Source organism: Plectropomus leopardus, chromosome 5 (assembly GCF_026936395.1).
Source record: "Plectropomus leopardus strain MGB_pleo_1.0 chromosome 5, ASM2693639v1, whole genome shotgun sequence".
Lineage (NCBI taxonomy): Eukaryota > Metazoa > Chordata > Actinopteri > Perciformes > Serranidae > Plectropomus > Plectropomus leopardus.
Window position 1 is genome coordinate 17,871,965 of NC_142180.1, and position 144,179 is coordinate 18,016,143.

General features: G+C 40.0%; 2 protein-coding genes and 1 long non-coding RNA gene across 3 annotated transcripts in view; 1 reads left to right on the forward strand and 2 right to left on the reverse strand.

The window, feature by feature from the left end:
• The window catches only part of LOC148189549 (uncharacterized), a 3,249-nt gene extending 114 nt beyond the window's left edge, over positions 1-3,135 (reverse strand). The window contains exons 1-3 of the long non-coding RNA XR_015776595.1: positions 2,728-3,135; positions 852-1,218; positions 1-645 (exon numbers count right to left, since the gene is read on the reverse strand). The exon at positions 1-645 is cut by the window's left edge and continues 114 nt beyond it. This is a non-coding gene — a long non-coding RNA (uncharacterized LOC148189549). The remainder of the gene's footprint in view (positions 646-851; positions 1,219-2,727) is intronic.
• LOC121965627 (adhesion G protein-coupled receptor D2) overlaps positions 1-23,243 on the forward strand; it is a 99,521-nt gene extending 76,278 nt beyond the window's left edge. Inside the window, exons 24-25 of the mRNA XM_088077648.1 lie at positions 1,018-1,100; positions 22,704-23,243. Coding sequence (XP_087933774.1) covers positions 1,018-1,100; positions 22,704-22,835 — 215 coding nt within the window. The 3' untranslated portion in view covers positions 22,836-23,243. The remainder of the gene's footprint in view (positions 1-1,017; positions 1,101-22,703) is intronic.
• A 1,382-nt stretch (positions 23,244-24,625) lies between these two features.
• Positions 24,626-110,532, reverse strand: nr5a2 (nuclear receptor subfamily 5, group A, member 2). The gene is made up of 7 exons (XM_042515786.2): positions 109,354-110,532; positions 106,144-106,262; positions 102,038-102,179; positions 93,311-94,017; positions 67,388-67,507; positions 61,553-61,700; positions 24,626-26,642 (listed from the first exon to the last, which is right to left on the reverse strand). Exons 1-7 carry the CDS (start codon positions 109,433-109,435, stop codon positions 26,395-26,397), a joined length of 1,566 nt encoding a protein of 521 aa, XP_042371720.1. The 5' UTR covers positions 109,436-110,532; the 3' UTR covers positions 24,626-26,394.
• Positions 110,533-144,179: the final 33,647 nt, after the last annotated feature.

A 144,179-nucleotide genomic window follows, 5' to 3' on the forward strand; every position in this document is an offset into this window, starting at 1 on the left:
AGCAGGATAGTAAAATTAAGCAGGCCGGCAGACAATAACGGCAATGGCAACAGTAGACAGCATTGCTGTCAAAATTTAAAAAACTTTAAAAAAAAAGAAAATTTTCAACCGGATATTGCATAGCTCTCACACAAGGAGAAAACACGGCCAATCTGGACAAGAGAAAGCTAATAATTTTGTTGCAACAACAGCCGAAATTATATGATCAAAAATTGAAATCCTATCGCAACGTTACAAGAAAAGCGGATATATGGCAGGCGATTATAATTGAATGAATAAATGACTTTTGGAGGGAATTTAACTTTCTTTACATTTTGGAGGGAATTTAAGAATCCTTTTAAGCTTGCAATAGAATATGAAGAGAACGCTTCCCTTAATGGCTATGGAAATTGCGACGATAATTACATAAAATAATAGAAACAAAATCATTTTATTTAATACATTTATTTTATTTTTTGACACATCACCATAGCAGCATATCGCCATGTGTGTTATATTTTGCCGTCCTGCCATTCCGTCGGAATTTTTTTCTTTTTTTCCATGCCGTCCAGGAGGTGTCACCGGTCTGCTGTCTACCATCTGCCGGGATCCATTTGAGCGCAGCATAACATCGAGCCTTTGTTGAATGTTGCTCTTGGATGACGCCTGAATCATTATCCAGTACAAATAGGCACATGAAATAGAAAAATTACACCCACAATGTTGTGTTAGGATTTTTCAGGGGAAATATTTGAGTTGTAAAATATGTATGCAATTCTGTCATGTCTCATTAACTTCAAATATGTAAATAATGGTCTTTTATATGTTATTATTCATTGAAACACGATTTTAAGATACCCCTGCTTACTTACTTGCTCCAAGCACGTGTCCTTGCGTGTGGGCATGTGTATTCAGTTACTTTTCAGTGGAGCTGAACACTATTGGCAGACCTAACTGTGTGTGTGTGTGTGTGTGTGTGTGTGTGTGTGTGTGTGTGTGTGTGTGTGTGTGTGTGTGTGTCTGTGTGTCTGTCTTCAGGTCAGCTGTCCATGCCTTGTGTTCCAGAGAGACTAAAAAACCCCTCGAGCCAAACCTCCAAAGGCACTCCTCTGCATAGAAAGGTAACTGACTCCTTACACACACATTTACACAGCGGGGTGTATCAGTCGCTTTGGTGGGACTTTGGGCTTCGGGTAACAGGGCAGTTCAGGGGGTCAACGGCAGCATTTGATCTTTAACCTTAGGACAAAAACAGACTGAAGTCAGGAGCTGAGCGATTACTGTGTTGGGTTTAGACATTCACCAGCAGGAGTCCTGTTGGTCCTTTCACTGAGATGCGGTTCAGTTTTATTAAGCAGTCTGTCCTAATAATAAAAACATGATTTATATCATTAAAACAAAAGAAAGTATTTGCTGAAAAGTAATTTATTAATGATATATGGCCATATACCTCTTAAAACCTTAGTAATAATTAAATTAAAATTAAAAGTGTTTTCCAAGTGTGTGCATTTTAGTTACCATTAGTCCCATTTTATGTTGGTTTTGTTTATTTTTTTTTAAAAAATACCATTGATATGGTTAAGATATGATTAGTTGCTTTTCAAATATTTAAGTTATAGTTAGCGTCCTGCAACTTTTACTTTCCCATACCTGATGTACATTGTTTTTAAATTACCAGTCTCTAATATAAAACAAAACGAGCAGATGTCCCTCTTTCTTTCTTTCTCTCTCTCGCTCTCTCTCTTACACACACACACACCCTCACAGGCTCACCACTGCTTGACTGACTGCCTCCATTGAAATAAATCGAGCCCTCAAACTCCCTGATCACTCTCTGCATATCCTCGTCCCCCTGGTGGTCAACATTAGAACCACATCACACACGACCACATATACACTTTAACAAGTTACTTTAATTTATGCAAAACTGAAAGTCTTTTGTATCCCGAATAGTTGAAAATCGGGTATTGTTTAAATAACTGTTTTATTAAACAAGAGAGCTCTTCACATGAATTGCATTTGCTCAGAGAAAATATTTTCTTTGCCTTTCTTTATCTAATGGGTAAGTGGAGCATCCTTTGTGCTTTAGATTCATATGCAAAGGTTAAGTGTGTTTTAGATTCATACACTAAGAGGTTAAGTATCTTGATCAAGGCCACATGAGTGGTTATCACTTTTCTTTCTGAGTTTTTTTTTCTTCAAACAGCACACCTAGTTAACAGTTATATATATAGTGATAGTTGTTTAAGCTGCCATGTTCATTTAAGCTCACAACATAAAATTGGGGTTTGGGAGAAGAAACCCAACGTTTCATTTAGGCACTTTGATTTAAAGTACTTTTTTTATTTATTACTCTGTCCAGAAGTAAGAAATGCTGAGCTCTGAATTATAAGTAAAATAGGGATAAATGCTTAAAATGAAAACAGCGGTGTTCAAGAGAACCGCTGCTCATGTGTACCTACACCTTTTGATAACAGGAAATTATCACCTGGCACATTTTCAACCAAGAAAAAAAAAGACTGAAGCATGGAGTCAACAAAGAATTATTTTAAAAAAAAAAAACTTAATTTAAATCTAAAACAAGAAGGTTTATTTAAATAAAAAAAACAGATTTTGCATTTTTGCCTTAAGACAAATGCAGCTAAAAACAGAATCAAGGATCAAACAACTTTGTCAGCTCTCCGATCTCTCTCTGCCTCTTTCACCCTTGGCGAACTGCTACCGCACAACAATGTCCAACTGTCCTACCTCCGATGTGATCGAAGCTGACTCTGCTCTCCACCCAGCTTTGTTTTTCTTCGCAGCCGTTGGGTGGTCCGTGTCTCTTGCTCCTTCTCTCTTTCACTCTATCTCTCTCTCCCTCTCTCTCACTCATTGTCAAGTTCACAGCGTCTGTTTCTCTTTGAGAGCTACAGGACCCAGGCATGGTCCGAAACTCAATACCAGAGTATACACAATTAAGTTCACACCAGAGGTTATTGGGTGGAAGTGCGGTCTCATTCCACAAAATCTGTGAGTCAGTCAAAGGATAGGAGGGTGTGAGTGTTTATGTGTGGCTGGTTAGTTGGTCAAGGTTAACTAAATGATGGGAGGTGGAGATGGTGTGTGCGTGTGTGTGTGTGTGTGTGTGTGTGTGTGTGTGTGTGTGTGTGTGTGTGTGTGTGTGTGTGTGTGTGTGTGTGTGTGTGTGTGTTCTTGGGGCGGTCCTTTAGTTCCAGAACAGGGAAGAGTGAGAGACTGTGTTCTGGTTGGCTGTTGCCATTTGAGACTCTGCCCTGACAGGTTGTGCAGTCCAATTACAATCAAAGTGCCGATTGTTTTCAGCTGTGTTTCATTAATGATGTCATTCATGTTGTTTGATTTTTGTTGTGTCTTATGCAGAGTTAGTGTATACTTAAGCCACCACCTGCTGCAATGTTGGGACAGTCAAGTAGTGCATAGTGTATGAACAGTTTTATATTATCATCTTATGAGAATGAAATAGAAATTTTATGATTCAGATCAGATTTGGCTGTTCAATACGATAATTTGACTGTTTGTTCCTTTTTTTTCGTCTTTGATGGTGTCTCTTTTAGGGACAGTGTGCTCTGGCTTCACAGTTTGTTTCTGCTTCTTAAATCTGCACCCTCGGTGCTCTCCGGAGCTGCTGTCTGCTCTCATACCAAAGTGTTCTCCAAGGTTTGACAAGTGATGCAAAGGGGCTGCGGGGCTAGCTGATAAATTATGGCAGAGCTTATCATTTAGCTTGCCTGCTAGCTTGTCTCATTTGTGATATGAAAGAGAGAGAGTAAAGCAACGAGGGGCGGAGCCAGTCAGTGTGCTGCCTGCAGTTCTGCAATTAAAGAAGCTTTTACTTACTTGATTTTTTTTTTTTTTGTTTTTAAAAGTCATTATGTAGCAGACAATGATAACATTGTGGCAGTGCCCCATAAATACATCAACAAAGGGAAAGCACTATAATCTAATGCATGCTGACTAAAACTAAAAAAATGTAAAAAATGAAGACGACAGCTTAACATGAGAAGGTTGACTGAGCGGTCACTGTTGGTTGACTCGACTCATCAACTTTCAGGTTGCAGCACCAGAATAAAAGCTTTCTTTTTTGGCCACCTGAGTGTCTCTCTCATCCATGAGTAATGCAGCAGCGCCTTGCTGTGATTTTATATAAATATAACATTTGTCCTTAAGATCTTTTTCATAGACTCCAGGCTACTTTGTATTTCAGAAAAATTCAGTGATGAACTTTAAAGAGTAATTTTCCAAAAACCTTATTATTTATGAAGCAAGTGGAAAGTGATGTTGGTAAAACCAAGCACTATGGAAGATATTTCTTAATTTATTTCTCAAACTAATCTGCTTTTAAACACCAGGTAATTATAATTATATATTTTTCCTAGTCAATTCAAGTCAATTTTATTTATAAAGCCCATTATCACAAATCACAATTTGCCTCAGAAAGCTTTACAGCATACGACAACCCTCTGTCCTTAGACCCTCATATCAACTAAAGAAAAACTCCAAAAAAAAACTATGTAACAGGGAAAACATTCTTACAATGTATTTACAAAAATGCATTGTTCTTTTTGTCAATCCAGCTCAAAAACATAGCATTTTTAATGAAGCTCTTGTGGTGTGTTGCATTAAACATAAAAACAATGTTCCTGCATTTGCCCTTCTGAACTAACCCAAGTTGACCTTTTAAGCCTGTTGAGTGTTTCAGTGTTGGACCAGTTAGCCATAGTTCCCTCTGAGCAGCACTCACACGCGATTGGGAGTCCCATGACAGGCCAGCTGGAACCTTCAGTCCACCCCCCAATACATGTACAGACACAAATCCTCCATGGAGCTGCCACTGGCCAGCCAGCCTGTCAGTCATTCAGTGGGAGGGATACTTTATGAACGTGTGTGTGTGTGCGTGAGTGCGTGTGTGTGTCTGTGTTGAGGGTTTTGTTGGGGCTTCCTGTTTTGGCCCGTGTGCTTCAGTCCTTCCTGGCAGGGGGACTGCTAGTGTCATGTCTGTCAGCTATGGGACCAGCAAGACACCTAACATGCACAGGCCTCTACTCATTTTTTGTGCTAAAAAAATATTATATTTTTAGCATATTCCTTCCAGTGTGGAAAATTCTCTAGAACAGCATTTAGACTTGAGCATGGGACTCAAGAGCCTTTCAATCCAGAAATCCAGAGTAATGAAACTTCTTCTGGATAGGTTAGTGGCTCTTTAAAACAAGGTGAGGCCAATAATATTGATTTTCTTTTTTTCACCGACTTGATTTAAATTCCCCCATATCACACTGGAGTGATTTTTTTAGACTAACAATAAAGCATATTTATCCACCTGTGACCAGCATTTCCATCATACAGACAAAATCTATTTGCTATTTTCCAATTTGAAGTAGAACCCTAATATGATCTATCAGATCTGTATTATCAGCTAATTTTAGTATATCCCTAATTTTTACATGTGTTGTGTAGACTGTGTTGGTCTATGTAACACATTCACCAATTCCGCAGATACACACCTACACTCTGTTAGATCAGTGTCTCACAAACGTCAGATGTCACTCACAAACTGACAAACAACAAACAAACAAACTGATGTCTGAGATGCCACTATAATTTTACAGTAAATTCATCCACCACCAGCTGATTAGGCAGAAAGCCTAATAGAAATGCAAACACACTAAAAGCTTTTAAATTGCCTAACATAAAAATAATTGTAAATATTTTGTTTCCTGTGAAACATGTTGAAATAATTTAGAGACACACACACGACATTCATACATATGGGTTAAAAGTTACTTCTAACTAATCCTCTTCATATGATGCTTAACAAGCTTTTTGTATACATGTATACAGTAAAAAACAACAATTGTACTTTAATTTCAGTAGATGTTTGATACAGTGTTACATACTTCATAGTAATAAAATCTGCTTTTCACTTTACATTAAAGATATTAGGTCCATTTATAGTAAAATGTCACATATGGATTTTTGCACAGACTATACTGTATATCTGCAAGTGAGAGTCTTGAAAGTAGTAGCTTTTGTCTTTGTGTGTAGTTTTAGCACAACATTAATGTTTATCTCTTTCTCTATCTCACATACAGACACTCTATCTCTCTCTCTCTCACACACACACACACACACACACACACACACACACATACTTACTCAATCATGCCTCCTCATGAGATGAGAGGTGGGTATGTCCTGGGGGGAGCACCAGTCATGTTCCATTAATCCGAAGCAACCAGTGGTGATTGATCAATTAGCCCTGCTTAAAGCTGCAGCTCAAGCTGATCAATAACACTGATCACCAGCCAAAGGTTTTTTCATTAAGACCTGCTGCTCTGCATGAGTAGACTCCATTAGCATAGACCAAATGGGCTGTGAGGAATGCAAATACCAGAAGAAAAAAACACACACACACAGACACACAAACCAACAGGCCACATAGATTTGCCCCTTATCTAGGAAAAAGGAACGTAGGAAATCACATACTTTTGTCAAATAAATTGCACATCATAATTACAAATTTATAACTACTTGCAGGACTACTGCACTTAAAGCACCTTTCCCGCTGTAGAAAAACTCCAACAAAACCCGATACATTTGGCTTTCTTATTTTATGGGAAAAGTTACAATTTGCATTCGCTCCTGCATCAAATGACTCGCAATAGACTGATTGTCTTCCACTGGCAACGATAGAAATACCACACCCTAACTAATTTGAGCCCCTTTGCCTTAGAAATATCGTCAGTCTCCATCCAAGCAGCACTCAAACATTGTTCCAAATTAATTTGGACAGACTTTGAAAGAGAGACTGAATAAGTAAGATATATATAAAAAGTTCATTTCAACTGGCCTCGATGCTGCTTTCTTAAAAAACACAGACACACACACACAAACAGAAAGGCATACTCGTCTGCACGGCTGTGGTCAACTGGCAATGGAAAAACACTTATTTTTAGCAGGTTTTTCCATGTTTACAAAACCTGTATACACAGACTAATTTCGGTAGAGAAGGGTATCAAACACACTTTGAGCAAACGTGGCATATTTACTGTAGGATGCTCTGGCTGAAACAGCCAAAAAGATAATGCATCAAAATTTTAACATACTATATGAGTCATAATTGTCTAAAACAGTCTTAATGCTACCATTTCTTGCAGTATTTCCCTTCCAGCCCCACTCATTATCAGCCTTTTTGTTAGTTACCTGAACAACAGCGGATGTTATTGCACAACAGTGATATTTCTGATTCACGACCCCATCAAACCCACGGGATCATCAGTAGCTTAAAACAGAAAAACATCAGCCAGCTACGACTGACAAACTCACCTTTCTCACCCTTTCCTAACCCTCAGTGGGGCCAAGAGCCATTGTTTCACTTAAACAATCCTCATTGAATTAAAAAGTGGCCGCATGCTTTGTTCAGTGAGGCCGATGCGTACTGCTGTCATGGGGCCTATCGTTAATGTGCCATCACGGCACCTCACATCCTCAGCAGACACAGGCAGCACTGAGCTTATTTCCTCCATCTGTAGGTGACTCTGCGAGGACATATGCATCTGTCTGTGTGTGTGTGTGTGTGTGTGTGTGTGTGTGTGTGTGTGTGTGTGTGTGCATGTGTGCGCTAGAGAGTGAGAGAGACACTATAAATGTTTTGGTAGACGGTTGAATGAGTAAGAGAGGAGGTGGGTGTCTCATTGTGTGTTAGTCAGCATTAAATCGCTCAACAGAGAAGAGAGCAGATAAGCACTGTGGCATGGGTTGCTTTGGTCATTGGTGGAAACACCACAAAAAAAACTGATGGCATACACACACCCACCCACAGTATGTCACTTTTCTACACAGAAAAAGAATTGCAAAGATCCACTGACTGATCTATATCTAATCTTATCCAGGACAGACAATGATAGTAATAGAGTCACTCAGTTCTTTCTTTTTTAGTCAAACATAAATCCTTGTTTCCATTTTTAGACATAAGAGATGTTTTCTAGTCAAGCTTTTACCCTTTTGAAAGTTAGTTAGTGATTTCTTATTAAATATCTGTACAGTTAAGTCAGATTCTGTCATGGATGTGGACAGTTTGAAATTCCATGAAAGAGTTGTTTATCCATTTTTTAACCATGCACAGCAGATGGATTCTTGCAATATCATGTGAAAATCCATCTTTTCAGGTTTTAAGTACTGCATTAATGTTAACCAGATCAATGAATGCTCATAGAGCAGGTCGTATGATATCCTCTGAATTAGCATCTCACGAATGCCGTTATGTCCTTAACATACAGTTACATAATTAACATACAGTTACAGAAATTAGGTTTAGGCAATAAAAGTTATGGTGAGGATTAGGAACAGAAACATGAATGAATGTCTTTAGGTTTAGGCAAGGAAAGATTTAGGAAAAGAAACATGGTGAGAACTTAATCTTAAAATGACTCAAAATTCCCCCGAAGTTCACACAGTTCTGAACACCCAGGGCAAAGTCAGAATTTTGTGACCCACCCACCACCGGAGTTAGTTTTCTAGCCAGTGTTTATTTGGACTGTATTATAACAATTCAGTTCATCTAAAAAAAAAAACAGATAAAACCAAAAGTAGGTTTAATTAGAACAAGGTTCAGGGTTTGGTAGGGGTTTGGGATTGCGAGAGAATATCTTCAAGGGGAGATGCCCAGAGGTATGGTAACACACACGTGTGTGTGCTTGTATCTCTGTGTTTTAGCGGAAAGGAAGGGAGTTGGTCGCAGAGATACTGAGGCAGACAGGAAGAGATCATCCTGGTGTTACCATGGCTAGGGTTGAGCCCTCTGGCTCCTCAGGTCTGTACATAGTGCACACGCAGGTTATTGCTCGTACTCCCACACACACATTCATATGGATGGGGGTGCCAGTGTGCGTACAAACATGAATGCAATGGCTCCTTCCTGTTGGCCTCTCACCTCTTGACTTTACCTCCTCAGTATTGGTTGGTGTCATCGTAAGTTTGTTAAAGCATCAGATTAAGTCCTAAAATGTAAAATGCAAGTGTCCACTCAGCCTGCCGAGCTACATGCACATGCACACTCTTTGTGATCATTAGCGCTGATGTCCAAAGAGTTTGATGAGTTTTTTTTTGTCTGAACGGCATGGCAGCAGAATGATATTTCCGCGAGCTGTGTGTGGGTGGGGTGGGTGGGATGGATGGATGGACGGATGACACCCGTATCCATCCCCACTGGGGAGAGGAAGTCCCTATCAGAACACAACAGGAAAGAGACAGAGCAAAAACAAGCGCATGTCTTTTTGGACATTAAATCACTTCCTGTAGGGCTCTGGGCTGCTTTACCCCCACCATCCTCAGCCTCCACCTCTCAGCCCAGTTTAACCACCCTTTTGGCAGACAGAGAAATTGATCAAGCCTCTTCATGTGTGTGCTTAAAAAAAAGTGTGCATGTTCCTGTGGTTATGTCTCTGAGGTATTGCACTTATGAGTGAAATAACTCATCAATAACAGAGAGAAGAGGCTTGAGAGCCCATCTTGGGCAACTGTTTTTATCTTTTAACAATATAAAAACACCTTTGCTTCAAAAGTGGAATCTATTGCCTTACAGCCACAGCGTATTTATGTAATGCTGTGCAGGCTGCCAATCTGATTTATCGCTGTGACTTGCAGATGTGATGAGTATCGTAGGATGCAAGTGCCATATAAATCCCAGCACCCTGACAGATCACAAGCCCTGAGTCCGGACCTGCTGCTTTGATCTTCATCCAAGAACAAAAACAAAGAGACAAAAAGGTTTATCTGTGGCTGCTGCAGGAAAAGGCCTTTTTTAATGGCGACAGAGAAAGACAATGTCCACCATGTTCATTTAAAACTCACCAGATTATTTTTTTAGGTTGTGTGTAATAATGGCTCATTGCAGACATCACACATCTTGAGTAAATTGCTTATTGAAAATGCTGCTCTCACACAATCCTATACGCGTCCAGAGCACAGCTGTAAAAAAATATGACTTCCTTCCTGTAGGCAATTTCCTGTTTGTGTCTGAATTCAGGTCAGGAGAGGGGGATAGTGGTCCCTGCCTCATCATCCTTCCCCAGAGGTGACCCCAGTCCTGGTAATGCAGGATGCTGTGGAGCCCAGTGTCATTAAGTTGAGCTAAATGTCTGTAGTTTTTCAATTTTCTCACTTCATCTTCATCCGTCGCTCCCTCTCAACAAATGGAAAGAGATATGTCCGCAAAATAAACTTATCCTTTGCTGGTTCTTCCAACATGCCAAAATGGATAACATTGAATAAGAGTCTCTTTTATCCACAAAACACAGAAAAAGGAGATATGACATTATTTGCGTTTTCTGCTCTCCGCAAGACTTAAGAGACCCACCTACTCTCCCCCCAAAAATGTCTCAATTGCACACACATGGATCTTCCTGAGGCACCCTGTTTGTTTCATTTTCTGCTGATTAGCCTAAAACAGGCAGCAGCCGCTGCTGTGAATGTTTAATTTAAGAGCTCATGTTCCCTTCTGTACGATATGCAGTGGTTGGGAGCATAGATGGGCCTGATGAGGGGGGTCCGATGGTGGGGTTAGGGGGGTGGAGCTGACGAAGACCCCCAGGTCTCCGGGCACAGTCATTAGGATGGCTCCTTGGTTTGGAGATGAGAAAGCATGCTCGGCACTCTGGGCTCATTGAAGATGCTCCCCTGCTTACTTGGAGCATCCATTATTTATGAGTTTTTACAAATTCCAACTGACATTTTTATCAGTTGTGGATGTCTGTTTCTGATTCGGCTACACTGGGTGTGTCTGCCCCCCCCCTCAATAAGATGAAAATACTGTCAAATACAACTGCTTGGTATTACAAAGCAAGAGTGGTTTAGGTTTCTTATTACTTTTACATGTGTGCTCATCTTTTTGCTTTTTTTGACAGCGGTGTCAGAGTGGATACAAAACTGGTGAGGGCTTGCATTTCAGACGATGACATATTGGGTTGTGACTAGAGCTGAACAATATGTTGTTTTTTTCTTTGGCTATTTGGTTATTGTGAAGTCAACATGCACACACAACACTTGCAAAAGATTTGTGAAATTGAACTCAGGAAGAGAGTATCAGTAAACTGCACTTTAAAATATAATGTAGCATTCTTTTTTTATTGGTGCCTTTTGTGTCCAATTCAATTTTGTCAATGAAAAAAAACATTTAATTTCTTACTCTCTGTCTTTCTCTCTCTTTTTTCTTTTTTAAATTCAACAAGCAATTTATTAGCACTATACTGCAGGCAGCAGAAAGGAGGAATGGAATAGGGCTGCAACTAACAATTAGTTTTGTCACAGATTAGGCCGTAGATTATTTTTTTCCTCAATTAATAGATTCATCTTTTGATTTCCACAACATTAATTTAAAAAAAAGCCTGTTAGGCTAGAGCTTAAAATGACTTCATCAAATATTAAATGTACAATAATGTAAAATGATGGAATGCAGTCTTTGCAAATGCAAATCTTTATCTTTAAGAACCTGGAAGTATCTCATATTTTGGCATTTTTGTTTGGAAAATGACTTAAACATTTATTGATAACCAATTTATTTGCTGGTCAATTTTCTGTCTAACAAATAATCAATTCATAGACTAATCATTGCAGCTCTAGAACTTAGTAGAAGTTATTATCTGTTTATCATTATTGTGACTTTCAACAGTGTTATTGCATATTTTCCTCATATAACACTCTGAAATCAAGTGTTGCTTTTTTCTTATCCAATCACTAGCAGTTAATACACATACTTAATAATAAGTTACACATTATTTTTCATGTAAAAAAACATTATTGTTATGAATAAATGTGTTTGTGTGTACAGGAATGACAAGCCGCGGCCTAGAAGGCGTCATATCTGCTGCCTACCACCTCGACTTCATTCGTTTGTGTCTGAGCTGGTATTGATCCGTCCGCTGCCCTGTGCTTTGGTGTTCAGCCTCAGGCTTCACACAGTCTCACCTCACCTTACATCACTCACCTCACATTAGACTCTGAGCTTGATATGCACTGCTAGGCTTTGGTACATTCCCAGAGAGAGAACTTGTCAAATGCCAGTTAACATGAGCTCTACCAGAGGACCGCCCACACACTGTCAATCTTGCACTGTGTGCTGTCAGTTCAACAATGCTGTGCCGTCCCTTTTTACATTTTTGTTTTAGAGAGTTGGAAATTTGCAACCAACAATTTTTACCAACCATGATTTTTTTTAAATTGTTACAAATAAAGTGTTTTAGTAGACATTCCTTGTCACACTACTAGTGCTTGTAGCTAGGGTTGCACCGATATACCGATTTTAAGATATACCATGATAGGAAAGTTGACGATTATCAAACAGTTTACATTTGCTTATCTACGATATTGGGGGAAAAAAATGCAACTGGATGGAGAATCTCACTTTAATTTGAGTTATTTTTAAAAAGGAGACTTTTTACACATACTTCCATTTAAAACATGGTTTTAAGACTTAATTATAGGGATAGATAGGGATAGGGAAGATTTGTTTAACCAGAACTAAGCCCTCTGTTTGTATTTAATAAAAAACAATTGTGAAAACAAAATATTTTCTGAGATACTTTGCATACTGTGAAAGTCTCGCAATATTGCACACCTATTTCTAGCATAGTGCAAGTACGTGGTGTTCCCATTGCATAGAATTTAAAAAATTTGCTGTCCTCACGAAAGAAAAAACTTTGAAGGTCATGATCCCTAAACAAATAACTAAAAAAATGTTGAAAACAGGTTGGTTAACTATCGCCAATCAGGACAAAGTCTTTCATGTGTTATAATGTGCTCAGACATTACCATTATCTCCATACTGTCTTCATGGAGCAAACAATCGATATGATTTGCTCAACTGAGTGAAGCTAATGCTCTGTTAACATGGTCCAGCTGCGACCATCAGAAAAATACAATGCTACCTTATTTTTATTATATATTGTGAGAAATTGATCAGAATTTGGACATGAATAGAATCGTGACTTGGTCCAGGTCTGGACTGTGGGAGGCCATTTGGTGAAGCCTGCACTAGATAATGTGTCATCATTGGTAGTTTTGAAGGAGGAGAGTTTAATGGGGTGGCTTTGAATGAAGTGGGAAGGCCATTCAGTGATTGGGGAATTTAGTTGGATTGAAACAATGAAGTGTTTTAGAATCTGAAGAGGCAAAACACAGAGCAAACAAGGCCATTTAGGGGGCCATGGTCTAGTGGTGGTGTGGGTTGCAGCTGTGGCAACCAAGACCAGACGTCAATGACATCCAAAAGAGGGCCAGCCATCTCAAAGCCTGTACACCCAAGACGTCTTCTTTTTAGCTCCCCAACCAGAGAGCACAGAATCCTGATAATAAAACGCTTACATGATTAATGTTTTAATGTGATGGGGAATTGTTGATTATCAAGAGCAGATACAGGCCTTGTCAAATCTAGCTTGATCAACACCAGCTCAACAAATCCAGAACTCCAGGTGATGAGAGACAGTCTTTTCCCTGTTACACTTAACTTCTGGCCTCTCTAAAACAGAGCCATGGCTCCAAACAGATGCTGAGGGGATGTTCCCCAAAGATCTTCCCTGAGGCCCACACTCTCCTTTTTTCATAGCTATGTTTAAGTCTGTGATGTTCATTTATAGGAGCCTCTATTACGGTGTTATTGCTGCCTCTGGCAAAGGACCCAGCCTCTTAAGAGTCCTCAGTAGCTTACAGAAACTGTTGCAGTCCCAACGGGGGGACAGAAGACTAAATAATCAGTTTCCCATCACAGTGACAATCTGAGAGCAGCTGTTTGCATCTGAAGGCCTGCCAGCAATTGTCTGTAGCGCTCTGAAACAGAAGAGGAAAGAAAGGAGGCACGGAGAGAGGGGGAGATGAAAGGAAAGTTTCTTTCTGCTTGATTCAGTCGTCTTAAGGGTTTTGATATTGATCTCACCAACAGACCTGCAGATGTATGTGCAGAGACACATGCACTCACATCCATCTGCGGACACACGTGTACACATTAGCATAGGCACACACACTTAATTGAAGCCGAATCTTTTGTTTTTGTCATCGGTATGGAATGCAGTACACTCAAGGATATACAGTATTTGATTTGTGATGCAGATGTACTTCTTCATTTGTTTTTGCAACATTTATGTAGCACTTTGCAGCAGAAAACAAAAAGCTTAAGACTGCAAACAAACACTGATGTTAAAGACAGTTCAGGAGTAAAGACAGTTCAATAAAAACTCTTACATTAAGGCCAGTCTGTAAATCGTGCGTTTTTTAAACACTGTACCTCACCTCCTCAGGCATTTGGTTGAAATTGCACAGGGCCTTGATGGAAAGCATTCAGTCTTTTGTAAAAGCGGTGCTGGCCAAATGATTTATTTGCTGCCTTTGTTTGACACTGGGCATGCCTGTCAGCTCAGTAATATTTGCACAAAGGGTATCATTAGTCTGTGTACTCTCACTTCAGTTTATTTTTGCTTGTAAATAACTTAATAGATCCATATATGTGAGTACGACACATATGTGTGTGCGTACTTGGTGATGGTCCTGTTATGTGTTGGTTCCTTGGCTCTTCGTGAGTCGGTTACAGCTCAAGGCTGCTGGTGGTCCTGTGAGATTTAAAATGTTATGGTTTTATGTGATGGGATCTGGAACCACTAGCATGCCCCAGTCCATGGTGTTAGATATACAGTTCATTGTTCATAACTTTTGGTAAGTGAGCACACAAAACTGAGAAAATATTCTAACACTTTCACTTGTTTACATAAAGGTATGGTAATGAGTTAAAGATTATTTTGTTTTGGTGTTCCATTAAAGGTTAGGTATGTAGGATTTAGGGGGATACGTTGGCAGCAGTGGTATATAATATCATAAGTATGTTTTCTTTAGTGTATTATCAACAGTAAATAAGAATTGTTGTGTTCTTGTGACCTTAGAATAAGCTGTTTATATCAACATGGGAGCAGGCCCTCGTCCATGGAGTTGACTATGTTGTAGTGCTGTGTCTTTACAGTAGCCCAGAATGTACAAACCAAATACTGGCTCTAAAAGGGCCATTCACAGTTTTGCATTTTAGCATCAGCCACTGTAGTTAGCAGTCAGTTTTGCATCTCGCCAAACGTTGTCTGAAAAATGTTGATTTTTAAGATGAAACTGCCTTGTAAAGTGTTTTGGAATAGTTTAAATAACAGGGTCTCTGCGTTTTGAGGAGAAAGAGAATTCTGTGGATAATTCGACTTTCAATAATAACCTCCTGAACTTCTGGATATTTTGTGAAGTTGTGAACACAAATAAACTTAAGAGAAAAGAGTGTGGGCAGACATTACCAGCTGCTGGGCTATCAGCCTCTCTGCAGTGAGCCAAACAGTGTCAGAGGAACACTGATTTTCAATGTGAAACTGCTTTATTTCGTGTTTTTACCATATTGATAACCTGGTGCGTTTGTTTTGTAAGGGAATAGATCTCTTCGGATTATTCTGCTCCCAGCTAAAAACCTCCTGAACAATAAACACTAATTGTTGTTCACACTTGTTGTTGCTTAAACATTCAAACAGTCATTTTATGCTTGTTGTTCATTTCATCTGTTTGAAGTCTGCAATCCTTATTGCTAGATGGCACTAAATTCTACATTCTAGACCTTTAAGCCTGTAACATAATAAAATCTTTAAAAATTAATGTCTAAATATATTCAGAAAATAGCCTGTGTGTATACATGTCTACACTACGTGTTGATCACATTGTTCGGACGTAAATCTTTATTTTAGCGTTAATACTTTTTTGTGAAGGACTATAATTAGGAGGGTTAATGTTGTGTAATGTTGTAGTAATTAAACTTCTATATTGTCGTAGACATAGTTTAAGATGTGTGTTTGTTTGTGCCCACGGTTAAAAGACATCATGTAAGTTCAAGTATAGAAACCATTTAGGAAAAGAAAAAAAAACCAAACTACTTGAAATGTCTAGTTTGATAAACAGTCAGTCTGATCTGGTGTCTTCTCAGGTTGTGAACCTCTTTACTTTTGTTGCTGTAAATACTTGGTGTATAAGGTTGTACACTGAAGCTTTCCGAGAAGTACATAAATAAGCAAATAATGACAGTGTGTGGGCGTCCTGATTCCCTATAGCTTGCTTTTCTTTGCTAAAGCAGCTGTCGCAAACACCTTGATTTCTGAGATCAAGAAAGCCATACCGTTGTGTAACAGTGTGCAGTCTTATCCAGGAAAAGTTGATGAAAGAAGTGATACATGATTTTCCTGCAGTGATAACAGCAGGTTCTTGATTGGTCATCAGTTTCTCAACAAATGAAACATCACTTTATAAAGCTACCGAATTTGCCCTACTGTCTTTGCTTTGAACAGATACTTAACCAATTTTTAACCAGCTTTGAATGATGATAATGTGGACAGTACGTGTTTAATAACTATGGCAAACTTACCTTCATCTTACTTGCACCCAGATCTCCCTGCTATTCTCTCCGCTGAAATCCACCAGATGATGTCAAACACTAAAATGACAGATTGCACTTCCACACTTTCATATGCCCATTCCTATGAACACAAAGAGTATAGAAGCAGATTGAAAGAGAGACTTGCCCCTCTCTTTCTTTTTCTCTCAAAGTTAGACCTATCTTTGATCAAACTGTAAAACTAAGTAGTCCTGATCAAATATAAACCAAGACCTTGTCATTGTATTTTCTATTTCTCGCCAAAAGTATCTTCAGAAACTTATTGAAGTGCACTATTTGGCTGTAATACAAGATTTTGTGAACACTAAGTGGGCACCATACTGTTTCCTCTTTCCTTCATTCCAATGGAGTTGCTCGTCTGGCGCTTACGTTTACTACCGTAGTATCCCGAATATGTGCAGCAGACCTGCCAGCAAGTTCTCATAGACTTTACATCATGATGACGTAACTGATTTGCAATTCACTTTTTATAGGTTGAGGAAAGTTTTATAAATGTAAAACCACCAGGGCTCAAAAATAATTGTCCCTGTTTGCAGTTCTAGGAGTTACAATGGTCCTTTACAATGGTAGCCTATGAGAAAAATGCTTTCTGGGTCGTGGTGGGATTTTTTCGCTGCAATAGCAGTGTCCACTGGGAAAAGTTAGCCACAAGGCCGAACGGATCTATTTGGGGCCTGCCGAAAACACTGTCCAATCAAACAGTAAAAGTAAGCTATGCTGATAAAATGTAAACCAAGATTCTGTAACTGTGTTGCCTAATTTTTTTGCCTAAAATTGTTTTCAGAAACATATGTAAGTTTATTGTTTCATTGTTATATAAGAAAAAATGGCCAAGCTCGCAGTTAGTCACCCAGTAGCAGAAGCATTTTTTGGTTCAGGGAGGCAAAGTGCATTCTGGTAGTTGTAGGTTTTCTGCCTCTTATGAAAAAGCAAATGCCACAGTCCTCTTTCTGTTTTCTCTGGTCATGTAGCACCAATTTCATAAGTATTTACATCTTTCTACTGCATAGACATCCCAGTTTTATGAAAAGACCATCTTTCCTACAGTGAAATACTTCTTTAATTGAACTGTTTGAAAGATTTTCATTATTGCCTCTGCTTTCAAAAATATAATTATTCTTTTGGAATTTTTCGTGAGAAAACATTCTCTTCATCCAAGATTCTGCAGCTGATGAACAGTGTGGTGACATTCAGGTTGTCATGTTATTACAGATGTCACAGACCTCTTCCTTTGACGTTCCTGCAGAGCACTGTGAAAGCAAAGGTCAAGATTCCACATGCAGTCAGGCATTCACCTTCGCCACTTGGCTGAGGTCTGGCAAGATTAATTCTTTGTGTCGTGCCATCTCTCACTGTGCCAGGTTCATCTTCCCTACAATGGAGCCAAGCAAACACAGGAGAAAAGTGTGTGCCTGAAAGTGTGTGTTTGTGTGTGTGTGTGTGTCTGTGTGTCTGTGTGTGTCTGTGTTTTTGTGTGTGTGTGTTTTTAAAAGACATTGGTGCAACCGTTTTAACAGGGCGACTCTGTTTGAATTAGATGTTCTAACCCCCCGCTTACTAAATGGATTTCTGAAGTGGCTGTAGTTGGAGGCTTTCAATCGGATGCAACCTTGAGTCCTTTTTTTATGTGAGCTCTGTAGGATTTAAGTGCCGGTATAACATGAGCACGACTGAATGCATGCTCCTCATTTTTTTTTAAATTGAAAAATCTCCAAAGGCTCTCCCCATTGTGCAGGCAATTAATGGAATGCTGGCAGCGAGGTTCAGGTGCTTAAAAGTTGTATTTTTTCTCTCGCGCGCGCTCTCTTTTTAATGACTAATAAAGGATAATCATCGTGGAAAAAAACATCATAATGCTGTAGGCTTCCTCTTTATGCACAATGATGTATAATGCATGCTTTGAAATGAAACGGCAGCGGCCTTCGAACCATTCCATCTCCAAACCTAAGTGTATTTGCTTTGCATGCCACAGTGAGGCTTTTGCATACCAATATTGAGTGTTCCCATTAACAATGCCTGCCTATTAATTTGATCTTTACATTTTTAAAGTTTGTCCATCAGACCGCCAAACAATGGGTCCCCCAGCCGCTGTTTGGTACAAGTGATTAGAAAGTTGGCTAATTGCCTCTCTGAAGAGTTGTGCTGTTTCTTTTTAGCCTCCTTGTTCTTCACCTGTGAACCTCCACCAGTTTTAACACTCAAAAACAGATGAATAAACAATTTTATTCATCAATGTTCTTCCCTTGGTTTTTGATAGTATCTCCAAGTACTTTTTAGGCAACCATTAGCATCTATAGAGTATGTTGATATATGTGGCAAAATTTCAAAAAAACGTCCAGTCACAGTTAATTTTACAGTGTGTATTTGTGAAATCAGAACCCAACATACATAATTACTGAAAGTCTCATCTTTTTTTCAAAAATAAATGAATAAATATTTAAATTAAAAATAAAATCTGATTAAATACCATAAACTTTACCACTGCCAAAATTAGCTTTATCTCAGCTGCCTGAACTACAGTGCCAGTAAAAGCTCATGGTCACTCACTAATAAAGAATAGAAGTATGATCATAACTTGCACTACTATCATTTCAATTGTAATATTTACAGCTTTTTATTTATTGCAGCTTTATTTATTGTTTTTTTTAATTTATTTTTTATTTTTCATTCATTTATTTATTTTTTATTGTCTTTTAGGTCATTGTCATTATGTATAGTTTTTTACCTTAGTGCTCTGCATGCCTTACGAATTGCTCCTTGGGGACGAATAAAGTGTTTTTGAATTTGAACTGAATTTTGCATAACTACAGGCAAAGTGATTTTTCTGGTGGCAGCACTTGTTTCAAATGGTGTGCTTTATGTGATAATTATGCTGGTTTTGTTTTCACTTTGTGAATCTGTGTGTGTGTGTGTGTGTGTGTGTGTGTGTGTGTGTGTGTGTGTGTGTGTGTGTGTGTGTGTGTGTGTGTGTGTGGATGTGGTAGTAGTACTAAGATGTGGTCCCGAAGACACACACTGTAGTGGGAACTACCACAGAAGCCATTATTTTGCCAGGTGTTTATTTGTCTGTCTGTGTGGACAGATTTTGTCATATCAGTAGCATCGCAACTGTGCAGGAAGCAGCCATAAAACTTTACAGATGTATAGTTGAGATCAAAATTCAGATAGAATTTAAAGATGGATGTGCAGATCAATGGGGGGTAGGAAGAGCCCTGGCTTACATTAGTTGTAAGTTGTGCGTTGCTGTATTGATACCTTTGCAAGATGGTCTCTGGGGTTTAAATTAATTTGCAAGAAAGTTATTTCATTTTGAGGGAATTTCTTAGTTCAGCAGTGAAAAATTTCAGAGCTGGAGCACCTTGGTAGTAGAGTGGTTACAGAACGCAACAGCAAAGTCCCAGGTTTATTGGTTTAATTCCTGCCTTTGGATCTTTGTTGCATGTCATACCCCTCTCTCTCCCCCATGTCAGAACCATAAATAAATAGAAAATAAAATGAAATAACAACTCTGATCTGCTGAATAAAGAGGTGGGTTAAATAATTGTAGCTTACATTCAGCTGAATGAGCTAGACTGACACAATATACACAGGCATGCAGAATCAGGTGTTTGTCATTAAGTTGTGTTCAATCTTGTCATGGTTGCTTTAAAAAAAAGTTTTACATAAGGAGGAATTATGATTGTGCTTACAGTAAATGATATGTTCAAAATGTTTCAATCTAATATAAAGTCACTGATTGGTGTGATGGGTTATCCTTACTGATTATTCCACCAGTTTTGCCACCATGTGGCGCTGGGCGGGTATTCATTTTATGTGGACCGGTTGTGCTTTTCTCAGGCCTCTTGAGCCTCCGGTCCTGCCTTACACTGGACTGAATACCAAACTGGCTTATTCCAGTGTTCAGTTGCACCTTTTTCTTGCAATCTTGGAACATTTCCAAAAGCTTTTGTTTTTTCTTGTGCCCTCAATCTTTTTCTCTTTGACCGTGCTTTGACAATGCAGGGAAACATACAAGCGCATCTCGGTAAACACGAGTGATGTGGTTCCAGAGTTTAAAAGCTTCACATAACACTGGCAGACACGACTTGGGGCTGTTTGTGTGACGGAAAGGAGAACTTGTTTAGAAACTGACAGCACTGCATCTGTGTGTGTGTGTGTGTGTGTGTGTGTGTGTGAGAGAGAGAGAGAGAGAGAAGCGGTGTGTGTGTATTTATGTTGCTTTTGGCAAGTTATTCATTTGTGTTTTGTTTTTTTTTTCTCCCTTGCTCTCTGTGTGGTTATCTTTTGAGTTGGTCGGTTTGGAGCTGATGTCCACCTTCGGGGATGCGCATAGCATGCATTTCTGAGTATTTTCACCTGAGGCTGCACTTGTTAGAGTCTGTGGATAAATGTATATACATTATTTATACAAATTCAGGGCGAGTGAAAGCAGGTTTAACACATTTACAGACAGGAGGCCAGGCACTGCAAGCCAAGCTCCAAGTGAGGATTGCAACGCTGTGCGCCAGGGATCGAGCTGGCCTCTTACTGTGACCAGCATCTTTAATGCTGCACGAGAACATTATCATCAACGGCTCAGCAATCAAATAATCCCTCACATAATTTGTTTCATGAGAAAAAAATGAAAAAGGAAGATTGACAAAACTTTAGTTTGTTACTACATTTACAGGAGACATTTAAGAAACCTGTTGGCCATCTTTGCTGGATTTCAATTTTCTAAAAATCCTGTATATGTTAAAAGTATACATTTAATATACAGAAACTCCAGCAATTTCTGCTGCACTGCAATTCGTTCAGATCAACTTTATAGAGACCTGTATTCCCATATATGCTAGTATTTTTACAGTAATAGAACAGCCAACATTTCAACACCTTGCTTATTTCAAAATAGCAAAATGCACATTTTACCCTCCACATTAATGTACTGAGTATTAAACAAAACAGTAAAAGACATCTGTGTATCTGAGAGGGAGAAAGGTAGTTGCAGGTTGGAACATTCAAAGGAAAATGACTATGCTGTTGTTTAACTTCTGATTAGTCGGTCTAGTTTGATGTCATGTCTTGTGTAATGTAAAATACTGAATAAAATAAGGAAAAATGATTCATTGTTAACAAATGATTCCATGTATTTTTTCACGTGTACCTTTTTTTAAAGTGTACCTTTTAAAAAAGCAAAGGTCTTTAGATCATTCATTAACCCCACACCAGAAATCACTTTTTAATTGCAGACGTATGCTTAAATAAATAAGTTCGGATTTGTATTAAGACCAAAGTTTGTGCAGTTGAAGGTTGTGGGATGACTGGTTGAAACAGATTGAACACAGCTTCCATTTAATTTTTAATTACTTTTAATATTAAATCATTTTCAATATTAGGCTTAAAGGTTTCATTTGAAGACCTTAATTTGAGATAATTTATTCACTCAACAATGATTTAGGGTTTGACTTTAACCCCATTCTTTGATTGTTGGAAATATTTTGCAATTATATCAAGTTATGATTTAAAAAGACTTTTATTAAGTCATATACTCTAACTGAGGCAGTTTGATAGCAAGATTAAAACAAAAGACTCAGATGAAAACTGTCCTATACAAAGGTTTTATCTTAATGAAACATTGATCAGAGAGAAAAATCTTACTGAATCTTGAAGAAAAAAATAAAAACAAGGTAAAAACAGTATAACACAAGACAGTGTGTTGAAATACAAAGTGTCATTTAACCTGCAACAAGGGGAGTTTTGGACTTGTTCTTAACCAAATTCAGTGACAAAATGTGCTTCAATAAAACCCATAAAAACATAATGAGTGTGGTTACATGTACAAGGATAACTTGTTTATGAGGCTTATCCCTGTAAACAACATATTTGGGATATTGTGTTTACAGGAGCACAGAGAAATCAGATTATTCACTTTCCATGTTTATATCCCAGGTTACTTCTGAGTAGTCCAGCTGGCATATTTGGGTTTCTCATGAATGGAATATTGTGTTTACATGCTTTAACACACAAATGGGATAATCCGAAAAACACAATCATAAACAGGTTATTCATGCCCATGTAAACTCACTGAATGATTACAAATATTGTATTCTGTAATGTAACTTTCCCCTAAAACAAAGCGGAAATTGTCCCACCCTCTCGCAGATTTGTAAGTGTATTTCACACCTGCAGTCTTGTGTTATTACTCTGAAAATAAATATTGTTTTCCTGATTTGACTTGACACTCCCCACTTACCAATCCCTGTCTCCAATCCAGGGACCTCCTCCTTCAGAGATGGATGCCTTGCCGGCTGGTTGTAGTCTTCATGTTCCCATGGAGCTGGAGTTTACAGCTTCCTGTTTCCCTCGCAGCCCTGACAAAAGCTGTGGCCTCGTCCATGTTGACTGACCTAGTTGGTGACGATGATTGTAGTTTCATATTGTGAGTAATTTTTTTTTTTTTAAGCAGCAGAGTTGGTGAAATGGTTTCTTGTGGACTGTCACTTTAACTTTTCAATTTTCAAAATTCAAAATCTTTTATTTCCAGGTGGCTCATTCTGCCTTTACGTTTTAAGATACATAATATAAGCTAAATTCCTTTATTTCCTTTTTTTTGTTAACTAAAAGTTCAATGTTTTTTGCATTTAGTATGTTTGCGTGTTTTCCATGGTATATTCTCTTTCATGGCTTCACTTGCTGTACATTTGCTTGTGAAACCATTAGTGTATATTGTGCAGTAAAATGTGCGGTAGTATTGAATGTGTTAAATAAACTGAGTAAATTGGGTGTATTTGTAACCCATGACATTGACATTTAATACAGGTGGACCCTTTTATCACATCTCCCTTTCTCTCCCAACTACGAAATGAAGTTTGGTAGATGCCCTAAATAGCATTGGAAAATATAAGATGAATCAGGACAGCTGAGTATCATTGTTCAACATCTCATCTGATGTTATTCAGTGGATTTTGGAGTTATTAATTTTAACCCAACAAAGAAAAGAAAAACCTGTAAAAGAGCTGTACAGTGTTAGTGTGTGCAGGAAGCGAGAATCTGGTGTTATAAGCATAATAATTATTTATTGAAATATGACGAAAAATTCAATTAGCCTCAGAGACAGTCCCCAAGACAGGGGTGGTGATAGGAGCAATCAGGATGTCAGCAGGAGGGGCAAAAGTCAGACAAGCAGGAGGGAAATAGCATTTTCATCCATTGTGTTGACAGCATACATGAGAATGTGAATGCACCAACATAGTCATTGTTAAAGTCCTTGATAAAGAATTTATTCTGCAGTCAAGTCTGTCTAGACAGTTACTCTTTATAAACAGGATTGGTTTGTTGTAAAGTAAACAACTGAAGATCAGAAAACTGTTACTCAAAATTTTTACTAAACTTCATCTCAAAATAAGCTCCTGTTTGGGATGGAGCAGGACTGCAGTAGTTTCATCAACCATGCAGTAAAAAAATAGGACTTCTACAATGAACACATTATTGTGCATGACTGTGTTGGTTGCATGTGGTGTCGAGTTTGACTGGATGTTATGGGAAGTCCAAGGCGGCTGCAGAACCTTAACACATAAATTGTGGGTGATAAAAGATTGTCTGGTCAATAGACGCAATTAACAAGGGTGTCAGACAATGGAGCTCAGGACCAGGAACTGCTGGGTGACATGGGATTTTAAGTGAACTTTCTGTACATTAAGCATGCCATTGAAAAATGTTTGATCGTTCTATGACTTAATTGACAAAATGTCGACAGGTAAACAAATAAACACCACAGGCTGTTGTAGGAGGCAGGTGTTTGGACATTGTGGAGAAAAACAGTAACAGCAACTACAGTACATGTGAAAAACTTCACATGAAAATAATTAAGGTTGTCATTTTTTTAAGGAAAAAAAAGTCTGTTTTTGTTCATTTTGGACACAATACGAAAAGTCACAACTCACAGGAGGGAAAAGATGCAGTCTTTGGTATAAGAGCAAACCGGAAAGAACAATGATGCAGGTTGAAAAGAAAAACTGATGTGGCACAAACACCTTTCACACCTACTTGCTTGAATACAATACTCTTTTCAATGCACTGACTTGCATAAACATTTAAGACCAACACAATGTGTGATTTCTTTTCCTTTTGAAAGCCTATTATCTTGCTCAAGACCTGCATCATTGAACTACTAATAGAAACAAAACAAGAACATGCTACAGTAAACAAATTTATTCTGGCGCAGGCACCTCACGTCATGTAACACAAAGATGGAAACCCAGAGACGCAATAAATTATCTTCATTGTTAAGCGTAACCAGTGACATACTGTACATCAAAAAGGTAAAAGCACCGTAAATAAAAAAGGAGAAAGACTACAAAAAAGGTTGAAGTGAAACGGAACCCTTTTACAGCAATGCTTAAGAAACAAATGTTTGAATGCCAGCAGACACAAATAGAAATTAATATTTTATGTGTGATTCCTTTTTGATTTTAGTGTCTCACGACATAATTTAAGTACTATTAAAAAAACAAACAAAAAAAAAACGCTGTACACACACCAAAGAAAGCAAACCAGAGGGATCTATTTTTTCATTTCATTGATTTCATTTTTTAAGAAATCATTGCTTTGCAATTTATGCTTCATCACAGTTCTCTCCCATATGAACACATGAATGTAAACACCTGTTGAATTATTCTTTTTTTAAATTTTTTACAACATTAATACTTTATATATATATTTGTACATATTTTCATTCACATCTGCACGGTTAGCTAGCATGGTAATGAAATAAGGCAAGACTCACATAACTGTGACATCACAAATCTTTTTTTTTCCTCTTAATACTGATTATTAAGGGTTTTTTTTTTTTTGTAATTTCCTTCTTCTGTTCTGCAGCAGGCTTTGGTCTTTCCGGACAAAGGCAGGGTCAATCCTTCTCCGTCTCCAGAATCACACTTTGTTTTGTTCCAGTTGTAATGAGATAATAAAAAGGGCGGGTACTTTTTTGCAGGAAAAAAGGGCTATAAATACAATTGTTTTATGTGACATAAGTAAGTGAATTTATTTAACACTGGTCTTTCTGAGGTACATAGTTAAAGATGATTTGGGGAGGGGGAATAAGAAAGGGGAACCACAAGGTGACCATGAGGAGCAAATGACTTCCATTGCAAGAGGAAAAAAAAACATATTATTTTTCTTCTTATTGGCCTATTTATCATTTTGTTCATTAAAGAATGTTCCTTTTTTAGACGTTTATTTTTTAAACATCAATTCTCCCTTCTCAGTCAGTATCAAGCTGCCTTAGCAGGCGTCTTTTGCGAGTTCAAAAAACACATGACAGTAGGTAAGAGTCTCTGGTCGGGTGACTGCTTGTCCATTTGTCTTTACAGTACCAATGACAGCTAAAAGCCTGTTTCAGTGAGAGAGCACACCAGAGGATGGTCGACCAAAATAAGCCATAGCTTTAGTCGTCACAAAGCTGTGAAAGATGGGCGGTGTTACTCCATTTCCTTTCTCAGCACAAAAACCTCTCACAATGTCACCAGTGCTAAAACACTTGAGGATGGTTAATTCTTTAAGTTGCAGCCTGCCAGTTAGTCTGTTTTTGTGCAGACAAGTAGATCCCATCTCGTGCCAAAGCAGTTTGTTTCAAGTGTTTTTCTTTTTTCTTTTAATATTGTCTTTGTGTAGTTGAGGATCTTCATTCAGACTTTTTTTCATGATAAAGGGATCCTTATGCTTATTTGTGTGTGCACATTATCTGTCTTTGTGGATGTGTCCAAATCTGTACTCCAAGTTGTAAATTGAAGATCAAAAATGAGCTTAATATAGGCTAAACAAGAGTTGCCAATTGTCTCTGCTTTCCATCCTCCTGGTCATCATTCGAGTCTGAACTGGAGGTTCGGTTATTTGGAGTTTTTTTCGGCTGCAGCAAAACTCTCAGGATGTCTGCATAGCTGCGTTATGGGCAGCGCAGTCCCCTCCTAAGCTCTCTTGGCATGAAGCATTTCAATGAGCAGGTTGTTGCAGGGCACATCGCCATTCAGGTGTTTGTAGTAAAGGTATTCTTCGGCCTGCAGGCTGATGGCGCGGATCTCTGGCAGCCGGAGCAGCAGTTGGCCAAACTTGTCCGTTTGTTGCGGGTAGTTACACATGACATAGTCCAGCAGCGCTGCGTTGACCTGCTCCTGGACGCTTTCTACCAGGTGGAAGTTCTCCAGGTTCTTCACATCTACAGGAGGAAGCAAAATAAACAGTTAGATTAAGAAAACACTTATTCGATCACTGAGTGCTATTGAGAAGTATAAGAACAAAGCAGTGAAAAATAATAACAGAACCTAAACATGGACATAATGGCAGATAATTACAAGCCATCATGTCTCACACAACAGCTGAATGAGTTTCTACAGGCAGTGTTTGTCCACATCAATAGAATTTAGTTAGTACAATTAACCTACACATCAGTTTTACAGTCTTACAATGAACAACATGCTCAACCAAGACTACATGTTTCCCTGATGTTAGCAGGTAGCTACATATAGCAGTGTAGGCTACATAATGTAAACACTTGCAGTAGCATGGCTGAAGCAGATGACCATATGAAGAAATCCATCATGAGCTGATGCCAGCTTGTTGCAAAAGCGTAAAAAAAAATCCCCAAACAAACATTGGAAAGAGAGAATTGAGAAGGGCCAGAGGTCTCATTATTTATAACTTTGGTCATATTTAATATGAACATCTGACATTTTAACATGATATATACACATTTAAGAAAATAAGGAAAAGCATAACAGGTTGCATTTAATGTCTCATGTTAACTCAAACTTATTTATGGTAGAAACTATAACTAGACAGTTTATAGTGCCACAGTATCCTCAAGGAGACAAATGAATGGACCATAAAAGTTCATATTTCAAAGAAAGAAAGATTTTAGCAATTTGTATTCTCATTTATCAGGGGAATGTGCTGCAACTTGAAATCTTTGGCTCATTTTTTTTTACTTTTAAAGAGGACTTCAAAATGCACTGCATGACGAAATATCCGTCCCTTCTTTCCTTTTCTCCTCTGAATTGTCTCTTGAGAGTGCGATGTAGAGGTAATCAGGTAAAGGCAAAAAAAAGGTTCTCTCGAGAGATTAATTCCCTCAGGAGTCAATAAATTATGTAGGGCAGAATTACAGTCATATTAGCACCAGAGCTACTCCCTAACCTAATGCCTTCACCATCCTTTTATATCATAACAAAGGAGAATGTGTCGTAATTATTATTGTAAAATGTGCTGTTGTTGTTTTTTTTTTAAAGCATCAATCTTGTGGAAAACATTAATCACTTAAACTGCAGGGTAAAATAAAAATGCAGGAATCCATCTTGGTGGGAAGTTTTTTTTTCACTATTAATTCCTTGTTCAAAATACATTTTGCATCTTTCCAAAATCCTACCTTTACGCGCAGCTATAAGCACTTTTCCTTGACAATAATAAGCTCACTGGGGGTTTGAGCAGATTATTGCAAGACAAGACAAAAATTTGCTAAATGGATAATGGTGGACTAGAGCGCAGTGTGTACTTGTCATGATTACGAAGCACAGGGCTGCAGAATATTTAATCACGCAGTAGCCCTCTGTGTGCATGTGTGTGTGTGATTTAAGGTCTACAGTAAGACAAATTACAGCCAAATACACAAAAACAAATCCCAAAAGACAGATGGATAGACAACCGTTATCATGGTTTAATAATATCTTATGGCAATTAATGAAAAGAGGGGTACAGCTCTTAAAAAATCTCTAAAATCAGGATTGGAAACAGACCGCTTAATGTACAAAAGTCTTAGAAATAAAGTTACCACAGAACTAAGAAAGGCCAAGGCAAATTAAAGTTGCAAGCAGCGATGAAAGGGCCCTCGCACCCCACGTATGTTGGGGTACTGGGGAACTCCAGCTAAAGCAGTCGTTCATTTCTGTGAAGTCAGATAATAAAAGCAGAGAGTGAGAGATTTGGAGTGAGATATTTCACATGATGTAGTACAGTGGCCACTAGATCACACTGGAGGGTACATAAATTTCACGTCATCTTGGTGTAAATAATTTGTAGACCAAAGCATGAAAATTTAATGTGAATTAATAAATTAATAAATAACAAAACAAAAACCCTGAATGTTGAGTTTTAACCTTTTCCAGGGCAGGTAAGTTTTACAGGCCGCTTCCCAGAGAAGAGTCTGAAGTGCAACTTAAAACACGGTTGAATTGTCTGAAGATTTAACTCAGCTGGTTAGAGGACTTGCCCGCAGACTATGAGATCATTAGTTCAAACCTCACCCAAGATAGGTGAATTTTACAAGCAGCTGTCCAAACTACAGAACTAAAATGAACGCTGAAAATAGTCGAAGTGTTAGCTCTAAGAGTGTTTAAGGTTGCGAGATTGAACTTTATTCAATTTTAAAGAGTGCTGTCCAAATGAGAGTGTGAAAGAGAATGTCAAAAACAGTTAAAGTATCAGGAGGTTTGGCTCAGTGCGTTAGACAGCTGATTGTTGTCTCTTAGGTTGTGGGATCAAGCCTTATTTGGGACAGATGAGTTTAAAGGTTGTTGTCCAAATGTGAAGGGCAAAGGGAATAACCAAAATAGCATAAATAATTGAAGTGTAGCTCAGGGGAAAAGACGGCCTAGGTTGGCAGTTTGAGCCTCACAAGTGAAGCGGTTACGCAGCAGTACAAAATCCATGGCTGAAATTTAACAGGTAATGCCAGAATTGGCAAAATCGATACATATACAAGACTACCTTAGTCTTTACTGATATTCCTTGATTTCGATAGACACATCTGCCCATACTGGTTTTACATGTTTAGGGACAACTTCACCTGATTTATCGGCTAAAACGATACTTTATGTGCCTTTATTTGTTCTGTAATATCACAATCAGTGTCTAAATTATATGAATCTACAGCCAAATCATATTTAATGGCATAAATAAAAATAAAATATTGGCTAATATATCTGTCTGCTCTGCTGATGTAAGGGTCATATGGTGTTGAAACTGAAAATTCAGTATTGGCAGTGACATCTCTCGAAAACTCGAGTGACATATGAGTCAGGCTGATAATCAACTAAGTTCTTGGCAGGGAAAATTCAGTATTCAGTATATGAAAATTCAGGAGACAAGGAGACAGTTGTGTGTTTTTTAACTGTCTTAAGTGTTCGTTGCAAAGTACGTCATCGATGACGTATATCAGCAGAGCAGTCAGATATGTCAGCCAATATTTTATATTATTTATGCCATAAAGGTCAACTGTCTCCCGTCCCAGATAAGACTTGAAGCAGCAACCTCAGGCACACTAACCATCTGATCTACCCACTGAGCCAAACCTCCTGACACTCCAATTGAGATGTTGTTCAAACAAGCCTTAAAAGTTTTTGACAGGAAATCATTAATTTATCATCATTGTGAAATACTGTCTAAATATAACTTCTTAAGCTTTGAGAATCTAATATTGTTTTCAGAACTTCAATGAGTTCATAAAATAATGTACAATACTAATTCTCCACCACTGAAGGGCTTTTTTCAGCACCACTTTGAGCAAATGAGCAGTACCTCCCGATCTGCTCTGAACTCAGATCTTAGCATCCCACTGTGGTGAAGTGCCTTTGCACAATCTTCTTTTTCATTTACATACATCAGACACTGGAATATGCCTCCAACTGAGCTAAAAACAGGCACAAACCATCAGACTTTATCCCATGGTGTCAGAAAATGTATATTGAGTAACCAGACATGTCAGCACTAATTTCGTCGTGATCCAGATTTTATGAATGTATGTTTATGTGTTTGTTTCTGTTTGTATTGTCTACACTGTTTCTCAAATGGGGGTACGTGAGATTATTTTTTAAAAAAATGTATGCATAAGTCATGCATAACTCCTAAAAAAATAATTATACAATAAAAAGTTCATTATAAATATAAATGTAAGTTCATAAACTGAATTTTATACTCAATAATCAATTTCAAAATCCTTAAAAAAAACAGACATCCCAAACCAGAATTATTTGATGCAACCTGTCAAATGCCATCACCTGTCAATCGATCACTTGCTGCCGTCAAGTCACAAACAATGGATTCAAGGTTGAAGCGTAGCAGCAATGCTACTGATGACACGGAGAGACAAGTGACAAAGATGGCAAAACCAGAACTGATGAAATACCGTCAGTATGCAGACACTTCATTGCATACCATGTTGACAAAAAGGCCAAAAACATCATAATATAGCATGTCCAAAAAATAGCAAGACCAAAAAATAGCTGAAAATTACATAGTATCGTGTGTAGAAAAATCTTACATTTTGACATATCAAAAATATAGCTGAAAACAACATATTACAGCTTATAGAGACACTTCATAGTATAGCATGCCGAAAAAAAGTCTGAAAACAACACAGTATAGGAGGCCAAAAAATGTCAAATTTTGACATATCAAAAAAAAATGGATGAAAACGACATAACTTGTGGAGACACGTCTTATTATACCGTGTAGAAAATAAGGCTCAAAACATCATAATATAGTATGTTGAAAAAATGTCTGAAAGTGACATGTTTAAATGGGATTTATGTCCACGAGTTGCAACCCCCAAATTTGAAAGTGTTTTTCAGTTACAATGTTGTTTAACAAATCAGACACTGATGGCACACCACTGTGTTGTACCTCTTTTTTTTCTACCAAAAATGTTTTGTGCTGTGCAGATGGTATTTGGCTGATAATATTTCAAAGGGGGTACATTAATGAAAAAAGTTTGAGAACCTATTGTAATGTAATGTTTTTTATCATGTGTGATATGTGTTTTTTAATGTTAGATATTTGTTCTGTTTGTACCTGCCCAGGGACTGCAGATGTAATCTAGTTAACAGCTAAATCTGGCATGAATCATCTTTTCTCATTGGAAATTAATGTTTTTTATGCATGGTTCTTGATTAATAAAAACATGTTAAAAAAAAAAAAGAGACAGTGTGTGTGTGTGTGTGTAATCTTTTATTAATCTGTTTGACCTGGGGTCGAGTGTGCTCACAGTCGGCTAATGTGGAATGACAGAGTCCCTGTGTCGAGTTGATATCCCCAAACCAACACGCACACGCACACACACACACACACACACACACACTCTTTTTAGCGTGCACTAAAATATACCATCTTTCACGCCAATTCTGCCATTCTCTCACACATACAGACACGACTTCATGGAAATACACATATTTCTCACACAGTACCCCCTGCCCCCACTCACACACAGACACACACCCTCCACCAACTCAGAGCATTAGAAGGAAGGAGGGGGAGATAAATCAGCAGCTAATGAGGTCTAGAGAATGAGAAGCAGGTCCTTCAAGGCACTTCCATCTATGATGCACTCTACCATGCTATTACAATCTGTATGCGTGTGTATTTGTCTGTTCTTGTGTTGCCTATGTGTGTGTGTGAGCTGGTGTGAAGTGTGTGCATGCTCACCCTGACCTCTGGGTGACACGACAGGGGGGCTAAATAAGGCCAAAAGGAGGGCAGGAAAGGGGGGAGGGGTTGCGGCCTGTGACAAAGGAGGGTCCTAACAAACATGACGTGCTTTTTCCTGCTACCACTCAGCTGTTTGACCCCCTATCAGACTCCTCAACTGGTTTTCACACCAACACCTCCGAGAAGTACTGATACAGCCTTACATAAGCAAATCCACTTAAGTGTGGGCTTTAGGGTTTGACATGCAGACGTCCTACGCAGGTCAGAAAGAAAAATAAAGGACTTGTTTTCATCTGCAGGTTGAACAAATGTAACCAAACTTTTTAAATTACTCAAAGAGTTCTGCTGATGAGGGCAAAGATTTCAGAAAAGCACCACCTTCCTCCTCACTCCTAATTTTTCGTCTTTATTCAGATTTGTCATATTCTATGTATTAAAGGTATAAAATGAATTTTCCTAAAATTTCATTCTCGGTAATCACTTGTGACCAACTATAAATGTGTGAAGGTGTATTTTTCTGCAGGGGTTCTGCTCCCTGCTCCTATTTGCTTTGGACATTTATTGCCAGGTATCTCATGTGCCAAATTGTAAGTAGAAAGGCATCCAAGAGACACAAAATGATCAGAAATATACATACATAACTGAATGAAAAATACAAAAAAACATGACCTAAATGGTGGCCACAGACATAGTGTCGACTCATAAATTACTATTTGGAATACAATATCTTTTAGTGTGAGGAATCATACCTGTCATGAAATGATTATAGCTTTGTTAATAGCCATAGTGTCTAACCACCGTATACTGGACATAGATTAAATGAAAATTGAATGAAAATTCCTCTAACTCAAAGCCAAACAAAAAGCCTGAAAATTATATTAAGGATTATAGGATATGCAGCATTTTTACAAATTTACTTTTTATGCATGGAATTAATTTATCTTTAAAATGTGTAATACAAAAGGCCAAGTGTTCTCTGCAGTACAGACACAGTCTATAACAAATATGCTCATGCTGCTCAATAATCAATTCCGCAATGTCACAGCCTTGTCTGAGTTTGATTTACTTAATTTTGCAGCAACATGACAAGGTGAACCCAGATCACAGCAAAAACATGTGACGTGTTGCCATGGTTTCTCAAAAAGACGTTATCTGTTTGTGTCTGTCTGTGTGTGTCTGCATAGAGTGTATGCATGTGGAGGGGAGTTTGATGAGTGTATGTGTGGATGTTGATGAGGGAAACTACAGAGAATTAGTACCCAATGTCTCTGTCAAGCTAATTAGAGGAAAGTGAGGAAAAAAGACAGCATTTTAATTGCTAATTATTACCAGAGCCCCTTTTGAAAAAATAATGAATGAGGGCTTCCAAAAATGAAAAAGCACAAAAGACAATAGTGTGATATCTGCTCCCGTTTGTAAACCCTGAATTAAAAACAAAAACAAAACAAAAAAAACTCAGGTTGAGAAATGTTTCTTAATTTTGTTGCAAATCAAGTCAGACAAGTCGATTGATTTTAATTTACTGATCATTCAAAGGCGGGAGAAGGATGAGGAAGAAGAGAAGGGGGTTAGGGGGTGAAAAAACAAAATAAAATAAACAATCGATCAATGATTCCCAGACAGTGTCAGGTTGGAGCATTAAGTGTGCTAAACACTCTCTTGCCCCCCCCCCCCTCTCTCTTTCTCTCTCCATCTCATTGTTCAGTCACTGTGGGACTAATTATCAACTTTTTTTCACATAAAACAGCCGCACTTCGTTGCAGTGCCGGGTCTGAATACTCAAATGGAAACCCCGAGGTCCCACAGAATACATTGTTTCATTTGACGGGCGATCATGCTGAAGCCAGCGACCTAATGCAAAAACACACACACACACACACACACACACACACACACACACACGCGCGCACACACACACACAGAGGGAGACACACACAATCTCTCTTTCACAGAGCCCCTGAAATCACTGCTGTGCTTTTTAATTAGATGAGATCTGCTCTGTGCTGCGAGTGTCAGTGTGTCCGCATGTGCTTTTACAGTCTTTTACCGGCCCTTGCAATCCACCTGCTCCAGGGACACACACGTACGCACGCACGCATGCATGCACACACACACACAATGCACATTCACTCATGCAAATACTTGCTTCATTACCACAGTCTGATCTCAATGATGCCTCACAGACCGGACACACATCACTTTGTGTCAAAGTTCACTGTTCTCTGCAAAAGCAAACAGGCATCACTTTATGGCAAGAATGAAGTGGTAGAAAAATACTGCAATGGACAGTAAGTCAACCTTTAAACATACAGTGATACTTAACTTGTGGCCCGCAGGCCAAATCTGGCCCCTGGAAGGGAGCTAGGTGTCTCACCAACCAATTTCTACCCAGCCTACCCAGTTCTGTGAAGTACTGATCACCAGCAATCGAAGACCAATGCATGCCAGTAAGATTTGTGTCAGAATCAAGCCCGACTTGCTCTGACATCTCGCGATTTCAGGGTTGCAACAGATTTTAGAGCCAGGCCACGCAGTTGCTCTCTGCCAACTGCTAAGGTCTGGCTCTCAGCTGATCGAACACCTGATGGGTTCAGATCTTGACTCACCAAGATGTGAGGACTCTTAGAAAAACGTGTACTGAATGCTGTTATGATGGTTTTGATTTAGCCTATTGATGTAGTCCGAGTGTATTTACCCTCAGCAGATTTATATAAAGCAGCAAATTGATATAATGCTGATATACATTACTATTCATGTAAATGAAGGTTTAACCATGAACGGAAATCACAGATTGCCTGTATAATATTTGAAAAGTTTACATTGAGACTGTAAAAAGACTGATAAACGGACATGATAAGATCTGAATGAATAGGAATCCAATCGAACATGTTGTGGGTGCTTCTGTGACTTCCTGTACAGACTGAAGACTGCTAGAAAAGTAAGAAATCTGAAAGCCGAATGCGGCCGAATGCGGCCGAGTAGTGTGCCCAAATGCCATTGAACTGGATGGTTTACATCTAGACAGGAATAGGAAACGTTCGTGGTGGTTTTGACGCTCACAAAAAAATATTTACTGATTTACAGACGTCTCTTTCCCAACGTGAGTCAAAGTGGAAAAGTTCTTCTGGGCCAGTTTGCGTCACGTGAGCGACCCGAACGGTGTAATTCCACTTTCAGCCACTATGTAAATTCTGCATCAACGCCTGGCGCACTTCCTGTTTGATACGTGAAGTCAAGACGCTTGTCTCGGTCACGTGATACCCCAAAATGTCGCCCACAAGCCAGCGAAAATTAGTAAGAAACAAACGTCTTTGGAGAACTTCTTTGCAAAGGAGTAGGGCTCAATGAGGAGACAGAAGAAGAGCATACGACTGCCAGGAAAAAGAAAGCTGCATTTAAAAGACGATGCCAGGAGTACTACTTCAAATACAAGTTTATCACCACAGGTGATTCTCACGCGTCAAACCCCCTCTGCATACTATACGGCGTCACGCTATCAAGCGAGGCAAAAAAGCCTACAAAACTGCTTCGCCACACGGAGACCAGGCATTTGGAGTTTTTTTTTAAGAAAAAAAAACGCGAACAACAAGGAACAACGTCTGTGAGTGCAGTAAGAGCATCATGCGTAGTGGCTAACCGTATTGCTAAGGCTAAGAAACCTTGAACTATTGGTGGTTCCTGCCAGCTGCTAAGGACGTTTGCCATGAACTTTTAGGAGCGGCTGCAGTTAAAAAGCCAGCACAGGTTCCTCTTTCGGCTAGCGCCATCACGAACTGACGAAATAGCACAGGATAATGAGACACAGCTGATGGAGAGGGTTAGTGACTCACCATGGTACAATCCAGGTATCCTGATATTGTCAACAAGGCAGTGCTAATTGTTGTTGTACACATATATATCAGGAGGATGCGCATGAGGATATGTTATGTCTACTATCGTTGCCGACCAACACAACAGCCGCAGAGCTGCTCAACTGTCTAAATAATTACATATATGGAAAACTGAATCCTTTTGTGTGGGCGTATGCACGGACAGAGCTGCTGCCATAGCAGGACGGATTTCAGGTTTGCGTACTCGGATTAAGGAGGCTGCGCCAGAATGTGAGTCTAGCAACTAATGTTATTAACTACATCCAAGCACACGCTCTTAACTTGCGTCAGTTTGAGCAGATTTGTTAGGAAATGCACGCAGAGCACAAGATGGCCATCTAAAGGGAGATCTGGAACTGTGCGGACGACGAGTGAACAGAGGGACATTTGACGTTTCAAACATTAGCGGGGATTTTGCAAGAGACTGAGTGCAGGATCACATGTCTAACTGCTGGAGATTGCAAATGATGGTGGCCTTAAAAGTATATTTGAGGCAACAACGTTGCCGGTTTTCTGGACTAAACTCAAGTCAGAACACCCTGAGATTCCATTTCCAACATCCTATCTGTGTGAAGTGGGTTTTTCTGCAATGACTGCAACCAAAACAAAATTACGGACATAAGGAACACACTTCCGGTGTTATTGTATCCCATCACCCCTAGATGGGACCGTCTCCTTGCAAAGAAACAAGCCCAGGGCTCCCACTGATTCAGCGTTATGGTAAGTTGTATTTTTTATGCACTTTATGTTTGTTTTAATGCCGTTTGTATAATTTTATTTTGTCGTATTTATCCCCCACTCCTTGATGGCCAGTCCATGAAAATATTGTCTCAGATGAAACTGGTACATGTCGCTAAAAAGGTTGGGGATTGCTGCTATACTATGACATTTTATCATGATTTTGGACACATACTATGGCTTTTTGTCATGATTTTGGACAACATACTATACTATGACATTTTTTCATGATTTTGCATGACATACACTGCTATGACTTTTTTTGTCATGATCTTGGATCACATACTTTACTATGACTTTTTTCATCAGACGATACTATGTCCATTTTTTATTCTGTGACAGCAAGTATATTATGCTGGCTTGCTACATCATATATATGTACATATTTTCATCTTTAACCTACAGATGTCTGGAAAGTGAGCTGCTGCCATCCAGCGAGATCTACAAAGAGTAAGTGTAGTTTTTATTTTCTCTACAGCCCTATTTGCACGGGACTGCCCATCGAGCACCAGATGTCATTTAGACTTTTTTTTTTTTTTTTGGTTAAATCTGGTCAGCTTTATTTATTTTATTTTCTATTTTATTTATTTATTCACATCAATAAAAAAAAATTGAAACTCAACTGGACTTATAGAAATACCTTACAGAAGGGAATACAATAAATTTCAAGTAATATAATAAATTATAATACTTTGATACTTGGTCCTAATTTAGCCCCAAAAAGAAGTTGAAAATAAGTCTATGCTTAGACTGTCTATTTTTGTCCTAATTCAGCCCACAAAAAAAGACATTGAAATGATCTATGTTGAGACAGCGACAGGTTAGTTAGCGAGTGTGATAAATAACATATTTACAAGCCCCCACACCTACATACAGAGCGGAGACCTCCGTTAATAAGGAGGTGTATTTTATAGTTTGTGTTAAGTCTACTTTAGTACACTGCTGTATTGTGCAGGCTAATAGTCCTGGGTTTGAGCTTTTAGAGCCTGACTTGCTGTCATCTGTGTGTATTGTTTTTGTAGACTTTCAAACTGAATCATTACACTATTGAAACTAACACTTGCATAATTTATGTACCTCTTCCATCCCACAAGGCACACAAACACATGCCAGCAAAATCTGCAACCACCCAGTTAAGGCAGTGTTACCTTACAGCTGTGTTTGACAACACAAAGTGTGACAAATACTTTTAAAAAATATTGAACAGCGCAGTAGCTGAGTTAATCTTAATTTCATCAGGTGCCTATAATTCATTCATTAAGTCCCCTTATTAAATTATAGCACCCTCTTGTGTGAAGTTTAAATATAGCACTTTGTTGACTTTGCAAGACAAGAAAAAACTGAAGCCTTAACCCAGATTTCACTTAAAAGTTAATTTATACAATAATACTGTTAATAAATTGAAAATAAAACAGGTCAAAGGTAGTGTAAATACCTCTCCTCTGCCATCCCATTTAAAGCCCTTCATTTTTGTCACGTCAGGACTCTCATCTTATATATTATTTCATTACTTTTCCTGGTGTTAAGTTTTTGCAGTGGTATTGTTTCAGTATTGGTATCGCAATATTTTGGGCAGGTATTGTATCAAAGTCAGAATTTTGGTATCGTGACACTACTCAATTGTAAATTAGACATTTATTGATAAGGTGAGGTTCACTTAAAATTGGTGACAAACTGATGGGGTTTGATGATTTAACATAAATGCTACCAAGCCTTTGTTTCCAAATGATACCCGTCAGTGTAAAGTTAGCATCTTAACCTATCTTAACCGGTAGTTAACGTTAGCTATTGTCATCCATGCTTTTAAGGTGGTAGGGAAATAAGCCTGGTCATGAAGATATTATAAATATTATGTTGATAATCTTTTACAAATAGCATTGCTGGCTAACTAATTCAATAACAATAGCTAATGGAGGTTATTTTGGTGAGCTAGAAGGCTATGGAATAAATGAATAATCATAATAACAATAATATCAATACATAAATCAATAGAAGTCTCAAAATAAAATAATAAATAAATAATGGACAATGGTAGAAGCAAACAAACAAACAAAAATTCACACTCATATCACATCGCTGGATTTCACCAGATAAAATTTTGTCATAGTCTAAAAATCGTTTGCTTTTTTTTTTTTAATTTGTAAAAGCAAGAGAGTTAAATGTTGAGTTGAAATCCATCCAGTAAAGATCGAAAGATGGGTATGAACCTAAAAAAAACCCTTTGGTTTATGGATAAAGAATTTCTCCATTAAAATAAAAAAACTAATAACATAGATGAAATCATCATAACAGAATACATATTTGAGGGTAAAATCATGAGTGATATATTAAAATTATTGAAAACATGAGAACTTAACGTAGACCAAAAATTCATTGTTATTTTACCCAGAAAAAAAAGGTTAAAGTCTCATCAGCATGAGAAGAACATGAGTCTTCTGGTTGCAATGTAACATAGGCTGTTAGCAGAATGTGATGAATTTAACACAACAAGCTGTTTTAAGTGCACCAACATTTGACTGACACAGAAATTCTCCATTTTTTTAAACAGACATCTTAGACCAATGTTTTTTCTTCCAGTCTGCAGATGAAATCTATTGGCAATCTAGTGGCTGTAACTACTGAAATTTGACCTTCAGTGTGGATGCAAGCTGCATGGTCACCTAATTAGCTACACCTACAATCTAATCCTTTCCAATACAATAACAGCTCTGCATAAATTCTACTTTAAAGGGGAACAGCAGCCATTTAAAAAAGATATTATTCAGGAGGCTATATGACATGATGGAATTAATACTAGAACCTGCTCATGAACGCTCATACTGCCATGGCGTGCAAGGAAAAAAAGTCTTAAAAGAAATTGGATAAATTTATCTAAAAATAAACGAATTTTTTTTTTTTTATTGTACATAGTTTTAAATAGACACATTTTAAGATGTTTGTCATATCAATACATTTTTACAAGTACTTCTTTATGTTGTCTCATTTTGAGAGACAAAAATCAATCTCATTATCAACCATGAATTTATGATCATACATTTACAGTGTTACATATTTAGTATTATATGGTAAGTAAATTTGGGTAAAACACAGCCATCTCTTATCCTGTTTGAATGCGCACCATGAAACACAGATGTGGGGGGGTGATTTCCACATAACGCGAGGTCCCTAGGTTATAATAGTCCTGTGTGAATGGGCCTTATGTCTGTGTTGTGTTTTTGGCCGCTGTGCCATGACTTTATTCCTCTATATCTCCTTATTCTTTGTCTTTCTACCAGTCCACACTCAGTAACATGGGTCATGTTGGACTTCTGGACTCCAATCTGCTACCCTCTGGTTCCCACACCAGACTGAGCTACCGCTGCCAAACTAGATCTACGAATAGTAAGGGCCATTTTTATTTTCTTTAAGTCTGTGTTGTGGTTTTGGTTGGCTGCAGTGCTGACCGATCTGTTTGATTATTTATTGTGGTCGCCGTGCCATGACTATCCATCTCTCATCTCTGTAACTATCCTTTATCTCTGGTTTTACCTCTCCGTCTCTCTGTCTATTTCTATTTCTCATCTCTCTTTATCTATATTTGGCTGCCATGCCCTGACTATCTCTCTATATCTCCTCTCTATCTCTTTGTCTGCTATGATATAAATGTCATTTATATTTTGACACCTTAGAATTATGAGTTTCCATCTTCGTTCTGAGCAGTTTTGAGATATTAAACTTCAAAGTTTTGAATTCATAATTGCAAAAATTATAAGAATGTTTTTTGTTTTCTAAATAAAATTCCAAAAATACATATAGCTTTTATGAAACACCTCACATAATGTTAAGTTGTCACAGAATAAGAATAATAACTTTGACAAAAATGTCAGATATAATGCTAAGCTGGCGGTTTGTGTTGTGTTTGGTTGGTTTGATTATCTGTCACGGCCGCCGTGCCATGACTATCTGTTGTCTATCTACTTGGATCTACAAAAAGTAAGTGCCATTTTTATTTTTTATGTTTGTGTTGTGTTTTTGGTTGGCTGCCGTGCTGACATGTCTGTTTGGTTATATTTAATGGCCGCTGTGCCATGACCATCCCTCCATATATCACCCTAAAGTGTCTTTCCCTCATCTTTCCAACTATATCTCTACCTATCTCTATCTATCTCTCTTGCCCCTCACACAAGATATTTAGTGTTTTTATTTTCTTAAAAAATGTCATGTGTTTTTGGTTGGCTGCTGCGCCTACTTATCTCTTGGAATGATCTTGTATGGCCGCCGTGCCATGACTGTCTGTTATGTTTCTATATTTTTTAGCTTGAATCAATATTGATACAATAATACATTTTTAATTAGTAATCCGTCAATGGGGAAATTCAGTAGCATGAAAAGTCATCCTATAGCATGTTGTCTAAGGGAGCATAAAAAGTATTTGCACAGTATGTCATCCAAAATAGCATAAAAAAAGTTATTGTATCGTATGTTTTCCAAAATAGCATTAAAAAATTCATACTATAGCATGTTGTCCAAAAAAAGTGAATTAACACACATAAATATAGTACCACAGTGCATAAAAAGCATCAAAATAGATCTTGTTTATCAAGGAAAGTGCCAGGGGAGGATACCCCCGGACCCTACCAACAGAGCTCCAAACATTCTCAGTTCCCACAAACACCCCTGCATACACCTGAGCTGTGTGGGAATACTGTGTCTGGCCTCTGGCCTCTGGCCTCCTGTTATTTTGCTAAAGTGGCCCTCGGGCAAAGCAAGCTGAATTTCCCTGTCATAATACATGGCATTCTATATATCCATGGTACAGACCAAAATGTAGAAAAAGTTGTGATTTGAGTTGGGTATTCACCTGACATGTGAGATAAACCTTTTAATGCTCTCCACACATTATTTTTTAATTTTACGTGCTGTTTCCTCATTACACTATCGCCTATTTCCAGTCATGTCTTACTCATATAAGACACTGATATGAAGAACAACAGTTATACATTGCAAAACAACGCCATGGTCTCTCTCGTCACACTTTTAGTGCCCTGATCAATAAACCTCTCAGTCACATGCTGCCAATTCACTGTGCCTTTCAAACTTCACAAGGTGTGTTTCCTGCCGGGTCCAAAAACAACACATAAAACTCTGGGTCATAAACAGTTATTGAGTCAAGTGCTGTCAGTAAACTTGACCAATTAAACGTGAGTGGAAGACAAATCAGTCACTTCCTGTATAGGATGGAATTAGGGGCTCCGGGTCTTCCACAAGGGGCTTTCACAGGCGTGTATACGAGCCTATCAAAGCTGAAGCACCTTTTACTACGGCAGCGGTGCTTCAAAGAGTGAGGAGTTGAACCCATGTTCAGGCCAAGTCCTCTTTATTGTACCTTCCTGGATTGTTATCAAGTCAACACTGTCAACTGCTACTTTATTCATTATTAATCTGCCTCGCAGCTCAGCTCCAATCAGAGACAGGGGCGTTGAAAGAACAGAACCCAATGACCTTTGACTCGGGGTGGGCCGACAGGACAAAGTGAGGACTGCCTACAATAAGCAACATGTAGAGCTACATGTTCACTGGGAGAATGTGGCTTTTTGTTTGTGTATGAGTGTTGGTGTTAAAAAACAGGGCAGCAGGGGCGATTAAAGCAAACAATGTTCATGGGGCAAAGGGCAATGGCCGCATGGTTAACAGTATTACTTAAGTGGGCTATTATCTGAGTTATGGTGCACTACCCTCATGCATAAGCTAGGCTTTGTATCTCAGAAAAGCAACCTCCTTTACCCTCACACCACAATATAGTCATAATGTACACAAACATACACACTACAGCTACACACTGTCTCACTACAGCTCCCATCAATACTCCACTGACAGCATTTTATATGGAAGTGTGTTTGGTTTTTTTCCTCTACAGGAGGCTCAGCTTCCCTCATCTATCTAAGCTTCCCAGCAAACAAGTTTCCCTTCTCCCCGGAGCTCTCAGCTTCCTTGTTTTCCTCCAAGTCCCATTTGGGGAATTCCCTTTCTCAGATATGACGTCTCCATGTTAGAGGCGAGAAAAAATACGGGGGTGGGTGGGGGTAAACTGGAGTTGCAAGCTCCTTAACATTTAATGGGGCATCTTTGAGACTTGATACACCAAAGGCTATAAAGGATAACTGGCATCATACAGTAGCTATCCTATCAAAGGATAGAAGAGAAGCATATATCAGCTGAGGTTTGATCTCTAATAACGATGTCTTGTACTACAGACAGACACTGCAACATGCTGCAGAGGATGTTTTATGGTGGGATAAGCCAGGGACTTATGCAAAAAATATATGCAGAAGTATTTATCATGGCCTTTTTGAATTGGATAATGGCACACACTTTGGACACTGAGAAAGGTGTAGGGCTGAGAGGTTTTACATGCTGTTCAACCAGCCAATTAGCACTTTGGGGGGAGTATACTTATGCCCTTAGGGCTGATTTTTGGTTGTGCCTATGCCAAAGCCTATGCAAGTGGCCTACGCCTTTGTGAACATTTATACTGGTTAGGGGGTGTGTTTGCGTTTTTCTGAAATTACACCTCCAAAACCCTAGTTGGAAGTGGGGTTTCTATGCCACCTTCTTAAGTTTCTCTAAAATTCTGTTAGGTTTGATTGAATCAAAACACAACTAAAACACAGCATAAAAAATGGCTTAATAGGGACAATTTTCTCTGTTACGCTCTGTTGTAACTCACAAAACATTAAACTATGTTAAAATACATTTTCCCCCACAAATACGACATGCTAACAGTAGTAGCATAAGCGAGCAACATTTTACATTACAAAAATTGGCCTAGTTGGTAGTGGAATTCCCTGTTCTAATATGAGGCCGGGATGAATTTTTTTTTTTTTTGAGGTTCTTGTAAGGCTACCTCATAGGGTATTGTGGTATAGAGTACGACCTTGGGTATGGCCTACGGTACGCATCTACACAAAGCCTACATCATTTAACACACAAGTATAAATCTCATTTTATGCTGTAAAATGAGGCAAGAGTAGCATTACTATTAAAACATCTCTTTCATACTGTTTAAATACTTTTCTGTGATTCTTGTTTTCGTATGGAAAAAAGTATTTCATTTTATAGTAAATTGTGGTGGAATGTCAAATCTGTATACCTTGGGTACTGGTTATTGCCTCTCCACAACATTTTTTCATGTCTTATTGTAGCATCAAAAACCTAAGTGGAAAGTTCTATCTGTGTCTATAGAGAACCTGTGCACCATATATAATTTGGAAACGCTTTTTCTTCTGTATCTAATGAAGTGAATGATCTCAGGAAGCATCCTTTACTCTCATTAACTTTTTACTCATTTAGCAAAGGCTTAATTAGGCCCTGAACAGTGACCCTTCATTTTGAAAAGTGACCCTTTATTTCAACTTCAACATAGAGTAATATACCATAGCTACATGCCCTCGAGCTAACATAGAGCCCAATGTCCAGAGGCAAAGTATTCTCTGCGCTAACAATGCATAATAACAACTGTCTCACAGTTCCTGGAAACAGGCCACCAGTGGGGACGGGCTAGTGTCAGCATGTCAGAATAAAGCATGAACTCTCAATTTGCCTGCTGTTTCATCAAACATGCCGCATCGGTTTGGCCACTCAAGGGGGCCAAACTGATGCGGCTATGGAAGAGAATTACGCAGAAACGGGCCAGCTGGGGATATATTAAGTCAAATCTAAACCTCCTCTGACAACATTGCTATTGTTGTTAAGCTAAACAGGTAGCTGCTGGTTCAGTTCTGTCGCCCAAGGACGGGTCAGTGGGCTCAGCGGGGCGATGGAGAGAGGTCAAGAGATATTGAGAGGAAGGGAAAAGTGCCTTAGGTCCGATAAAAAAAACAAGAGAAAAGGTGCTCGGAGCAGGAAGGAGACAAGCTTTTCTCATTGACTATGCTGGCTGGAAGGTGTGGGGGTTTATCCTGAGGTGAAGGGGAAAACAAATTTACATCCTGTATCAGTTGTTCCTATCTGTGGCAATGTTATTATGGACTTTGAGGGCTTAACAGATGGGCATAGCCAGAGAGGATAGTGTCAGTGGGAATAAGTAGTAAAGGGATAGTTCAGACTCTTTGACTCTGCTTTTTTTTTTTCTTTAACCCTTTCAAACTTGAATCCACATCAGTTTTGTTGTGGTGAGTTCAGACACCTTTCACAAGTATTTAAACCATTTAAACCTGAACAAATAGGTTTGGTTTCTTTGGAAACATGGGAACAAAGGCAATGAGGATTTTGGTGAGAAATGTCCCTCAAACTGCAAGAAATTAGGAAAAGGTGACAAGAAAATGACCCGTAAATTACTTTAAAAGAGAGAGAGAAAATTAGCATTTTCACATTGACATTTTTTTATTAATTTCTTACCTAATTTGGGGTCATTGAGAAATTAAGCCACTTTGCTTGTTATCATACAATGGTGGAAGTTAATAGCTGTCATATTCGACATATAAGGACATTTAACCTGCAATAATTAGTCTATTAATCAATTAGTCGACCATCCAGAAAATAGAGAAATAACATTTGAACAATTCTTTCATAAATGATTGCTTATCTGATGGTTCAATGATTTTCTTAAGTTCTGTGTTGTGGCTTAAAATATTTTTGTCAACTGGCCCCATATGCTGCTGTTCATTTCTCCAAGCTGCGGACTCACTGGGATAAAAATCACATTGCTGGGGAGTTAAAAAAATCACACTGTCTCAGCATTATGAAAATCCATTTGCCAGAGGGTTACTGAGAGATTTGAATCAGCAATGAACCTGCGGTCCCTCCAGTCCACCCCCCTCCTCTTCTTATGGCCCCTGTCTTTAGACCCCTGGAGGCGGAACCAAATGCCTTTCAATGAACCACGCTCGCACGGTACGGTGCACCCACAGGTCCCTGCTCTCTCACCTTGCTAATGCCATCTGGATTGTACAGATAGATAACCCCCCCCTCCTCACTATCACAGCTCCCAGTCATGTAGCTTAATGCAGCTAAGGACACTGACTCTTGACTGACAGGCTCCAATCTAATGCACAACTATCCAAAAGTCACTGTTCAGCGTAATCCAAGAAAATGATTTATAGAAAAAAATAGAAATTCGAATGAATTAGAAATCAATATGGCTGTACCTGTGAGGTGACTCCCTATGCTCCTCTGGACTTTACCCTCCCACCTCATTTGTACCTGTCAGCAACAGTAGAGGCAGACGCAGCATGTAATGTGTGTGTGTTGTTGCTGTCTCTTTCTATCAGTGCACGCGTGCTAACCTCGTTTACATTCAGTGCACTTTTGCACCCCTTGGCTAATTACACACAGGGTTTGTTTGGTGGTGGAGGGAAAGCGTAGGGAGTGGAGGGGCATGTCAACCTTTCTTGTTTATGATAAAGTGACAGAAAATCATTGGGGGGTCAAGTACCCCCCTCGAACCCTCCACTGCCCCGAAAACTCCTGCAGCAGTACAGAAGGTGCCTAGTGTGGGAAGCCTCCCCTTTAATGAGACCATTAAAGGGCCCGTCTCCCCATCAATAGATTTCTCTCATTCTTTCTCTGACAAATTTGAATTAATAATTCAGTGCCAAGCGCCTGGGGATGTATATTTTCAGCATGAAGGACAGTTAATCCATAGCGTCATTTTTCCCCCCCTCTTTCTCACTCTTTCCTCTCCTCGTCTGCACTCACTCGTTTTACATCTACCCACTTTCCCTCCTCCTTTGCTTCGCTCTCATTTGATGATGGAAGCCAGCAGGTAGAGTGCAGACTAAAAAAATGAGTGTGCTGCATGTTTTCCACATCTTCTTTTAACTTCTTTGTTCTCTGTGTGATTTTTGTCCCCTGCCATGTGACAAGTGGAGTCAACTTAAGTGCAAATTGGAGTTTAATTTATTCTAAAGTATCGGATGGTGGTGGCTGTTCTCTCCTCCCCCTCAGGCATAATGTAAGATGACATGTTTGCACAGATGACATGTTTGCACACTGCCTCGTAAAGCTGGACTTGATTTCCGATGCTGGGGTTTTACTGGATTTTTCTACTGCGCCAAATGTGAGGACTTTCAAATGCACAATACAAGGGAATTAGAGGAAATGAGTCATTTTGGAGAATAAACCACAAAGACACTTGCTCAATAAAAACAGATATTGTAAAGGGAGTTTGTGTGTGGTTGTGTTCTGCACCCACGGTAGTTAGAGTTTTACTAACTTTTATTGGATGTATTTAAAAAGAACAAAATGGGCTTGCATGTGCTCTTGTGTCCTCCATTACACGTTTGACGCTATTTCTAACTGTAATATATGATTAAAAAAAAAGATGAAAAAGAAAAGAAATAACAAGACTTGAACAGAAAGAACTTGTAAAAAAAACCCTAGGAGTTTATTTCCCTGAGGATTCATGGGATGGTAACTTGACCAAAAGAAACCAACTTGTGCCCAAACTATTTAACATAACAAAGAGCTTTGAAATATAAGAGGAAGGTACATTATAATCCCTTTTGGGAAATTCACTTTTGTTAAAACTTTTGGAAAAATTTAACACTTGCATGCTCCTCCAAGACTACCTGGTACAAACAAAAGTATCAACTAATATTTTGGGAGTTGCTTACTTTTTACAGAACATGATTTTGACTACATATTTTTTCTCAATTGTCAAGTCTTTTTAGCACTTCTAAGGCTTCATATAAAAGTTGTTGAGCTTGATATCAAACTCAGACATCACAGGGCATTGTTCGAAATTATAGGCTTACAGTGTCATGCCAACAGTAGCTGTGGATATCATTGCCAGGTGGCACTAAAGTACAACTTTATGCTGTGAGGCTGCTTGCCCAGGCCAAAAGCTGGCATGACAAATGTCTGACAGTCCACAGGAAAATTTCTTTACATTACACAACATTATTTTCTGATGATATGCGTGTGTAGGGCAGGTTGATTGATTAATGCCCTCTTGTGATTCAACATGTGTTGGCTCCCTGAACATTGATTCTAGCATTTGCCAGCAGCTCTAAAGGTTTCCATGTTTTTTTATTTTATTATTTTTTCATTTATGTTTTCATTGTAATTCAAAGAATATCTATAGAATATCTATGCTTAACATTTGTGTGCCTTTGTGTGTAAGACAGTGTTCTCATACGGCTTTGTTGCTTAAAATATCCTTCAGGACAAGAATGGAAAGACAAGAAAGGAGCTGTGATGGTTCAGGAGTCGGGGTCACAGAGAGGGTTGGGGCCCAACATACAGTAGAGAGAGAGAGAGAGAGAGAGAGAGAGGGAGAGAGGGAGAGTAAGAAAGGGTGGGAAAACAAGAGACAGTGAGCCAGAGCACCTGTTGGATCATCTGTGCTTTAAAACGTTTAATCACTGTCTCTGGTTACGCGTGAACACATGCCACAGCATGCACACACACATCACCGTAAAGCTCCACTGTTCTCTGCCCTGCCAGAAGTATCCTGTAACCACATTGTCCAAAGAAACGCACGCACACACAGAAGCTCAAAGAGCAAAGGGAAGAGGGTGTATAATCTTATAGCAGCCACCTGACTACCATATAGCTTACTACCACCGCATGTCTCTGCACTGTACACATTCACACAAGAACACAGTGGCTGACAACCCACATGCCAGGCAGTGCTGTGATGCCAGTGAGCTCCATTTGTGATATCAGGGCGGTAGGTGAATGTGAAGGATTAATTTTACTTCTACTCAAATCGTCAGAGTTTTTTTGCATGTGAACTCACGCCTGAAAGAGTAAGGCAAGTCAGAAATGACTGCCACATGAAGAGACTTCATTCTAAAGACAAGAAATTTTACCCTACAAAGTTAGGTATTGAAATAAGTTTCTTACATATAACTCGGTGCATCATCCCTTTTTATCTTGCTCAACCGTTCATTTCACGCCTTTGTCTTTTACGTTCTGCGAATAGTAATAATTGTCCAATGAGTAACACTAATGACACATCATGAGCTAAGGCAACCATAAACGTCCTGTCATAAAGATTTGTCTCTGCTGTGGAAATGACAATCGCAGCACTAATACTGTAGCTCCTATTGAGAAACTGATTAAAAGAGTGAAGCCATTCACATTTACAACTTAATAAATGACTGACAGGGCTGGTGTGTAAAGCCGGGGGTTCATCTGATTGCAGTTGTATTTTTGAACATTTGACCTGCAATACACTTAAAGACTGAGGGGCCACACCACTGCCCTTCAGCTAGGTCCTATGGTGTGTATGCTTACATGAGTGTCTATGTATGTGTGTTACATCACTATTTGTATCTCCTTCATGTACTGTATCTTGTGTGTATACAGTAAGTGTGCATGCATATGTGGGTGTGTGTTGGTGAGGTCTTCCTAGAGTCCTCAAGTGCATGAGTGCAAGAAAAGGAAAGAAAAAGCAACTGAGATAGAGTGACTGCGGGTTGAGAAACCTCCGCGGGGAAGGTTGTGTAACTCTTTGCTGCTGTTTGTATGTAATGTTTAAGTAAGGCCGAGGCAGGTGGTATGATCAATACGCAGCATGACTTTGGCAGTTGTTCTTTCCCTGCTGTCAAACACACACACACACACACACACACACACACACACACACACACACACACACACACACTGTCAGTCCTCATTTGGTTGCTCTGCTGTAAATCAATCCAATCAACAAAATAAATGTTGGTATTGTACATTTCTGCAAACCATGGATATTTAACATCTGTATGCATTATGTTGCTGATATGTTGAAACTTTACATTTCTACAATGCTGTGGTTAATTTGCAGTTATGTTTGTGCACAAAACCACTTGGTTATGCTTGGGAAAAGACCATGTTTTGGCTTAAGACACCTGTTTTTGGTACCATAGCTTCCACTGAAAATGCTGGTGTGTGTCACCACAAAACAACTGATTTTGTTGTTTGTTGGTCTCAAACATAGGTCTGCAGCTTGGCAGCGTTCTCACCTGGGTCTCACACCATTAAACATCCCCTCCACCTCCTGCTGACAAAGTCAGCTCATTTACATGTAATCAGAACTTTGTCACTTTAGAAACATTGATATGAGATGTATGAATGTACAAATGCAGTGGTCTGAAAAAATGTAAAATGCCAACATTTTTTCTTTCTGGTGACTGGGCTGGTTATAGATCTGCAGCTTGTGAGTGAAACATTGATGCTTTTTTGATTGCTGGAATCAGCTCAGGTTTGTAAATAACCAAACTTTATTGTAAGATATACTAATAGTTTAAAGCCAGTTGGTTTCAGTGAGATAACAGTAAGGTATAAAATTAAATAAGTTCTCTAAGCAAATTAAGCTGGATGAAAACACAGCTGGGGAGTAGATGGTCTCCAGTCAACAAATCATTCAAATCAAAAGTGGGATTTTCTGCAGCGCTCCAATGTATGCACAATTTGTTATCTGAGTCTGTTTTCCTCGACTAATGTGAGCCTGTTCTCTGCAGGGCCCCGGGTAGCCCAGGCCTGTCCTCCCTACCCCAAACAGTCATCCCTCAACCTCTAATTGGAGAGGAGTAGCAACCTAGCTAGCACAGCGCTGGGACCCGAGTTGCGGCCACTGAGAATGCATTAGCATTAGCATTGCAGCGGATAGGCCTGTACATAATGATAACCTCAAGCTCTGGCCATTGGGAGCAGCCCCTGCTCACACACACACACAAAAAAAATGCACACCCGTACACACACTTTGCCCCCGTCTTCCCCTGTACACGCAGTCACGTAAACAAGCAAGTGTAATGCAGCCCCAGTGGTGGGCTGCTCGACGATTGGGGAAGGAGGGGTGGGGAGGGGGGGATCTGTTCCTGCCATTCGGCTGAAAAGTGTGTGTAATGAACTTGAGTTCCATTGATCGGGACTGAGAGTACAGGACCGGGGGCTGTTTGTCCCAGAAGGGCTGCCGTACCGCTGCTCTGTAGCCCCTCATAAATGTTTGAGAGACCTCAGCCGCTCTAGGTCCATGCTACCTAGGTTACAGCGCACAGACATCCAGGTTAATGCTGATGATGGATGGATGGCCGGTCGGTGGTGGTGGTTGAAGGGGATCGATCTTTAGCTTTATGACAAACAGGTGGGTGTACTGTATATGTGATCTTGTGACCGATAACTAGAGATGTATTGATGGCGGTGTTCAAAGAGATCCAAGAAAGTGTATGTGGGGAAAAAACTATTCAGCAAGATTGTTATCATTAAAAACTTTACTGACCGTCTTACATTCACATTTTCAAGTCTGTGTCCAGGTGCAGAGACTGATATTTGCAAGCATGTGCTAATTTGTTTGGGAAGCTATACTTTCCTATGCTTTGCCCCTAAGCTCTTAGTCCCTCAACTGCCCAATGAAAGCTCCTATATGCTGTACACAGGATTGATATTACTGCAGATATCACTTAGAAAACACCTGACGTGCCGGGCGGACCATCCGCGCCTCCTTTTGACTGCTAAGTACCAACTGGCGGGAGGTCCTCTGCGTTATGCAGCCGGTAATAAAAGTTGAACATTGATTTTCTGTAGCAGCTTGTAACTGTTAATGTTGAGACATCAATAGCAAAAGCAAAGCGCTGGTGCCTTAATAGGAGACCGAGAATGTGGAGGGCGCAAGCAGAGGCTGACTCTAAATCACAGAATCTATCCCTGCCGATCGATAGGACAGTAACTGCAAGTGTCCCTCTGCTTTCCTAATGTTTTATAATAAACTGACAGCCTGTAATAAGGCCAAGGGAGAGGGAGAATGAGAGGGAGGGAGGAGGGAAGAGATGGAGGGCAACAGTTTCTCCATAGCTTGCCCGTCTTAAATCACCCCACATGGGAGTGCAGGAGAGGAGCAGTGGAGGAGGTAGAAGCGAGGAAAAGGTTTTTTCTTTGGCAAAAAAAAAAACTTTTACAGGAGCATTTGTCTGGTTGTACTCATTGCTACGGTAGTTAGTGAGTATATTGATGGAGGGGAGGAGAAGTTTAGGGGATAAGTCCTGTATTGCTTGGGTGGGGCAGTGACTATAAGTGTGTATTAAATCCTACTGCCACTGTACAATGTCACTATATTCAGGTAGAAGTGCAGGGCTGGGCTGCACGTGTTATGACTGTTACAGGGTGTGGATTATGGTGAATTCAAAGAGATATTACTCCTTTTGTAACAGTCTGGTAGATGGTTGCAGAAGTTGCTACTGTATTATCACTCTGTTGCAGGAGCATTCTGTTGAGATTAAGTCAGCCTTTTTACAACCACTACCAGAGTGTAAAAATGCGCTGCTTTGGCAGTTTAGCGTGCGGTGTGAGACACACAGGGCTTTACATCAACCCCAATGTAAACCCATCTGCGTCATTATTCGTGATCAGAGCAACAGACCAAGAGAAAGTCCACTCAGGGTGGGTGGTAGAGGAGGTAGATCGGATTCTGACCCTGGAGAGTCGTGTTTGAGATGGTTGCTGTGCTAGTGGCACTACTTTTCCAGCCATGTTTGTGGCACTTAACGCTGGGTGTTTTTCAGCAGCTGAATTTATGGCACACAAACCTGGTACTTTTTGGCAACGTGCAATCCTTTCCTAACCACCCCCAAGTAGTTTTGTTGCCTTGACCTAACCACCAACCCCTTCTGTATCAAGATACAATGTAAACAGCTGCTCTCTGCATTATTTTAGTAACAGCTGGGACTCCTGTCCTAGTACATGCACATGATACAAATGTCCAGTTTTAGACAGTTCCAGATTTTGGAAGGCCATACTGTACTTTCATTTACATGTCTCTTTGGGCTATTGAAATTGAATAGGTGATGTAAGTATGTAACTCACAGGATATAATCCCTAAGATTTGTAATCTTGTTAAAATAGGACTGTTCATCTGCTGTATTATACTTTGTATGACTTTGGTTCTCAAGTCTTGGGAGACATGTAGATTTGATAAGACCTCTGTATTTTATATGCGACTTTGTGTCTGCTGTCTCTTGTTTCTTTCCTGGGATTTACAGGACTTAATCCCCATGGTTAAAACCCTTAAGACTCAGTCATAGAATATGCTCTCTATCTACAAGATCCTCCATGAAGAATAAGAATGATACTACTTTTTGTCTTTTATCTCTTATTTATCACCAAATTGTTTAATGCTGGGGTCTGTCAATTTACGAATCCCAATTTAAACAAACCCTCTCTATTATGTTGCTTTACTCTCTGATAAGTGGCCTTGTTTGGAACCAGATAAAGAACAGTGTCAACATAATCACCAAATAGATAACTGTAAGAATGTGATAAGACTTAGCAAGGGAAGAAAAGAAGGCAAGCTTGAGTTGTAAATTGGAACGATACTTCAAAGATAATCTGGTAAATGTCAAAATCCATCAGAAAACTGTAATGTATTGGCAAGATATAAAGCTGAGGCTAACTTGGGAGTCAGGTCAAGGGTGAGAGGCAGCAGTCCTCAATATTGCCGCCACCACCACAACTCACCACAACTTACCGCAACTCAATGCAGCTGCTGCTTAATGACAACAGCCTGCAGTATTACCAGGTAATAGTGGCGGGCTGGAGACCTGGAGCTTTTATTGCTTGATAAAGTCTGAAAGCCTTTTAGGCAGCCTCATTACATGGAATTCCCTACAAAGTGGCGGCCGGCGTCAGGAACCGACAGCCATGTAAGATTTCTTAAGCTAAAATTGACAGAAAATAGGCGGAAGTATTAGGTTCATTGCTTTAGGGCACACTCCCACCTACTACTGATGAGATGAAAGAAAAGTCGGGACACTCAAACATGATTAGATGGGTTTGGCTCTTCTGTCGGGGACAAAGTTTGAGCAAATGTTTTTTAGTTTGTCTCCTGCGTCACAATGATGCCTGAAGAAAACTGATGGGGGGTTAAAAGATTTGTTTTAAAAATGAGAGTCCAATACTTCTCAATCAGCACGTGTTTGTCGAGCACTTCACCAAGTTTCAAAACAGAGTGATGATAAAGCACTAGATGCAGTCGCTCTGTGCATGGATTGCACTTTATGAACCTTATACATACATTTATAGTCTAAGCCCCACTGCAATCATCACTACTGTATTTTCCATTACTGCTGTCATTGCACCAATCCAGTCACTGAGTCTGTAATTTGTGGGACTTGCAAACATTAGTCAAGCATAAGGGATGCAAGCCTGTATACACACACACACACACACACACTCTATGAAGCATGAGTTGTGCCATACTTCATGCACATGCCTTGCACAGTGTCTGGGTATTTTCTCATGAACCTTTAGTGTGGCAAAAATAACATCTGAATTGTGATACTTCACTTGTGAAATTGCATATGAGCTAGCACATTTCATATGTGAAATGTCTGCATACCACATGTATCTACTTCAAGTCTTCACATTTGAATTCATCTTAGATGGGTCTAATAAGGGACGTTTTCTGCCTATTCCAAATTCAGCATGCAAGCTGTAAATATTCCAGGCTGTTCTAATGCACTGTTTGTACATATACCTATGAAAAGTAATGCCCTAAATTTGTATATAACATGAGCCAGTAATTCGTGTACAACTCACATAATCGATGAGGTTGCAATCAAATGCTAACCAATGAGTTTAGAAGAAAGTACAATAAAGAGTGACTGTTCTCGTAAGGAGGAAAGTTGGGGTGGTGGATGGGTGTTTGGGATTACAGTAAACCAAGTGAACTTTGAATTACTTTAAGGTATGTCGTCCCCATATTTTTTTTATTCTCCAAAATCTAACCCAGGTATTTTTACTTGCTTACACCTAATTCATGTAATTTTATTTACTTAAACCTAAACTATGTAACTTTACAATGAGTACAGAACCTGACAACAACCAATCCAATTTATTTTCTTATACTTAACTTATGTAGCTGTTCTTGCCAAAATGTAACCTACATAACTCTACATCAAGTACTTAACATCACTCTTGGGCTGCTAATCTGTTAAGTACTATTAAGAATCACATATACTACCTCATAGCCACCTAATGGATGTAGGGGTGGGTAGCTTTTTGTTTACACCTGTAATTTCTGCTGTTTCCTCAAGTTCCTGTAAGTTATTTGGGCTTGTGGTTTGTATTATGGTTGGTACCTGTAGTAAATTACAGGCATTTTAGCTGTGTTCATGTTGCAAAACACTGCCTCAATTTTGGAAAATACATGCTCTTTACTAGCTTATCCTGATGTTTTTCTTCCTTGAGAGCAGGAAGTGATCCCCTAACTGTACCTTTATACATGTATTGATCGGATCAAAGGTAGAGTTGATGACTCCACTCTGTTGACTTACAGCCCAGTAACTAACAAGCAGCACAAAAAAGGGGAAAAAGTCCATATTATGTTGCTTTAATTAAGTTGTTAGCATTGTTCCGGTTATATGCTCCATTATTTGGCCCCTAACTCGGTCTCAATGGGTAAAAATATTGAACCGTCGCTGTCTCTCGATGTTAATCAATCCCTAACTGAATTCGAAATGATTCGGTTCATTTCAGGAAATGAATATTTGCCAGGCTTTATGGGGGAGAGGGCGGGTGGTGTGCATGAATTAGCCAGCTCCCCTGCTCACTGGTCAGGGATCAGGGCATTGATTCTGAGCAGCCTCGGCTGTTGCTTAATTAGGACGTACCTGTCTGGGAATTACGTGTTTTTTTTTCTCTCATTGTGTGGAGAGATAAATGTGATAGAGAGAGAGAATACTTGTCTTTTTCCCATCAAGGTTAATCACGTTTGCTGTGTTTGTGTTGTTGTCAGCAGATTGGTGTCTGACCTCGCAGTGCACAAAACCTGCCTTCAGTGTGTGGCGCACTAAACATGCTAATGAGAGACGCACCCCTGCATAGGAGTGAAGAGAGGGTTGAGGAAGTGTACAAATGGAAAGGTAAATGGAGAGGTGGGTTAAAGCTATAGAGAAAGGAAGAGAAAAGTTTTTGTTACACAATTTCACACGCCCAGGAGCACAACAAGATTCCAAATACTGTATGAATTAATGCCAGTACGGCGACTCTTTAAAGAGTTGTGTCTCATGTTGTGTATTTAGGGATTGGTGAAATGATCTCAGCCCTATGTTATACTTCCTTTCACCGGTTTACCGATGGCCACGCAATACAAGTTTAAATGACTGTAGTTAAGACATTTTAGGGAAGGAAAGGGGTGGTGGTAAAGCTAAGGGAGGGATGAGAAGTGATAAATGGCGGTTCAGATGTGGGTGAGGATAAACAAGGAGCGATGGAGGTGGGTGTGAGGATGGCGTTGTGATAGATCGAGCCGCACAAAGACAAATGTGGAAAAAAGAGGGAAGGTAAGGGCAAAGCAAAGAGAGGAGAGACAATACAGAGGGAGGTGGATGGATGGTGAGGGATGGAAGGCGGGAGGGATGGATAGGTGGGTGTCTCTAAACTCCATCCTCAGAGCCTGACTAATCACTTGACGGACAGCTAATGTGGTGCAAAGGCAGCTCTTGAATCACTGGCTGTCTTGGTGTCTTATGAGTGGACAGCACAGCTGATTTCTGATCACCCACCAGAAATAATACAACAGCTAACATTACACATCAATATTTTATGTTTTGCAAATTTCCTTGATTGCATTAATTTGCTTCATATTGAAAAAAAGGTATGTGTATATATGTGTGTGTGTGTATGTATCTGTCTTGTTTTGTATCCTTTTATATTGAGAGAAATTATGAGTTTGACTTTTATACAGCATATAACCTCACCAACAAGTTTCATGTACCACCTGTGCCCTATATAATGATATGGATAATTTTCTATCCTTGTATTTAAAGGCATTCAGAAAAAAAGAGTCCATTTTGATGAGAGCTAACACTATAATTCTATTGTCATTATTTACTGTGTTTTTTTTTAATTTGTAAACTATTTTTCTTACATATTTTGGGCTGAACAACCAATCAATTAATTGAAAGAATAATCAACAGATTTATGACAATGAAGAATATAATCAGTTGCACTTGATACTGAAAAGATATAGTTTACATAAACTGCTGAAGTAGGCAGATTAAATGAACATGTATAACATTATGGATCAGTGTATCTCTAGAGTTTGGGGTCCCAGACGAACGATACAATCACTTTCTTTAGAATTCTCTCCCACAAGGCATGTGCAGTATTATCTCTCTTTCCACCCTCAAATCCCTCCTGAAAACACACCTTTTCAAACTGGCATATTCAGTCTGACCTTGACTTGAATGGTTACACCTACATTGAGTTTGCACTGACTATAACTTTATGATAATGATTTTATACCTAGTTTTTACGATGGGGATTTTATGCATAGTTTTCCTCGTTAAGTTCTTATTGTATATCACTTCTTTTATTGATTTTATGATGCTGTTTGTTTTTTTAATTGTGTCTTTTATGGTGTCCTTGGGTGTTTTCAAAGGCGCCTATAAATAAAATGCACTAGTGTTACTAGTAGTACTACTTACTATTACCAGCAACCCATTAAATTAATGCATAATATAGTTTTTAACACATTTTTTTAAAGCAGCAAAAGGGTTAACACTTGGTGATAAAGTTTACATAGATAACAGAACCACTAATGTGACTTTGCTACAGAGAAATCAAACACAAGCCTACATTTTCCATATTTTCGCAGCTTTTCACTGGCTTTGTTCCCTCTAAAGGCTTCAATATGGGAGCATTATTTAAGGCTATGTCCACAAATCTGCTCTCTCCACTGGGAGCATTTACCACCCCGCACTGGTCTGGCAGCTACTCTGGTTCTCCTCTTGTCTGACAAGGACTGGCAGCGCCTGTCTCACCCAATTACACCGGATGGGGTCTGACCTGTGGAGCTGGGTTAACTGGTTGCTGGCTGAACAGTCTCTGACCTCTGTCATTGCGTCTGCTTTGCTAGTATGGAAACTATCTGTGTGGTGGCATTCATCAGATGTGTGTCTGTATGATTTTTGGTGAACGCTGATAAGCAAAGCTTGTTATTTTTTTATTTTTTATATTGACGGTTGTACATTTGTGTGTTTGTGTGTGTGTGTGTGTATGGGAAGCACTTATAGGAAGCACACACGCCATAATGAGCATATACTGCACAGTGCAATTTGGAGTCAATTCCCCTTACAGTAGATATAAGAGAGACTTTTTCCCACTTTTTCTCAGCCTGAATTTGAACTTGCGACCCATTTTTCACCTCTGGGCTTTCACTTCACCTGGTCATATATACAACAACCTGTCAGTCTTTCGATTAGGTCTATGAGCCTTTTAAAGGAAATCAAAGTCCCATTAACAGCACCCTGACACCGTACAACAACTAGTACTAATCCTTCACTGAACTCTGACCCAGGCAGCGCTCTCTCTCTCTCTCGCTCTCTCTCTCTCTCTCTCTCTCTCTCTCTCTGCCATTTCGTAGGTCTCTTCCTCAACACCAAACACACACAATCATTGCTCACAGTCCCACAAACACTTAAGAGATCAATGCTCTAAGAGTGATAATCTCCTCCTTGATAGAGGGTGAAAGCTTTCACTTAAGACAGGCAAAGAGTGACAGGGGACAGAGAGAGAGAGTGATAGAAAGACACACACACACACACACACACATCAGGACAAGTGTCTCCTCTCAGCTGGAGTGACATCTATATACCTGTCTTTATCGACAACTGACCTAACTAAGAGCTCTCCTGAGAGGGAGGGGGCGACTGATCCATCCACAAAGAGAGAGATAAGGAGGGTAGTAGACGGAGGGAGAAATACAGAGGAAAATCAAGGCACAAAAAGAATCATGGGAAAAGAAAAAAGAGGCGGTGAAATACAGGGAGAAATAACATCGCCGCCACGACTCACATGAGAGGGCAGTAGTTATAATAGTAGTGCTGTTAGCACAGTTAATATATGCAAAACAACCATATTGCCATTGTTTTGAAATGTCTTGCTTTCTAAAACATACCTGTGCATGCCAACTATGGAATAACTAAGGTTAGGGTGAGATAAAACCCACACCAACTGAAAGTATGGTTATTTGTAGCTAAAGGTATAAAAATAAAACATTTAGTAAGGTTAGCGAAAGATCATGGTTACAGTCAATTAACAGCGAATGTTAAATCTATAAAGGTCCAGTCTTCTGCTAAACGACCATCCAATCTCCTGTTCTCCTCAGCTTCCTACAAACAGTAAAGAGCATACTGCTACTTGCAATGGCAAGGTATGTTGGCAGTGGACATAAATAATGAGGTGCAATATCATTAGCATGAACATAACTTGTAGTACTGGGACTCAAGTGATAATCATGAGTCCTTTTTTTTAAGCAGAGATTCTGCAACAGTGCCATAACAAAGATCCAACATTAAGCTGGCTTTATATTTTACACTGAACCAAAGAACACTGGCATAACGTCGTGTTCACAATGGCTGCAAAAGAACCCCGGCGGGTCAGTCAGCACAGCCACCTGTCAGTTATCATCTGGCCATTCATACCAGAAGCGCATTTCTCTGCGACAGTTAGCAAATGAGTCTGTTCCTCTGCTATTTTCTAGCACATGTGGAGCTCTGTCACTGTTTTCGTGTGTGTGTGTGTGTGTGTGTGTGTGTGTGTGTGTGTGTGTGTGTGTGTGTGTGTTCGCTCATCTCTCTTGCTCTCTGTTTAAACACAACTGAAAAAAAATTTGAAGCAAGTGATGAATATTTTATCATTTATCATTCTCTGATCATTTATATCATATTATATTTAACAATTATCCATTATCTACACAAATGTACAACTGTCTGTTGCCACAGTGTGGCCTGTTAGACAGCATGCTGGTGTCATGGAGGCAAAAGTTGCTCTTCCTGGGGATTCTACCATTTTTTTTTTTTTTTTTTTTAACTGTTGAAGGTTTTTTTTGGAAAGAGGTTTTGCTAATTCACTGTGAGGGTCCAAGGACAGAGGGATGTCAGACGCCCTATATCACAAACTGTGATTTGTGATATTGGGCTTTATAAATATAATTTGCTTGGAGTTGAACTGGAAAAGAGGCGTGACATGTAAGTTGTAACATGACATTGCTCTCTAGTATCAATTTAAATAGAAGTGGATTTGGGCTTCAGCAAAAGTGTTTATCAGCAAGTGATAGTGATAGCACTTACAATTACAATTACAATTTCCTCAGACATTTTGAAGCATGATAGGGTAGCAGTGTCACAGTCAGTCATTATGAATGCACGTATTAACATTTGCCCCAGCTGAGAACACAGTCACAAGTGTTAGAGATGAAATGACGCTAATAAAGAGGGAGAGTGAATCCTTTAGTTCTGCAGTCAGTGAAGAGCTACTTTCATGCCTCATTTCACTACAATCCTTATTAATTGGCTCTGCCTGTAGTTCAAAAGCAGCTACGTAAACATACACACAGACGCACACCTGCACGCATTATGCACTCTACCCTCAGGTAAATGTATGCATCTCAAACCCACATCTCTGTTCAGCTGTGTGAGATATTAATCAGATCAATTCTGAATCTCCTGGCTTTACATTAGTCAAGCCCCTCCCCACCCCCGCCCTCCTCCACCTCCGCCAGCTCTATGGCGTCTGTGTCGGGCTTTCTTCGCAGGGAGGCCTGAACAGGCACTGCCGGGGGCGATACACATCCCTCAGGTGAGCCTTTCATTATGGATGATGTTTCTGCCAAATTATTTAGACCCTGAGCCCCGGCAACACCCCTGCCCCATAAAAAAACCCACACAAACAAACACACGCATGCACACAGACACACACACTCCAAAGCCCCACTGCAATACACCCTATCCCTCCCTCTTTCTTTGCTGTACCACACCACTAACACAAACGTTAATCCTGCCTGATCACCTCGGTGTGTGTGCGCGCTTTTGCCGAGCAGTTCATTAGTCCCTCTTTCTTTGTTTAGAGGAGGTAAAGAAGTGAAAGCGTGACCCTTGTGGATTACAGGTGGATGGAGGGAGGGGTAGCTTAGGATGAGGAGAATATTCATTATATGTATGCCACTGCTGCTCTCAGTGCCATAGAGGGGCCGAGTTGAGCGAAGCTACCTTGACATCATTGGCTTTAGTAATGTGGGGTGTTAAAATAGGTTTGGTCGAGTGTAACTGTGTGTGTGTGGGTGTGTATTCCTCTGAGGCTATTTGCTGCAGACTTGTTAGGAAAGAGACAGAGATGACAGTCTCCTGGCAATGTCTGACCTCGGCTTAGAGAGCGAAGAGCAGCTTTGGGATCTGAACACACACACACACACACAATCATGCACGCACACACTGTACCCCTTCTCTTCGTCCCTTAACTCATTTGGCTACTTATCCCTCCGCTTTCCTCCCCTCTCGAATCCCATGCTCCCTCTCTCTTCCCAGCCTCAGCTCCATCCCTCCTGTCCATCCCAAATGCTTCACAGTACCTGCCTCCAACCAATTCCCACTCTCTCTCACACTTCATCATCTTCCTATCTCCTCCTCATCTGTTCCTTCCTCCCTTGTCTCCTTCTCTGTTGACCCCCAACTCCTTCATATCCTTTCTGACCAGCCAAATCTAATACAAGGGAGAACCCCCCCTGCAAATCTCCTTGAACCGAATAAAAAACCCAAAACGTTCCCATCCCCTTCTAACTCCCCCTTTCTACTGTCTTGTGTACTTAATTTCACCCCCCAGCTCTCCTCTCGGCTCTGTCCAACATCCCAAAGCTAAATCAAATGCCTCTATTCCTTTTCTTTAAATTTTGCATCTTTTATCATTTACTGTCTCTAATGTTGAAATGAATGCTTTTTCTACTATTGCTGCACTCATAATACAACATAGGAGAGTAAAAGAAGCCTGCCTTCTTCCTTTCTCTGTTGAAAAAGGGACCATACTTCCCCTCATTCCTTCCTCCCTCACTTTCTCTTTTGTCCCTTCCTTCCTTCCTCTTGTTCCACCCCCTTTCCTCCTCCTCCTATCCACATCCTCCCTCACTTCCCTTTCTTACTACTTCATATTCTCTCCCATCCTCAGTGCCTCTCTGCATCACCTGCATCTCTTTGATCCTCATCCCACCTCAACAGCAGCAACTTATTCAAGGGGCAAGAACAATTGTCCAGGAATGTTTTACTGTATCTCCCCCTCAAATGTCCCCGCTTCAACACATTCAAAGACTCACCCAGGCTGAATAGAACCAGGAACTTGAGGCAGACAAACTCCCGTTGGTCCAGCTGCAGGGAGCGTAGCTTGGCCACCAGCTCCTGGGCGTGGCTCAGCAGGTTGTTGAGGGTGGCTCCCGCTTGTGAAGCAATCACTCCATAGTCCACCTAGAATAACCAGGGAGAGAGGTATGTAAAGAAGGTGTCTCTCTTTGATTCATGCATGTTGAATTGAATATCCATATCGCTTCTAAGACAAAAAAGCATGTGTAGATACAGCAGACTCCTTTTTCACATAAATTGTATAACTGTGGATATTTGTTAGTCTTTGGGTTGCTTATCTCTGCCTATTTAGGGGTTATTTCAACTAAGACAAAAATATCTAAAAACCCCAATGTGCAAAAATGATTGACAACTTTACAACACATGACTGTACCCTGAGCACACCACCACCATGAGCTTCATGCATTGATTTTTTTCATCCCTTTACCTGTGCTACTGTGCACTCAACACAGAGTCAAAAGCTTTGGTCTGTTTGTCAGAGTGGACGACAAAAAAAAAAAGCCGAAGGCAATAGTTTTTTTTTACAGTTAAACAGTTTTTTATGACAACACACTGTGGGCGTATGGAGAGAGCATGGGAGTTCACCTCCGACTGACTGGACCTGCCAGATTTGACTCTCTTTCTCTCTCTCTTTCTGTTGTCTGTTATACAGCAAAACAAAAAATAGGCATGATGAGACACGAAAAAAACAAGTTGGATGGATGGATGGATGGACAGATAGATAGATTTTCCATAAATCCCTTTTTCTTGGGCCCAGCCCATCCATTCACACTTTGACACACAAACACGAACGCTCATGCACGCACGAACATATTCATTCACACTTAAATGCCCATGCGTGCACACGCACGCACACACACACACACACACACACACACACACACACACACACACACACTCTCACACACACTCCTTTCACACACTTCAGGTGCACCTTATATTTGCAGCTGCAGCACATTTGTCTCGACGGCACACACACAGTCCTTAGCTGCCACTCAAAGCCAGCAGGACCGTATTAAATTTTTATATTTATTGACAATTCATTACCATAATTGACTGTGCTGGGGTTTTCAGGGGAAGGTAGATGTTGGCGTACGCAGTTCCTAAAGCTCAGGGAGGCAGAGGGTCCCTGTGAGCCCCAATTTGCAATTAAAAACACTCCTGGATTTGGAATTTATTTATCGTGTAAATAGGATGATTGGAGCCAGTTTTTCCATCTGTCTGAAGAAGAGATGGGTCAGAGTAAAGGAAATGCTAACAATACATCATGTTTTTCCTATCTTCCCTGGACTTCTCCTCTCATTTACTACACTACTGTACCTCTCTCCCAATTTATCCTCAACTCCTTTGTCCCTCTCTTTTTCTTCCTCCCACCTTCGAGACGGTTAAGAGTTATGACTCGGTGAAAAGCAGACACTGCCCCCCTTCCAAGGTGTCAATCAATTTACATAAAATCAACTGTGCATGAAATAACTTCATTGAAGGATTGGACTGTTGATGGTGATGCCTTGGGTTATTGCCTTCTAGCCTTAAGTAAAAAGAGAGAAGAAAAAAACGCTATAATGTCACTATAGCAGACTTAGCACTAACCCTGGTGACCTGCGTATCAGTCAATCAATCAATACTACTTTATTATCCCTCCTGGAGAGACATAGAGAGTAAATATATGAGTAAACCTTCAAATCTTAACCCATCATGAATACGATGAACAATCTTAGTAGAACATTAAAGATGGAAGGTGAGATGGATTTGATGTGTGCAGAAGACGGGGTTGGAAAATGTACCTTGTTTGAAAGCACAAAAATCTAAGACTGGCCGAGGAACTTCTGTTTTTGCATTTCGTCCTCATTTGAATTTCATGTACACCAGGAGCGTTGTGCTATCAAAATATCAGGATTTTTATACCAAAAAACTGCCAAGCTGCGAGGCCTTGCTTAATCATTCAACAGTTCAGTCCAATCTTTGTCATTTCATGTTTGCACGTTTGTACAAGTTACGCTGAGTGTTTGATCCTATGACAGGATGAAGAACAAGCCTGCTTTCTTCCACCCAAAACTAAAAAAAAAACACACAAACTCATGGCCATCTCTCCCTGCTGTTGGTGACATGACGACATGCAGAAGTTCAGAAAGAGACAGAAAAATAAGAAGACAGAAATTAGCAAGTGAGGAATGTAAGCATGAGAAAAAAGAGACAGAAATGGAATGACAGGCTGTAACAGTTAATCTGCCGGTACCGTGGATTTCTTTTCAAAGGCTGATATGAGTTCAGCTTGTGACTGACGAGAGCAAAGAAGCAGCTTGATTCAAAGCAAAAGAGTTGAAACATCTGTCGAAATTTCCATTTGAATAAATTGTCTGTCCTTAAGTCAAATTTTGTACAAAAAGAACTGAAAATATGTGCCAATGTAAGGACATATAAGTTGTTCCCACACAAACTTTATCAACTGAAACTTTTAAGATTGAAGATCTTTTTAAGATGTAATCATGAAAATTAAAAACATGAAAAGGCACTCATGCCTTTTGTTACAGGGCCTGTTAGTTACCGTCAGTGTGGTTCAGCCACAGTCGGACGTAGATACAAATGCTGACACGCAAAGTGGCAGAAAATAGACCAGGATTCAAAGCAACAAGAACATATGTGGACTTTTGTCTTAGCAGGAAAATCTATATCGTCTAAGCTTTAGCAAAAGCTGATAAAGGTTTTTGAAGTGTTCAACAAAAAGTGGGTTTAAACAGAAATAACTCACTGAACATGACAGCGACAGTTGCACCTTAGATGTTCGCTGTAATTTTTTTCCGCACCTCATAAAAAATCTCATGGCTCAATATCATGAGCATATTGTAACAATTAAGTTATTAGCACATTACAGACCATCGTGGCCAAGAACAGTGCAGTATGTTGGCCCACACAGTCATTATGTGATGTGTTCTGTGTGTGTGTGTGTGTGTGTGTGTGTATGTGTGTGTGTGTGTGTGTGTTAGTGTAGCATTTGCTTTGGGTAATGCTGCTACTGCGTTCTAAATATCCCTGGTGTTATCGCTGTACTGTCACCCCTGGCCAGGCAGAGAATAATGGGAAATAATGAACTGTTTCAGAGCCACACACACACACACACACACGTTCCCTATTGCCCCCCACCCCAACACACACATGCACACACACCAGCTGTTCATTAACCAAAGTATGCAAACGAAACTGCCGTCCTGCGCCTCCCCTGATTATCCTGCCCCTCCTCCTCCTTACCGCTCTGGTCTCCTCAAACCACTCTCATCATCTCCACCTCGGTCCCTCCTCGTTTCATCTCCTTTTTTCTCCCTTCTTGCCCCCTACCACGCTTTTTTTTTCCTCCTGACCTCCCCAGTTTGCCCTCACTGATCTTCTGCCTCTTCTTCCCTTTTCTTCTTTTCGCATTTTCTCTTTCCTCATGACAGTTCTTCTCTTCTTTCATATTACCACCTTCTTTTTTAATCCTTCTCCTTCCTCATCCCCTTCCCCTTCGCCTCTTCCTCCTGTCTTTCTTCTTGTCTCACAACAGAACTTTCTCTCCTCTCTGCCATGTTCTCCCAGTCTCATTCCTCCATCTCTTGTTTCATTTTGTCCTCATAATTTTCTGTCTATATCCCTTCTTCCCTTTGGCCATCTGCTTCCATAATTTTTATCGCCCCACCTTTTCTCGTCACCATCCCTATTCTTTTCCTTTGCCCTCATTGTACACGATACCATTATTTCTTTCCTCTGTCTTTATTCATCCCACTCTCCACCACCTGTTACCCCAACACTCCTCCCCTTCTTTGGCTCTTCCTGTCTTTTTTTCTCTTTCTCTCACCTGTTTATGTGTATGTTTGCATGCAGCACTTACAACATACACAACAATACAACATTCTGAACATTAATATAGCAGCCAACCACTACTTGCTATGAAAATATATAGTGGTGTAACAGTGTCCTGAGCAGAGAGCGAAGTTACGCTCCCTCTATGTGTGTGTGTTGTGATCAGAGCTTCTCTGAGGGTTGTGGTTGTGTTGTTGTGCGTGTGCATGTTAGTGCATGTGAGCGCCTGTAAGTGTATCCAAGTGGATAGCTACAATCGCTGCTCTGCACTGCACTTATCGACAGTTATCACTGGTGTCCGGGCATCGTCATTGCATAAGCTAATTCCAACCCTCTTGTTTGTTTTCTACACACCTGCTTTAAGGGTGACTGTGTAAAGTATGTCTGTGCCTTTCTTTTTAATATTGTTATTGCTAAGAATTCTGTGAACACATGCTCATTTTACATCCTACTATCAGCACTGTTGCCATTGTTAGTGTTGTTTATGGAGTTAGCACCATTAGCTGCTAGCTGCCATTTCAGCCACTTCCATGTTTAGAACTGTGTGCAGACCATCCCGCCCCCAATCATAGTGTATGCTCTCAATGTTTCATATAGCTCCCAAGCCAAGCAGATATTTCTCCTAATACTTTCATTATGACTGGGGATCTAATGACAACTCACGATTCGATATGATTCACCATACTGGGTTAACAATACGATTTTCTCATCATTTTTTTTTAAATCCAAATTGAGATTACAGAAAAATTATGATGGAAAAATATTCTTTTAATTCAAACGAAAATTATACAGAATACTGAATTTTCTCTTCTATGTCAAAATAAAGAATCCTTTTTTTCTGAGGTAGGATATAATATATCCGATTTGAAACTGGGTGGTGCATCATCTATTTCAATATCGCCTGTTGCTGAGCCTTTGCTTTGTCTCATTTACGTTGGCAAGCTGTCTCTACTCTCAGACAGGGACGTTGAACACGTAGTGACGTGGCACGCCGAGCAAGTGAAGTCAAATTTAGATTACACCCTCTGTTCAAAAAAAGTAATCGCTGTTCATTTTTATAATTGATTGCCTGCCTCACGATGCATCGTTACATTCCTAATTATGATAGTACTATTTATCACAGCTTGTACTACTCACCACTAGAAGTACTATTGTTTATTTACCACAGGCAGTGCTTCTTCATCTATTCTGACCCGCGACCTTGTCTTCATTCAAAATCATGGAATTAAAGCAGGACTTCCCTGTATACAGTGCGCTCTCCTTGCTACAATATTTATACCAGCATCTATTGTTGTAAAACATTTTGTTGAAGAGCAATGTTTTAGAGAGCCAGCCAATCTATAATTTATGACTTCTCATCTCACTGACAGCCATGCCACCGGTCAGAGGCATATTCATGATGTGCACTCTCATGTCTTTGTGTTTGCATGAGATTATGAAAATCCCTGAACACTGAAGGAGTCTTCCCTGCATGCTCTGTCTTTTTTTTTTTGTTTATGTTTACTGTTTGACAGTGCGATTTGTGAGTGTGCGTATGAATCAAATAGAGAATCATAGTATCCTGATGCTTTGAGGAGCTCCATTTGGGCCTCAGGCATCAGCTCCCACTAAGTTCCTTCAGGGCCTCAGTAAAACAAAATAACACACTTAGCCACATTCTTTATCTGTGCGCCCACTCACTATGCTGCAATATGCGTAACCGAGAGCTTTATTTATTCGCTCCATGGCTGAATCCTCTTGCACTGAGAAAAAAAATGCTAAATTGATTATTCTGGTGACATTGGTATATATCTATAAGCATAATCTATTTTTAATGAAGCAGGGACACCTGTGTGGCTGATTGATTAATAAAGCTTTAAGGGAGATGTTGAGGTGTTGCAGAGTCTCTCAAGGAGGGAGCCAAATGATGCATGGTTGGAAGAGTTTTAGAGGATAATGAAAGGGTTGAGTTTACTCACCTGTTGGCCAGTGACCAATAGGATGGAGCCCTCTTTGGCATGCATCACTTGCCGGAATACGTGATCGAGGATGAGGAGTTCACTCCAGCAGTTCTGCAGCAGCTTCATCTGGTCATCCACCTGGGAAGACAAAAACATATCAGGATAAACACTTGTCTTGTGGGGTTTAGCAAAAAAAAACAAAAAAACTCTGAATGTCTGAAAGCTCATGAAGAGATTGACATGGTGAGAGTAAACAAAAAATGCCCACTAAAAAAAGCTACCCTGGAATTCTACTATCCCTGCATGTTTTTTTTGATAAATTACATTTTATGCAGGAAAAAAAGAATGATGTACCAATTTATCATCTGTAATGCTAATATTTTTATCGTCCAGCAGTCGGCAAATAAGGTGAAATCAGATAATTTGGGATACTTTTTGTAAGATAACGAAGAAAACCACCTAAAACTCTACAGACTTCCTTTAGTGTTACTTAAATAACATTTTATGGTTATCTGCTATATTTCTATTAAGAAAATATCTTGTCAAATCAAACAGTTTAGAAACTGTGGACCAAGACCTTTTTGTTTAAATGGTTACATTTATTTATTAGTTCTATCATTAATTCATGAAATCATAATGTAACCTGTGGCCTTTCATTAAGATTTAATATTCTTAAGTGATGAAAATACTAAAAATGTCTGAAATGGGAAAGGGTGGCACAATAAAAGCATAAGTCATAATTTTATGGCACCTGGCAGCCTAAAAATATACTGGTTTCACTGTAGAAATATGCTTAATTTTTTGTCCCATTCTACCTGAATGCATCAAATACTCAGTCAAAACCGTTTCCCATAAAAAGTACAACCTAAGAACAGGTCTGGTGCGTGGTTGCTAATATTTAAAGAGCGCAAGATGTAAAACCTCATTTATCCTATTTTACATGATGTCTCAGATTATCGGACTTCACTCTACGATTAACGGTGGTCAATGGTTTTCAGCTTCGTCACATCAGTTCTGTGTAGGCTGAAAAGCAGGGCTCGAGATTATAGAAAGCGGGTGAGCAGAGGTCTTCCCCGGTGACCTCGGGGGTTGGCAGGAGAGCTAGTTATTATTAGCTGTTACCAAGTATCAGGCAAAGGTGAATCATAACGTGTATGTGTTCAGTGTAATATTGTAAAAAAAAAATAAAAAATTGAGGTGAGAAACATGAATAAATACAGTTGTTTGAAAGAGAAATGTGAGCTATTTAAAATACTCAATAGAAAAGGAGCTATGACATTTTAGTCTATACATAGTAGAAAGGCTTTTGAAACACTTTGCTTTATTTAAAAAATATATATTTTTCATGTGAATAGTTACAATGAAGGTTCTAATAATATTAATTAAAAAATTTGTATGATTAAATTTGTGCTCATTCAAACTGACTGTCATGAAAGGCTTAATGACCTTAAAACAGTTCACTTATTTTTTATATTGTGGATTTCTTTGTTTCCTTGGACAAAATGGGGAACAAATAACAACACAAAGAAAATGAACATAAACACATTGCTATCAGCACTCTGTCAAAATGTTTTTTCAACATTGCTCAAGGCCAGAATTTCAAAGTAGGTGCATCCATAGAAAAAAATCAACCCTCGAAACAAAAAGTGGTGGCACTGTGTCATCCTCAGCAGCTTGTGTGTATCACAGGCCACTGTTTGCTCAGTGAGCTTGCTCACAGGTCAATCAGTTGTGCACCCCTGGCATTATTTTTTCAACCTTACACAAAGCTCAAAAGTCCCCCGTACACACTCAAAAGCTTTCTCATGTGAACCTTTCCACACTTTGCTACGTGCCCGATTTAACAATGTTGCCAGGTTTATCTTTTTGCCAGCCGTTTCTGAGTGATTCCACAGATGATAATGATTAAGTAGTTTTTTTTTTTTTTCTTTCCTCCTGACTGCCAGCCGCTGGCTCCCAGGGACCTGCCAGGTGAGCTTGGGAAGCTGCGGCAGGTCAATCGGTTGCTCTGTACACCAAAACAACCCCCTCCATTGTGACTGTTAGTCTCTTCCCATGCTTGGCTGTGTTAATCATTACTCCACATAGCCAGACTCGGACAAGAAAAAGTTTGTTGAGAGGAGAGGGAAGGAATGAGGAAAATGTATGAGAGCCCCCCCCTTTTATTGTATCAACAAACATTGTCCTCTTTGTGGTATCATCGGGCATAATGTGTCTTTTTGGGCACACTGCGGTTTTGTGGCGATGTGAACCACTTTGTTGCCTTCAGTGTGTGAGAACGGTCTGTGATGTTCATCGCCAATGTCAACCACAACTTGGAGTGTGAAGAATGTGGATCGATGTTAATAAACTTTGCGACGCGGGCAGGTGCAGCATGAACTACGCTGAAAGGAATTTCTTTTTGTGCCGTTTGGAAATTGCAAAGGGATCCGTTTGTTGAAATCTAGAACGACCTTTGGTAAAAATATGATGTAAACAACTGTAGCCCTGCCAACAAACATCAAACGTTTTATTACTGTCTATGACATGGCTAAGTCTATTGTTTATTGATTGGAGTTGTTATGACTGGTGATTCGGGCTGGTGTCAAACAGAGTCTGTTTACATTTCAGACAGACATAACATGGAAAAAACAATCAACATACTTTTGGAGGACATGAACATTTGGGCTGCCCTACTGCGGTTGTCTTTAGCCACTGCTGTCATTTGGTAGCTTTGTGGGCACTGAGTGAGTTAATTCTTTATAATATTTAGTTTTATTGTATGAGAACAGCATTCAGGAATCAACCCACACCGTGGTATTTGTTAATGTTTGTTATCAGCTTTATTGAATTATTATTAGGTGTTCTGCAATAATAATTTAAATTACTATTTAAAACTGTGACACCCACAGGAGTTATATTTAGAACAGGTGTATATGTCTGTCTCAAAAGTACTATGAGTACTTTTTTTTGACAAATTTAAAATTAAATGACACTGAAAGCATAAATTGGTGCAGAAATTGCACAAGTTGGTGTAAAACAATTTACCACAACTCAGGAAATTTGGTTTTTGATGCCCTGGAAGAGGAACCCTGAAATGGCACATATGAATGCTAAATCAAATCCTGTGCCCTCGGTGATACCCTAGCAGAAGTAATGCACCATTTTCTGTGGTGTACTTCTAAAAACAAAAACAATTTTATCAGCAAATTCATCAGGAGTCATAAAGTACCAAGGTGATAAAATAATGTCATTAATGTCAGCTCCGAGGCAGTGCCAAAGTTTAGTGGTTCCTCGTTCAAATATACTATTCAAAAAAATATGAGGTATAAAAATATGGTGAATTATGCAGCAATAAATCTCAAAAGTATCCAATCTTTGAATTCTCTGCGTCTCCAATGTCTCTTTTATCAGTGAAAGACAAATGACAAAATACAACAAAGCTTCTGTGACCTTTTCTAACATTTTTTGACAGCATCATGGACTCTTTTTGTCCTCCTCCTCCTTCCTATACATCTTTTTTGTTGCCCCACACTGAAGGCGTCTCGAGCACAGGATGAAAAAATTCAAATGCCTTCATTAAAACCATCAGAGTGCAAGAAATGCAGTCAAAGGAGGGACCTCTCTACTGAGCCCCAATCCTCTCCTCTTCATTTCTCCCCATACCCTGGAAGCACGTGTAACAGTGTGTGTGTGTGTGTGTGTGAGGGGACGGATGGGTACATGTAAGGCCCAGGCTCTTCAAAGGACCCCCCTGCATGTCATTGGTGCTGGCAAGTGTCGGGGTCCTTATCAAAGGGCTGTCCTCACTCTGCCTGCCTGGAAGCTCTCCTCTGACAAGAGGCCTGGGTCATCAAAGGGGGGCGGCTCAGAGGGGATGACGGCGGGTGATAGCAGCCTAGACACGGGCTGGGGACACCCGCCTGGAAATGGGGGGGACTGGTGACAGACAGACAGACAGGCGTGAGGGCGGGCCAGAGGTTGGGGTTCAGTTCGCTGACCTTTTAAGTGCCAGTGACACGAGCTGTTTCCCTGACAAGCTCTTCCTTTGCTCTGTCAAATGAGCAACATTCATGGCGCCTGATCTTACAAGATCTGCTGCCTGCTCTCTCAGATAATGTGAACTTTCTGACATGGATTTGCAAGCACCTCGTCTTGAGTTTTCATGCTAGCAAAGCCTTAATACTATCTCTGTGCAGAGAAAATGCAGCCAACACAGTCGGTAAAACATTGGCTCATTCTCAGTTTGACATATTCCCACTATGACAATACAAAGTTCAGATAAGCAGTTTGTTGAACTCACCAGGAGCAATAAAACAGCTGCTTTATTTAGTCCGTTAATTCTTATCTCACTACATGGTCATGGAAAGTTTAGATAACTGCCAGTTTACTGTTTTGGAAAACATCGATTCAGTAGGAAACAAACTTGTTGTGTTATTATTCCCGGAGTGTTTCTCTCTTCCTTGTTTTGCTAAAAGACACACTTGTTATCACTGCTATCACGTTTGCCATTTCATCACTCACAATGAATCCAGGAGTAGGATCATTGGGTGTTATTTATTGACAGGGTTGAGTTGGTGTAGTGGTTCAGACTCAAAATGCTTTTGGAAAGTCAGGGTGAGGAGGTCAGTCTACTGTAAGTAGTTGTAAAGGTTATTGCGCTAAATATATTAAATATTTTTGAGGGCCTCATAATTTTAGTTTTTCATTGCTCACTGTAAACTTGCAAACCAACCAAATGTGATGCACCATTTTTTTTCTCTTTCTCAATAAGCCTTAGTGTTGATTTTAGATTGCTTTAAAAGTTTATTGAGTAAAGGTTAGCCAGCCATGACCTGACATCAAAATGACACATAATTCCTTTATGGTTGAAAATCATAATTTTGCATTTGGAGTTGAATTCTACCGATTTAGTTACAAAGTATGAATTCACAGAAGAGTTTTCAGCAATATAAGTGAAATAGTTTTTCTACTTTTGTCTCCATGTTCCACATTCAGACAATCCCAAGTCTCCACCTTGGATGGCGCAAAACTCATTATAAGGATTTAGCTTCTAAAGTTCACCCCGACGCAGAAAACGCGCTCCCTAGAAATCGCTTCAAACTTGCCTCAAAATACACATTTAAGGCTTCTTCAAGGTGTGATCTATTTAAAATTTTAATATCATCACCAGTGTTTGGTTAAAAGAAATGAGAGAAATTCCAAGCAGGAACTTCTACTTGCAGGAGCCAGCAATGAAAAATACATATCCTCCAAGAAACCAATTTAACACCTTTATGATCGTTCAGGCGAGTGGGATCAATGCCAGGATCAATCGCTTAGCCCATAGCTTTTGTTCAAAACCACTGGCTGAGATTAATGGGATTTTCCAGAGAGAGAGGTAGAAAAAGAAAGCGAGCGCGGGTGAGAGGGGGAATGAAAGTGCCAGACAGGGAATGCAAGAATGAGAAAAGACTTGGGGGAAATTGAGAAAATAAAACATAGTGATTAAGCGTAGATATTCACTCCATTTCTGGGTAAATGTAAATTAATTGGAAATCGAGCATTCAGATGCTCGCTAACAAAAGTAATGTTTATTCATAGCCCCCTGCTAAGAGTAGAGCAATTATCATGGTGTGTTGAGTCAAAACAGGCCAATGTAGTAGAATCTTTCCCCCCCTTTCTTGTGGCCGGGTTTTGGTCTAGTGCCACGAGCATTGTTAAGCTTCGTACGGTACGGCGGGCTTTAACGAGAGTACACAGCTGGATCTGATTTTAATAAGTAGTTCCATTTTTGATGTGGCTTAATGAACAGATTAATGGAATCTCCTTCTGTGGAGCCTTAATGAATGGAGAGAATCATGCTATTTTTTTAACACAGGGGGGAGAACACACACACATACACACACACACACACACACACACACAGACCATGAGTTTATCTGCCTCAAACGACTTGTACATAAACAATAGCTGTGCTTGTATCTTTCCGTCTTTCTCTGCTGGACAAGAATCAATGCTGTCTCCGAGTACTACAGGTGAGGTTTGAAGCTGACATCAATGCTCGTGCGTCTCTAGCAGCCATCCTTTGGTGCAGTCCTGTCTTGGCATCTGTTCGCCTTGAGCCAAACAGGCCCCGTATTCACCTGGGAATAGGCATTAATTCACCTAGAACAGCGCCTGTTGTCCTCAGAATGTTGCGAACACTTAATTATGTCGTGCTAGAATGTACTGTAGCTCGTTTCCAGTGTATTGTTTGGTAATTTAATTAAAAAGAGTCTCAGTGTGGGGTTCTGTTGCCAACAATAGGATTTTGTTCAACTAATTGGTCATCAATGTATCAGAAATCATGGCGATACTTTTTCTTGTGGAAGCACATGCAACCCTGCTGACATAAGATCAAATCTTACTATTAGTGTGTTCATGACTTTTTTTGTTTTAACCACGCTATTGTCTAAACAAAGACCAAATTACAAGGGAGGCAAACAAAACAGGTCACTGAGTGATGAAACAGTGAATGCCTCTTGAGTCCCACTGTAAATCATTTTTGGCATCCATAACTTTTAAAAGCCACAAATAGAGTTGCATCCATCAGAAGAAACAACAGAGTGAGTGACAAAATCCCCAGGATGTTCCAGCTATGTGACCTGCTGATAGCAGAGAGGTGAGCTTTAGGTGTCCGTGTTCCAAACTATGTCCGGCTCTTCTCTCCGCACGGCAGAGACGAACGAGAATAAAAATCACTATCCCCTCCTCACTTCCCCAAACCAGCTCTTGTTTATCATGGCGTACAGTTCATGTGGGCCTCGATCTTACGGCTGCAGGGTGATAAGAATGCTGGGAAAATGAGCAGGTGGCATGTGGCATCGCTAGTCGAGGGGGAGCTGGTGAGAGGAGAGGAATGATAATACCAGAGATAATATAGTGAGCAACTAGCTTCAGTAAAACTCACTTTGTCAGCCAGCAGACAAGATTAGAGCCACAACAAGTTCTTTAGCTTTACACCTGTTGGTTACGTGCTGTTTTCACTATGTAGCTGACTTTAAAGGACTGCTGATGCACTCAAACTGCTAATCAACATGATCAGCAAATGATCAGAAAACCGTTCATTTCCTTTAGAGGCAAGAAGCCAGAGAAACTCAATTGCGGAGAAACAAACAAATAAGCAAAGACTTCTTATTCTCCTATATGAATGTGATGTCATTTCATAAATCAATAAAATCTGTTTCAGTATCAAATAAAGTGCCAGGTATAAGAAAAATAAATAAGGAAATCACAGTGAGTTTTTTTTCTTTCTTCCACAATCTACTCAAAATTTTTGAGGAAACAGTTTAAATGAGAATACAGTCAACTCTTCTGGCCCATCAAATAATATTTTGTCATACAACATACCCTCTCTGTATTGCTTTTTGGAACAATCTCTCCAAAAAAAAAGAGATTTCTTTAAACTTTAAAACTTTTCGTTATTTGTAGCATGAAATTTTCATGTAATGGTTGTTGACCAGAAAGGAGACAATTCAAAATATTAGTGGATGTGTTGTTTAAAAGATGAAATACAGCCTCTTCTTATTATGTATTTTACTGACTTTCATAAATTCAGATAGAGGGACCCCTAATAAGATTTTAAGAAAATATATTCTGTATTATTCCAGACATTTTTACGATTATACTGACACTGAGGAAAAGCTAAGCCATTACCTCAATTCAGAAGTCAGATTAGTCTCTTAAATTAGTATGATTCAGACTGACTGTACGCTACTGTAACATGAACCTTTAACAAAAATCAGAAACAAAACGTTAGGCACCCAGAGATACATTAATGCTTATCACTTTAGGGAACAATAATCTTGCAGACTTAACATAAGCTTGGGAGTCATAACTCCCTGTGATTTCTAGTGTGAATGTATGCTATTTATCTTTGCATGTGACAGTATATGTGTATCATTGCGTGCATGCTCATCAGCATCTCATGTCACTGACACCTGTTTGTTGGTTGCATGTAGCTCTAATCTGACATATCAGGTAGTGTAGAATGCCTGTGGGTTTATCTCCGACTGAGCGCACAGAAACTCTAGACTATTATTATGTCCCTGAACAGCTATAGAGATGCCACAGACCATCTGCAAGCTCAGAAAATATCACCATTGTCACAAGAAGGCCTTGTGTATGCCGACAAGTTTTTCCAACTTTTCAAAGAGTCTTTTTGTGAAATAAAAGAACGTATTTTGCTTCTAAAGCTCACTTTAGAAATCTCTACATGTACTATCCATTTAGCAATATTTTGAGCACAACACTGCAGTCTCAACAACAATTACTGACTCCAGATACAATCATTCCTTCCACAGAAGACATTTCAGTGTACAATTACTAGAAAGGTGTAGCAATTGTGTCTTTGACAAAAAAAACGTGCATGTAGTCAAAGTTTTAATCTATTTTCTGTCTACAGCCTATTTTTTTTTAGAAAGTGTGAGGCAAGTTGTTCTGAGTGAGTCTGCGTGTTGATGCTTATGAACCCCCTTAGACTGAGAGCAGACACCTCTTTGTGAGAGTGAATGAATGCTGTCTTGTGTGTGTGTCAGAAAGAATGCTAGTGTGTGTCCACGTGTGCCCACATCTGATCGATACTGCCGCGGCACTGAGATTGATCAGTTCCCACGGTGACTGCATTAACAGACATGGGAGGCTGACCTTTGACCCTGAGAACACTCTGCTTTCGATTGGCCATGCTCTCTCTCTCTCTCTCTCTCTCTCTCCCCATCTTCAAATCTTCTCATCCGTCTACACATCCTAACACTCTTCTTCATGTCCCAGGCTTGTGGTAGAAAGCTCTGATTGGACATGCCCTCTTTTTCTGCTTGCCCCCTTATCCGTCCTTTCATCCTATGCTGCATCCTTTTGTCCAGAGCCTTGTCAAGACTAGAGGAAACAAGATGTGGGCCTAATAGGGTCTTCCTGCTCTGCTTGGGCCTCATATTACAGATACAGGAAATGTAGTAACTGGTAGTAAGCCAGTGTAGCAATGTGTGTGCTTAACAAATATGTAAATAGATAATGAATAAATAACAAAGATGCAGAAGATACAACAGCTGCTGCAGCTACAAATAATGTATCACAGCACGTAAGGTTAAGTTGTTAGGTAAGCACACAAACACACACACACACACACACACACACACACACACACACACACACACATACACACATCTGTGAGAATCCACAAAAAGAAGCACTACATTCATGAGGAAAAACAAAGTATCTCTGTGGGTCTGTGTGTTGCAGTGGGAAGAACATCTTGTTTTCTCAAGGTCGCTGACGATGGCAACAAACCCTCTGCTCCGTCTGATATTAGCACAGAGATTTGAGGGTGAACCAAGCACGCCCAAACTTTCCTATTCCGTTTTTACTTGATGCATAAGCATATGAAAGATAGAAAAATCAATAAGGCAAGAGAACGGACCAGAGAGAGGCCAGGCATGAATTTCAATTGATATCTTTTCATGCATGCAATGTTTATTGTTGTCTGCCACGGCTGGTCTGTTTACTAGATATGTACAGAATCAGAACTTCCAGGGTAACGTCTGACAGCTTTTAATAATGATCATATATGAAATGTGCAAGAAGGTGCATCTCAATCCAGGTGGTCTAAGGAAAAGTGAGTTGAGATCAACTCACAGGTGACTCACGGGTGAGGCAAACCATGAAAGAGAACTCCAGAAAACAAAATGAGGTTATGAGAAAGAAATGTATGTACTGTTGCCTCATTTATGAAGAAAGTTAATCCATGAGTGGATGGCTTAGAGGAAAGGAATTTTTTTTTTGAGCGATTGTTTTCAGGATACCTCAGAAGTGGACTACCTACCCCCCACCACATACACACACACACACACACACACACCAATGAAATCTCTGGGCTTAGAGCTAAGAAGCTATCAACTAATTATCAAAAACACAGAGAGGCCCTAATCAATTATTCACATGAACATTAGACCGCTAATACACATGCAGCCCAGGGAATGGCATCTCCCAAAAGTAACCCTTCCTCCTCCTTCCTTTACCCCAACACGCACACAAATATGCACACACTGATGCAATCATGTCAAGACCTGGATACTTACACACAGACAAATGCTTGACAGTAACATCTATACCTGCACACTTCCACACACTTTCACATGCAGCCTCATTTTCCCTTTCCTTCCCGCCACTCCACTCTCCTCTTTGCAGACAGAGAAAATGCATGCCATCCAAATGTAAAATGAGTTGTGCAAGTGGACTGTCTATAAGGTTCCTGACTGGGAGGTGCTGATCATAGAAACCCCTATTGATCTTTCAACACCCCCTCCAACAGACTCCCCATGCACACACAAACACACACACACACACACACACACACACACACACACACACAGAGCTTAATCTACCAGGCGATTCCTGGGCATTAAGCCCCAGCCATTGAATTTTCATGCCGTGCAATCATTATTTGAGTTAATGCTGCAATTTATGACTTGGTGTTTGTGTGCTGAGTGTGAAAGGCAGGTGGAGGAGATGCAATATAAGGAGGTAAGGAGGTGAGTGTGCATGTGTGCTGATTCCTCTGTGTGTGTGTGTGTGTTGGTTGAAAGTGGGGTTTTCATTCACTTCATTATACGGTCATGACTGTCAGATGTGAGTGAGAGGGGGGATTTATGTACATATGTACATGTGTGTGAGTGTGATTGTACAGTTGTGTGTGTGTGTGTGTGTGTGTGTGTGACTTTCATTGACAGACAGTGGGAAATGACCTCATAATCCTTGTCTGGCTGTCTGTCCTTTAAGAGGAAGCAAAGACAAGAAGGAGAGGAGACAAAGAGGACAGGCTAAAGGCTTCCCACTTTTGTATTATTTAGAACAGGCGAGACAGTCTCTCTCTCACACACACCCACACACACACACATATACCCACAGACACACATATATGCAATATACCTTAACGCAGCTTAGACGACTAAAGCTGTTTTAAAATGCAGAGACTGAGGCAGTGGTGCTTTCTGTCTGAGAAGGCGGGAGACACAGAGTCCCATTAGCGTTTGACGCGCTGGGATGGGTGTCCTTTTTTTTTTTCTCTTTCTGATGGGGGGTGCTTTTAGAGCAGACAGCTGTGAATCCACATCCAAATGTGGCACAGCTCCAGAGATCACTTGGATCACAGCCCTTGATGCACAAATTAAATATCTGAATTAGCTAATTGAGCATTTCCGGAGGTCCTGTGATATGTAAACAGTCGAAGAACAAGGAAGACGAGGCATCAAAACCGCAACGCGGCAGAACAGATGGAGCCCTGCTTCTCCCTGAAGTGCATCTCCAGGCCTCGTCTGACAGAAAGTGCCACGAATGCGTCTGTATTAGGAGAAAGACATCTCTCTATAGTGCTGCTGCGGCAGTGCGAGGCCTAGTGGTGCTGCTGCTGATGGGAAGTGCAGTGCAACATGTGGTGTTTAAAGTATTGGCCAGAGGGAAGGTGAAGCTGCAGCTTGCCACCTGAAATCCTTTCCCTTTTTTTGGTTTTTGTTCAGCATCTCTGGTTCGTTTCTAGAAGTTTAACGGTGTTGTCGACACCCTTCTCAGCAAGTCGCCTTTCAGCAAATTTGGTTTATTGCTCGTCATTGTTTCAGCTTGCTTGAAAAGCCTCTTTTCATCCCCTACTGAGCAGGCGCAATCCTAAAGGAACGCACAACTGTAATGCCTATTATTAGTGCCGTGCCTTTATTTCACATGTATGGAATCATTTATCTGTGACTCGTGCCAGGTTCGCAGTTATGGTGCTTTGGGAGAAATGGAGATTGAGAGGTGAAGAGGGAATGGTGTGAGAGTAATAAAAAGTCCTGAATAAGGAGCCCAAGAGCAAAATTAAAACCAGCAAGGAAAGGAACGCTCAAAGTAGGGATAGGGAACAGGTGTCTTTGTCCTACTTTGCCGGCGGGGCTGAAGCAATTTTCTCGGCTGGGTCGTTGTTTGGCGTGCGGCCCCCAATGAAATTTCTCACTTGCTCGTCGTCACAACACAACCACAAAGTCTAGTGTTACTCCTGTGAACTGCATGCATCAGTCGTCGCTGTGCAAATTCAATCACCCGCCTTTCCAGTTGAATATAAATACCCCTTCCACTCAAGTGTAAAACTAGAAGGCAAGCTGTCGACTGTTCCACCACTGTCTTGTCTATTGTCTCCCGGACCCTCGACCCCCTCCCAAGCTTCCCCACTCCCTGTCCAGAATAGACAAGCCGTAAATAAGCATCAAAAATAGACATTGGGGGACAACTGTTGACAGCCCGGTGACGAAAGCGGCAGACACAGGCGCAACCTCTAGGCAGGCTGGATTACACGCAGATAATTGAGGCCACGCAACACTGGAACATAAGAAGCTGAGGGCTCTTTGTGGGGTCTTTTTTTTTAATTTATTTGAAAAGCCAGTTGAAGCATTGTTTCAGGGTGCAGTTTGGGGAACCAAATCTTTGCCTGAAGGCAAAGGCTGTTCAGTGTCCCTTAAGTTATGCAAGATTTGGCCTATAAACTGTCCATTTTTGATTATCTGACATTTTTCTGATTTGAATACAATTTTTAATGTTTAATATATATTACCTTATATGTTTAATGAAGTCATTGTTTCTTTTTCTTACTAAACAATGTTGAATCTAAACCTTGCTTGCCATTGTTGCCCAGTGATATTTTAGTGACATCTTTTTTTTGTCAGTGGTATTATTCAAACTGAGGTATTTAGAATGGGGCTTCTAAAATGTCTGTTATTTTAGAAAGAAAATAGTAGGATTTTATAATATAATTATATATATATATATATATATATATATATATATATATAATATTGCTGGTCCAACCCTTCATTAGGAAGCCCTTTTTGCAACCACTTGGCTTTCATTTCTTTCTGAATTGTCTCTATGAAGACAAAATGCAGGAAGGCTTAAAGAGGAAGATAAATTAGCTGACAGGTTTGCATAGTTTTGTGTGGTGAGTTTAGTTTAGGGGCTGAGGGTCGGCGTAAGGCTGCAGCAGCCACACCTCGGCCCCTCTGACCTCCAAGAAACCCTATACCCAGGAGCTATTTAGAAGCAAAATGCTGGCACTTCTGTCTGTATATTTACCACCCGTCTGACAACATATCGGCACTCTCAGCCACTGAGCTCGCCCGCTGATAACAATACTTTTTATGAGGATCACTTCTAATTTGTCCTTTGTTGCTGCATACTATGAGCACCACTTTTCGGGCTTGCAGAGTCTCTGATGGGAGGCACTTTGGAAAGGTTCCTGTATAAACTGTAGACTTAACACGGCTCATAACTATGAGTATGGCAGAGAGGGGAGGGAGAAAGTTGCTTTGTACTTTGGTGGAGTGTGTAAAGTGTTTGCACGCAGTTGATTTGTTAGCAGCCTGGCCAACTAAATCCCCATATCCACTTTGTTTACCCATTTTCTTTGTCTCTCATTCCCATTTCCTCTCCAGCCCATTCTCTGCCTTTCAATTTTCAATCTCTCTCTCTCTCTCTCTCTCTCTCTCTCTCTCTCTCTCTCTCTCTCTCTCTCTTACTGCTAATTTGACTGACTGTTGCCAACTTGCGAAACAACAACCATGATAGTTTGGGGCCGCTGAGGCTAACAGCACAGCCTAGTCACCTGCGTCACCGTCTTAACAAGCAGCATGACCTGCCAATAAAAAAGGCTTTTACCCTGATCGTCCTCAAACAAGACTTAAACACAACCTGCTCTTTCTCCTGCCGAATGCCCAAAGTGCTCGCAAATTCGAATCAGTCAGTGTTAACTTGCTTGAAAATGAAAAACTACAGAAGAGGTGGAGGCAATTTTTTTGTTTTCTTTGCTACTTCATCAGCGGTGGTTTTGAAGGGGAGGCTGAGTTGGAGAAAGGCAGCAATAGATAAAGGTTAAAAAAAAAAAACACATCTCTTCTATGGATTTAGTGGGGTGGTGCAGACATTTGACCCATGCAACAAATCCATCTGTCAACCGTTACATGTCTTGTCAGTGTCCAAGTGTGCTACCTGCTCTCACATGGTAAGTGAGAATTTCAGTTAAGCGTTCAAACAGTGAAAAAATTCCTTGAGTGAGGATGAAGAAGAAGGGGGAAACGTTGTTGAGGACAGTTGAGTCTATCATTGCTGGGAGCTCTGTAAACTTGTACTTCATGACAGCCCTTTCATCCCTCATCAAAGAAACAAGTAGATGAGCAGACTTTGCGCATGCTAAAACCTCCCAACCCCCGTTGTCTCCTTATAGCTGCCGCTCCTCTGGGACAGGCGACTTTAAATCTTCCCTTTTAACAAGTTTCCTGTTCTTCCTTCCGGCTTCCTGCAGTCCCATGGGCTCTGACCTACGGGACCATTCCAGTATTTGGGGAGGCTGTGGCTTAAAGCTTAGTCTAAAACTATCAGGGGATGTGAGGAGGACATCGGAAAACTTGATTTTCGTCAGATCAGTGGTCACCTGTAGTCAAGCAGCCAAAGCATGGCAGATGCTTTTAGAAAACGCTGACTTTGGCTATGCCACGCAATTAATACTGGCGCCTCAAGAGCTTCACACTGAACACATGTCTGCAATCGCTATCTTGTCATGTTGCAACCATTAAAATCATAATCTTCTTAAACACCAGTGTCCGTCTGAGACACGTTTCACCTGCAGGACCCAGGGGAGCAGTGCCACATGCTTTCAGTGCCTTCAACAGAAGGAACATATTCAGTAGCTTCAACCTGTGGCCTTCCAGGTACAGACCAGCCTCTGTTGTGTCTGATTTATGCTCTTTTTTTAACCCAGGCACACCGTCTTTAAAAGCAATCCCAAAATCGACTTTTTCCATTTGGTATTGAAAAGAAAAATCAGGGGGGGCGGTTTACAGTATTTATGAAAAAGAGAGACTGATGTCTTGCGCAATGGTCAATAATTTATGAATGAAAAGAGGCCTTTGTGAAACCCCCCACCCTCTCCCTCCACCCATAGCCCCCTCCCCAAACTCCTGCTCCTTCCCAGTGCTACTGATCAAACAGATATTGTTACCACTAAAATAGCAACTTAAAAAAACACACAGGCGGCCATAAGACCTGTGTGCAGCTTGGGAGAAAGACTGACAGCAGAAGGGAGGGGTTGAGTAAGGCTAGTAGAATGAACAGAAGAAAGAAAGAAAGAAAGAAAGAGAAAGAAAGAAAGAAAGAAAGAAAGAAAGAAAGAAAGAAAGAAAGAAAAGCTAAATTGAGTGAAAATTCTCTTGACTACAACAACAACAAAAAATGCAACACAACTGTGTTGGGCAGACAATACTGTAAGTGTATTTGTGCATGTGTGTGTTGGTTTGGTGGGGGGGGCGTGTCATCTATCACTGGACAAATGCTGGGCCGTGGGGGGTGTTGGTGGAAGCAGGGGTGAGGGTGGTTGAGTTGGGGGGGGTTTGTCGGCCAGAATGGTGCTGCTCCTCAAATGAAATAATATATCTTTGAAAGCCTACGCCCTGCGCCAGGCCCCGGGCCCATATATCAAGCCCAAGAGCGTCTGGTGGATCCGCTCCAGGCCCATTAACCTTCCACCTGTTCCCCCCTTAAACCCCCACCACACTCCCCCAACCTACCGGTCCTCTTTTCACCCCCCCAACACCCTCCGCTGTTGTCCTTCACCATGCCCCCTCTCCTCCTCCTCCTCCTCCCTCTTGCCCTTGGTCGTTGCCTCTAGTAGCCCCATGTTCATCTTCCCATTTAACCCCCGCCCCACCTTCCTCTCTTCCTCATTTCCCTCTTTCTATCCTTCTCTGGCTGTCCTTCATTATCTCCTTCTCACATTCTTTCTCTCTCTCTCTCTCTCTCTTTCTATTGCTCTTCATCTCTCACGGTCAACTCTTTTTTTCACCCTCCCTCTTCCCTGCAGTATCACTCTGTCTCTAACTCCATCTCTGACTCCGTCCTCTCAGTCTCATATGATCACTTTCTCGCTCATAATCGTTCACTCTTTCTCTTTCTCTCCCCGTCACTCAGTTTCCGACTTATGTCAGTCTTTGCTCTTCTCTCATTCTGTAACTCATTTAAACTCCCTGTCTCCTTTATCACACCCCTCGTTCTCTCCCTGTCCTTCTCTACACCTTCTTTCTTCGCAACTAAGGTAAAGCAAGTATGCTATGGTGTGTGTGTGTGTGTGTGTGTGTGTGTGTGTGTGTGTGTGTGTGTGTGTGTGTGTGTGTGTGTGTGTGTGTGTGTGTGTGTGTTGAGGGGGTGCCGCACAGCCTGCCGAATAATTCAAATGCAATGGACCAGGGACACAGTTACAAATCTCTGCCAACTGCGTGCGGCCGCCAGCCCCATCACGCTTGCAGTTTGTCAGGATTGGGGTGTCAGGAGGGGAGGTTGTTGCGGGGGGGATTGTTGACCTCTATGACAAGACAGACATTGCAGCCTGAGGCTCTGAATCTATGTGTGTGTGTGTGTGTGTGTGTGTTTGTGTGTGTGTGTAAGGTGGTATAGATATACCCGTCCCAGGGTTCACAGATCACGCCTAAAACGGCTTATTAATTTCCACTCAGTTATGGGGTGCGAAGAAAAAAAGAAAAGGTGCAATCAGCAGCAAAGCAGGACAGGAGCAATATACCCCACCTCTCTCCAGCACACACTTGCACACACACTTGGTTGCACCTTGAAAATTAAACTGATCCTGGAAAGGTCATAGAAAAAAACGTGTGTGTGTATAAAGAGGATAACTAAGACTTTAGAGAAACACCCTCCAGTCTGAACTCGGGGGGCGGGTGGTGTAAGTATAATTTCACCAAAGTAAATTCATGTAATATTTATGGATGTAGATAGAGGGGAGGTGAGGAGGGGGTAAAATTATGCAGCCGAGCAGAGTGGGGTGCATCAGAGGACCTTACATTATTCACTCAGGTAAATCTATAAGTGGAGAATATTCAGGTGTGAGATGTGAACATCAGCCCCCCTCTTGGCCCCACCCCAGGGATCTGTCATACTGCGTGATTGACTGACATGCAGCCGCTTACAGGAGTGGAATAAACTGGTGGAGAGGAGTCAGAGCTGTAAATAATTCTACTGCTTCAAATGCTTTTTTTTTTTAGGTTGTTGTAAGTTTTTATGACCTTTTGAAATTTGAGTTGGAAGAGAATTAATGACCACAACAAAAATGTAAGCAAAAAAAAAACCCCAAACAAACAAACAAAAAAAATGACATTGTATAGTTATCTTTTAATTTGAAAAATTAAAAATAAAAAATTAAAAAATAAGCAGCGAGATCTTTTCATATTTTATTTCAATAAGAAATCAATAGCCTTTAACTAAATGTGTTTTCCAGTTTAAACTTAAAATACATTAAAATGAATATATATATATACACACACACACACACACACACACACACACACACACACAGCACATTGACATTTGCGAGATGGCAAGACACTTCCTACCAAGTCCTACCAAATTATAATTTTTATGATTCTGCATTTTGGATTTTCTCTGACAGGAAATATATTTGACAGCTGAAAGACCATGTGAAGAGAGACAGTGAGACAGAGGTGGGGATGACAGGCAACAAAGGTCCAATGCAATGTTAGCACATTAAACCTTTAGGCCACCACCAGGATGCCCCGAGCCCTACCAAATTAAGGGCATTAATTTGTGATGCCTATCTGTGTAAAAATATCCACAGTAAAAGTTTCCATTTTTAAAATTGAAATGATATATATTTCAGCCTTTGATCTGGTTTAGTGCAAAAATACTGTAATGCCTGTCTTGATCCATGTTTTACATGCATTGCTTCATCCCTTTCCTGCCCTTTTGCCCTTCCTGTTGACTTTGTTTAACTCTCATCTCTCTGTCTTTGCTTTTATCTTCTGTCTCCTCTCCTCTCTTCTCTCACATCACCTTTAATATTTTCTCACCTCCTTCTTTCTCTTTGTTATTCCCTCTCCTTTTCCTTCCCTCTCCTCCGCTCTCTCCACATTCCTCCTCTACTCTTCCCCACTCTCATCTCCCCTCTTTGTTTCACCTCTGTTCTCCTCGCCTGTCCTTTCCTCTCCCCGGCCATCTGTTTATCCAATATGGCCGTCCCATCTCAGCTGGGAGCTTTCCCAGGGAGCAAGACTTCTAATACAGTTCCTCCTCAACTTAATGGCCCTCAGTTCTGCTTTTGCCATTCCCGCTACATGCAGAGAGACAAAACAGAGAAAAAACGAAGGAGACGGAGACGCACAAAACCTGTTTGGATCTCCCCGAAAACCGTCCCTGGATGACTAAAATAAACAGTGAAGCCACATTTCAAAATGTCACGGCTGTTTTCCTCCCCGCTCCACTTTTATCAGGTGGACGGACTAAATACAGGAATAACATTACACAGCATTTGACTCAAGACAGACTCTAAACAACATGTCATCTCTTGTTACTGTGAAGAAAAAACTCAGGAATGAGACGGAGGATGACGCTTTGCCTTCACAGCTGCTTCAACCCTCTTTGAAATGTTGCGATACACGTCTCAAACTGTGCAGATTTGCCTTGGCTCAATTGTTTTTTGAAGCTGTAGTTTAATTTTCATGCAACTGTTCTATTCTAGTCAGGCACAGAATGAAAATGTAGAGGCCCCTGGGCATGAAATCTAGGTGCCCCTCCCACCTGTCCACTACACACACACACACACACACACACACACACACATACACATACATACTGTACTGTGATGTTACTATTACAGGTTTTTGCATGGGCTGAAATCTGTTGGCAACACCTGTAGTTTATACCGGACTTACACACAAAAATTGTGACCTGAATGACAAAACCTGTAGATATCATCTGTCATACAAGATTTACACAATGTATTTGCAGCAATTAATGATGAATGAATTAACTAATTATTTACCAAGTTCAGTATTGTAGAGCCAGGAAGAGTCTGAGTCAGTCTCTGACTGCCAAGTTGAATCGAAGCCCGTCATCCTGTGGTGTGTGCTGTATTTAAGCGTGTACATTTTTTTCCTTCAACTCTTCATCACTTGGACTAGTCTATATTAGTTACACTGAGGGTGTAGAGAACAGCCTAACTTCTTCTACAGCTGCTAAAAGGCCACCATCATTTCCAGTTAGAGAATTGATGAAATGAAAGCAAAGCACTTGGTCTGGGGCACCAGGCCCCCAAATCACTAAATCTGCCCCTGATGAAAAGGAGAGCAGCTGGATGAGAGATGGAGTGATGCATCGTCATATTTAAAAATAATTCCTTAAGTTGGACTAAAAGTGAGACTGAAACAAAGTCTTCTGTTGAAGCCTGAATAAATCACTTTCCACCGCTGAACATTTTACTGTTCAGATGCTGTGGCGCTGAGTGGAAAAAACGCTGTCTGTCTGCCTTTGTCACTGTGCCGCGCTGTCACTCTGCTGCTGCAGTCCTGCAATCTGTGTTTTGACCTCCAACATCATGATCACCAGGTCAGTTCAGCACTATCACCAGATTGTTTTATCTCAGCTGTTTTCTTCATTTGTTTCCTTTTGTGCTACATAGCGCCACTAAGCTTAGTAGACAGAGAGCTGCTTCTTCCCAACTGAGTGTAACTAAACATACAAGCTGTGCACATGCATGTTAGGGCGAAGCCCCGTGTGAGGTCAAAAAGTAAAAACTAGAGTAGATAAGAAAACGATAAATTGTTGGGTTGTTAAACTCCTTGCCTACCCACCAACCGGTCTCCGCTGCTTCGTCTTCATCTGCTTCGGTGTCCGGCTGGTTCTCCACATTACTATCAGGCTCAAAACATACATCCTTCTCGCAGCCACACAACAAAGCAATCATAAAACTTTTGTTGTTATCAAATGATGTAATTTATTCATATTTCAATGCAGATACTAGCATAAAGTTAAGTATTTTTTTAAATTTATTTAATGAAAGAAGAAGCAAAGGCTGGATGCTGCAGTTGGTGGGGTTTCGAGGCCCCCTAGAGGGAGGAGGCCCCCAGGGAAGTGGCCGTATGGGCCCAGTGGTGAATCTGTGCTTGATTCTAGTGTTCCTGCCACATAGCTTAATCTTGCAAATACTGTTCCTATTTTGAGTTGTAATTATTTACAGATTGTTTAACATTTTTTGCTGCATCTGCAGTGCACCTGCAATTTGCTTTTATTAGAGTTTTGTCAGTTGGTTTATATTGCTCAAAATTAAAAAAACGTGTTGTTAGACCTGATTTGTTTACAGTAGGTTGTCATAAACTGCAGAATTTGACAGCCCTCACAAGACTTATTTCTGTGGATAAATGAGCATTCATACACCATGGTGGATACAAAAACAGACATTTTCGCTACTTAAAGTAATCACAGTATCACCAATTTTAGTGTTGGTCCCTCAGAACAGAGAAGCAAAGGTTTGTTTTCTAAGCAAACCATTTGCACTTATTGCAGTTTTAAGATGTGTTGGGTAAAAGATCAAAGCTATAAATTCAGACATGCACCATAATTCAAAAACTAACTGACTAAGTAATCTTAACGTCCATTATGTCTACTTTTGATTGAATAAAGCAAGATCATATCTCCTTTTTGTAGTGAACTGCTACGCGAAAGTGTACATTTGACAAAAGAGTAAGGTTTAAGGGCATACAGACAAAAAGAATGAATGTTTTATGAGAACAATTCTCCCAGAAAACACAGGTAATTGAAGAATATTGACATATGACATGACAGTGTAAAATATATGAAAGTATATGGCTGAAATGTAGAGCCTCAGTACATTAGATTACTTAAAAGTCTTCTCTTATGTGGCAATTTCCGTCACTCCATCAACCTCTGTGTGTTGTGTGTTGACAAGGCACACAAAAGTGCTCCATGTCCCAACACTAGACACACATCCTTTTTATTAAAGGGTGTAGAGAGGAAGGGGGGGGCATGGTGGTGTGGTGAGAAGGGAGTGGGAAGGTAAGATATAAACATATGAATCATCAATAGTCCCGATTGCCCTGCTAAATTCTCCCTCTCATTGTGTTTGTGGTGGGAGTCAGGCCAGCCATCCAAATGCTGGAACAATAGAGGAGAAGGTAGCTGTGGACCAGCATGAGTCACCCTCACACACATAAACACACGTACACAGTGTAAATACACATACAAATATTGAGCACAAACAGGAACATTAGAAGAGGGATTTTTAAGAAGGCTCTGTTAACTGTTTTCACAAAGAAAGCATGACATCCTTTATTTTTTAAATTCTTAATGTTCACCTATTTAAATATTTTCAACCAGTAACTTTCAGTATTTGCTATTCTTTTAAAAAGTTTGAGAATTTACCTCAATTGTGTGCTATTAAAGCATTTGGAACTTTATAATTCCATCTCTTACAAGGACAGTTTAATTTGTTTTCATATTTTCTTGTCTTTTATGCAGCATTTTTTGTAAAATTGTCAATTTACTTTCCTCTTACTTTTATTTCTGTATTTATTTGCTTGTTTATTTGCTTTTCTCAGTGAGATGTTTTTACTAAGCTATTGATTTAAAAGTAACCTCATGTCTCCATGTATAAAAAATGTTTTTTTTTGTTGTTGCGTAAATTAAATAAATAAGCTGCATATATCCCCCTACTCTGAGATGTAAAATACATAAAAATGATTTATCTATGACGTTCAATGCATTTAAAAATCTCAATGAAGTTAAGAAGTGTAATGCCCCATGTCCCTCCCTCAACTATTTCTGCTATAATACCTATATTTCCAGTAATGCTTTCCGCAAGGTAACCCCTACAATTACAATTGCTGTCCTCTGTTTAGTTTTAAATATAAACAACTCTCAAACTCTAGAAACACATTGTTGATTTACCTGTATAAAATCTGTTCTACGAAATCTACTGTAAATACAAAAACTGCTTTTAAAAGCATTTTTTAGAGGATTTTTCCTTTAACATCTAAAGTTTTCTGAGTGGCGGTGGCACCAGAGTGGGCAGAGGGGTTCATAGCAGGACATGGGAGGATGGGACAGGGAGGGGTGGCAGAGTACCAATGTCTCTGAGAGACAAACGCATGTGTTTCCCCCTTAGAACACACTCACATACTGTTTTATACTCTTACACTATCATATGAAATATACAAACTATAAAACATATCCTCACATTTGAAAATACCCCAATAACAGCTTATTAAAAAAATCTATACACTGTCATTTTTTATCATACAAAATATTTCCTGCAACACATACTCATCAATCAGAACAATATAAACTCCCTGAAAATAGCTCTAAAATGAGGTAAAGAATTGTCAGTTTCCCAGAGATATCAGTGTCAGGGGAAACAAGTGACAGTTAAAAACAGCCCTGACTCAATTTAAAAAGAAATAAATCCATAAATTAAACAACTGATTTAAATCTGTGTCTGTAACAGCATTAATATGTTCAAAAACACACTCAAACTGTGATTAAGAACTCACCTCTAGGGCTGAATAGAATTAACAGGCAAGAAACAGAAATAATAGTGCTGGTGGATACATATCTAGACAGACATAAACTCATAGACATTAACACATGCATACACACATGCACCTGTCTTCAGCTCGCTCAACATTTTATTAAAATAACCACAAGTGACCTCTAGAGTGCCAAAACCTCGTCTCGTAACGCCACTTTGTCTCTGATTTCAAAAACAGTGCCCCAGACCTGACTCACTAATTGTCGATGTGTTAAACCAATCAAAACTGGTTGGCGGTAAGAGCCCACCCCAACTTCTCGGATCCAAGGTGTTAGAAATAAATGTCCCTCACGTCATGCCTCATTCCCAGAAAGACGGGGGAAAAGAGAGAGAAAGGTGGCGTGCCACATTGGAAAAGAATGGGGGGAGCTCTTTAGAAGGTACTCCTAATGGCTAAATATTTATGGGTCCCGTGACCGAGGCCAACTTATGGAAACTAAATCTTTAAACACTTTTTTTGGCAGACACCTCGCACACACCCTCCCAGCTTGGCTCTATTACCGGAGAAATTCTTTTGTTCTTACGGAGCTAATAATAGCGAGAGGGGCTGTGCGTTATGTGTGAGCGGTGTCTGTGTCTTGATGTGGATATGTGTGTGTGTGTGAGATGAAAGTATATTTATAGCTTCCTACAGCGCCACACTACTCCTGTGACAAACTTTTAATTCTACTCCGCTTCCTGTCTCTCTGCTCCCAGGCTCGACCTTACATCTAATAGTCAGATCTATATTAGCAATAGATGTCAAAGGTCAGGTGGATTCAAAAATATAATATCTTAAGTGAAAATAGCAATCAAAGGTTAAAACAATGGGGAGCAGGGGGCTTGAATTGCTTGGCATGAAAACTTTTATTAGTTTCTTATCTGTCAGTAATTGTTGCAATTACTATATTAAATTATTAATAATAATAATATTATTAATTATTGGCTTAAGAAATTGTATTAAGACTTAATTTTTTATTAAAAAAAAAAAAAACAGTGAAAGTTCTCTGAGGCCCCTCTCAACCTTCAAGCTTCAAAATGGTTTATGCCACTAAGATTTGTCTCACAACTAGAGCCAAGTGAGCAACTACTGCTGGAATCAAGCATTAACAGTTGTGTCTTTACCCAACAAAGGGAAATTGGGGTTCCAAAAAAGAAAAGAAAGAAAGGTACGGGAAAGAAGGCAAAATGTTTGTCACAAAAAAAAAATCAGTGCATAATAGAGACATGGATCAAAAAAGTAAGGGTGGAGGGTCCCATACAGACTGCTTGTGCATGGGAGCACAGAAATTGATACTACGCCCCTGACTGCAGTAACAAACACATAAAAGCTGCCAACAGAATAGAACAGCAGCACATTTACAAACGCACAGCACAGCACAGCACAGCACAGCACAGCACAGCACAGCACAGCACGGCACAGGACAGTACAGTACAGCACTCTCTGAAATTATAATTAATAAACAAATCCAAGCCATAAAGTTCAGCTGAAAAAAATCCTCAACAAGCTTCTAAAGCAAACAATTTAGGGAGATGTTTAAAACCAAAAGTATACCAAAACAGTACCCAAAATGCCAGAAAAATAAACTAATCTCAGTCTGGCTCACTCACAGTTTGCTTGCTCTCCTCACCATTACCATCACTTTGCTCAGCAGTCTAGTTACTAATGAGAAACAAGCAAGGAAGGAGGATCATGGGTTGTGTGGGAAAAACTGTCAGAGCCACAGCTAGCACATTATTTTTCAATCCCCCTTGCGCTTTAGATGGCTCTTTAAAAACACTGCAAGGGTGGTTCAGTTCAATTATCTCCCTCATTTAAGTGAAATACGCCCCCACCTCCCCGAAACCAAGAGGCCTGTGCAACAGGAGCAGGAGAGGATTTTTTTTAGAGGGGGGTTTTGGAGGAAGAGGTTTCTCCTGCATTGAGCTCAGGTCATTTTCTACCTTTGTAACAGGCGCCCAGCTCAATTACTATTAAGCTCCAGTAATATGGGTAGTCATTAGGCAAACATAATGACATTTCATTCAGCAGCAAATCAGGGAGTGACAAACACAAGTGGGTGAGATAATTGAATTAGTACGAGGGTGTGAGAAATAGAGAGGCTTCATAGTGGAGCAAAAATGATCGTTCAAAGTTAATGGGCAAACCACACACAATTATAAGCTGTGGCCACACCTTATGAGTGTGTGTGTGTGTGTATATGAGTGCAACACGCCAGCTGAATGCAAGTACAGATCTCGAAAATGTCAATAGTGGGGACGTGGCGCGTGCTAAATGTCAACATGTGTTTTTCAAGTACTCTTGTCTGTGTTGTAATTGGCTCTGTTTTTTAATATTACATTTTATTTCATTTGTTATTTTCCCCCTTTGAAAACAAAATAATATCAAATATTTGCTGGGAATTTATTTGCAACAGGCCTGGGCCCATGAATATGCAGCTGAGCCTTTGGCGATGCGGTGTGAAACAAACAGACAAAGGAGTCAGACAACGGGAAGAAAAACAGGTGAAGCGCAGACTAATCAAACGCCTTTCATGTCGCTCCGAACATTAACCTTCATTCAGAGCAAATAAGGCTGCGAGCGCACAAACACACACCACAAACTCTCCCTTGGGCTCTGTGAATAAGCAGGAATTATCACATTTTTTACAGTGAGCCGTTGGTGAATAGTTACTATTGGTCAGTTGGGATCGACTGTGCTAAACACTCACAGAGGACATAGTTTTTTGCCAGGCTAAAATATTGTTGTTATAATAGATCTGGAAGATTGCATATAGGCTACCTTGTGAAAAAACGCTCTTCAAATCCATCACAAACAACTACAGGTTAGCAAAATGTCTTCATTAAACTGATATTAAAAGGGACAAGCAATACACAGATTGTTGCCATTGTGACTCTACCCTCTGTGTGTATTTGGTCAGCTCTCTGAATTTTGGTCGACCAATATGCTAATGACCAATATCTCTTATCATCACACAGTGTGTGCCCACTTAGATCTGAGGAATATTTCAAGGGGAGATGGGCGGTATGCAGTTCACATAAAACCCTTCGACTAGGACCCTGTTAGTATGAAAAGTGCCTGAAGCTCATAGTCAAAGTTTTCACAACCCATAGCCAAAATGTGTCACACACAGGGTAAAAGTGGCTGGCTGCTGAATTTTGATCAGGCAGTGGGACAGACAGCGGTGGCAGCTACAAGCAGACACCCTCCCCACAGCCCTGTGTACTCTGCATTAGTGTTGAGCCAGTGCATAAAAGAGGAAGATTAAAGGCCTGTTGAAGATAAAGGATCGAGCAGATGATGTTCATGAACTGTGCAAAGTGTTGTCAATTATGGATGACAACGTGGTGAAAGATTTAGCATTGAAACAAAATGCAGGATAATTTATTAAAGGCCTGCAGAGTAACTGCAATGAGAATTAAAGCTTAAACAGTACGCTATCATGACCAGCAGGAAGACAGCCAAAGCCATGAGCATAAGGTTGTAAGAAATAACATTTTTCTGAGATTCATACAAAATCCCTCACATCAAAAGGATCACCTACCTTAAGTTCACGGAAGAAGATGCTGCTGCGTGCCCACTCCACGATGGAGAAGAGTGTCTGGTCGGCCATCTTGCACATGAGGCCGAAGGTGTTGAGCTTCTCGTGTTTGCCTCGGCTGGCCTGCTCCTGCTGCAGGTAGGCCATGATCTTGGCCTGAACCTGCGGTTCATCTGGCTCACACTTGAGCAGCTCTACGATCAGGTGAGGGAAGCTGGGTGGCGAGCCCGTCTGGTAGGCGTCAACGTAGGCATAGCCCATGATGGACTCTGGTGAGCTGGTGTACGGGTCTGGGTACTCTGACTTAATGGTGCGTGTGCCCTGGAAGTGTCCGTAGGCCGCCTGGTAGCCTTGCAGGCTGCCAGCGTGTGGTGGCATTGCCATGCTGACCGGCGAAGTGACGAATGGGCTGCGGTCATAGTCTGTGGGGGGCAGGGCGGTGGCGTGATGGTGGTGGTGATGGTGGTGATTAGTGTGGTGGCCTGGGTGGTGGCTCAGTGGAAGGCCTTTGGATGCGGCCGAGTGGATGTTCTGGATGGCTGAGGAGATGGTGAGGTCGGTGGGGACGGCTTGCATCACCTGACTCATGGCCTCGATCTTCAGGCCGTTTGCTCGGATCAGCGCCTTCTTTTGCTGCTTGAGGGCCCGGTCACGTTTGTACATCGGGCCAAACTTGTTGCGACCGCCGCGCATGCGGTCCGCCCGCACAGCTGACAGAGAGACAGAGAGAGAAATGAAAAAGGACATTATTAGCTCTGTAGTTTGTAAATCTTTGTCTTGAATGCTTCTAATTCTTGACATGATTATGCATCGGTAACCTTTTGACACATTCACACTTCAATTAGGCTATAAACCATTTTTGAAGTGTTTCATCCACCAGAGAGGCATTGGTTTTGTTTCAATATTTGGTACGACACATATGAAATGGGGGCTTTATGGATCCCAAGTTAGAAAATTTAGTATCAAGTATCAATAAGTATCAATAACTTAATTTTTTTGCATTCTGGCAAATTTTTATGCACCAATTTTTGCCTTTTTAAAGCCCAACATATGTATACTAGCTTGTCCAAGTGACCGAAAGAGATTGAAACGTAAATGCTAAAAACACCTTTACAGACCAAATCATCTACATTCTAGTGATATCATAACAGTGGTCCACATATGTGTGATATTAGCGCTGTGTTGTGGAGGTGAACTCATTTGTAACTTGTATGTAGGGCAAAGGTTTTCTTGTGGTGATTACACTTGACATTTACCTGTTGACTCCTAAACCCCACAATTCTAATAGATACTGTCGTTACTCATTGACCAGAGACACAAACTTCTATGAGCCGCTCTGCTAAATGATCATTGTACAGCTGGCTATTTCTGTCTCCCACTCAGGAAATACACACCTCAATACACTAAAAAAAAAAAAACCTCAAAGAAAATTCATGTTTTAAAATGCTATCTGACAAAGCAATACCTAAAAGCTCCAAATGTCACTATGCAATAGAAACTTTACAAAACCCCAAATGCTTAAAAGGTTGACAATAAGCAAATTGGGTTTTTCTCCCGTATGGACCAAACATACCCATGATGCCCCCTCCGCGCCCCCCCCCCCCCTTCTGTGCAGGATCCTGTGGAGAGGATCACAACGAGTCTGTGCAGTGGGTATTTCTAATGAACGAGCCGGGCACACGGTGGACTGCTACGAGGTCCATGTGTGATCTGGCCGACTGCTGCCATGGGGAAGCTGCTCTGCTGTCTCCCAGTCGGGGGGCGCTGGTGTTAATTATTCATACTTAATTACCTCTTACTCTGACGAGGCTCGACGAGCCCAGCGTGCAACGAGCTAACGGACGTCTGGGAGTCTATGCAATAGAAAAACACTCACTAATACAAATACTGGAGAATATTACAGACTTGTTTTAATGGTATTCAATAGAAGTAACTCACATATTTAAGTGTGTATGCAAATACATGCACATACATTTGCCCTGATGGTTGAATAGCCAGATAACATGGCAAGGGTCCACTCCACCTCATGATGTCTTGACGGATGAATGAAAGAACAGAAGAGGAAAATTGAAGAGAGGGTGTGGAGAGGGTGGGGTGGGGGGTTGGAGTTTGGGCATGAAGAGAGGAACACACACACACACTCACACACTCACACACTCCGATCTGCCTTGGGAGTGATTTTAATGACCTCCGTCACAAAAGTGTCTGTCACTGATCTGAGGGAGAGGAGCCGAGAGGGGAGACACACATACAAACACAATCTCACACACTCACACCCACATGCTGAGCCTTCCTCGAACATTCTTAAGGAAAAAAAACACACACACACACACACACACACACACACACACACACACACACACACTGGTCCAGATCACACAGAGCGAGATGGTAGCAGGCCAGACGCTCTGCCACCTCGGAGAGCCCCCGACGGCTCAAATGGTATGTAATTTATACACAGTGATTTTACACACGCATACACACACACAACCATTTCCCAACATGCTTGAGGTCAACTCCAGTGCCTGCTCAACAAGGCTCAGGGATTATCATGACCGTTAAAAAATTGATCATACATCAAAGAAAAAAAAAAAAAAAAGAATCAGGAGCCGTCAAATGTATCCATTATACATTATTGTAGGGCGACTTTAACTATTAATGATTTCTCCACAACAGCGTAATTAATGAGCTGAGAAACTAATAGTTGGCCCTACTGGGAAAACAAAATTAGGCCCCGACTGCCGTCTTGCCTGCCTCGGACCCAGGGACCCACATCACATCATGAATATCTGGATTGGGGGGTGTAGGTCTCACCGCACACACACACAGAGACACACAGACACACACTGATTCTTTGTCTCTAATTAAACAAGGTGATTTGCATGCATGTAACACAGATTAATATGGTGGGGGGGGGGGCAGGACTGTGTGTGTGTGTGTGTGTTGGGGTGAAGATGACTTGAATGTATGTGTTTGACTCAGGTGGAGCGATGTTAATTGGTTCGATGCTGCAGTGTTTAGCTTGTGATGACAAAGTTATCATTTGACCATACAATTTAAGAGGGTTACAAGGCTAAAAAAAATAAGTAATTTGAATGAAAATGTTTTCACGCCAAAAAACGTTTTATATGTTATGAAAACACAGCTGCAATTGAATTTCCCTTTTATAATGTCACTTCCAAACTTAAACTCACTTGTAGGTTTCTGTGGTGCCAAAAAAAGTGATGTGTTTGATGTTTGTGGTTTGGCATAAACAACACAAAGTGAATAGTTAGCATGACAGTGACAGCCACCAATGCTGAACAGGCAAACAAGAAGGACAGCCAGCGACAAAAATGAAACAAACTTCATCAAAGGAAAACGCAAGATGAAAAGATTACAGCACTGCACAGTCAGCTTGATTGACAGGAGTCGTCTGGAAAGTGCAGCTATGAGCACTTAGCTTAGCACAAAGGTGGAGGCCAAGAGGAATAATGTAACAGACAATAGCATATATATATATATATATACATATATATATATATATATATGTATATATGGGGAGATAGAGAGAGCGAGAGAGAGAGAGATGATAATAAAATTCTATTAGTGTGAAAAGGATCTGGATATTGTGGGTCAGCAGTGAGACTTCGGGGCTAAAGCCGGGCTGAAAGGCTAAAAGGCCGACGCTGTCTTCCACTCTGAATTTCCCTGACTTACTGTCTGAGAGCACGTCGACACAAAAACACACTCGGGCACACACATCCATAAATTCAGAAACTGACCCAACTAAAACCCTGTTCCTCTTTCCCAAAAGTATCCACCATCTCCAACATGTACAAACAACCACACACACTGCATCTTCCGCACAAACAATTTCTTCTAACACACAGCCCCCTTACACACTGAAACACATCACACACACACAACAGCCCTCAGTGCTTATATCTTCTGATTTATGGTTGTTTAATATACAGGAATATTAAGCGCGCGTAGGTGAGGATCCCTGTCGGCTGCCGGCATATTAATGGGTCCCGCGGAGCCTTGCTGACACCCTGTTTGTCATGTCGGGGCCCCGGCCCCTGCTTCGGATGCGCCCTATCCCATGCACACACATGAATACCTATGATACCTATGCATAAGTAATAGGACAGCTCCCTGGCTTCCAGCACAGGTACTGGGAGGCTGATGGAAGACAAATCAGAGTGAGAAAGATGGAGACAGGGAGGAAATAAAAAGTGGAGGGAGAGGCAGAGAGATACAGTGAGGAATGTACAAACACTCAGAGGGTGATGCTAATTTGTGCTGAATGGCTCTATAGAGGTTTTGCATTTATAGTAATGATGAATGAATGAATGAATTAAGATTTGATGATGGATTAACTGCATGAAAAAAAAGATAAAAAACACAAATGACCGTAAAAGTGATATCTAGGAAGCCTGTGTGAGTCGGTGAGGCTGTAAGGGAGAGTGAAAAGTCCAATAAAAGGGATTTAAAAGAAAAATAAGTTTGATTTCCAAAAAAGGCCACCTTAAAACTGTATAGCTACCATCATTTCTGGTTTAAAACAACACTGCTAGCTGGTCAGCTGTGAATTAAACACATAAAATCTTATCCATCATTTAGTATCTCAAAGCTGTAAAGGAACCAGACAGTAAAATAATCAGCATTTTATCAGTAGCGGACAAAAGTTGCATGCTGTTGTTTTGTTTCTGGTCAAATCGTCTCATCGTTTTTGCATCATCTTTTATTTGAGTTTGTGAAGAAAAAAATAAGAGTAACTTCTGCTTTATTTAATGGCACATAGTGGAAACAAAGTGTATTCTCACAGTAGCACAACTACGACTGTTACTCTCTGTCTTTAAGATGATACACAAGTGAAGGAGATATTAGGCAGCTCAGTGAAGCATGTGATGCAAGGCAACTTCTAGCGAGCATAAAAAGAAAATCATGCCAGTGGGAGCTGTTCAGATACGGCACGCTTCATCAGCTTTAGTGAATGACGTGCTAATGGGTCAAAGCTTAGTGGGATGTGGTCTTTTCTTTTCTTTTTCTCAATGAGCCAACACTGAAGCGTAGATGCTACAGCACATACCAAGAAGAGAGGATTTTTACAGCATTGCAGCACGTGTGTATGTGTGGTTAAATGAGCATGTGTCTGCCAAGCTCCATCATCACTGTGTGTTAATGAAAAACAGAAAGAGAGTCTGTGTGTGTGCCGCCTCCCTTTTTTACTTCAGTATTGTTTAACACGATGACCTGCATGCCCTGACAGTAACCTAAAAGCATGAACAGGTTAAACTAACTTTTAAAAGACATTTTAAAATAATAAAAATAAAAAAATGTGTTATATATAACTTTTTTTTATAATTTAATGACAAACAGTGTCATTTTGTTGGGATTAAATCGATTTGAAATTCAATCCCTATACCTACCAGGCTGCTCTTCACTTCCACATTTAATACAGCAAAAGGAAATACTTGTTTTTATTTTGAAAAACATATCTTGGATGTTACACACCCGGTCAGATGTCATTTGTGTGTGGTAGAAGCACGCAGAAGAGTATTATATGCCTGTGCAGCGTTTTCCTTTGTTGTGCAAAGATAGGTGTCACCGGCATTAAACTATTTTTATTTTGTTATCAGCTTAACACGACTGATCTCTTCGTGTGGGGTTGAGGTGATGGACATGTTACAACACTGTCATATCAGTATGATGTGTGCCTGTCTATCATTTCATTTTTTTTCACTGCCTTCTCTCGACTCTGAACCACTACCAGCATGTGCAAACACAGACTTCTTTACCACTACCATCCTCACACCACGCAGACTGTGCCATTGGTCGGCAGGCTCATCAACTAGATAAGATAAGATAAGATTAGCCTTTGTTGTCTCCCTTAAGAGAAATTTGTCTTGGACAACCGAGAGACAAACAGGAGGGACATTGAGCAATGCCAGAAATTCAAAAGTAAACAGTAGAGAAACTACAGTTTGAGTCAACTTTAAAGTTTTCCTCACATTTTTTGTACACATTTGGTTTCCGCTCGATATCCCGAATTCACATGTTGCTGCAAGCTGTTGTGTAAAGGAATGAAAAGATTGCAATAACAAAGCGCATGACCCCAAACCTCCTTTCCTCTTCCACCGCTATTGTAGTAAAAATTTTTTTTTTTGGATCAAATGACAGCTTCTCCCTCTTGCCTGTGGCCTTCTGAACACCTTTTTGGGCTTCTCATGAATATATGTATGTGTTTACCAGAGAGAGTGAGTGTGTATAGTGTGTGTGTGCCGAGGGGTGTCAGGCTTTCTGTATGGGACGTCTTTACTGGTTGTGGCAGGAGTCGCCCACCGGAGCTTCTGGCCCCTGACAGAGCGCTGCAGGGCCCGTCTTGCCCCCGAGCTGAAAGCTACCGCCAGCAAAACAAATCAAACACAACCCCCACCCCACCCGTGTCAGCTGGAAAATGACAGGCCGGGACATTCTGCCCAGCGGCCATTTACAATTAACAGCAATTAATTACACCGCACATGGCAGGTAAAGGGAGAAGAAGCCTCCGGAAAGATTTTAGTTAGGCTGTCTTTGCTCTGCTCTTACCCTCCCAGGATCTTATTTCTTTAACACATTAACTTTTCTCGATTGTATGTGATCATTTCAGGAGCCTAGGGATTTTTAATTTGGTTTAAATTACAAATGTGTGAAGAATTTTGTTACAATGTTGGGCTGAAACTGTATGAATAACAACACTCTTATCAAAAGACTATACAAAGTAAAACAATTTGCAGTATTATTTTAAAGGGCAGTGATGTAACTTAACCTCTCAGTTAAAAAAATAACAACCCGTACCTTTAAATTTTAATCCTCTATTTTACACCTACTGAAAATGACTTTCGGGTGACTTTATTCGCTCTAAAATTAGCGATTTCAGAATAAGACTTGTCAACTCATGCATGCAAAAGAGTTGATTTGAAATATTATCTTTGACCATTGGAAGAATGTTTCTTGCTCTGCCGTCCTGTCACTTTTGGATAGCCGTGTTTGAACAAGCTTCTGAGCCACGTTCAAATTAAACAAAGAGGCCTCGAAACGGCTGGCCAAAAGTATCATCATTACCATTCTCGCGCTGCCGCCAAGTTTAATATTTTATCTATTACTCTGTCTGGCAAGTTTAAGTGCACAGCAGCTACAAGATACCCCCTAACTCCCCCTGACCCCATCTCAAATACTAATAAGCAATGCTGGATTTCAGCGCTTTGGTAGTAATGAAAGGTTTCACTTCACAAAGTTCTAGGTATACATTAGCGAGGGCTGATATAACTGAGATGTTCATTGTTAAATGTTAAAATAAATATAATCTTCTCCTTTCGTACAGGCAATTATTATGTCAGAGTAGGTATCAGCCCTTTTTTAAATGGCGGATATGTCAATTTGAAAGGAAACTATTCTCATGCAAATTGATCATGGAAGAATTTTCACTTCCAAAAAAGTTCATGTGCTATGCTTAACTGTTTCAATCATGAATCAGTGGAAAAAGACTCAATGTGTAAAGTCACAAGAACTTTTAAAACACCTCTCTGGAAGTTCATAACGTGTTGGCCAGTCTCAGTAACAGCTATTGCAAACAGGCATCATATCTAGACAAATCTTCAGTGCAGCACACAGAATGCAACAACACTGCCTGGATCTGCTTTTCAACTCCTGCAGATGCGCACTGCAAGTTCTGGATCATATTTTACTAGTTGCTGTTTGCTATGAAACCTAAGAATAGACAAAATATGTGGTAAACTGTTCATTAAATATACTTTAAAAAGGACAAATACCCTCCCAGCATGAAATAAAATTTTAAAAGACTCCTGGTTAACTCAAGCCTGGAGGCTGTCTAGTGCATTTGGCGGCGTGGATGCTGTCTGGCGGTTGTAGAAAATAACTCAAGTACTGTACTTTAGTATATATTTGAGGTACTTTATGCAAGTATTTCCCATTTTATTTATTATTATCTTTCTGCTCTTCTTTAGTTCAGGGAGAAAATGCCATACTTTTTACTTCTCTAATTTAATTTAAGAGCTTTAGTTACCGCAGCTCTTTGATTTACATGCAAATCGTTTGATTAGCTTTAAAAATATAATAGGCAGTTAAATATTAAACTATGCATCAGTACATAAAATAGTTAAATTAGCTCCACCTCAACCACCTACAACAGTAAAATAAAATACTTAAATACGAATGCAGCTGTGATGATAACCATAACAATGTCACTAATAAAACTATAAAAAATGATATAATCATATATCACTCACAGGGGACATTATTCTCCATTATTAGTAGTTTTCTGCTTTTGATACATCAAGTGCATTTTCCTAATAATATGTACTGTTACATATGCAATTTTGATTATTTTACCTGAGCAAAGTATCAGAATACTTGCAATAATTACTGCATATACATGTTCAGTGCTACGAGCAGCCATCTTTTTGTTTTTTGAACCTTTGAGCAAGACACTGAAACCCCAGCAGCCAGTCTGTTATAATCATTGGCTTTTTGCAACAACTGGGTCCTATTTATCTATTTTTAAAAATCCCAAACTTTGATATCTACCAGCCACTGCTCACAACATCTCTCCCCAGGTTGTATATCATCGTCACCTCATAGTTAAATCCCAAACGCACTGAATTACAGAAGCAAAACACCAGCAAAACATATGCCTTCAAGTCATTCAGCCACCTGAACTGTAAAAGTGTAAACATGCTGCTGTACCTTCAAGCTTCATGCCGACGGTGAGGCACTTCTGGAAGCGGCAGTACGGGCAGCGCTTCCTCTGGGTCTTGTCAATCTGGCAGCTCTGGTTCTCTATACATGTGTAGCGCTTGTTGTTCTGGACGGTACGCTTGAAGAAGCCCTGCGGAGAGAACCAATTAAGACGTCAACCCGCTTGACCCCTGCAATGCGATGGTAATTGGCCCATTCACACTCCCAGACAGATGGAGAGGGACAGGCCTAATGGATACATACACACACACACACACACACACACACACAAACATACACACGCACACACGGTGAAGTTTTAAAAGCTTTACTCCAATATATGGACACACACGAAGGATATAAAGCAAGGCATTGATACACACCTCTTACAAGTGAAACAAATTTGAGTCGTTCTGAAAAGTTTTTCATTTACAATAATGTTGAAAACTAGGTACTTGTCATACTTTTTCATTATGTCACACAGCATTATTTATTAATTTATATGTACATCATACCTTTATTTTATTCAACTTTGAACAAATAATTCCACTTGCCTCACTTAGTGTTTTCACGGCCTGATAAACTACTTTATAAAGGGTATAAAGTCTAATTTTTGTCCTGTCAAAATGACTTCACTAGTCTCAGTAATATTAATATCTCAATATATTCAGGTAAAGACTCTAGAATTTACGGGAAAAGCATCTTCTCAACTCTCCACTTAATTATTAAAAAATATGAGCACAGGAGTCAGAAAAATCCAATAAATTATATCCATAATTCACAGTTCCGGGATTACAGAGATTCATACCTGCAACGTGGAATTAATTATAGGCAGTAGCAGTGAAAATCAAACGAAGGGAAGATGGTATTAACGTATTCTAGATCCATAACCTGGGAGGAGAATCCTTAAACCTGGTCTTTAAAAAAAATAAAAATAAAAAAAAAGAACATGCTGCTGTCAATATCTCACCAAACACAAATTTAATTGACAATCTGCATTGCCTGATCCGTCCCAAGAAAAAAACACAAAAAAACCTCCACTGCACTCGGTTTTGGATTATCGACTTCTCAGTGCTAAAAAATCCATGCTTCAGAGAGAACTTTCTACCCAATTTTCCATTTAGTGCACAGCATGCGCTATAAATATCTGAACCAAACTGGATTCTAACATGCTTGAAAACCACGCAACATCACGTCTGGAGATTAAGCCGACAACATCACTGAAAAGCTTTCATTTGACCGGCAGTTCAAACCGAGAAAAGACACTCATCAGTCAAGGCTCATTTTTATTCGCAAATGGATTCCTGCAAGCAACCTTTGGCTGTTTCTGGTGCCATTATATACAGCAGAGGTTCCCATTTACCTAAAAATGTGTCACAAAGAAACACAAAAGAGGAAATTATCACAATAATTTGAGGTGGTATGCTGTAAAGTAGACTCAAGCTATTCATAAAAGTAATGTCACATTTTAATTTGATAAATCATCTGTGTAATTGGGTGTTCCTGACCTTGGAATTCCATCCTAAAAAATGTACTCTCTCTGCACAAAAAACACAAAAACACAACCGAGAAACGGCTTTTACTTCATGTCAATTCTAGCCAGTAAATTCAACAAAGAAGCAGGAAAAATATCAACCAAATCACCACCTCATCTCCTCTCACCCCCATTTCCCTTTGCTTTCTCTATAAAGTTTTCTAACTTTGAAATACTTATATATTAACAAAATTCCTTGCTTTGCTCATATTTATTTTCCTTTAATTTCTGCAGATTTTCAATGTATTTTTGTGTCCACAGTGCACTATGGCTGTGATCCTTGACCCTCTTTCAAGAGGCTTCTAATGTCAGTATTTTAGGATTAGAATTTGCTCAGTCTCCCAAAATGAAGCATGCAGAGATTGAGCCGAGACCGTGAAGCCTGTTTCAGCTTGTTGTTGTTATTACAGAAGGTATGATGTGGTCCCATGTTTACTTTATGTGGGAGAACGTGTAGTATGAACTAACACTGGCTGTGTGTATGAGGTGGTGGGAGTTCTGCAGAGGATAAAGAAGCTTGATTCACTCCTTTTTTTCTTCTTTTTACGTGTGTGTGTGTGTGTGTGTGTGTGTGTGTGTGTGTGTGTGTGTTCCTTAGCCCCAAACTGGCAACCCGACCAAAGATTAAAAAAGCAAAAAAAAAAAAAAAAAAAAAAAACAAAAAAACGACCCTAATAACAATCATGTCCAATTTACAACTAAGTTTTGGAGGTCAAGCTGGTGAACGGGTGCAATGAGGGGGTAGAGGGCTGTTACAAATAAAGGACAATTCCATCTAAAATCCCATTAGAAATTATGAAATATTTAAATCAGACACCACAAAGTTGGAAAATGTGAATGCTCCAGTAGCGCATAACAAAAACTGAAACAGCCGAACTTTTGTGCTAAGAGAAAACTAAGAATAAAATCTAACTGCTGGTTTTACTTCCAGTTTTCACACAGCTGTGGCCAGACAGGAACCATCATTACACTGGAGATAGATTACAATGCGGGGCTGATAGCAAACATTTAACATGTAACATGTCAACACCCTGATACATCGGTCCAGCTCTGACAGTCATGCTTTTACTGAATAGATTGCCTGCATTTTAGAGATAATCAATGATGAGCTTCAGGTAATTATCAATATCATTCATGTTTCAACAAGGATATGCAGCACTTTCTAAAAGACTTCATCTACATCCTACACACACACACACACCATAGCGTTTCAGCTAAACTGGGAAATGTGTTTGTAGATAGCCTGTGCTGAGACTGGAGAGCAGCAGAGATGCCACTGACGTCTCCCTTCAAGCAAGTGCTTAGCATCTCAAGGTCATAATATGGGATAAAATCTATAACATCTGCTTTGAATAATGACCACATAGGCAAGAAATGTGCGCTGCGGCATCAATACTGCGAGCAGCAATTTTACACTGAATAGTGTTAACAGAGAGACATTTGTCTTAGCTTAATTTTGTGCTGACAGCTTTACTGGGCTAACAAAAAACTTGGGTAAAGCCTATTAGCTCAGTGTTGAGGAGAACAGTGGAAATAGGCAGCAAGGGACAAATAGGTTGTTGATAGAGCTCAAAAATAATAGCAGCAACAATTTGCTTTGCGGTGGCCTCACTATTAACTTGTGTATGGAAACATTTTGCAACCAGACAGTGTTGGTGTTTCGCCTAATGAACTTGTGATGAGTTTTAGACAGAAGGATGCAGGCTTGTATAAACAGAGACGGTATTATTGTGTACTTTGCTTCCTGGGTTAATCCCTCCTCCCCTACCTATTTGGTGTTGCAAGAATTAAAAAAAAAAAAAAAAAGACAAAAAAAAAAGAAGAAAAACATGCTTTTGAACTCCTGTCTCTTTTCCAAGCCGTTCACCGCTTCACAAAATCCTCTGACACTCACAGGAAAGGTTTGTTACATCAATTGTCACAACAACATTTGACCCTCGGCCTCTTTACCTTTGGTTTTCCTGAGATGTTAATAGCGAGGAGCCTAATCTGAACCATACAGATACACTTGTTGCAAGTCTTTCTGGACAAGAGTGTCAGCTAAATGCCCTGTGTGCAAAAATATAACTGCAAAAATTGCATCTCAACAGATGAACCGAGAGTTTTATAGACTGAAATAAAGCAGCTGTAGAGAAATATAAAAGCCGTATATGTTATATAGAGTGTATCCTAATTTTATGGCACATTTGAAATAGGACTGTTTCTGCAAGATTCAAGCCAATTTATGGCACTTAAGTAAATAATTACACCAAAGACCAGATTAACTTAGTCCAGCTTCACTATTGACACACAGGCAATGCAAGCAAACCATGCTCAGCTACTGTACCATCAGGATTTATGCACTACAGGAAGTTTATATCAACACCATTAATTAGGCAACTAAACAGAACTGAGACCTCACTACCACAAACAATTTTAGACACTATGAATATTTAAGATATCAATGCAGATAGGGAAAGATCACCATGCTCTCTCTCTCTCTCTTTCTCTCTCTCTCTCTCTCTCTCACACACACACACACACTATTTTTGCAATACAGTGTAATGGTTTTCCGCTGGGGAGTGAAAATGAGGGCACTAACCTTGCAGCTCTCGCAGGTCAGTAGTCCGTAGTGATACCCTGAAACCTTGTCTCCGCACACGGGACACATCTCGTCCAAGTCTTCGTCATAGGAGTAGTCCATCATTTTTAACTGGGGGGCTGGGGATGAGACACGGACACAGAAAGAAGTCTATTTCAGTGCTGAGCAATCTCTTTTCCAAAAGCCCCACTTTCATCCATCAAGATGAACCACGGGGAACCACGCGACGCAACTGAATGAGATTTGTTTTAACTTCTGTTGGACTTGTAGAGGTTTAATTTGAGGAGGGGAAGACGATGAATAGTAGATTTTTGGAATGAGTTGAAAGGACGCGACCATTTATTTCTCCTCGTTGCCGCCCTCTCTTCTACATTCGTTGCAGACAGGAGCCAAAAAAACAGAAAAAAAAGCGCATGAAAGTGAGCCTCATAAATATGCATGCATCTAAGTCGTGAAATCGCTGGGGGAAATGGAGAGATATTAGAGTTAAGGATTGGAGGAGAAAATGTTACCGCCCACAGACAAATGAAGACACACAGAGAAGCCCTTATCTCTGCAGGCGGGGAGAAAAACATCCAAAACCAACTTGAACTAACATTATTTTTCCCTGTCGAAGAATAAATGCTAAAGGCCAATTGATTCTTTTATGTGTTTTGGTGGTGCAACATTTTATGTGACTTTATGCGTACGCTGAAAATGATACTCCATTTGAAAAGTCGTCAATATAATTTGGCATGATTTGGTTTTTATTTACAGCCGATGAATGTAATTTAAAATCATTTTAGAATTAAGAGGAATTTCATAACATTGGCGCATTTCCCCATTTTTCTTGATTAAAATCAATCCACGAATAGACTTAATTATATTATTATTATTGCGATATATTTGTTCATGCCCTCTTTGTCTTTAGTATTAGAAATACTTGCATTGATAAGACTGTGTGACAGCGCTATAAGCAAACAGCCAGGCTGACATTTACAGCAGTTACAAAAGCATTTATGGTTCTAATCATAAAAAGCAGACAGGATCAAACAGGAAAACCTCAGTGGATGTGGCTGTAAAAGTGGAAATATTTTGTCAACTAGACGCCTTCCAAGGCCTTCACATATATTAGTGCTCCGCTTCAGACTGCACTCATCTGCTCACCGAGACCTTTTAATTAGACATGATTTCTGGTTTGTTCACGCGTTGCCCTGCTGGGATCCGCGCTGCATATTCCAGCTGAAGCAACAAGTTCCACCGAGCTGCCGGTTTTTCCACAGAAGCTCGAAGCCAACTCCATTTTTGAACTTTATTCTGCCCCAAAGCGCATGAAGGAGAACATTTGTAGGGCCTGTTATCATGACGCACGACAGCTGCAGATTTTGATACATGTAAAGAAAATTAACATTATCGGTTACGCATTGGATGAGTCCGTGGTAAATAAAAATAAACTAGTCAAAATAAATAATTTGATCTTATTGGAAATAGTTCTAATCCCACAAATGAAAAAAATATTTTCTGAAATATTATTTTTGACTTTCAGCCAGATTTTTTTCACCCCTTAAATTGCACATTATCTACACGGCTGCAATACTTGCATTTATATTTTAATCAATCATTTCTGATTAAAAAAAGATTTTGCTAATTTTAGTTTAGTTGAACCCTGCATCCCTAAGCACAGGTTTGTGCACACATAGCGTGCGCAGGTTACATTGCAAGGTGCAGAAATATAGCGGTCAACACGATGTCTCACCCGCTGGCTCTCACCTCCTCGGCCACTTGTTCACACAATTTCCAAAAAAAAAAAGCTCCAGTGTTTGTTAAAAACGCTTATAATTCCAAGAGGAAAAACTCTTCCAGTCCGAGCTACCTTGTTTTTAGCCTTGCGTAAAAGTAGATAACGGGCTCACTAACAAGCCACTCCTCGTCTTGTGAGTGTATGTTATCAGCGTGTCATAAACCGAGACCGGGCTAATTGATTGCCCCTTTATACTGCTGTGAAATGACGTGAGGTGAATGAGGGGGATACGTGAGTTTATCTTGGCAGAAGAGTCAGTCCCTTTTTAAATTATCGCTGCTTTGTGTGAATTTTGTACAAACAATTCAAGAGAAATATATTCTTATATATGCCTAAGGGAATTTAAAATAATGGCCAATTATTATTTTTTTCTATCTCAATTAAAAGTTACATTTAAAAAAAAATTAAACTCAATTTCGCACATTCAAGCATCGAAACTAAATAAATGGTTTGACATTATTCGTGAGATGTAAAAAAAGAGGATATCAAAAAAGACAAAATAATAATAAAACATGCACAAATATGTATAGCAACATGGCAGCAATATTTGGTGGCTCTTTTGATTTGGGTCGAGCAAATTTTGAAATAACTAATTTCAAGCCGAAAATTTTCTAAATTACGTAACAGAAATTTGTTGAGCACACAAGAAAAAAAAGGAGTTTAGAGTATTTTTTTTCGCACTATTATGACCGTTTTATAATGTTTATATTGTATCAATTAAACCAAGGTTAGGGCATGAAAGTTTGTAGTCTCGAAGTCACATTTTGGCAGGGGGACAAATCACCAAATAAAATCTCTAAAATTAGGTTTTGCGTTTTTTCTTTTCATTTCTTTTTGATAAACTGGCAATTACAGTGTCAGGTACTGTTACACACAAAATCATAAGTCAGTTCTGCACGTTTTGCTGAGACGAAATCGAGTGGTCCATTCTGAAACCACAGAAATTAAAAAAGTTAAATACACAGATTTCCTCTGCTCTGTCTCGCAGTTTTTACGCATCGGGCGCCTGCACACTTCCAGCATGAGTGACAGCTGTTATTATCACTCTTTGAATGCGGGCCAAACCTTCGAAACGTGTGTCCAGGTTTCATCTGCACGCCTGCTTTTTAATTACTATATCAGAGTAAAGACTGGGAGAGAATAAAAGACACAGAAATTCCGAAATCTCAAAAAAGAAAAAAAAAGTAATGACTTCAACGTGTCTATTAATTTAACGTGTTCATAATTCAATAATAGCTTATATTGGCCGTATTTTCAGTCATTATCCTACCTTGTTCGCAGAAGTGTGTTAGATAGAAGCGCGTTCAAAATTTTTGGTGACATTGAGGCACGCGCTGAGAGGACTTCCAGTCCGATAACGCACTGTAAATCTACTGGAGTGAAATAATCTGCCTCGTAGTCTTACTATGAAAATGAATGACAGTTCTTACCTTGCATATTCCTTGGCATGCGCCCTTGTTCTCCATACGATCGTGAGAGTCCCAGGGATTCAGTCTCGACTTTAGGCAGCATGTCAGCGCTGCCGGCCTGAGCTGGAGACTCCGCACCGCTCGGTGGGACACCTGGACGTGAGAGGCAGATGTTCCCCAAACACACCTCAAAGTGTCCCAAATGTCTTTTAGCTCGTTAATTCTTACTTCAACTCTCTTTCTCTCTCTCCCTCTCCCTGTCTTCCAATTATCGGACCATGCTCCGAGTGTAAAGTCTGATTCAAACGATTCAGACTCTCTTCAAACGGCCGGGCTGCATAGCCGGTGCACGTCTGCTCTGGTTTAACGTCACTCACTGAATTTCTCTGAATCATCAATTTCTCTGAATCATCTGCACACAAAGCAGCAATAATAACGCAGAGCACAGACGAGTGATTCCTTCAACACTTTTTAGGGTACAGTTGCGCGCCGAGTTGGGGAATCACCCACTTACTCAAAATAAAACTGCAAGGCGTCCGGATTTAAAGACGATGGTATAAGTTTCCCGTTAGCTTTTCCAAAAGTATTTTTTTCGCGCGTCACGCATTAAAGTGGGACCTTCAGTGTAACTTTCAGCCGTTAGCAGACGAGTACGCGCCACCGGGGCCGCCCCGTCCTGTGCGTAAAGTCGGATTCGGTGTGTCGGTCGGACTGTCTGGAGATCCTCCTCCTCCTCCTCGCGGCTTTGTTTACTCCTCTCTCTCCAATCCGGGGCGCATGCGGTCGTCTGACATCATCTCTCCCCGATCCAATCAGGCGAGGAGACCGGGTAACATCGCCTCAAACCCTCCACTTCCATCTCTCCGAAATCTCAGCTGTTTAATCCCGTTAATGATGGACTTAAAAAGCGGAGGGAGAACAAGGAAATCAAGCGAGGTGATGCAACTGCATGTGAGGGCAGACTCCCCATGAGCGCACGGAGCGCAAAGGCAGCGCGCGAGGTATGTGAGTTGTAGCGTGTTGTAACAGGAGCGTACAGCTGCACACGCACGCACACATGAATGCGAACAGGCATGGCATATATTGTTAAGTTATTCTTTAAATAATATTAGGCTATTTTTTTTTACATATATGTTGGATAGACGTTATTGCAATATTTAATTAACCTCGGTAATTAGTTTTTACATGTTCTCTTTGTCATCAAATAACGATCCTACCAATAATTAAAAAGTCATCATTAAATACAATGTAACACCTTTCTTTCTTTCTTTGTTTCTTTCTTTATTTCATGGGATCATTATAATGCAGGTGAAGGTCATACACAATTCAGCATAGAAGCCATATAAATTAAAAAAGCACCATGCCCCCTGTAGCATCAGTAGCTTTTGGTTTTGAATGTGAGCAGCCCCGGCCTCAGGCTTAAAACGGCCTTTATTTTCGGGTAAAATCAGTCGCCTTACGCAATAAATTATACCTTTGCTGTGAATTATTATTGGTAATTGGCTGAGCAGGGATCAATTAGTGACCTGACGTCAGATTCAGGCTATTTAGCCTTTTCCAGAGTAAATACACAAAGATAAAAATAATTTTGCGTCTGAATCCACAAAAAGCCCCCCATGCACGCGCTACAACACAAACACATGCACACTTATTTTAGTTAGACACTGGAGCCTTATCAGCGGTCTGGGCCTGTGAGGACGAACGGGTGTTTGCGGGGGGCACGGAAAAAGTCACGGGGCAGACCGCCAGACACACCTGGGGGTCGCAGAGGGCACACACACACACACACGCACACACTTGTTCATACTGTTGCGTCCAGTAGTTAAAATTAGCACGAGGATCCCTCGAAATCGAGCACAGAGAATGATACATTTTAAGAACTTAATATCCACCTTTAAATTGATGGTACTGGAAAGTACAACACCGAACAAAGTAAGGAAAACAAACTTGGACGTTGTTTTCATTACATTTTGAAATGAATTAATCTGCGCACTTTCTTGTCTTAAAAAAAATCATATGCAAGCGCAAATTTTAGTTTCCACGTGAAAGACATTATTTAATCAGCTTAGCTCAATTTCTTCTTTGAGTATGTCGCTCTCATATGCAAATCATACTCACCCGATGCAAACCCCTAAATCCTCTAAAACTTTATAGAAAAGCAGGATAAGAACAGCCAACATATTTAGAACTCGGGAAACCTCAAGCTTTGTCTAAACAGTCCAACCTTTTGCATTTATTTTTTTACAGAATCCACCAATTATAGATAAATATGCTTTATATATGATACATTATGGTGCTTTGGTCATCCAGTAAAATGACCTAATTTTCATGGGAGACTCCAAACAGTCATACTCACACTATTTTATTTTTTCAATAAAGTTTTAATCTATAAATAATCTGGGCAACACTGGACACAAGACACTACCACCTCAATCCTAAAGTCAATAAATCTTTCAGTTAACACATGCTTTATGCTGCAAGTACAGTATCATCAACTGCAGCTGTTATAAAAAGGCACCAAAAACCACAAACAAAACAGTCTCACCCCTCCTCTGTGGAACTAACCTGATTCTGTTGACATAGTTTTCCCTTTTTGCAGTGACTTCCCACTAAAGTTTTGTCATCATTACTGGAAATGTCCCATTTCACCCCTGTGGAATGATTTCCTCCACACATTTTAAAGTAGCTTGATTCCAGTATCAGTGGCCACCCAAATTCCCTTTAACCCTTCAAATAAACACACAGATACAGATTGGGTTTTTTTTTCATCATTTGGTAAGCAGCACATCAACCACACTTGAGCAGGGTGCAAAAGGTTCAAACAATCAGCAACATACTATTAATGCTGGGATGTGATTGGTTAAAGATGCAGGCAGTCAGGCAGTGGGGGGCGGAGTCTGGGAATGACAAGGTAGAAGACAAACAGGGGTAGGAGGCTCAAGGGGGGTTATAAAGTGACACAGAGACTGATAAGATCCTCTCTGGCAAGATAGCACTGCTGGAATGATTAACCTGTGGGGGGGGTGGTACTGTGGTGAAATGTTATGAGGTACACAGGAAGACAGCAAGGATAAAAGGCAGGTCTAAAGGTACAAACACAAAAATACACACAACTAGTATTCACAAATGAAACTACAAACTAAAGACAGAGAGAGAGAGAGAGAGAGAGAGAGAGAGAGAGAGAGAGAGAGAGAGACCTGCAGGTGCTCAAGTGGTACTTTATTAACTTTGACAGTTTATAGTTTGAGGTGGTAAAAGTCACATCAAAAGAGAGGCGAAGTCATACTGACACCGTCGCTCAAACTTTGGACTAATCCACAGCCACGTTTCACTTCCAGATTTGCATTTATCTGATTGGCACACACACACACACACACACTCGCTGGCTGTAAAAACTAATATGTTTACATGCCAGTGCAAAAATCATGGTCTATCATTTTAATTTAATGAGAATCTTCTGTGCATTTTGTGTGTGTGTGTGTGTGTGTGTGTGTGTGCGTGCGTGCGCGTATGCATGGCAAATTGTGTGCATGTATCATGTATTACCATATGGATATTTGGTGGTGACATATGCAGCCATGCTGGTCTGTTTGTGTGTGTGTGTGCGTGTGTGTGCTAATTTGTGTTCATGAATGAGTGTAAGAGGGCATGTATAACTGATCTGTTGTGATCAAATAACAATAGCCTTGGAATTGTAACACACACATGCACATGCACGCACACACACAAACATCATTAAATTATAATCATCACACACTCTCTATTCATAACCAGGAAATCACCCTATCCACCCCCATGACACACACATAAACAGACATACAAACACACACACCCCCACACCTCTGTGTTCTGTATTGAGGATGTAATGTAAACAGTCTTTGGCTCTAAAAATACTGAAGGACCCAGCTTACAGAGCAACAACTCATAAAACAAAACAAAGAAGGTGGTGGTGCGACACAAACATAGCGTGACTGATTTTAAACAAAACAGAAAACAAGTTTGAACTGTTCAGTAGTTTGAACTGTAAGAAGCCCATACTGAAGAAAGTAGTGGAGCAAAAACTATAATGCCATGTCTTATTAAATGTAAAAAATATATAATAAAACAGAAAAAAGAAGGAAAACTTTCAACAGCATTAACTGATTCTTCTGCCCTGCGGAGGCTGTGCAACAAATAAACAACACTGACACATTGTTAAACTATAAAGCTGTCTGTTCATCCATTAATGTAAGTCTACTCCCCAATTTCTTCTTTGCTCTTTTAGCTCATCATCTCCTGAGGAATATATTTGGCTCTTTAACTGCTAAATACTCCACTATGCTCACAGCAAATTTCTAACTGTATCCGTCTGTTGTTTGGTACTCGCAGGTAGCGTTCTTTGGGTTTATTAGAGCTTTGGCTGAAAGTAAGGTTGATAACAGCAGACTTCACAGCAAATAAAAGCAACAACAAAAATGGCTGGAGAGTAGCTTTGGTGCATTGGGGAAGTGCAGTGTTGGGTAAATCTTTATAGTTCCGGTTGATCTCAGCACGGACTGCAGATTGTGGACTTCCAACAACCTTGTTTTTGTCCTTGCGGTTGACAAATGTAGATTTTGCATTAAAGTCATCGGCTGGTAAAGTATGGGGCAGACAGTTACTTTGCTTAGCCACAGTCTGGGTTGATGAAAACTCTGTTCCGTTGCTTCTGGCTCAATGAATTGCAATATAGCCAAACACAACGTTATAATTTGTTGTTTAGGGCAACTGTATAGGCACAAAGTAGTGACCTCCAGGGGTGAAAAAAGAAGCCAATGCAGAAGTGCCAAACACTGCAGTTCCTCAGATAGCCACTTGAGGCTAAAGAACGAAGTGAGTAAATCACTGACGTGACCCATGTAAAAGTGGCCAACTTTACAGAAGAAATTAAAATGTTTACAGCCCTTTACAAAAATGGTTTTGGTCTCTATAGCTAATTTTCTCATTCATGTCAACTGTATGGGCTGAATTTGTATCTAACTCACCTGTTTACATTTTATTATGGCTTAAATTTATACGTATATCCACCCTTTACTTCTCCACAAACCAGCAGGTGATGTCATGGTAGCTATGTCCATTAAGTCTATGGTTAAAAAATTGTGGCTTATTGCGTGTTATCTGTTGGTTGAACAATATCTTATCTGCTGTTGCATGAAGACCATTGATCACACCCCATAATAAAGCTATTTGACAACATAAATGCGTAGTACAGATCAATGACAATACCTATATCATTGAGGTGACAAAAGGATGTCTTTTTGCTACACAGTATATCTGTGCTGGCATTTAGGTTTATCTAATTTTATATATATATATGAATTGATGCATATTCAAATGTTTCCTAGGTGTTGGCATAATTCCTGCATGACACCCCTACCTTGTTTGATTGGCACTCCCTAATCCCTCAGTATAGTGTGTATCCCTTTGACTTTCTATTGTGCTCCAGGTCAACTGCTGTTACCTGCTTGTCTCCAGGTCTGAGGCTGTGGACAGTCACTGGATTATTGGAGAAAACTGAGTCTGTCAGCAGCAAGTGTTGACATTTGGGCTTAGGAGATAAACCTCAAAAAGGATCAAACAAAGACTAGCCCTTTTGACTGAGGAGAGGAGTGTGTGCTTGTGTGTCTGTGTGTGCATGCATGTTTGTGTTAAGAGGTTTCAGTGTTGCAAGTTTGCTGCTGACAACCTAAAGTGGAAGGACGCTGATATTGTCTGAGGGGTTTGGTTATCTCCATGTCAAACAGCCGAGAAAACATAAAAGTGAGGTGAGCCGGAGAACACACGCGCACACACATTTTAATGATTTATACCCCGTGCAAAAGTAACAACAGGGATATAAATATATAAATGATAAACACGTATCACGAATATTTTTAGGCTTGATCGGCATCTGTGTGCTTGAATATGAAGTCTCACAGAAACAAATTAGATCAACATGGATATGAGGGTATTTTTGACACAAACACTGCAGAACCAACATTTTAAAGACTCTACTGAATGTGTTGCATTTACATTTTGAAAAATCAAAACCATGGCAGTGTATTTTAGTTATATTTGTTTATGATACTTAGAGAAAGGTATCACTATTAATCTGACAATGGTATATTTGTCTTTAAATATGCTACACATAGCAGATGGTTAATGGAGTGGAATGATGCAGACAGGAGATAAGAGGTTAATAAAAAAAATACTGTGGGCAAGTGTGACATACAGCAGGTCAAGGCCTGGTACTTCCTCATGTCAGATGAAATGTCAGTCACATTGGAGTGAGGGGTGGTTAAAGGGATGGTATAGAAAAAGTGGAAGGAGAAGGGAAAGAGGAAAAGATGGAGGCAATGGAGGGACATAATTGTCATGTTTCTGACAGAGGGAGGGGCGAAGAGTATGAAAGAAGAAGAGCTAAATGTCCCATGAACACCTCTGACAGAGGAATGGGAGAAGCTAGCGGAGGGTTGGAAGACAAGGGGAGCATAGAAGTTAGACACACACACAGCTGTCACAGGTGAAAACATCACTGACTTGTCCAACACCGGGAGGAAGAATATGCAGAGTGATATTCATAATCAATAGATTTTGAGAAATAAGTTAAAAAAAACCTAACATACATACATGACACATAAGGTTTATGCAGTGGTTTGATGGGTCTACAAAAAGATATCAATCATAGTTTGCCTTTACAGTCATCACATCTCAAATTGTCGATTAGTTCTGGAAGATATTGAACTGACCTGACAGTGTTCTTCTCCGCCGTCATTAAAGTTCTAGCATGTAGGATTTAGAGATAACTAGCTGTGAGGTTGCAGAACTGAAATTTCTCCTGTCTGACAAGCATATTAAAAAACTATGGCTGTTGATGCGACACAGGAATGACCCGATCTAGCAGTTGCAGTTCCAACACATTTTGTGCCCTATAGGCACGGTGAGCCTCCCCTGATTTATCCAGGTTTCACATCAAAACCTACATTTTACAAGATTACATTAAACATATGAGGATGTTGTCGTTGACCTTTGCCCAGTGCTCATTTTTACTGGACAGAGCTTGAACACATCACAATGTAACTCAGTGAAACCGCATGTGAGGTGTTTGGTGCGGTTGCTTAGAGGTAATGTTAATTAGCTCTCTTCCTTTGTTTTTATTGTTTTATTTTTCATTTTCTTCCTCTGCACACACACTCCTCTCAGTAGTGCAGTAGCTGATAAAATGGGAATATGACAAGGTAGATGGGTGTGATACTGATACTAATATTCTGATGGATTTGTGGCAGATTGGTGGGTGTAAAGGTCCTCTTGCGTACACTTGATGCATACATCCAACATTTATTACACTGTGATGATGTATTAGAACTTCTTTCCATTTTTATTATGTTATTTTTTCATCAATTTCAACAGCAATTTTGATGGCAAATGTACATCTCCATCCATTCACAAGTTCTCTCCCACCGGTCAAATAATGGTCTCTTTTTAGTTTTGTCATCCCAATAAAATATTGGAAACATTCATTTATGAACTTTTTAGGCTTCATTTGCATTCGTGGCATTGTACGCATTTTACAGAGTTTGAAACCAGGCTGTCAGTGAGGGAGAGGAGAGACAGATTAGATGAAAAACGGAAAAGAAACAATTAAGGTTTGAGATGTTAAATATGGAGTTTAAGAACGGGTAGAGAGAGAAGTGTAAAAAAGCACACACACACACGCCTGAGTATAAACATCATGCTCGGAGAATGTCCAGGAATATATGCTGTGGTAACTGTGACTCACAAGCTAACCACTTCTCCGTCACACACACACACACACACACACACACACACACACACACACACACACACACACACACACTGGAATGTCCAAGATGATAATTAATCTGCCTGCTTTCTGGATCTTTTCCAAGCACTTCTTTAGGAACAGAGGTATAATTGTTATATCTACTGTCAGACTACTGCAGCTCTGACCCTTGGCCTCCTCTCTACTTGTCCTTTTAATGTTGGCCATTCAGAACTACTGTTGGACAGAATGTAAATGGATTTGTAAAGGAGCATTAGGCCAATGCCTAAAATGTCAAATCGGAAAATGAGGATATGAAAGCATTTTCCGATTCACAATACAGATACCAGACACTACGCTCCATTTCAGGTTATGTCCTGTAAAAGGAATGCATGCTGAGACCCGAGAGCTGTTGTGTCACTTTAAAGACCATATGTTTTCTGAGTGATGGCGCTTTGAATACCGTTCATACGCACAAGTGCATTTGCATGCGTGCATACAACCAAACAAACACATGTGCACACACACACACACATCCTCTCTGCTGTGCTTGTCCTTTTTTCTCTTTTTTGCGCTATAAACACACACAAACATACATGCACACACACGTGCACACGGAGCAACTGCTGGATCCATTAGCAGGTTGTGTAGCAGTCATTGTTCATTGCTTCGTGTAAGCTTCTATCTTCAAGAGCCAGCAGGAAGAACAATAGCACCCGCCAACACCGTCAGGTGTTCGAGTCACAACATAAACCATAGGGTGAGGTCTCAATGGGAGTATTTGTGTGTGTGCGTGTGAGTCTGTGTTAATGTTGTTGTGCATGCATAAATTAGTAACTTCACACATCTTATCAGCCCCTTGCACTCTCTTATCTGTGGATGTTTGTTTACAGCAGCAAGCCTTAGCAGCATCAGGTGAAATTCCAAGGGTAGCCTGCTCTGAGGTAGAGGTTCCCAGTAGTGAGTACGAACGCCAAAAACAGCTGCAGAAGGAATGTCAGCTCATTGCATTGTTCTCCTCAGACAGGCGTGCAGTTCATACATGTGACATGTTAAAGTGTGGCGGATGTTTGGCCTGGACACAAATGAGAAAATCAGGGGGCTACTGTTGTTGCTAAATGTGATGAGCTTGTAATAGACTATTAACTGAAATACATGTTAACCACTGAACAACATTTCATTCAGTAAAAAGTTATTGAACATAAAAGCTTATAGCCTTGTTAATGGTCAGTAAGCGACCTTGTTTCCTTAGCTTTGTTGCTAACAAGACAGTAAATTCACACAATTCATTTAAAAGACATCTTTGTAAGATTGACTCCTGTTCTGTTACCGTTTATGTTACTCTTTCGTGCAACAGTGTCGATCCAACAGAGAGCGTTCAATCGAAGTGAATGGCGCATTATGATAAGCTATGATACCTTCCTCTTTTTTGGACTCTGTCCCTTCAAAGGTCAGCACTGTCAATACAGCTTAGTGTTGTTTAACAGTACGAATTGGCGTTGAACTTTGCGGATGAATTTTGTGTCACATAGTCTTTATGTCTCCATGGCGGACGCTGGAGGCTTTATGTTTTTGGGTTGTCCATGCGTCTGCCCATCCCATTCTCGTGAACATGATATCTCAAGAACGCCTCATGGCAATTTCTTTAAATTTGGAACAAACATCCACTTGAACTCTTCAATGAACAGATTAGATTGTAATGGTTAAAGGTCAATGTCACTGTGACCTCACAAAACATGTTTTTGGCCATAACTCATGAATTCATACCCTGATGATGACAACATTTCACACAGAAGTCTAAAAAAATGATGAAGTGATGACTTTTTATTTTAAAAGGCCAAAGACCAACTTCACTATGCCATCTTAATGATTTGTACAAACACTTGTCTGGCAATAACATCTTAACTAAGGAACAGAAGGGGAGACATTTGGTCAGATACTAAAATTACATTAATATTGGGCGCTCACCCAGGATGAAGATGTGTGTGAAACATCCAAGTTTCAGAATTTGTAATTTCTTTGCAGCAACATCCATATGTTAAACATTGTCTTTTGTCATGGCTACATCTACATGAGTCTGGACAAACATGGATGTAAATTGTAACTACAATTTTATTGGTCAGCGGAAGCATACACCCACAAGACCAACATTCTTGATTCCCAGGCCATTAGGCAAAATTTTTTGTCAATTTAGAAAATGAAACATGAAAAAAAATCAGTTGGTTAACATTGGATAACAAAGATTTAAAAAATGTTCCAATTTTTTTTTGCAAATTTTCCAGAATTTGTGCTTTTTTCTGTTTGAATACCAGATTAAACAAAGTGCTTGGCTTCTGTTGGCCTCCAGAAATATTCAAACGGCAAAATCTGAGAATGAAAAATCATGGCTCGTCACTCACTGATTTACATAGTGTGTGACAAGGGGTCACAAATAACAACTGCTTAACTCAAAGGCAGAAAGTCTCAGCAAGCATTCTGGGAGAGACAGGGACTAACTATGTAGAAATCTTAGGTTGCAACAAAGTGTGTAAACTAGTAAACTACAACACATTATCACTAGATATATCATGGGATAGTGTGAGAATAAACATCAGACTGGTCATATAAAATAGAAAATATTTGGATGGATTTTTTTCCATCGATGCCATCATTTAGTCTCTACAGGCTTGGTGATTTGAATACAACAAGGACAAAATCCTGTCATCGAGGTAGTTTCAGCCACCAGGTGAGAGTGCGGTCATTCATGACAGAGGTGCACTTACACACACAAACACACACACACACAGACTCTACAATGGCTTCTCTATTCACATTGCTGTTAGTCTAGGTGAATCCTAGGTGATTGTGTAGGTTGTTAACTGCTTTATTCTTCTGTCATAGACACATACACACATTAACATATACACACACACTCATGACAACCCTGGGGTCAGTGTGCGGTTGGCTGTAACAGTCTGGATAGTGAGGAAGTGTGTGAGAGAGGATGGACTGGTCTCTCTCTCTCTGCCTGTGGAGCACACACAAACACTCTCTCTCGCTCTCCCTTACACACACACACACACACACACACACACACACACACACACACACACACACACACACACACACACACAAAAATAGTAGTGGGCTTGTCGACTGGTGTCCGTGGTCGCGGAGCGGTCAGTTGTGACAGACACATTGTATCCCCTCTTGCTGACCCTTAGCCACACACACAGACACACACAACTGCGCCCAATGGACCATTCCCTTCTCCCTTTATCCAACCCCTGTCCTCTTCTGCAAACCTGCCATACCATTCACCACTGTGCTAATGACACAGAACAGCTAAAAGACATCTATGAAAGTCACACCTTCACCTCTGCCAAAATGCATAACATTAAGCTGTCTTCTTCAATCCATTCACATTTTACACATTAGACAGAAACTCTCAGCTTCTGTTTAAAACCCTTTAAATCATTGAGAGCTACTGTACATAGACACTAGTGAGATGTTCTTAATATCTTTTAAGGTATGAGTGGGAGTATTTTATTTTGCTTTTGCAGAGTAGTGTCAGACAGTTTCAAAGCAGTTTTTTTTTGGTTAATCACTCTGAAACACAGAAAAAAGAGGTGTGGTGTCATAAAGTTTGAGGGTACTGTATGTTTTTCAGTATAACGTTTATAAACAATATGCCATATGTGAGATATAACTTGTCTGTCCTTAGATATGATCAAGAGTTTCTCTCCAGATGCAAATTTTAGCCTACACTTAGTATAAATTAAGCAATCTTCATCAAATACTGCCACTTTAACAGTCTCTGTGGCTCAAGATCTCGAAGCCAAAAACCACCTTACGTGGATCACAAATGTCCCTGCAGGGCTGGCTGGAGAGACTGTGGATGGATCCAACAATACCCCGGCTGTCATGTCGGAGTCCAGTTTTTGCCTCTCATCTGAATGTGTTTTTTTTTTTCTCCTACAAAACAAAATACAAATTAATTTAAAGATTACCACCATATTGCCCTGACAATCACCACTCAGATAAATCCGTCCTGCACAGTTGCTGTTCTTGTAATGTGAACATTTCTGATCTAAATCCTCCAGTGCTTTCTTGTCTGAGGGGCTAACACCTCTAATCAATGTGTTGCTATTCAATTAGGGCAGCTATTGTGCTGTGTCATTCAGAGAATGGCTAATAAAGCCTAATTGCAGCGCAGAGATCCATAAAGTCAGGCAGGTGAAGAAGCCGAGAGAGCTGCTTTATGGGTTTTAAAGAGGGGGTGGGGGTGAGCATTGACCTCCCATGATAAAGCCCCTCTCCTCTCTCTGTGTGTATGTTTACTCACCTCTCTGGGGAAGCCTGAAGGTATCATTTTGGTGACGTGTGTGTGTGTCTGTGTGTGTTTGCTTACCTTTAAGTGAGAGGCCAAAAAAGTGGGTGATGTGCAGGTCACTTGGTCACTATGACAGCTTGTGTGTGTGTGTGTGTGTGTGTGTGTGTGTGTGTGTGTTGCTGTATGTGCTTAGACTTAATGGAGAGTAAATATAAAGATCCCAACCATTAACTGCACCATAATGTCTGGTTATGGTGACACTAGGAAACATTATCTACAGCCAGTTCCTCTCTTTGACTGAAGGAATTTGGTCCTGATAATTTATGTTCTTCTGTTCTTTTCTTTTAATCCTCCAAACATGAACCAAGAGGTCACATTGGAGCATGTTGTGTTAGAGGAGGTAGTAGTCCATGTACATTATATGTAATAGAAAAGAATACAGCAGAAATAGAAACAGAGGGCAATAAGCATGAACAGCAGTAACCATGGTTAGGGAAATTTGTAATTACAAAAACAGGAAAGTCAAAGGTCCACAAGATCAAACATTCACTTTTTAAACAAATTTAAATGTCCAGCATTTGCCTCAACTTACTGTTATTTGCACATATTCAGTTGTTGATCAAAGTTGGAGTTTGTTATATCTTTGTCCATAATTTTTGACCTTCACGTCTTGTAGCCTGCTCTTCTGCATCAGCATTTTAGGATTTATACAATTCATTGTTTGTTGACCAGTGCATAGTTTTTGTATGTGGACCAATTTTTTGTGTCATTTTCCCAACTGACTCTCAGTAATGTAACAGTTCTTAAAAGTTTTCTCCTGCAACTTGATTGGATGCTGTCAGATTGGTTCATACAAAGCAGATCTGAGGAATTAAGGGTTGACTAAATAGTGTCAACATGAGTTGCTTTGATTATTTTATTTTTATTTTCTTTTATTCTTTTGGCTTGGGAGAAGGTCTCAAGTATTTTCAAGTCATAAGGTTCATTTAAAATCATGAATGTTTGATGTTTAACTCCAAGTCAAGTTGCAAGTCTTTATAATTTGAAATGGAATATAATACTCATAACTGTGTTTTCTTTAATTTATAATCATCCGAAATTAAGAATTGTTTTGCTTTCTTTAGAATGAATCGTTTATATCTATATATGGATTGGATCCTTTTCCATGGAGCCTGCCATGTTGTTCTACAGTTCAGACAAACCAAATAATGACTCTAAATTGAGCCATTCTGTCATGTAATACTGAGCAAGTGGAACCAAATGCATAAGACAAGAGGAACTCTAAAAGATCACTCTTTAATCCAAAGAGACAGCGATTCAACACACACACACACACACACACACACACACACACACACACACATATATATATATATACAATTTATCAATCCAACAAAGACTGAAACACACACTAGACTGATGAGGAAAAGAGGTGCAGGTGGAGATAAAGGGCAGAGGAGTTCAGGTGAGGGAAATGATGCGATGAGGCAGAGGAACAGGCAGGGAGCTGATTGGCTGGGAAAAACTGAGGAGCAGGGAGGACTGACGAGGCTGATGTGAGACAGGTGTGACAGAAAACAGGCAGGAAACAGACAAAAGCTGGAAGAACTACGGGCACAAGAAAACCACAAGGGGGGGTTAGAACAGGTGAGTAGACTGTAGGACCAGTGAGGGACAGGTGAAACTAATCAGGGCGAGGCAGACAAACACTAAGGTGGCAAAACACAAAGACATGACAAACAGACATCAGACGTGACACATGAGGAGTAATTCTACAAAATAAAACAAGAAACAGAACATGAATTAATAACACAAAACAAGGACCAACATAAAAACCTCAAAACAAATTCCTTAAGATAACAGACAAAACCCAGAACAAAACTGGGATTATGACATATTCATGTTTATGTGTCAGCCACCATAGTTTTCCAAAACTTTTGGCACATGAGAGAAGTTTTAGTTCTGCAACCTCACCGCTGGATGCCACTAAATACTATACACCGGACTTTGAATACAAAGTGATATCACATTCATATTGAGACACTTAAAAAATACAGTATTTAAAGGCTTACACAGATACTGGAGAAGTTACTGTTAAATATTAAATAAGACTGCATCAGAGTCTCATACCATCAAGTATGTTTCTTTTCTTTATTTTCTTTGGAGCCAGCTTCTTGGCGACCAAAGAATCACTTCAGTCTTTTATTTCTTTGGCAGCAACTGTTCTCAGCACTTTTGAAACCACACAAGAGCAATTTAAAAGAAGTGGCAATGTTAGGTTTTCATAATACATGAAAGTGTAAAAATTAAAATAAAACCAATTACTGGTACTTCTGAAGCACTGTATATAATTCAACACTCAACTGACACATTGATAATACCTCTCTGGCCTGGATCCCCAGATTTGGGAATGTTATATGATACTTTGCTAAAATGTATAATTTTCTCCATATTTCTGCTCTCTGGTCTGGCAGCAGCTGATGGCAACATTAGAGGAAGCCCTTGTAACCTAAAGATCACCAGTTTGATCTCTTTTGTATTGCTTTGTTCGAACAACAGCAACATTTTATGTCTTGTTAAACTGTCTTTGACCATCCTCTGAATCCTCACCTGCTTGCTCTGGATAAGACTGTCAGCTGAAAGTCTGAGATAAAAAATGTTACGTTCCTTACTCAAACTAACGCAATCATTTTACAGTCTGAGCTGACATGAGGAATGGAGAAAGGAGGCTGGCCAGCAAGTTTTTTGACAGAAGTTTGGACAGAAGGAGAGTTGAGATGTGAGTTCATTTTATCTGGATGGAGTCCCTTTGCATTGAATCATTTAGTCAGCCAGACGGTCAATCAGTCAGCCAGTTGGTGCGGCAGCCATTGAGTTTGCAGTTTGTCTGTTGATTAGCCAGTCCAACTCAAGATTCAGTCATTCAGCCAAAAAGACAATGAGTCGGGGAGACAACCAGTTAGCCAGTTGGCTAGATAACTAGCCAGGCTGCTATAAATCAGCTTGTCTTCAGCTGATTTAAAATAAGTGGTCAGTGTATCAGGCAGTCAGTTTGTTAGAAAGTTTATCAGTTTGCCATTTAGGTTATTCCACCAGTTGTACAAAAACAGCCAGTCAACTGTGGGGTCACCCACTTAGTCAGCTAGTTAATGAATTGGTGAGTCAGTCCAACATGTTCTCATCCCAACTTGTCACATGTTGCAGCTTTGTCAGTGGACTCCCGCGTCTACATATTCCGAGCCAGGTATCCTTCTGCGTCTGCTATTAACTCTCCGGGAGGACGCTGACATTGTCTTAACAAATGCAGATGGTGGGATGACATGGCACATGAATATGTTTAGGCAACAACTGCACATGCAGCAATAACACGGATGGTTAGGATTATGGGGAGGAGGCACATGGCAACCATGGAAAAAAAACATTGCATTCAAATGGGAAGCAAACACCAGACTACCTCATCAAGGTCTGGGATTGTGGGACTTATCCTCCCCTCGCACCCGCCCTGTAAGTGCCCTGATTCTCCTTATATACATTGTTACCAGCAGCATTACAACCTGACGCCATCGTGACACACATGAAAGGTGCTTTTTGGTGTTGCGCACGCCAAAAGCACAGACAGAGCGGTGCTATTCGATGAATTCGGATTAAGAAAAGACTGGTTAGTCACCAGTCAGTCAACCATGCAGCTCCATACAGCAGATTCCAAAACAGTCAAGTAGGTCTTTTGTATATTTTCAGAGCTGCACTGGCTAATGTGTGTGTACATTTGTGTGTGCACATTTGTGTGTGCGTGTGTGTGTGTGTGTGTGTTTGTGTGTGTGCTACAAAGACAGAAAGAGGGGAAGCAAGTACTACATTTGATATTTCAACTGCACAGCATATACGAGCAGTACAGTATGTGCATGTCTGTATCTGTGTGTACTTGGTTGTGGACCACCCATAGGCCTACAGTGTCTCTGGGTGAGGCCTGGACCTGGATTAATTATGGTCCCCGTATGAGGTGGTTTTGTGGCAGGTTGGGGGGAGGTGGGGACGGGGTTGTTACACCTGTGAACTTCGTCACTGCAAACCTCAAGCCAGCTCCCTGACATGGGGCGGTAGATATGTTGGCCAGGGTGAAAATGACTCCCAGCTTTCCCCTTTCAGGCCCGAGGGGGAAATCTCACACATATGGTTCATATACTCATTTGTCCAAAAGCAAAGAAACATCAAGAAAGAAATCCAGATATGTTTTAAGGAATGAGAAAGTTCTTGCTTTCCAGCTGGATAGGGAAGTGAGAGCAATTTTTCTGAGAAATGCAGACAGAGTCCCCTGTTGTGGAGATATATAGGAGCTGCCCTTTACTGGGACCCCAGCAGATATAAATGGCGCTTCAATCTCGCCTCCCCGGCAGTGGGTCTTTGGGCGTTACCGAGGGTTTGAGGCGTTTTACCTCGTGCCGATGCCGATAAATCTGTCACCTGGTGGAATCTGTCTCCGGGCCCCCATTCTGAGGATACAAATTGTGGCTTTGGGTTGGAGGGGGTTGGAGAGGCAGTAGGAAGAGGAACAGAGGGAACAGAGAACGAGAGTGAAAGAGAGAGAGGGGGAGAGAAGTGACCTGTCAGCCCAGCCCATTCATCATCTGGACAAAATGGTCGCCTTCGTCCTTTTCCGCTGACCAGCCAAAACATCCTGTGGTAAGCAAGTTTTAAGGTGACGTTTAAGTGCGTGTCGTAGGGCTCCTTTTTTTCTTGTGCGGTACCTTTCTCTGACCTCATCAATATTATGAACATTTCCTTGTTTTTCTTCTCATGAATAAATAAAAAAGATACAGTATCTCCATGTTTCCTCTGTTTTTATCTCACAAAATGAATGTTGCATCAGGATTTAAGATCACACTGTAGGTTGGAAATAAGATGAGGTCATTGAATGTGGCATTAATACAGAGCGGGAGTCGTGTGTGGTATTTATAGAATGTGGTGAGACGGCTTCCCTGGCCTTTCTTAATTATTATTTTTTATATACAGCAGCGGGCCCCATCATCTGACGTTGTACAGTTTTGTGTAGCTATTACAAGCTGGCATGCAGTGGACCACATTAATGAGGACCTCCAGTTGGAGCGGTCAGGTAGAGTTGGGCCTGTGGCGGCCAGGAAGCTGACAGTTTTGTCCTCTGGAGAAAATGGTGAGCCAGTTTGGGTTTGGCAAGACTGTGTGCGTGTGGAAATTGTTCATACTGTATGTTCTGATATAGAGACGCAGAAAACATACCAAAAAAATGTTAATGCAAACCTGGATTTGCAAACTGGTTACACAAGTAAACACAAATATAAAGGCACACACTTTTGCACACACACGTAGCTGCTGTCACACACAGGTACAACACAGATGAAGAGACACATTCATAAAACAGACAAATGCAAAAACCTGTCTAATGCACACAAAGAAATTCACATGGACTAAATTAGACAGCAAAATTTCAAACCCTTCACAGTTAAGCATGTCAAAGGTCTTATTGGGTCGGCTGTCACAGAGCTGGGACAGGCACATTCATTTGTACGAATGAGGATGAGGGGTTGTGCAGTCTTTTATTTAAACTCTCCTCAAAGGTACACTTTCTTGTACAAACAAAAAGTGACAGAAAAAAATGCAATGAATGAAAAAAAGTGGCAGCAGTCAAAATCCTGCCTACTTTCTGGCTGCTACACATCTAGCTGCATGAAATGGACACGCTTATAATATTGTCTTATTACATGTCTTACAAGCATTTAGTCGCTTCATGCCTCTTGGGTGGATTCAATTCTGTCTCCTGGCAATTAGGTTTATTTATAACTCATTTAAAACAGAAATGTAATGCCAAGGGAATTAAGTTTTCCATAAGCTTAATGAGGGAATGTTGCTAAAAAAAGATATCTGGCAAGTTGAGTAAATTAAACATATCAGCAAAATGTTCACAAATGTATTTTAGTTGCTTTCTGCCAAAATAGGCAATCTTCCAACACATTATCCACCCATAGTAAATACAGCATTATTTTTTATTACCTTTTTTTTAATTAACATTAAACCCAACTAACAATCTTTTCCAAACCTGAAACAAAGTGCTTTTGTTGCCTAAACCTAAGACATGAGTTTGGATGTGAATCCAAAGTTCTGGTGTCAAGGTCCTGGACTTTGTATACCACCAATCTCTTAGACCACCTCCTTGTTAAGTCTATGTGGTACATGAATGCATGTCATAATTTTTAGGAGACAGGACTGGTGGATTGGATGTATTACAAGTGGTAATGTTGCTTTAGTGATTTTGCACTTTGTTTGAAGTGTAGTATTTTCTGCAGTGTTTCCATCTATGCAAACAAAGAAGATTAAAAAAAACAAAACAAACGTTTGTATTATTACCATGTTGCTACCATGATGTAATTCTGGTTATCGTCAGTGTAGAGAATAAAACAGCTTCACCAAAGTAGAAATTTTAAAGGAAATCTATAAACCCCATATCTCTTACCCTTCAGTCTCACTCTTTACCCTCCTTCGTACTCTCTCTCACACATAACACAAACACAAAAAATGTTAGTTTGTAAATGTACCCTTACACTATATATCCAGGTTGTTGCTGAAGCTTGTCATCAGCAGATAGATTTTTTAGCAGTGCAGTGCACCACATTATATGAAAACATATTTTTCAAAGATATCTTAAATATTTGGGCTTTAGTGCTTAAAAGTTTTACTGTTTCTCCAAAGTACCATGGGCTACCCTATAGTGGTTTGTGCAGCTTTTTCTTCTGTTGCTCGTATTATTTTCTCAAAGGAAGCATCAACTAACTGCACCACTTTTTAAAAAAGAACTTTTACTTGTGCTACTGTATTTTCTTTTTTTTTCTTCTTTTTTTCAAATGTACAGCAAAGCATCTGGAATGCAGAAGCTTTATGAATACAGAATGTCTGCATAAGCATATAAAACAAAGCATCTGAATCGCATACACTTCAAAACAATGTGCTATAAATCTCCACATTCATGTACAGTGTGTAATGACTGATGGGCTTCAGTGATGGCCTGTCAATAAGCAGCATGGGCAGGAAATAAAGAGCCCCCACACCCTTTCCCCAATAGGCAGCAACATAAAGAGAGGTGGGGTGGTGGTGAGGGTGGGGTGAGCAGATAGATCATAGTAACAGCCAATAATAAATGGATCATGCTTCTATGTTTTTAAAGCCAGTGGCAGCTGTATTGAATGGGAAACCTTGTGTGGGGGAGAAAATAGAGGTTTATTGATCAGAGACAGCATGTCGGGTGGAGTGGTTGGGGGGTGGAGGGTTTGAGGCACGACGACCTCCAGGAAAATGATGTTCTCTCTGAGTTTTCTATTTCATAGACAACCAAACTCCCACCCCTCCACACACACTTCAAGTCACTCATCCCCCAGTCCGGTTTGCTGCCCACACACACACACACACACACACACACACACACACACACACACACACACACTTCTTTTTGAATAGATGGGTGGATAATGAGGAGGCCCTCAGGCTGTGGCCACGTAGAGACACGGCAGTGCTCGTTTCAGATGTTTGTTTGTGTTAAAGGTGAGGTCAAATGGGGATATTTTTGCACCCATCTTTGTTATTTTTCTTGTGGTCATCCAGAGTGCTGCAGAGTGAAAACTTCCACAGTGAGAGAGGAAATTGTTGTCCGACTACAGAAACTACAGCAACATTTTCCTTCCACCATTGCTCATGTGCTGAACATCTTTGTTTTGGAAGTTTATCAACTTTTCACAAAATTAATACTCAGATACAGAACAATCAGCATGGCTCGCTATAAAAATGCTGGCCTTTCAGTCGCTGGCATACAGGGCTAATCACCCAGGTTTCAGACAGTGGGGTTCATCTCAGTTTGATTGGTAGATGAAACTCGTCAAATTCAGCTTATCAAAAATATTTGGCTTATTGCTGTATTTAGCTATTCATGGACACATTATCATGTATTAACTTTTATTTTCACACAAATATCATGTATCATGGTTTAGCTATCATGGCTGATCCATTGACTCCTTACTATTTCACTCACTGTAAATAAACCTTTGCCAATGATTTGGCCAAAGTACCTGACCCAAACACTAACTGTGACAGACAAACTACATTCGAACATAACACTTTCTCAACTACATGCTTTGATTAAAAAAAAAAAAAAGATAGGCGCCACTCTCTCTCCATAAAACATTTGACATACTGATGGTGTGGTGACTATTTGATTTGCAGAAATGTACGTATTTATTTTCTCAGTTGCCCTCGCCAGGCTCAAATTCCGAAAAGGATTTTCTCTCATTTGTCTGTCCTTTCTTTTCCTGGTATTATTTTTCGTTCCTGTTCTCTCTCTCACTCACTCCAAAACCCCAGTCGCATGCAGACTGGGTCGCCGACCAATTTAAACAGCGAGGTTTTCGGCAGCTAAACGCCGGCTAGCAGGAGTGCTGTGGTCTCTGCAGTACTTTGTCTGTGGCCACACAATTAAGGATTTAGGTGTGGCGATAGGAAGAATGTGGAAATCGGATCCTGGCAGCCCACACCCTACTAACTCTCTGTTTCTTTCTTTCTCTTTTTCATTTACTCCACCACGTTCCTCCTGTGCTTTCCTGTCTTTGTAAGTCTTCTCTTTTCTTTCTTAACCCATCCCTCTCTGTCTGTTACTCCCGCCTTCCTTTCCTCACCCTCTGTTCTGTCTCATATTCCCCTTTGCCTTCCAAATGTCTTTTCCTCTCCTTGTCTTTCCTTTCCTCATTTCCCTGTTTTCCGTGTATTTTCTCAGCAGGTCCTTCTTTTTCTTTCCCCCATCACAATCCCCTGAATTTACTCTTCCACTCTCTTAACATCCCAGCTGCACGTTGAAACCACAACTCCACTGATCTGTCTGGAACAAACTGTTAGGTTTTCCCCTTTTCTTCCGCTTCCTCTCCATACAGACACTGAACCAGGAGAAAGAGAAAGGTAGACATAGTGGGAGAGAAAAAAAGACAGAGTTGGAGGTAAAGATTGTGTTGGTGCATTTAACATTGAGAAAGTACAGACATAGAAATAGAAATAGATGAATAGAAAGAAGAAAATGCCATAGTTAGTGAGAGATTTCATCCTGCATCTAGATTTATAAAGTTTATTTGAGAATAGTTTTAGTCAATTCATCTTACTACACTTGCATGTAACTGGTTTCAATAAGTCCCGTATTCCTTGATTGATTGATTGCAGATTGTTTCAAAGCATTTGCTCAGAAATTAAAGTCGGCGCATTTTAAAACAGGTTTGTTCTAAAAAGGTTTAATTTTTTATATCCTGAAGTAAGGCTGCCAAGTCTGGCTGCAACATAAAATCGCTTGCCAAACTTGTCATTTTTTTGCCATATGAAAGGAAGGGAGTGCAAATTTATATACTATGTAAAAGTCTTTCTTCCTGACTGTCTGCACCCAATCATACCAATTGTGTGCACACACAGAGACACTGCCATCTGTAACCTCTGTAGGAGCAATGGGAACCTATCCATCAAACAGAACCTCAATGGGCCTTCCTGTTGTAGGATTTTTCTTCCCACATTGTATTCACAACAGAGTCACCCTGTGTTTAGATGGATGTCAACTGATTATTTAAGCTTATGGCAGTATGAAAAGGTAAATTAGATGTAAAGATTGCACACATACACAAAACACATACTTATGTACTCATAGATAAATAAGTAAACACATTTTATAACAACAGCATATTGTGTCTTGGAGGAATGGACCACCATCCTTCATTCACCATACTCTCCAAATCAGTGTATTGATGAAACTGGTGGCAACATCTCCCAAAGGTGATCACTCGGTGAACTTGTAGTTGTGAAGACCACATGATATGATTCACATTATTTTCATACTAATCATTCAGACATATTCGGTGACCCTTTGTGCCCTGGCAGAATCTGCATACGTTATATTACTCCTCTTATTCATACACAAATGTAACACATATACATGCATATTTGTATAAATACCTTTCTTTGTCACTGCCCGTACTCTATCTTAATACATTTATACACACACACACACACACACACACACACACACACACACACACACACACACACACTTCATAACTTCATAACTTGAAGGCTCAAAGGGACTTGAACTGCACCTCCTAAATGCATCACCTGCTGACAAAATGCTGCCTGGAAGAAGCATTTTCAAAGAAAATTCCAGGACAGACCAAATAAACTGCTTCAGCTATGACTTATCAAACCCACAACAAGACCATTCTGCCTTCTGACCCATAAACTTTCCCCATTATCCCCCAGGCTGTCACCAACTTATGATCCATGCTCCATAAAACCCCTTCATTCATCACCTCTAATTAAATCAATTATCATTCCTGGGATCGGATCTCGACAAATCACAGCGGTCGATGGGCAGGTAGGCTCAGGCCAGTGGGGGCATTCGGACAAGCAAAATGAGACAGCGGACAGATAGAGTCATCCTTCATGCTAAGTGGGATTGTCCTGACGCAGGCTGAGATAGACCCCGAGGTGTAATGGACCTCTTTGCCTTGACTTCCTCTGGCCTCAGCGACAGTGTAAGGTGGAAAGCAGACCTGGGTCAAACAGCGGCTGAATAGTTTTAGTCCAAAGTGAAATAGCTGCCATTTTCAAATGAAAAAATGATTGATAGCACAAATCTTGAAATATGAATTCATTTTTTTAAGCTGCAGTATAAACTTTTCATATTAGATAGCTAAGTCCAACAGGACATATTCATAACAATCTTTGTGTGTATGTGTGTTTGCCTAAGTGTCCCTTAACCGCCCTCCTGAGACAGGCATTTCAGTGATGCTGGGAAAAGTTTGGGTGTAAACCATTTGTCGTAACAACTGAGGTAATGTCGGCAGGGATGTCATTGCAACATCAATTAATAAATAGTAAAAGAGTACAGTTTTTTGAGGAATAGGACATAAAACTGTTTTTTATTGGACAAAAGGTATCACTGATGTATTCAGCATTTTAAAACCTGAAAGTATGATATGATTTATTTTATGTCACTGAAACACTTAATCAATTTCAGCTCTGACTCATTTCAGATTTTTTTTTTTAGAGTACATTTTCATTAGGGTATATTAGAGCATTTGTGATGCTATATCAAGCCATCCTTTTGTTGTATTGAACTTAATAACAATATTAATAAATGAGATAGGAACTATAGGCCTAACGTCCATTAGATTATTGACAGCTCTATCACTATTATGCCATATTTAAAACATGCTCTGCAAGTATGCAACCCTTTTGATGCAACCCACAACTCCTGTATAATATTTTAAAAATATTAAGTTAAGATCCATTTTTAATCTGGATTTCAATGAACATTTGCTTTTCTTTTTTATTTGTACAACTATTGCCTGCATCATTTTATGACTGTGTGTCTCGTTTCCATTGGCTAAGCACTTTCTGATTTTTATTATACCAAAGGGAAATGGTATTCACTGCAGACTGCTATTGTGCTGCTGTTGTGATGAAAATGCTAATGTTTCAGCATACTCACTTACTATTAGATGGTGATACTCACCACCTTGATTAGAACTCAACAACACTTTCTGAGAGAAAAGGAAATTAGATCCATTATACAGTCAGGACCTCAATATTTGAATAATAATAGACGAGATAGCCCCTGAGTGCACTTCAGCACTAGCTTACTGTCATGTATGACAATAACTGGTGGATGGCATTGGACATTACAGCAGACCATCAACATGTAAAAGTTGAATTTTTGCATCACCAACTTCACCTTTCCATCCAAAACCAAACTTTATGTGGATTTTTATTTTTTTTAATCGATAACAGTGTGTTTCAGAAACACCCAAAGGGAATGGTAGGAGGACAAAGAAGGCAGACCTTGGTCTTAAAATGCCCCCACTGGATAAAGAGATGGGGGGGCAGACAGAGACGAGGAGATGAGAACACATGGGGTAAAAGGGATTTCCTGAGGTGATGGTATCAATACGTTTAACATGTCCTCTCTGTTTTACTATCGCACCACTGGGTTCCCACCCTCCCTCCCCACATAAAACACATCATCGAGTCCTTCCTGTCCTCAGCAGTTTGCAAAGATGTTGACGGATGTTGGTTCGGACTCAAGGATGGGGATGGTTGCCAAAAGCTAAGTCTTATCTTCTCCTTAACCTGCGTCATGTCTGAGAAAAAAGAGAGGAGAAAAGAAACACCACAAAGACTGAAGGCTACAACATGTAAGGCCATTTTATAATGCAATAACATTATATCATGAGTGACTTAAAAGAGTGAGCAGCCTTTTTGAGTGATGCTGAAAATTACTAAAAAATTATGAGAACTGTTACCAAGGTCAGGCCTGTACCTCAGACTGATAGCTTTGTCTACTGATTTGCACTGGTTTAAAGTATGAAGACTTAAGAAAACTAGTATGTCAGTTGGTATTGTTAATGACTGTGACAGTTACTATTCTACAGTTAATAGATATCAATAATTGTTTGCCATTGCAATAGAAAACAGAGGTAGGTCTTGTTGGACTTCTGTCACACTGTGGCAGTTTCAGTGAAGTTGACATATATCTTTGCAGGTGTAAGTAGTAGTAGTAGTAGTAGTAAGTAGTAATCTGCACCAAACTGTGAACACCTGCATACTGCTCGGTCGTTTCTTATTCTTATTGCCATGCAGACACGCCTTTTTAGGTAGCCTCTATAACTTTTTGTATTAGTATTACGTATTAAGTATTAAGACACCTCTTTGGGTGTCTAATGTGTGACCTCTCGTTTACTTGATGCCAACAACCAAAGCAGGGTGTAATATTGTCACATCATACTTCTTGCACAAGTTGCTTTTTGGCAATTACACTGCACTGATCTTTAATCAGCACTTCAGAAGTCAATCAGATGATTACAACACAACAGTTTAGCACAGAGAACTCAATTAAAAAAACATTACAAAATGTAAATCAAACAAGTTAATCTCCCAAATATCAAAAGCATTTTTTGTCAGCACCAAAAACACCTGTTTCAATGTAACGTTAATACTTTCCCAATATAAAGCCCTTGGATGAATTTTACACTAAAGTATTCCCCCTCTCAGACATGATAGGCTAAATCGCTAGCACGCTGAATCAGTAGGAGATGGTTTTAATTGATTTTTTTTCTCCAGTCAAAGTATTTTAATATTGTAAAAGTGATTCACTGTATTGATTTGTGATTAATTACTGCCCACTGGTTGTAACGAGTTTCTGTTCTTAAGCGGTATGAGAGAAAAAGCGGTAGATGAGAAGAAAACTGCCAGAAAAAGATGAAGAGAGAAAGATGGAGAGAGAGTGATAGAGAGAAAAGAGAAACGAGAGAAAGCAAAGGGAGGGAGAGTGAGGTTGAGGCCTGTGGTGGATTGTGGGCTGGGGCTGCTGCTGCCTCAGCATAGTCAGCCGGCCGGTCTAGCCTGAGGTGATATGTTTTCCTCAGGAAATATCTGTGGAGGCTAGTGGGTCTAGTACTGGGAACCCTGCCGGCTGTGAGCAGCCAGGGAGGGTGGGGGTGGAGGGGAGCGAGGCTGAGGGCTTAGAGCTGCCCTAGGAAAAGACTCCCTTCCTGGGTTGGAGACGAGAGTGCGGCTGGCTGAAACACAGGGCTCCAGCATGACAGGGCTTTGACAGTGTTTTCATGCAAGGTGTATGTGCTGTAGGTGCTGAGTGGTGTAAATGAAAGGAGCACTGTAATTATTTTAAACACATTTTTTCTGGTTCTGTTTTTGGCCAGCGGAGCATTGCCTTTTCTTTCTTTCTTTCTTTTTTTTTTTTAAACATTCTGTGTTTTACAGCAAAACCACAACGTCATACATGAACACACTGATTTTGTTTCAGATTAAACACACACACACATCTGCTATAAAGTATGTTTTTCCACAATGGAAAGGAAGCATATAGACTTTTTTTACTTACGTCCATGCATTCTGACATTGAACAACTATGTTTTAACACGTACATGAATCATAAAACTCACTCAACACATCAGTGCTCAAGTAAACTTTCAAAACATAATGCAGTGATATTTTGAAACACAAGTTATTTACACATTTTGAGCATTCTGTCAAATACCACATACTGTAGTTATATGCAGCTTGATCCTGAGCATAGAGGAATGCTTTCAACACAGAAAAGAACAGTTGCTTGCTATCCTTGGCTAATTCCCAATTAAAAGAAATAAACCCTTCAGATGAGATGGTTACCATGTCCATGTCTCCTTAAATGAAGTGTTTATTATGCCACATGACTAAGTAATGTGCATTTTATGTGCAAATTTTAAGTCTCTAAAATGAGTTCTGAAGTTTCTCTCCAAACTTAATTTTCAACTGCTGGAAATAAGTGTCTCCTCTTGCAAAATAAATAATAACAGAACATTTGAAGGAAGGTAACTGAAACCCTTGCTTGACAAAATAAGAATCCCATTACAGAGAGGATTTAGAGCTAGAGACTCTGAACAATAAATGTTTGACAATGATTTGTTTTAATTTCAAATGATGTGAAACACACTGCCCCCAGTGTAATTAAAACAATTTATTTTAATCTGATGAGTCTCTGTGTCTAGACTATTTCCCATTATCTGATGCTGTTCTTTGTCGTGATGTCAGTGTTTTCCAGGAAGTATTTGAGTAGTTTATTAACTGTTTCTCCCTTGAAATACAGTCCTCATAATTAATGTGTGAGGGATACGAAGGAAAAAGGCTCCAGACTGGGAAAGAAAACTCATGTCCAACTATCCATAGTCTACAAAAGCTCCCTACAGCAAGTCCATCTGTTAAGTATGTGTATGTTTATGTAGATACAGGTGTGTATGAATGCCATTGTGTATGTTTGTTTATGTTTCGATGTGAATGTGTGTGTGTGTTTTACTGTGAGTGGAGTAAGAACATATTGGGGATCACTTCAGTTAAAAATCTTTGTGAATATGTAAAATGAAAATGTGTGTTTGTGTGAGTGTGCGTCCTGTAATCCCTCCCCTGTGCAAATTCTAGCAGAAGACTTCCAGGATCCCAATCTGTTGATCACAGAGGGATAGGATAGGAGATTATGCCTGGATTTCCATGTTTCAAACTTCATCAAACAGCCATCAAAAACAAAAGAAACAGGGCCCATATAGAAAATAGCTCGCACATAGACACATACATACAGTTACAACCACACACAAGCATACACGTGTAGAAATATCCTCAAATGGGGCGTACAATACACATTGTTAAGGAAGCATTCTGTGTTTGCATTTTGAATTCTGGGATATAATCATAATTTTCTCAGAGTACAAAAACCATATGAGGAGTTACTCTGGAAGGAAAGCACATGACAAGCTCTTTGGTGAGCTTTAGTATCATAGCCAAGAATCTGTCTGTTATGGAAAGTAAAGAATGAATTATTAGATTTTTTTTTTTTTTTTGCAATCTAAAGTGTCTTGGAGATTATGTTTGTCAGCAGTATGCATTAAAGTGATGCATACATTTTGTGGTAATTATTGTAATTCGGTGATATATCACTCTGAAATAGGACTCTTTGCAGAAAGTGCCTCAAGTTTTGGTACTTTGGTAAATAGTTTGAAAGTATGAAATTTACTTATAACTGTTGTTCTGAATTGCATTATGGCACCAAAACAGGAGGAGAGTGGTTTTTTTTGGGGGGTTTTTTTTTGTAGTGTAACCCCCCCCCCCAAACTTTTAGATTTTCTAAAATTTGCTGGTGATGAAAGAGAAAAAAAATTATTTTTGATATTCAAGTCACTGAGGAGTTTTTGACCAGTGGTAGTGCTATGGAGCAAAGACTTTAAGCTTTGTTCCGCATTTTGTTAGTATCTCGTGCATGTGCAGGACGACTTCCATACTTGTGTGTATGCATGGTGACAAGTTGGAATCAAAGCCCAGTCCTGCCAGTGGTTTCACACTGTTCCACTGATGAAGAAGCAATGCTCCAGCAAAGGCAAGGCAAACTGCTATCAAGCAAACGTGGATGTAAACAATGTAGGTTTAAAATTCTTTCAAAAATCAGCTCTGCTAATTTTTTAGAGGAGAAACACATTTATAACAATGCTTGCACAATGCTTGCATCTAAACAGTAAGATCCTCTTTATAACATTATACAACAAGAATTATTACAGTTACAATACTTCTGAAGTGAATTAAGGCTACCACCTAACGTGACCTGAGTCTGATTTGTTTACAGTAATTATACGAAGGACTCATAATTATATTTCAACATCTGCACGCACTTCCCGGTTTCTAGGTGTTGCTATTGAGGAAAACAAGCAAAGTTTTCCGTATTGACGAGTGGTTGTTTACAGTGAGATGGGTTTTGAAGCCAAAGCAGGTGAATGATTCAGCGGCCCAAGGATCCTCTCATGCTGCTCAAACAATGCAAACAGCCAACAAATAGGAAGCCACAAAAAACATGGCAAGAGGAAGATATGTGTTGCTTTAGTGTATTAGATATGTCTTTGTGTGTGAGTGCAAGTGAGCATAATCACTGGTTTTATGTAGTTTTTTTTTTGGTGTCTATGTGCAGATTATTTGGATACAAATGTGTGACTCTGTGCATTAAATTACATTAGTGTGTGCATCTTTACCCCTCTAACCTCAACGTTAAACCCTATCAATTAAAGCCTGTTTAGATTTTATTCACTTATTCTTGAGTTTTTTCCTTGGATGAGTGTACATGCCTACGTGTGTACTAACAAGTAGGAAACAAATTACACCTTCATTATTTTTTTGTATGTGCGACTGGTCCAGTTCCTCCTGGCTATCACAGGAAGAGATAGAACGTTCAGGTCCAAGTCTTGATCGATGTGCTCTTGTGTTCAGAGGAAGCAGCATGTGTGTGAATGTGTGTTTGTGAGTGTGTGAGTGTGTGAGTGTGCAGGGTGTGTGGAGGGAAAGGAGAGCAGTTATTTTGGAACTGTCCAGACGGAAATGGGACTGAACCCAAGGAGGATGCAGATATGGTTGTCAACTCACACACAGACACACACATGCAGACACACACACTTTCATAAATGCTCCCCCATGCAACAAAAAGAATTTGTGGAGTAACGTTGTGGTTGGCACGTTGACATTTGACTCCTTACTGTGCAAACCATGGCCACACTAACACACTCACACACTTACACACCTGTAACTGAAATAAAATAGCTAGTTGTTAGTCAGCAATGAAATGAATAACGTTTAAAAGCTTAAACATTTCCTTACAGCTCAGTACAACACCAACACCAACACACACACACACACACACACACACACACACACACACACACACACACACACACACACAGACATCTACCCTGACTCTGTATTCATTTCATGCCTCTTTCAGCAGCATAACAACCCAATCTTACAGACATTTGTGAAATGCAAGTCACCTCTTAACACTTTCAATGTGTTAAAACTGGCACAATGGAAACAAAAACACTTTTAAATTAAGATGAAACAGTCAATTTTTTTAAACATGTGATCAATGTCATGAAATTCTCACAGTTTGATTAGGTTTAGGTAAAAAAATACTGAGTTAAGTATGTGCAAGATGCGAATACTTTGTAAAGTCAGATTTTGCCACACACTCTGTGGGTCATATCATCACATTGATATTGAATCATACCCTCCTATTGCAACACAGCTATGATATAACAGTGCTGCATCTCTGCTGTAAACATCATGGAAGAGTTGCTCTCCCTCCTTGGCCTTCTTATCATTGCTTGGGGCAGCCTTTTGAATACTGACTGGACATGGTGTCATCCATGCCCAATTTGCATGATTTCATCTCTAGATTAAGGATGTCACTCAGACTTGTGCCTTTGGTCTCATTTGCTTTATCACTGAAATTGTATAATTTGCCTCTAGCAGGTGCAATCCTCTGACTTTATGGGGTTTACTACTGTGAGCTATCATTTCAGTCATTATTAAGTCGAAATTGAGTATTAGAAACGCCTTCATATTTTAGCTGGCAAGTGTCCAACCTGTATTAAACCCAGCTGGGTAATGTATGTCATGCAGATCAGACTGACTGCAAAGTATTTCCTGCGTAACAATTTCTCTGTGACGTTAGTTGAATGGGTTAAGTGAGTTACACACAAATACTGTAAACACTCAAGCAGGATCTCTTTAGTCTCTCTTTATTTCCTTCAAACTCATATACTTACAGATCAATTTTCGAATTTGTCAAACTAAAAAACATAAACAGTTGATATTTTCAAATTTGAAAACCTATCAGTCTAAATCAGAATTACGTAAAAGATGAGAGGTTAACAAAAAGGGTGGGTAATGCCCTGGTTTTGAGCTCAGTCAATGCTTTTTTTGATGCTCAGTTAAACAGGAAAGATACAAATATCTTCCAGTATCATTTTCTATGTAGGTGGCTGGTATTCTTAGTTCATTCATGTGTTCTTTTTTATTTGCCTTGAGAGAGGGGATCATAAATCTCTGCAGGAAAAGTCAAACTGGAGGAGTTTTTCCACTAAAAATACTTACGGTTTCCCTTGTCAGGGGTGAGAGGGCTTCACGTGTGGTCTCACCTTAAAGAAAAGAGTTAATATCACAGCTGGAAGGTGGCAAATCTTGTGGTTAGTGCCCAAACAGAAACAAAATCTGACTTCTCCCAATAAAAAGGAAAAAGAGATCCAGTGTCTTTCACTCTCTCGAACAGCAGATATGTTTTGCTGACAGCTTTTGAGAAAAGACACAACTTTTCATATGAATCTTGTATCTCTAAAAAGACAGCGATAGAGAGCCTTTACTTGCAGGAAAAGCTCCCCTCTCTTTGTCCTTTGAGAATCCCCCCCACCGGCATCTCTTCATATCCAGTCCAGCGTCATAAGTGGTGGTCGAACCACAATGTTTTCTCAGGGCGGTTGGTTACACTGTTCTCCTCCCGCGGTTGCTAGACCATGGCAGGGGAAGAAGCTTGTTCAACATGTTTCCCGTTTTAAAAAAAAATGTCTGCCTCCCTCCCTCCTTCTCCAATACCACCCAAGTGTTGGGGAGCCTCCATCGCCAAGTGGGGGTAGGCAAAATGAATCTTGTGACATCACATGATTTAGACTGCTTCAAATACAGACTGCCAACTGACTGTGCGTTGGGTGCCCCAAAAAGTAACTCACCTCAAACTGTGGTGGTCCTTAATCTGGGATGCATTAGAAATATCCAACCACAGAAGAAGAACTTTGTTCCACTAGACTTCAGAGAGGTACAAGCTCTTAAATACACAGAAGAGAGAAGGTTCTTCAGAGAATATTGTAAAGCTTATTTCTGCTTCTGCAGTTGGTTTGTTTTTCTTACAGTTTGACTGATATAAAGCATCTTCCCTTTTGACCAAATCAGTGTTTTCAATTTAAAAATTGTATTTCACCAGGTTGGAAAAACTTGAAAAGCAGCAGTTGGACTTAGTTCTTGTCTGGGTTTGATCTGGGATTCTCAGGGACAACATGAATTTGTTGATTTGAGGTTTGCTTGTGGTGCTATGTTAGCCTGACATCTCCTCTAAATTCATTTTTAATTTCTTTTTTATCTTCTTTCTTTTTTATCTATACTTGTGAATTAAAAATACCTCTGGATGCAATTAGATAGACCTTCAACCAATCAGATCAACAAAACATGTGACATAACATCAAGTGGTGGACAAAGCAAGTTGTGACAATGTAGCAAAGATCTCACGTCTGTGAATGTTCCCATTTTTGTTTGGAAACACTACCTTAACAGAAATGTTCACATCAGCTGCAGCCGTCTTGGTGGGTTTTAGATGTGCAAGCCAAAATGACGTCATCACATATTTTACATTAAGTATGAAAGCTCTACAAGTCATTGTGTCAAACCTGTCTCATATCAGATTTATGGTTGTGATTGGTTCTACGCAGGTGGAAATCTGTTTGAATGGTAGTGGGACTAAACCAGAAATAAAACATGAGGTTGCAGATTTGTCTCATTCTCAGGTTAGCTCTGTGGAAGTATAAATCAAACGGCTGTCCATTCTGGACAATGATCAAAAAAGGTGGCCTGCATTTTTTGCACAAGATAAGGTTATTATAGTGTTGGTTTAATGCTAGAAGTAAAGGTGTTCAGCTTCACCCCCTTAGATCTGCAGTAGAGGTCTAATGGTCCAACACAGGGGTGGATGCTCTACTCGCTGAGCAAGAGGCTGCCCTGTAAGGTCAGATTTAAACACAAGTCCAACCTGATTAGCTAAACAAACATTAACATTTCATTGCATTGCTCTGTGATGCTGAGTGGGCAAGCCTTTAGAGTGCAATACAGTGCAGCACCTTTGTTCGTAGCACTACAGTTACTACACCTCAGTGATACAGGCTATGAAGCGATGCAGACATTAAAGATGCACCTCTCCTCAACGATCCAATCTGTCACCATGGTTATTACAGTCTTGGCCACAATGGGACTGACCTTCACCAAAACTCAATGGATCTGTATGGCACACACGTACCAATCCATCCACAAAATCACCAGGCTTTCCCATCAACAAGCTCATCAAGCGTATCACCTCACTATTACATAAAAAAAGGAAAAGAAACCTACCCTATGGTGACTACCATGAGCACTAGCAGTAAATCTGTAAATGTGTGAACATACATAAATAAATATGTAAGCACTCCAGGTTGAAGGCATACACACTTATAGTGGGCCATGAATGAGAATTTGGATGAGAATTACTTTTGGATGAGTTTATATGTTGTTTTTAGGAGAATCATGCTTAGTATAGCCTACATACAAGTGTCAACAGACAAATTAAATATAGCAGCCCTGAAACATTAGTGGGTTTGACCATTCTGATGCCAAAAATTATGCCTAGAATAAAAATATTCTGTGGTTGGCAGCCTCTGATTCAATTGAAACAGCTTTCAGACTATAGATACATCCCCAAAACAATGATGAAAGAATCTTTAAGAAAGAAAAAATAGTATAGAAAGACAGAAAAAACATGATAGTAGCAGAGGTGAATGATGTAGCTGACTGTTGCTTAATAAAAGAACAGTCCTACCCAGATTTTCCCCAAGTGGTTTTTGTATTAAACCTCCAGCCTCTCTAATCTTTATCTAATTGCCACCAACGTGAAAGCTGCTCTCATGCACAGAATGCCTTCTCTAACAGGTCAAGTTCCCCTGTCGTTATAGAAGAGCCCCTTTCTATTTATTACAAAGAGTGCCTGTGACCTCCAAACCACAGCTCATGAGACGTTGGTAGGTTCCTCTTATTTGGATGAAGGAAGTCAATTAATTCATAAATACTTTAGCACATTTACAGTAAGGCGAGGGGAAGATGGCTATTGATTGATCCCACTAACACAGCAGCCCTCCCCCCTCCCTCCATGTGGAGTACCTTAATGAACCAGGGGCTTTTCTTAACCAAGAATAATGCAATCAGAAAACAGAGGAAAACATAATGATTTTTACCCTCAGTTAAGTGGGGTAGGACTTGGAATATGAATCGGCTTGCTGTAAGGAGGATGTCAGGAGCCAGTAATTGGTATCGGATGAGTATTAGCGATGGTAGCTGTCTATTATTTCAGTGTAAAACAAAGGCATGGGAAGAAATGATGCAAAATGAGGACAGAATGTTTTTCTTCTAAAAGATAAGAAGATGGAAAACAAAATGGAAGGCAGTTTTGTTAAAAAAAAAATGAAGCTGGATGGCTCTAGATTCTATATTCTGACCTTAGAGGAAATCTGGTGAAACAGCAGAAAAAGTTGACCTCATTTTTACAGCAGTAAGACGGTCACACCTATGGCGACCCAAATGGACCTGAGCATCAGAGAACTCAGCATTTCACAAAAGTAATTTTCACTCTCTGGTCACAAACAAGAAGTGATAATGCAGAATCTGTGAAGAAATGTGTTCAAAAGTGAAGGGGAAAAAAGCTTTTCATCATCTTTCTTCTGTCTGGAGGAAAACAACCACCATATTTCATAGCTGCTTGAAAGGGAATCAGGTAATTGAATGGATTAATCTCCTAGCTCAGCAGGAGAAGAGAAACCCCTTCCATTGGAAACAGCTTTCCTATCAAGAAAGTCCATGCTCATCAGGCTATTACGCCTACTTAGGTTTATGAATTACCGGCAGCCCATCAGCCAAGCAATATCTCAATAGAATAAAATATGAATGCACTTTGAAGCCGATTTTATGCCCTTTAAAAACCCATGCAGATAAATGGACGTGTGAAACACTTCTAAGGCTGACTAATGTGGGAAATATTGAGCTAAGTAATTGCAGCTGTTTCATCAATAAGCTCAGTAAAGTAGATCATTACAGCGAAATGTGATTAACACAGAAATTGTAGGGTAGTGTGTAAGAGGCATATAGGGAAATGGAATAAAAGAAGTGCACTTCATAATTTACATAGCACAAATTACTGTTGATTAAAAAAGAATGCGAATACTGATGGTGACTTTAGATTTGCCAGTGCTGCCTGACAAGGAGCACTGAGCTTAAAATGTGTTGCCTTTGCTGCATGTAATAAGGATGCCTTTTGTGATTCATTTTTCACCTCATGCACTGATTAGCAGGTAATTCTAATACTTCAAGCAGCACAGACATCACAATCAAGAGTTGGACGATCATATCAGTTATGTCTGTACTCACTCCCTGTTTACCCTTAGCCATGTTGAGTGTCTGTATCTTGAGTGTTACCTGGAATAATCAAGTATTTATGCATATATATCCATCTTATTATGTTGTGTGACTCTGCTGTACTCAAAAATGTCATGTCAAGTACCTCAT

Bases quoted from the DNA above. Each gene is read 5' to 3' on its own strand.
- nr5a2 (XM_042515786.2), bottom strand. From the start codon at position 109,435: ATGCTGCCTAAAGTCGAGACTGAATCCCTGGGACTCTCACGATCGTAT. The intron at 106,263-109,353 runs GTAAGAACTGTC...TCTCATCCCCAG, and splicing joins CATGCCAAGGAATATGCAAG to CCCCCCAGTTAAAAATGATG. The intron at 26,643-61,552 runs GTGAGTCTTTGA...TTCCTCCTGTAG, and splicing joins CCTGGTTCTATTCAGCCTGG to ATGTGAAGAACCTGGAGAAC.